Source organism: Elephas maximus, chromosome 5 (genome assembly GCF_024166365.1).
Source record: "Elephas maximus indicus isolate mEleMax1 chromosome 5, mEleMax1 primary haplotype, whole genome shotgun sequence".
Lineage (NCBI taxonomy): Eukaryota > Metazoa > Chordata > Mammalia > Proboscidea > Elephantidae > Elephas > Elephas maximus.
This window is the reverse complement of record NC_064823.1, coordinates 85,732,312-85,876,490: the sequence shown is the minus strand read 5'-3', so window position 1 is coordinate 85,876,490 and position 144,179 is coordinate 85,732,312. Positions and strand designations below refer to the sequence as shown.

General features: G+C 37.6%; 1 protein-coding gene across 2 annotated transcripts; it reads left to right on the top strand.

The window, feature by feature from the left end:
* Nucleotides 1-61,366: 61,366 nt before the first annotated feature.
* On the top strand, nt 61,367-130,647 carry NPFFR2 (neuropeptide FF receptor 2). 2 transcript variants are annotated; one of them, XM_049886048.1, is made up of 5 exons: nt 61,368-61,454; nt 113,132-113,213; nt 118,445-118,779; nt 121,710-121,809; nt 128,660-130,647. In XM_049886048.1, the coding sequence occupies exons 3-5, from the start codon at nt 118,452-118,454 to the stop codon at nt 129,507-129,509; spliced, it is 1,278 nt and encodes a 425-aa protein (XP_049742005.1). In that variant the 5' UTR covers nt 61,368-61,454; nt 113,132-113,213; nt 118,445-118,451; the 3' UTR covers nt 129,510-130,647. The 2 variants fall into 2 exon arrangements, with proteins under 2 accessions (XP_049742004.1, XP_049742005.1); XM_049886047.1 differs by lacking the exon at nt 113,132-113,213 and having other exon boundaries at nt 61,367-61,454.
* The last annotated feature ends 13,532 nt before the right edge of the window (nt 130,648-144,179 follow it).

Here is a 144,179-nt window from a genome sequence, read left to right as displayed (position 1 = left end):
TCATTTTTATACCTTCTACTTCTTTTCTCATTATGTTCTTGCAAATTCCAGCTGCATGGCCTCCTTTTCACCACCTCTCTTTTCTCATTTCAACAGATGAGTACTTTGCTCAGGGTGCCTTTTCTGCACAGTGAAATCCAGAAAGTACATTTAGGTAGAAAGCCAGGTAAATCATAGGACTCATTTGTACGTTTTTCCTTTCTCAGAGATTGTAATTCTGCACTGCAGTTTTTTCATTATCTGAAAAAAATTGTTTTATATATTTTGTGCAGTTTGTGGTTGTTTACAGTGGTAACCTAGTTCTTTTTTTTTTATTGTACTTTAGATGAACGTTTGTAGAACAAACTAGCTTCTCATTAAAAAGTTAGTACACATATTGCTTTATGACTTTGCTTAACAACCCCACGACATGTCAATACTTTCCCTTCTCAACCTTATATTCCCTATTACCAGCTTTCCTGTCCCCTCCTGCCTTCTAGTCCTTGCTCCTGGGCTGGTGTGCCCCTTTAGTCTCTCTTTGTTTTATGGGCCTGTCTAATCTTTGGATGAAGGGTGAAACTCAGGAGTGACTTCATTACTGAGCTAAAACAGTGTTTGGAAGCCATACTCACTAGGTTTCTCCAACCTCTGTCAGGCCAGTAAGTCTGGTCTTTTTTTGTAAGATTTTTGTACTACATTTTTCTGCAGCTGTGTCTGGGACCCTCTATTGTGATCCCTGTCAGAGCAGTCTGTGGTGGTAGCTGGGCACCAACTAATTGTACTAGACTCAGAATGGTGGAGGCCATGGTAGTTTTGGTCTAATAGTCCTTTGGACTAATCTTTCCGTTATGTCTGTAGCTTTCTTCATTTTCCCTTGCTCCCAAAGGTGTGAGACCAGTGGAGTATCTTAGATGTCTGCTCATCGGCTTTTAAGACCCCAGAGGCTACTCACCAAAGTAGAAATGTAGAACATAATTCTTGAGTTTAGTATTCTACCATGGCCCAAAGTAGAAGTCTATACTGTGTTTGTAACCTATGTCTGAAAAAGAATAAGTTCAACTCATTCAAATTATCAAATGCGATTATGTTGAGTTACAGATAATGTAGTTGTTTCTCAGTTGTCCAATTTTTAATAATCTATGGATATGTGAGTCAACAAGGATAGAGGAATATTTATTCTGCTTCTAGATCTTCTGCTATTTAGCTAGGTCCCAGAAAAAGTTTGTTCAAAAATCAAGCACACTTTTTAAAGCTAAGATCAAACAGTACATTCTTCCATAATGAATCCTGTTTATTTCAGGAGTAAGGAATTTTTTTCTTCTTAGACTTAACAGAGCATATACCCGCAACTTTCAGAGGGCACTTCCAAATTTCTGCCTGCAGACAGGACTGTCTCTTATTTTCCCACCTTATTTGCAAATTGCATAACGGCAAGAAGCAAATCATTTAATCTCTAACGCTGTTGTAATATTCTTCACAGTACCTTTTATCCAATAAATGATCAAGAAGTATTTTTAAATGAATTAATGGATTTAACTGTTTTGGTTGCCTTTGTATTTATATAAAATTATTCCTATTCATTGTGTATAAGCAAAGTTGACCATACTTCCAAAGTGTCAGTAATGAAATTGTTAATCAAAGTTCTAGAGTTAGGGGCTATTTTCAAAAAGTCTGAATCAGCTTGAAGATTAGGGCTAAATGGCCTTCAGAAACAATGGGACACCAGTCCCAATCTTGGAATTCATCAGTCTTCACAACCTTCACAACCAACTATTTCTGTTTAGCCAGATCTGCCCTGCTGCATCATAGCTGAGTGACTGCCCTGCCCATTGGACAAGGAGGTGAAAATTATCATGCCCACAGATGAACAAACAGGAAAGAATGCACAACCTGCCTGCTCAGACATAGCCAAATAAAACAAAAAAGCAGGATGAAACAAACAAATCTACAATCAATAAACATGAAGAAAATAACTACTGAAAGCCCCACCTGCCAATCTTGGGTTTTCCAGCCCCCGTGGCTATGTGAATCGAGAGAAGCCTCTATCCTGGGACGTTCCAGCCTCTACAACCGTGTGAGCCTTTTCCTTGATATAAACCTCTCTATATAAATATTTGTATGCTTTACTGGCTTTGCTCCTCTAGAGAGCCCAGCCTAAGACAAGATCCTTAAGATCTAACTAAAGTTCATGTGCAGACTTTGGGTGTTACATTTTTTAGTCTGTTTTAATACATAACAGTAGAAGAGCCTCAGCTACATTTTGTTTTCAGTTTGTTTTGTTTTTCATGGTATTGACTGTTTTGGAGGATCCCTGCCAGTTCTCATGCAAAATGTTCCACAGTCTGCATTTGTGTGGTAGTCTCTCATGATTAGATTGAGTCTAAACATTTCTGGCAAGAATACCACATTAGTAACATTGCAGATTTCCTAATGCATCATATCAGGAAGCGTAAATATCAGAGTGTCACACTACTAGTGATGCTAAGATTGATCATTACGTCTAAGTGAAAGAAAGCATAATTTTTTAATTTCCAGTAACTTATTTTGTATTGTTTAAACATGCCCATAAAGATATTTTGAAAAGAATGCTCTATATAGAATATATTGTTGGGTTGTCCTGTTTCATTGAGAAGCACATAAATTTAGCACTAATGTAAATTTTTTATTTGAATATTAGCTATTATAGTTTTGTTACACTAAGCTACTTAATTTTTTCATTTTTAATGTATAATTTATTATACTGAAAAGCATAGGAAAAGTGACTTACAATGAAAAAATAAAGACCTGTAAATTACAGAGAGAAATTTTGTTGGAAAAAATTACATTTTTAATGATAAAATAAAATTGCCAATTAATATGCTCAGAAACAGTGTGTGTATCATTTATAGCTAGTTCCATAAAACTAATTTTTATAGAATTTAATGTATCATAATTATAAATGAGCCTGAATCACCAACTATCCTAATTATTTGATAACGGGGAGGAAATGATTATGATGAATAATCATAACTGGATTTGAAAGCAACATAATATTCTGAAGGTACTGATAAGTTGCCATGGAAACTTTCTGTCAGTAATAGACTAATATAATGAAATGCTATTATCAGCTTCTATGTGCAAATTTACTTCTTCCCTGTTTTTACTGCATATGCCAGAAATACAAAGATTTGTAACTAAATAAGCGTTTTATTGAAATGCAATTCTATGACCAGAAAAAAATAGAATAGCTTGGCGTTAAGTTCAGTAAGGGATAAAGAGAATTCATTTTATTATTATGCACTACTCTCTGACTCATGATTTCAAAGGCATGTTTTATTCTCAATTCTTTCTTCTGGATATGATAATGTACAAAAAATTGTCTGGAGAAGGGAGCCAACATGGTGCTGTAGATGGAAGCACTATGCCTTCCCTCCATAGCAGATACCCAAAAAACTAAGTAAAACAGAGACAAATGTCAATCCTGGAACCCTAAGCATCAAATGGAGAGATAAAGAACTCAGCCAAGCACCAAATGGAATAAGACTGACAGGGAAAGTAAGGAGAGATACTCCCTATCAGCTAAGGCAGCACAGATTAGCCATCTTATACTCCTGTTGGAGATTGGCAGACAGGGAGTAAGGGAAAGCAGCTTCACAGAGCTCCCAGCAGGAGAGAGAACACCTGGTAACTAGTGATATATGCTTTCCAATTCCCCACTCTTCCCCCCCCCCACACCCCCGCCTCCTCTGCTTCCCAATACCTACAGTCTCCTGGCTGGAAGGCACCAGCTTTGGCCCCATGCCACATGGATTCACCCCACTTACAACAGTCGGCTCACTGGGTACCATTTGTTAGTTGTTGGTGTCACTTTTTTCCATTTCTTTTGGTTTTTTTATTGCCTCTCACCACCTCCCTCTCCTTTCTGTTGAACACCTGGCTCCATGTGCCATCTTTGCTTCTTCTTGAAAGGCTGCAGAGGATCACTTGACTGAGGAACTGCTTCTCCAGCCTGCACCGCCATGTCAATGAGATCCCCAGAACATTTTTCTTCTTCTTTTTTTGTTGTTTTGTTTGTTTGTTTTTCTTTTCATAGCTTCAGAGCCCCTTCTAGCTGGGCTGTACAGAACATCTTGGGAACCACTTCCCCCCTCTTCACAGCCACATCAGTGGGATCCCTGCAGGCATTTCTTTTTTCTTTCCTTTTTGTCTTTTTTCATTTCTCAGTTTGTTGTCTCTCAATATTGATCTTCTTTTCCTGTCTCCTGAATACCTGGCACTGTGTGACATCTTTACCCCTTCTAGCCAGGTTGTACTGCATGGCCTGGGGGCCACTTCCCCAGTATTTGCAGCCACACCAGTGGGATCCCTGGGGATTTTCTTTTATTTTTTTCTTAATTTTTATTTACTTACTTTTTTTCTCCATTTTCTCAGTTTCTCATCTCTCCACTCCAATGGCAAGCTCCCTTAGCAAGTTTTTTGTTTGCTTTTGCCTCCTGTTTTTCTCTCCTCTCTCTCCTCTTTCCCATACCCATCATAGCTCCACACATCACAACCTCCCCCCCTTCCTGCCTACCTCCACTGTGCGCTGAACATCACACCCCCAAGCAGCACAGGCACAACCTAACAGAACCTGCCCTGCACTGATTCTCACCCTGCTCTGTTGGCCCTGGTACATGTCACAAACTACCCCTCCCAACTCCTTCCATTCAGCTGGACCTGCCCTGCTGCATCAGAGCTGAATGACTGAGACTGTACATTGGACAAGGAGGTGAAAAGTATCATGTCCACAGACAAACAAACTACAAACAACACACAACCTGCTTGCTCAGACATAACCAAATAAAACAAAAAAGCAGGACTAAACAAACAAATCTAAAATCAATAAATGAAGAAAATAGCCATTGAATGTCCCAAAGACAGCAGACGATACCAAAACATTAAAGAAAAGACAGGATGATTCTAGTAGGCATCTAAAATAAAACACCAGGTGATTTTACAGTAGAAGAAAAGGCACTGGAACTACCTGACAAGGAATTCAGATCTCTAATATTCAGAGCTATCCAAAAGCTGAAGCAAAAAGCAGTCAAAAATGAGGAAAAAATAGACAAATTCATGGAAAAGGCAGACAAATTCATGGAAAATACAGACCAAAAAAAAAAATAGAAGAATTCAGGAAAATAATACAGGAACAAAAAGCCAAAATAAATTCACAACTAGAAATCATACAAAAACAATTAGAAATCCAAAAGATAAACAACAAGATTTCAGAAAAGGACGGTGTCATAGAAGGGCTGAGGAACAGGTTTGAAATGATGGAAGACAGGAACAGTGAAATTGAAGACAAACACTTGGACACAATTCTGTTTGAGGGAAAATCAGAAAAAAAGAATGAAGAAAAATGAAGAAACCCTGAGAATTATGTGAGATACAATCAGAAGCAAAAATTTTCAAATAATCAGAGTTCCAGAATAGGGGAGAAAATGGAAAACACATGGAGGGTCATTGAAGAGTTGCTGACAGAAAGCTTCCCTAATATAATATCACAAAAGATAAAAAGCTGACCATCCAAGAAGCTTGACAAACCCCATATAGGATAGACCCCAAAAGAAAATCACCAAGGCATATCATAATCACACTGGCTAAAACCAAAGACAAAGAAAGACTCCTGAGAGCAGCTTGATAAAAAATTAAAAGTCACATACAGAGGAGAAACAATAAGACTAAGCTCTGATTATTTGGAAGAAACCATGCAGGCAAGAAGGAAATGGGATAACTTATATAACACCTTGAAAGAAAAAAATTGCCAACCAAGAATAATATATCCTGTAAAACTCTCTTTCTAATACGATGGTGAAATTAGGACATTTCCAAATAAACAGAAATTAAGGAAATATGTAAAAACCAAACCAAACTTACAAGAATTATTAAAGGAAGTCCTTTAGTCTGAGAACAAACAACATCAGACCACAGCCTGAATCTAGGACACAAGATTGTGCCAGCCAGGCATCAACGTAGGAAATGAACTATCAAGTACTGTCCAAAACCAAAAGAATTACAACAGGGAACCAGAGAAGTTAATCCGTAAACGACAACAACGTCAGAACAATAAAAGAGGGAATAAATGGTGTAGGTCTAGAACTCTCTAATGGGGATGAAGGCAAGGCGATACCACATAATAGATTGGTTCAAACCTTGGAAGAGTAGAGTAAATTTCAAGGTAACCGCAAAGCAACTTAAAAAACCTACTCATCAAAATAAAGAAGAAAAATATGAATTCTCAGTAAAAACAAAGAAATGAAAAAAAAAATCCACAAACTAAAGGAATTCAGCACAGGAGAGTAAGAGGAACAAAGAAAACGTCAGTACCACAAAGAAAAAAAAAAAAGCACTACAAAATGAAAGCAATAAACTCACACCTATCAATAATTACACTGAATGTAAATGGCCTAAATGCACCATAAGGAGACAGAGAGTGACAGAATGGATAGAAAAAACAGGATCCATCAATATGATGTCTACAGGAAACACATCTTAGAAACAAAGACATAAATTTATAAAATGTCAAAGGATGGAAAAAAATATACCAAACACCTATCAAAAAAGAGTAGGAGCGCCAATACTAACCTCAGATAAAATAGACTTTAAAGCAAAATCCATCATAAAAGACAAAGAAGGGCATTATATAATGATTAAAGAGACAATCTATCATGAAGACATAACCATAATCAATATCCACACACCCAATCACAGGGCTCCAAAATACATAAAACAAACTCTAACAGCACTGAAGAGAGAAACTAACAGTTCCACAATAATAGTAGGAGACTTCAACACACCACTCTCAGTAAAAGACAGAACATCTAGAGAGAAATTCAACTAAGATACAGAAGAGCTAAAGGGCACAATCAGCCAACTTGAACTCATAGACATATATAGAACACTCCACCCAACAGCTGCAAATACACATTCTTTTCCAATGCACATGGAACATTCTCCAGAATAGGCCACATCTTAGGCCACAGAGCAAACCTCAACAAAATCCAAAACATTGAGATAATATGAAGTATCTTCTCTGACCACAGCGTGGTCAAGGCAGAAATTAGTAACATGAAGAGCAAGAAAAAAAAAAATTAGTTATATGGAAACTAAATAACACCCTGCTTAAAAACCACTGGGTAATAGAGGAAATAAATTAAAAAATTCCTAGAATCAAATAAGAATGAAAACACATCATACCAAAACATTTAGGACACAGCAAAGGCAGTGCTCAGAGGTCAATTTATAGCAATAGATGCACACATCAAAAAAGAAGGGACAAAATCAAAACATTAGCTATACAACTTGAACAAATAAAAGGATAACAGCAAAAAAGCCCACAGCCACCAGAAGAAAGGAAATAATAAAGATCACAGTAGAAAAAAATGAAATAGAAAACAGAAAAACAGTAGAAAGAATCAACAAAACCAAAAGTTGGTTCTTTGAAAGGATCGACAAAATCAACAAACCACCAGCCAAACTGACAGAAGAAAAACAGGAGAGGACACGAATAACCCAAATGAGAAATGAAATGGGAGACATTACAACAGACTCAACTGAAATAAAAAGGACCATAATAGAGTACTATGAAAAACTGTACTCCTATAAATTTGAAAACCTAGAGAAAATGAACAAATTTCTAGAAACACACTACCGAACCAAACTAAATGATCTTGAAAATCTGAACAGACTTATAACAAGATAAGAGATTGAAAAGGTAATTTAAAAAATTCCAACAAATAAAAGCACTGGCCCAGATGGTTTCACTGGAGAATTATACCAACTATTCAGAGAAGAGCTTACACCAGTACTACTCAAACTATTTCAGGACATAGAAAAGGAAGTGATACTTCCAAATTCCTTCTACGAAGCCAGCATAACCCTGATACCAAAACCAGGCAAAGACACCACAAAAAGGAAAATTACAAACTAATATCTGTCATGAATATAGATGCAAAAACTCTCACAAAATTCTAGCCAATAGAATTCAGCATCATATCAAAGAAATAATGCACCACGACCAAGTAGGATTTATACCAAGTATGCAAGGATGGTTCAGCATTAGAAAATCAATGTAATCCACCACATAAATAAAAGGAAAGAAAAGAATCACGCAATCATCTCAATCAATGAAGAAAAGGCATTCAACAAAGTTCAAAACCTGTTCTTGATAAAAACTCTCAAAAAAAATAAGCATAGAAAGAAAATTCATCAACATAATAAAAGGCATCTATGCAAAACCAGTGGCCAACATCATTTTTAATGGAGAAGCCGAAAACATCCCCCTTGAGAACAGTAACAAGACAAGGATTTAACATTGTGCTGGAAGTCCTAGCTAGAGCAATAAGGCAAGAAAAACAAATAAAGGGCATTCAAATTGAATAATGAAGAAGTTAAACTGTACCTATTTTCAAATGATATGATACTATACATAGAAAACACAAAAGACTCCACAAGAAAACAAATGGAACTAATAGAAAGATCTAGCAGAGTAGCAAGATATAAGATAAACATACAAAAATTAGTTTCATGCACAAAGAGAACGATGGAAAGAAAATCAGAAAAACAATACCATTTATAATAGCCCCTCCTCCCCAAAAAGAAAACACTTAGGAATACATCTAACCAGGAATGTAAAAGACCTATACAAAAAAACCCACAAAACACTATTGCAAGAAACCAACAAAGATCTACACAAATGGGAAAAAATACCATGCTCATGGATAGGTAGACCCAACATCATGAAAATAACAATTCTACCCAAAGCTATTTTTCAAACACAGTGCAATCCCAATGCAAATACCAACAACATTTTTTAAAGAGATGGAAAAACTAATCATTAACTATATATGGAAAGGGAAGAATCCCCAGATAAGTAAAGCACTTCTTAAGAAGAAGAATAAAGTAGAAGGCCTTGCACTACCTGACTTCAGTACCTACTATACAGCTATGGTAGTCAAAACAGACTGGTACTGGTACAAAGACAGACACATTGACCAATGGAACAGAACTGAGCACCCAGATGTAAATCCATCCACCTATGGTCACCTGATCTTTGACAAGGGCCCAAAATCCAAAAGTGGGGAAAAGAAAGCATTTTTAACAAATGATGCAGGCAAAACTGAATGTCCATCTGCAAAAAAAATGAAACAGGACTCATACCTCAGACCATATACAAAAACTAATTTGAATGAATCAAAGACCTAAATATAAAGCCAAAAAGTATAATGTTCATAGAAGAAAAAATAGGATCAATGCTAGAGGCCCTAATACATGGCATTAACAGGACACAAACTCCAGAAATAAGGTAGATAACTGGAATTTTCTAAAAATTAGACACTTATATTCACCAAAAGACTTCACCAAGAGAGTAAAAAGAGAACCTAAGGATTGGGAAAAAAATCTTTGCTGTTACAAATCAAAGGTCTAATCTCTAAAATCTACAAGAAAATCCAGTACCTCTACAACAAAAAGACAAATAATTCAACTAAAAATGGGCAAAAGAAATGAATAGACACTTCACCAAAGAAGACAAAGTGGCTAACAAGACACAGGAAATGCTCAAGACCACTAACCATTAAAGAAATGCAAATCAAACCACAATGAAGTATCATCTTACCCTGGTATCACTGGCATGAATCAAAAAAAAAAAAAAAAAAAACAAGAAATAACAAATGTTGGAGAGGCTGCAGGGAGATTGGAATCTTATGCACTGCTGGTGGGAATGCAAAATGATACAACCATTTTGGAAAATGATATGACACTTCCTTAGAAAGCTAGAAATAGAAATATCATATGATCCAGCAATTCCACTCCTAGGAATATATCCTAGAGAAATAAGAGCCGTCAGAATAGATATACGCATATCCACGTTCATTGCAGCATCGTTCACAAAAGCAAAAAGATGGAAACAACCTAGATGCCCATCAACAGACGAATGGATAAACAAATTATGGCACATACACACAATGGAGTATTACACAATGGTAAAAAACAATGATGAATCTGCTGAGCATCTCATAACATGGATGAATCTGGAGGACATTATGCTAAGTGAAATAAGTCAATCACAAAAGGACAAATATTGTATGAGACCACTACTGTAAAAACTCATGAAAATGTTTACACACAGAAAGAAACAATCTTTGATAGTTATGAGGAAGGGGAGAGGTGGGAATGGAAAAACACTAAATAGACAATAGATAAGTGGTAACTTTGGTGAATGGTAACACAGTACACAATGCTGGGGAAGCCAGCACAACTTGTCCAAAGCAAGGTCTTGGAAGCTCTATAGACACATCCAAGCTCCCTGAGAGATTGAATCGCTGGGCTGAAGGGACCATGGTCTCTGCAAACATCTAGCTCAATTGGCATAACACTTTATAAAGAAAATGTTCTGCATTCTACACTGGTGAGTACTGTCTGGGATCTTAAAAGCCTGTGAGTGGCCATCAAAGATACTCTACTGTTCTCACCACTTCGGGAACAAAGGAGAATGAAGAAAATTAAAGATACAAGGGAAAAATTTGTCCAAAGGACTAATGGACCACATCTACCACAGCCTCCACCAGACTGAGTCCAATACAATTAGATGGTGCCAGGCTACCACTACTAACTGCTTTGACAGGCATCACAATAGAGGGTCCCAAACAGAGCTAAATAAACATGTACAGCAAAATTCTAACTCACAAAAAAAGATCAGACTTACTGGCCTAACAGAGACTGAAGAAACCCCGAGAGTATGACCTTTGGACACTGTTTTAGCTCAGTAATGAAGTCACTCCCGAGATTCACCCTTCAGCCAAAGATTAGACAGGCCCATTAAACAAAACAAGACTAAAGGGGTGCACCAGCCCAGGGGCAAGGACTAGAGGGCAGGAGGGGACAGGAAAGATAGTAATAGGGCAAGGAGGAAGAGTGTTGACCGTGTTGTGGGGTTGTTAATCAATGTCATAAAACAATATGTGTACAAACTAATGAGAAACTAATTTTTCCTGTAAACCTTTACCTAAAATACAATTTAAAAAAAAATTGCCTATCTCTGAGGCAAATATAAAAATGATTTTATATACCTTCCTTCCTTACGTTTGCACAGGGAAGAAAATATTTTGAAAGATTTAATTATTTTATCCATTCATTTATTCAAAACTACTTACCCAGCAACTACTAGGTGCTATAGTGGATAGGCTTGTTGAAAGCATTTCTTACGAAGCTTATATATATTTTTTTATTATTGTGCTTTAAGTGAAAGTTTACAAATCAAGTCAGTCTCTCATACAAAGCTTATATACACTTTGCTGTGTACTCCTCGTTGCTCTCCCCTTCAGAAGAAGGAGGCAGCACACTCCTTCTCTCCAACCTGCATTCCGTGTGTCCATTCAGCCAGCTTCTGTCCCCCTCCACCTCTCATCTCCCCTCCAGACAGGAGTTGCCCACATAGACTCATGTGTCTGCTTGAGTCAAGAAGCTCACTCCTCACCAGTATCATTTTCTATCTTATAGTCCAGTCTAATCCCTGTCTGAAGAGTTGGCTTTGGGAATGGCTCCAATCCTGGGCTAACAGAAGGTCTGGGGACCATGACCTCTGGGGTCCTTTAAGTCTCAGTCAGACCATTGAGTCTGGTCTTTTTATGAGAATTTGAGGTTTGCATCCCACTGCTCTTCTGATTCATCAGGGATTCTCTTCTTGTGTTCCCTGTCAGGGCAGTCATTGGTTGTAGCTTGGCACAATCTAGTTCTTCTGGTCTCAGGCTGATGTAGTCTCTGATTTATGTAACCCTTTCTGTCTCTGGTGGTGTAGCGGTTAAGTGTTACAGCTGCTAACCAAGGGATTGGCTGTTAGAATCCACCAGGCGCTCCTTGAAAACTCTATGGAGCAGTTCTATTCTGTCCTATAGGTTCATTATGAGTCAGAATCGACTCAACAGCACCGGGTTTGGTTTTTTGGTTTTTCTGTCTCTTGGGCTTATAATTACTTGTGTCTTTGGTCTTCGTCACTCTCCCTTGCTCCAGGTAGGTTGAAACCAATTGATGCATTTTAGATGGTCACTTGTTCCTGTTTAAGACTCCAGATGCCACACACCAAAGTGGGCTGCAGAATGTTTTCTTAATAGATTTTATTACGCCAATTGACTTAGATGTCCCCTGTAACCATGGTCCCCAGACCCCCACCCTTGCTACTCTGGCCTTGGAAGCATTCGGTTTATCCAGGAAACTTCTTTGCTTTTGGTTTAGTCCAGTTGTGCTGATATCTCCTGTATTGTGTGTTGTCTTTCCCTTCACCTAAAATAGTTCTTGTCTACTATCTAATTAGTGAATATCCCTCTCCTTCCCCACCTCCCCACTCTTGTAACCATCAAAGAATATTTTCTTCTCTGCTTAAACTATTTCTTGAGTTCTTATAATAGTGGGATACATACAATATTTGTCCTTTTGCCTCTGACTAATTTCACTCAGCATAAGGCCTTCCAAATCCCTTCATGTTATGAGATGTTTCACGGATTCATCACTATTCTTAATCATTGCATAGTATTCCATTGTGTGAATATACCATAATTTATTTATCCATTCATCCATTGATGGGCACCTTGGACGCTTCCATCTTTTTTCTATTGTAAACAGTGCTGCAATAAACATGGGTGTGCATATATCTGGTCGTGTAAAGGCTGTTATTTCTCTAGGATATATTCCAAGGAGTAGGATTGCTGGATCATATGGTAGTGCTAGTTCTAGCTTTTTAAGGAAGTGCCAAATCAATTTTGAAATTGATTGTACCATTTTACATTCCCACCAGCAGTGTGTAAGTGTTCCAGTACCTCCACAACCTCTCCAACATTTACTATTTTGTGTTTTTTAGATTAATGCCAGCCTTGTTGGAGTGAGATAGAATCTCATCGAAGTTTTGATTTGCATTTCTGTAATGGCTAATGATCTTGAGCATTTCCTCATGTATCTGTTAGCTGCCTGAATGTCTTCTTTGGTGAAGTACCTGTTCATACCCTTTGCCCATTTTTTAATTGGGTTATTTGTCTTTTTGTAGTTGAGTTTTTGCAGTATAATGTAGATTTTAGAGATCAGGTGCTGATCAGAAATGTCATAGCTAAAAACTTCTTCCCAGTCTGTAGGTGGCCTTTTTCCTCTTTTGGTGAAGTCTTTGGAGGAGCATAGGTATTTGACTTTTAGGAGCTCCCAGTTATCTAGTTTCTCTTCTGGTCTTTGTGCATTGTTAGTAATGTTTTGTATGCTGTTTATGCCATGTATTAGGGCTTCTAGCATTGTCCCTATTTTTTCTCCCATGATCTTTATCACTTTGGATTTTATACTTAGGTCTTTGATCCATTCTGAGTTAGTTTTTGTGCATGGTGTGAGGTATGGTTCTTGTTCCATTTTTTTTGCAGATGGATATCCAGTTATGCCAGCACCATTTGTTAAAAAGACTGTCTTTTCCCCATTTAACTGACTTTGGGCCTTTGTCAAATATCAGCTGCTCATATGTGGATGGATTTATGTATGAATTCTCAATTCTGTTTCATTGGTCTATTGGAGCTTACATTTTAATGAAAGAGATGAACAATAAATATTTATATGTTAAAATATCAGGTATGGACAATTACATGAAAAAAGCAGGGTCAAGAAATAAAGAATGATTTAAAACAAGAGGATATTTTAGGTGGTGTGATTAGGAAAGACTTCTCTGTGCTAATGACCTTTGAGCAGAGACCTGAGTGAAGTGAAGGAGTTAAATATGAATTGATTTGGGAAAACACATTTAAGGCAGATGAAAGAGAGAGCACAAAGGCATTGAAAATAAGACAGACTGATGTGTTCACAGAAAGCAAGGAGGACAGTATGATAGCATAGAATGAACAAGGGAAGAATGGTAGGAGATGTAACTAGAGCACGGAAAAGCTTGTGTGGATTCCATCACAGTGTGAAAGAAAACCCTAAAATGGTGTTTCTCAACTTGGTGTGATTTGGCCCCCCAGGGGATATTTGTTAGTGTCTGGAGGTAGTTTTGGTTGTCTCAACTGAGACTTGCTATTGACATCTAGAGGGGAGAAGCAAGAGATGCTGCTAAACATCCTAAAAAATACAGAAATTGTCCCCTAATACAAAGAATTGTGTTGTTAGTTGCTGTGGAGTTAGTCATTCAGCCCAAAATGTTAATTAAAAAAAAAAAAAGTTACCATCTAGTCAACTTGACATGGCCTCTTGTGTGTCAGAGCAAAACCGTGCTCCATAGGATTTTTAATGGCTGATTTTTCAGAATTAGATTGCCAAGCCTTTCTTCTCAGGTACCTCTGGGTGGTCTCAAATGTCCAACTTTTCAGTTAGCAGTTGAAGTGTTTACCATTTGCACTATCCAAGGACTCCAAAATGTCAATAGTGCTGAGATAAATAAATCCTACGGATCAAAGGGGCTAAGTCATCCATTTATCTTTGTGTGAGATCCCTAAGGGCACTCTGTGGAAAGTGGAGGTAGAAGTGAGACTACAGGACGAAAGCAGCATGGCTTATTAGGAGGTGATTTGTTAGTAGGAGCCCTGGTGGAGCAGTGGTTAGGAGCTTGGCTACAAACCAGAAGATCTGCTGTTTAAATCCACCAGTCTCCTTGGAAACCCTATGAGGCAGTTCTACTCTGTCCTATAGGGTCGCTATGAGTTTTTGTTTGTTTGTTTAGTAGAGTAGTAGCATAGTGGCTTGGGCTATGGACAGCAAGAGTGGAAGTGATGGAAAGTGATCAGATCTGGATATATTTTGAAGTTACAGCTTGCTGGCCCTGCAAATGAATTATCTGTGGGGTGACTCCTGAATCTTCCCCTGTGCAGCGGTGAGCTGTGTTGACATTTATTGATATGCTCAAGAAAGACTGATGGAGAAGCTGACTTGGGAGCTGTGGAGGGAGGCATGGAAGAGGGAATCATGACTGAGTTTGGTTTATGACTTGTAGTTTAGAATTCTTATTTGGTGTTCATATGGAGCCCTGGTGGCACAGTGGTAAAGAGCTTGGCTGCTAACATAAAAGCCGGCAGCTTGAACCCACCAGCCACTCCTTGGAAACCACATGTGGCAGTTCTACTCTGTCCTATAGGGTCGTTATGAGTACGAATCAATGAGATTTTGGTTATTAAGTGTTCAAGTAGAGACATCATGTAAGGAGCCCAGAGGAAATGTAATGAAGATAAATACTTGGGAATCATCAGGATTTAGATGATATTTTATGCCATGGACCAAATGGAGTAAGTTGTGAGATTATAGAGAGGAGTCCCTGGATGGTGCAAAGTGGTTAGTGCACTCAGCTGCTAACTGAAGGGTGGGAGGTTCAAGTCAACCAAGAGAAACCTCAGGAGAAAGGCCCAGCAATCTACTTCTGAAAAATCGCCATTGAAAACCCTGTGGAGCACAGTTCTACTCTGACACACATGAGGTCACCAAAAGTTGAAATCAAATTGATGGCAGCTGTTTTTTGTTTGTTTGTTTATTTGTTTGTTTGTTTTAAACAGATAGGAGATGTGAGGGTGTCAGGGATCCCAGTATTTAGAAGTAGGAAGAGTAAAAGAAAATACCGAAGGAGACTGAAGACATGCCCAGTGAGGTAGGAGGTAAACAAGGAATTTATTGTAACCCAAAAGTCAAGTGCAAGAAAGTGTTTCCAAGGGAAAGGATCAATTGTGTTAAATGCGGCATGTAAACGGAAACTTTACAAAGGAACAAACACAAAAAATTATTTATGAAAACACATGAACAATCACATTAGTAATCAAAGAAATGGAAATTTTAATAAAAGCTTTTGTTTTCATTGATTATTGAGATGTAAGTGTTAATTTGTCCCAGGCTGATCCCTGCAAACTGGCCTTCTAGAAGAGTCAACCTCCCCTTTCTGCAAATCACCATGGAACCTACTATGGCCCAGTGCTTAAGGCAGCCAATCCTGGTCAACCCCGGACCCTGGACTTCAGCCCCCTGCGTGCCAGGGCAGGGGCTGGTGCTTCCACTGTCATGGAAGCTGCTGTGGTAAATCCTGCCACCAGCTTGCTCTAATATCTACTTGTAATGCAAAGCTTCAACCCTGGGCTCCTGAGTATACTGCAAGTACAGGGCTGAGCTGAGGTCCTAACATATCATACTACTAATGTAGCCCAGTCCCTGATCCCACCATGGAAGGGTCTGATGTTTCTTCTCATCATGAACTTACAAGCTGCACAGCCCCAAGGGTCAGGGCCCCTCTCACTGAGCTGATTGTTGCCAGATTTCTGTCCACTGCCCCAGATCGTGATGGGGCAGGGAAGACAGGTGTGGTGGGGCATGCCCTTTGTAAGGATCCTGCCTCTGGGAGTTTTCCTATGAATGTGGATCCAGCAGATGCTGATGTATGCACCAACCAACCATTTAGCATCACTTGCATTCCAATAATCAAAAAATGAAATTCTGACAATGGCAGCTATTTGTATGTGAAGAAACAAGTTCTCCCTTATGTGTTGGTTTGCTGATACATTCTAGGATATTTCTGGGGTGAAATCTGACAATAAATGCCAAGTTGCAAAACATGGAAATAATTGCATCCAGCAATTTAACATCTATGAAAATAATTAGATAAATATGCAAAGATTATATATCCATTCAAGTATCATTTATAATAGTGAAAAATTGACCAAAAGATCTAGTTAGACCTAATCAATGAGGAATTCAGTAATCCATGATAGTTCCACAAAGTAGGATACTCTGCAGCTTTTCATTGGATGCGGTACATTTATGTGTAAAATGTTATATACAGGTATGAATACTGTTAGTACTTTTTTATTTGTAGATATCAATATAAATACGTGCATTGCATATTCAACTAATGCTTATTAACAGTGATTTTCTCTGAGAGATGAGAATAAGGGTGCTTTCATTTGCTAAACTTTAATCTTTTGTTCTTAGTTTGAATATATTAAAAATAAGTACATTTTTTATAAAAGACCCAACATACTAACCATCAAACATAGGAAATTGTGCATTTTGTTTTATATATTTTACTTCTTGTTTTTATTTCAGTAGTTCCAAAAAAAAAAAAAAATTGGAAATCAAGAGAAAAATTTTAAGCCTTCCAGCTGCTGTATTACAATAGATTTTTCTTAAAAATTAATTTACACAGTCAATTGCCTCTTTCATCTCAAAATAATACTTTAAAGATGGAAAGTAAAATGAATGCCAAGAACAAAAACAAAAATGTCTTTCAGTAGCATCATATTTAAGAGAAAACTTCCTTTTTATAAGAAAAAGTGTATTATTTGCAATACAACATCATGGGAGTTCCTTACTATTACCTAAAATGAAGAAAGAAAAGGAATCTATTCAATGATTGATAGAAACACACACACACACACTCACAAAGACATCACTTCACTTATCAAGGCTGAGAAAGAAAAACCACCCCTGACACCTGGGAACTGATCTTGTGTTTTCCTGTTAAAATGCACAATTTTCCAGAGCACTGAAATTAGGGCCACTCTGTGGTCATGACAGATCAAGGCAAAACAAAACCACTGTGTAATCATGTTGGAGCAATACATATTGTCCAAGCCATGAAATGACTAAACATTCCCCTATTCTGGCTAATATAAGTGACTGCTGTTTCTTTAACAATTACAGCTTTAGTTTTACTTCATTCCTCACACTTTCTAGATAAGATTTATTAAGATATCTGATTATAGAATTATCTTCATTTTCTGACAGCCTCTAAGCCACAGCAAACCCCCCCTTTTCGAACCCTCCCAGAAGAAACCTAAAACAAAGCTTGAATCATAAAATAATCCCTTTCTCATACGTCCTTACTGATTTGCCTCATGGTTCCCCATGGTTGCAGATTCTCCCTCACTGCAACAAGAACGAAAGCAAAATGTTCCACTCTGGACGTGTCCCTGGCGGTCTTTGGCTGGAGGACATTTGCAGTGCCTCTGGTTCTTCAAATGCACAGATCGGTCTCTATGACCTTTTTCAGCTCTAAGGCTTTCTTCACCTACCATACCTGTCGAATTCAACCATTCTTAAATAGGAACAGTGCCCAGAACAGTGGCTGATGCACAGCTGGTGCTCAAGAAGAATACCCTAATTGAACCCCGTATTTCCCATATTAAATGTTTTTATTCAGATTATTCTGTTTTTCTGGTGCAAAGTACAAAATGCAGTTTATTCAGCGTTTCAAACACTTTCTCCAGTTTGCTGATGTTACCTATTTAGGACTAGTTAGTTGGTCCAATCCGAAAAGCAAAATTTTAAATAATCCGAAATGTAATATGAATTTTGCAATTTGTTACTTGCTTTTTTTTTTTCAAGCTGGTCACGTTACAAGAGCATATGAAACCTTATCTACAATTATTTATCAAATCTTATAAAGAAGCATTTTCTTTGTATTTCCGCACTTTAGTTAGTAGATAAAAACCTATAAAAGAAAAAAAAATCCTGAATTTAAGTTAAAGCAATACATATTTGAGTAATAAACAAAATAAGTACATAATAACATAGCATATAAAAATGTAATACATTTATTCCTCTTCTATTTATCAATCTACTTATTAGTAAAGGAGATTATATGAATCTAAGATTTTTTTTGCAGCTAGTTATGCTAGAAAAAAAAAATGCTGAATATAGTCCTTATTGCCTCTTGTCAACAGTTAAAAAAATAACAGCTTCAAAACATGTTCAGGAATCCTAACAGTAGGTTTACAACGTCAGTCTTATCTCAAATCCATCAAATCCCAGAGAATGATGGCAATGACCAAAGACAAAAATCACTGGGTGGAGGTGGTCAGGGTTATTAACGCTGAAATCGAAAACCATTCCCAGCAATGAAAACTTTGAGGTAATTCTGTCAGATAGAGCACAGCTAGGAAAAGAAAGAAAATCACAGGGAGCCATCACTTACCTCCCTTCCCAGGAGGATAGATTCATGTTACAAAAAGTAAAAGCAGCTCTGACAAGTTCACCAATATCCTTTGAATTAGCAGGACAAAGACAGAAACGTGAGTAAATGGCTCAGGAAGATTTTTTACCAACCATGAAGGGTGCTTCCCCTCACATCAGCACATCCAAATTAGAAAAGTTATGTTTTTAATAAGACGGTGAGTAACAAATTCCAAATCAAAATGTTTTTTCAGCCAAGTCCCTTTATTTCCTATTCAAGATATATACATAATAATGATAGGAAAAAAACCCTGTTGCCATCAAGTTGATTTCAAATCACAGTGACCCCATGTGTTACAGAGTAGAACAGCTCCACAGGGTTTTCTTGGTTGTAATCTTTAAGGAAGTAGATTGTCAGGACTTTCTTCTGTGTTGCGGCCAACATTTAGGTTAGTAGTTGAGCACAAACTATTCATGCCACCCAGGAGCTCTATATAAATAATAATCAGGTATTCATATCTGATAAGTAATAATTAAATATCACCTTCACTATTTTCTTTTTAGTAAAGTTTCTCTTCTTAATAGTGGCACTATTTCAAATTTCTAGCAGAGATTTGAGACCTTCTTCAAACTATTTATCTAGCCCCCATCCCCTACTCAGTCTTAGGAGAGGATGACAAAAGATTCTCTTTGTGGAAAGTCTCTGGGTCCTGGCCACGACACTGCCTTTCCCTAAAGGTGATTCATCATGAATAGAATCAAAATTCAACTTGTTCTTTCTCATTTTGAGCGTGGAGAGGTAGGCTCAATCTGTTCTCTAACAGAGTTCTTACAAAATGACAAGTATGAAAAAAATGATCCCAGTGTAAGCTATAAAACTCAGGCGCGTGCTGTACTTTAACTGCATGTCTTGTCAGAACCTAGATAAATTCATCTTGAGTGACTGAAGCGTACGTGTGAAAAATGTTGAATTGGCAAATGTTTTAACTATGTTTCTACAACAATAAAACAAACAAAACCATTAAGTGGCTGTTGGGGTATAATTCGAATAACCATTCTAACAGAAAGCCTAAGTATTAACGCATTTCTCTAACTCAATTCTTTTCATTACTCCAAAGCGGGACAACTTGAAATACAACCTTATAACGAAAGCGATTCATCCATTGACAAGGCAGGTGAAAAACTAAGAGGGAAAGACACAGCCACACTGCATACTTAGAGAAGAAAACAGGCTGAGCAAATATTAAAGACAGAGAGGGTTGATTACTGGGGCAGAAATTTCAATGTACATGGAGAAAAAAACTAAATATGCTTAAAATTTCTGTCCCGCTTTATGCCCTCAGGCTATTTGGATCACTGAAGGGTAATTTAAATATTATCAGTTAAGTCTTCAGCTTAAGTTCTAAGGAGGATATTTGAACTTTACTCGTTAACCTGGACCTACTCTTGGATAGGAGCCCAGGCGTGGTATAGGGGTTAACAGTTCAGCTGCTAACCAAAGGGTCAGCACTTGGAACCCACTAACTGTTACTTGGAAACCCCTGGGGCAGTTCTGCTCTGTCCTGTTGTGTTGCTGTGAGTCAGAATCGACTTGATGGCAACAGGAGTTTTTTTCTTTCTTGGATAAAGGAGCCCTGGTGGCATAGTGGTTAAGCACTCAGCTACTAACCAAAAGGTTGGCAATTCAAACCCAACAGCCCCTCTGTAGGACAAAGATGTGGCAGTCTGCTTACATAAAGATTACACCCTTGGAAAACCTATGGGGCAGTTCTACTGTGTTCTCTAGGGTAGTTATGAGTCGGAAATCAACTTGACAGCAATGGGTTTGGTTTTATTTATTTATTTATTTTGGTATTTCTGGATAATCTACCCATACGACTTTTAGACAAATAGCAATCCTTGATAAAATTACTCCCAATTCAAAGAAGGATAAATGGGAAAAGAGAGCAAGGAAGAAAGGAAGGGAGTGAGGGAGGGATTGAGAGAGGAAGAAGGAAGAAACTAAAGAACATAGTACCTGTGGTTTGGTTTTGGTATTTACCTTTGCAAAAGTTCTGTAAAAAAAACAAAACAAATACACACACAGAACAAAACAAAAAGGAAATTAACATAACAAAGATTTTTTTAAAGCATTCTTTTGGAGAAAACCAAATTCTTGACAGGATTTTTACTAATCATTGTTACGTTGTTCTTGTTAGGTGCCCTGAAGTCGGTTCCTACTCATAGCAACCTCACGTAAAGCAGAATAAAACATTGCCCGGTCCTGCACCATCCTCACTGTCATTGTTAGCCATTGAATGTGAATCCAAGGAAAATGAAATCCTTGACCACTTCAATATCTTCTACGCTTATTGTGATGTTGCTTATTGGTCTAGTTGTGAGGATTTTTGTTTTATGTTGAGGTGTAATCCATATTGAAGGCTGTAGTCTTTAATCTTCATCAGTAAGTGCTTGAAGTCTTCTTCACTTTCAGCAAGCAAGGTTTGTTATCTGCATAACACAGGTTATTAATGATTCTTCCTCCAATCCTGATGTCTTGTTCTTCTTCATATAGTCCAGCATCTCGAATTTTTTGCTCAGGGTATAGATTCAATAAGTATGGTGAAAGGATACAGCCCTGATGCACACCTTTCCTAATTTTTTTTTTAGTATTCCCTTGTTCTGTTTGAATGACTGCCTCTTGGACTACCTACAAGTTCCTCATGAGCACAAATAAGTGTTCTGGAATTCTCATTCTTCGCAATGTTGTCCATAATTTGTTATGACCCACACAGTCAAAAGACTTTGCATAATCCATAAAATACAGGTAAACATCTTTCTGGTATTCTCTGCTTTCAGCCAAGATCCATCTGACATCAACAATGATATCCCTTATACCACATCCTCTTCTGAGTCTGGCTTGAACTTCTGGCCGTTACCTGTTGATGGACAGGTGCAACCACTTTTCAATGATCTTCAGCAAAACTTTTCTTGCGTGTGATATTTATGATATTGTTTGGTAATTTCTGCATTCTGTTGGATCACCTTTCTTTGGAATAAGTACAAATATGAATCTCTTCCTGTCCTTTGGCCAGAAAGCTGTCTTCCAAATTTCTTGGTATAGACAACTGAGCACTTCCAGCACTGTATCTGTTTGTTGAAATATCTCAAATGGTATTCAGTGATTCCATGGAGCCTTATTTTTCACCATTCCCTTCAGGGCAGCTGGAACCCTCGTGTCAAAGTGGTTAAGAGCTTGGCTGGTAACCAAAAGGCCAGCAGTTCTAATCCACCAGCTGTTCCTTGGAAACCCTATGGAGCAGTTCTACTCTATCCTATAGGATTGCTATGAGTCGGAATCAACTAGCACAACAAATTTGTTTTTTTAATTTTTTTAGTGCAACTTGGACTTATTCCTTCAGTACCATCAGTTCTCAATCATATGCTACCTCCTGAAATGATTGAACGTGGACTAATTCTTTTTGGTACGGTAACTATATTCTTTCCATCTTGTTTTTATGTTTCCTGTGTCGTTCAACATTTTCCCCATAGATTCCTTCTTCGATATTGGAACTTGAGGCTTGAATTTTTATCCTCAATTCTTTCAGTTTCAAAAAGGTTAAGCGTGTTCTTCCCTTTTGGTTTTCTAACTCCAGGTCTTTACACATTTCATTATAATACTTTACTTTGTCTTCTGGAGCCACCTTTTGAAATCTTCTGTTTGGGTTTTTTCTTCATTATTTCTTACGTTTGCTTTAGCTACTCGTGTTCAAGAGCAAGTTTCAGAGTCTCTTCTGACATTCATTTTGGTCGTTTCTTTCCTGTCTTTTTAATGACTTTCTTTTTGGTTTCTTCATGGTGCCTCTGCTATCATTTCACAACTTCTCTGACTTTCTGTCATTAGTGTTTAATGCCTTAAATCTATTCTTGAGATGATCTCTAAATTCAGGTGGAATACGCTCAAGGTCATGTTTTGGTTCTTGTGGACTTGCTGTAATTTTCTTCAGCTTCAACTTGAACTTGCACATGAGGAATTGATGGTCTGTTCCACAGTTGGCCCCAGATCTTCTTCTGACTGATATATTGAGCTTCTCCATTGTCTCTTTCCACAGACATAGTCGATTTGATTCCTGTGTATACCACCTGGCAAGGTCCATGTGTATAGTTGCCAGTTTAGGGGAGCTGGCTGATTATTTTTTCCTGTTCATTAATTTGTTCCCTCTCCAAGGCTGGGAGAATGGCTCAGATCACTTGACGGGTACTGTTTCCAGCCCAGGAGACTCAGCAGTCTCTGAATCCAGCCTGGGGCCTGTGGCACCACAGGTAGGGGTAAATGGGACAGAGGTTTTTCATAAAGGGGTGTTTTTTGATCCATGTGGTTGGTTAGACTCATGTACTTACCTTTTGCAGATTGAGCGTCACTTCATCTGGGGGCTTGAGTAGACTCTCAGCCTTTTGATCTCTTCTGATGTGGAAAACGAGTCCTGACCTCCACTGCTTACCTCACTGCTCGTGCCAGCCAATTAGGCCTGCAGGGTGCTTTGGTTCCTGCCTGGGCAGGTCTGGCAACTCCTCACTGCTTCTGAACCGTCTCTCCCTCTCCCTGCTGCTCAGTCCGATTCCTCAACTTTGCCTTTGATGTATAAAGCTCCTAGATTGTCATATATAATCAATTCGTTTGTTTTTTCGGGTCTTTCTTGTAAGAGGGACCACAGGAAGTGTCTGACTACTCCACCATCTTGGCCCTGCCTCATCCATAAAAACTTAGTGATTAGTTTTCCCATCTCTTTAAAGAATGTTGTTGGTATTTGGATCAGGATTGTGTTGTATTTGTAGATTGCTTTGAGTAGAATTGTCATTTTCACTATGTTGAGTCTACCTATCCATGAGCATGGTATGTTTTTCCATTTAGTAGACCTCTTTTAGTTTCTCCCAGTAGTGTTTTGTAGTTTTCTTTGTATAGGTCTTTTACATTCCCGGTTAGGTTTATTCCTAAGTATTTTATTTTTTTAGGGGCTATTATAATGGTATTGTTTTCATGATTTCCTTTTCATCATTCTCTTTATTGGTGTATAAGAATCCAACTGATTTTTGTATGTTGACCTTGTATCCTGTTACTCTGCTGAATCTTTCTATTAGTTTTCTTGTGGAATCTTTTGGGTTTTCTATGTATAGCATCACATCATCTTTAAATAGGGGCAGTTTTACTTCTTCGTTACCAATTTGAATGTCCTTTGTTTCTTTTTCTCGACTTATTGCTCTAGCTAGGACTTCCAGCACAATGTTAAACAGGAGTGATGATAAAGGCTATCCTTGTCTTGTTCCTATTCTCAGGGGGAGTGTTTTCAGCGTCTTTCCGTTAAGAATGATGCTGGCTGTTGGTTTTGTATAGATGCCCTTTATTTTGTTGAGGAATTTCCTGTCTATATTTTTTTTATTGAGGGTTTTTATCAGAAATGGGTATTGGACTTTGTTGAATGCCTTTTCTGCATCCATTGAGATGACCATGTGATTTTTCCTATCTTTTTATTTATGTGGTAGATTACATTGATTGATTTTCTAATACTGAACCACACTTGCATACCTGGTATGAACTTCTATGTGGTCATGGTGTATTATTTTTTTGATATGATGCTGAATTCTATTGGCTAGAATTTTGTTGAGAATTTTCGCATCTCTATTCATGGGAGATACTGGTCCATAATTTTCTTTTTTTGTGGTGTCTTTGCCTGGTTTTGGTATCAGGGTTATCCTGGCTTCAAAGAATGAATTTGGAAGTATTCCTTCCTTTTCTATGTTCTGAAACAGTTTGAGTAGTGCTGGTGTAAACTTTTCTCTGAGTGTTTGGTACAATTCTCCAGTGAAGTCATCTGGGCCAGAATTTTTATTTTTTTACTGGAAACTTTTTTTTATTACATTTTCAATCTCTTCTCTTGTTATGGGTCTGTTCAGATTCTCAACATAATTTTGTGTTAGTTTGGGTAGGTGGTGTGTTTCTAGAAATTTGTCCATTTCCTCTAGGTTTTCAAATTTGTTAGAGTATAGTTTTTTACAGTACTCTGTTACGATCCTTTATATTTCAGTTGGGTCTGTTGTAATGTCCCCCATTTCATTTTTCATTTGGTTTATTTGTGACCTTTTCTGTTTTTCTTTTGTCAGTTTGGCCAGTGGTTTGTTTATTTTGTTGAGCCTTTCCAAAGAACCAAGTTTTGGTTTTGTTGATTCTTTCTATTGTTTTTCTATTCTCTTTTTCATTTATTTCTGCTCTAATCTTTATTATTTTCTTTCTTTTGGTGGATGTGGGCTTCTTTTGCTGTTCTCTATTTGTTCAAGTTGTGTAGCCAATATTTTGATTTTGTCTTTTCTTTTTTTTGATGTGTGCATTTATTACTATAAATTGATCTCTGATCGCTGCCTTGGCTGTATCCCAAATGTTTTGGTATGATGTGTTTTCATTCTTGTCTGATTCTAGGAATTTCTTGATTCTATCTTTGATTTCTTCTATTACCCAGTGGTTTTTAAGCAGGGTTATGTTGGTTAAGGTTGTCCGTCAACTTGGTTGGGCCACAATTCTTAGTGTTTATATGTTATCACTCCCATAATGGAATCTTCTGTGGGTAGTGAATCAGTTGAAAGGGAATTTACTTGGGGGTGTGGCCTGCATCCGAATATAAGCAGACATTCTGGCTTTTTGTTTGCTTTGGATCCTGTGGCTGCCTCCTATTCATCTGACCTCAGGGTTTTGGGACTTGAGCTATCAGCTTATCCACTGATCTTTTGATATGTTGATCATCGCAGCCCATGAGCAGGAGCCCCGACCCCTGACCTGCAGATCTTGGGCTTGCCAGCCCCTGCAGCTATGTGAATCAGGAGAATCCTTGTGGTCTTTCCTGCCTATCTTGGATTCATCTATCTTCACAGCCTGGGAGCAAGAGTCCTGCTCTCTGCATCCTGCTGATCTTGGGTTTGCCAGCCCCTGTGGCTTCATGAATCAAGAGAAGACTTTCTCCTGATCCATGGACTTGGGACATTCCAGCCTCTATAATTGCATGAGCCATTTTCTTGATATAAATCTCTCTCTATATATATTTTTATGCTTTACTGGTTTTACTTCTCTAGAGAACTCAACCTAAGACAAGGGTGTTATTCAGCTTTCAAGTAATTGATTTTTTTTTTTCCTTGCTCTTCCTGTTGTTAATTCCTACTTTGATGGTGCTGTGATCAGAGAAGATACTTTGTATTATCTCAATGTTTTGGATTTTGTTGAGGGTTGCTCTGTGGCCTAAGATGTGGTCTATTCTGGAGAATGTTCTATGTGCATTGGAAAAGAATGTGTATTTTTCTGCTGTTCAGTGGAGTGTTTTGTAAATGTCTATGAGGTCAAGTTGGGTGATTGTGGCCTTTTGATCTTCTGTATCTTTGCTGAGATTCTTTCTAGATGTTCTGTCATTTGCTGAAAGTGATGTGTTAAAGTCTACCATTGTTGTGGAACTGTCGATTTCTCATTTCAGTGCTGTTATAATTTGTTTGATGGTGTAGTGGTTAAGAGCTATAGCTGCTAAACAAAAGGTCAGCAGTTCAAATCCACCAAGCATTCCTTTGGAACTCTATGGGCAGTTCTACTCCATCCTGTAGGTTCACTATGAGTCAGAATCTACTCCATGGCAATGAGTTTTGTTTTGTTTTGTTTTTTTTGGTAGAGCTCCTTTTATGTATTTTGGAGCCCTTTTTTTTTTTTTTATCATTGGATGAGTAGATATTTATTATGGCTATGTCTTCATGATGGACCATCCATTTGATCATTATGGTGGATTTTGTCTTTTATGGTGAGTTTTGTTTTAAAGTCTATTTTATCTGAGATTAGCATTGGTACTCCTGCTCTTTTTTGGTAGCTGTTTGCTTTATATACTTTTTTCCATCCTTTGATTTTTTAATAAATTTACAAATTTGTTCCTAAGTTGTGTTTTTTTATCCATTCGGTCACTGCTTGTCTCTTTATGGGTGCATTTAGGCCATTTACATTCAGCGTAATTATTGATAGGTGTGAGCTCTTTGCTGTCATTTTGTAGTGCTTTTTTTTTGTGGTGCTGATGTTTTCCTTGTTTCTCTCACTTTCCTGTGCTGAATTCCTTTTGTATGTGAATTTTTTTTTCATTTCTTTATTTTTGTAGATTTTGTATTTACTGAGACTTTTATATTTTTCTTCTTTATTTTGATGAGTAGGTTTGTTAACTTTCTTTGTGGTTACTTTGAAATTTACCCTTATCTTCCTCTCTGGTTCCCTGTTGCAAATCTTTTAGTTTTGATTAGCCCTTGAGAGTTCATTTCCTGGGTTGGTATCTGGCTGGTACGATCTCGTGTCCTAGATTCAGGCTGTGGCCTGATGTTGTCTGTTCTCAAGTGGAAGGACTCCCTTTAATAATTCTTAGAAGTTTGGTTTGGTTTTACATATTCCCTTAACTTGTGTTTATCTGGAAATCTACTAATATCACCATCATATTTGAATGAGAGTTTTGCAGGATATATTATTCCTGGCCAGCAATTTTTTTCTTTCAAAGTTTTATATATGTCATCCCATTACCTTCTTGCCTGCATGGCTTCTGCCAAGTATCAGAGCTTAGTCTTATTGTTTCCCCTCTGTATGTGACTTTTCATTTTTTCTCTAGTTGCTCTCAGGATTTTTTTTTTTTTTTTTTTGTCTTTGTTTTTAGCCAGTGTGATTATGATATGCTTTGGTGATTTTCTTTTGGGGCCTATCCTATATGGAGTTCTTTGAGCTTCCTGGTTGGCCAACTTTACATTTTTCATGATATTAGGGAAGTTTTCTGTAAGTAATTCCTCAGTGATCCTGTGTTTTCTGTTTTCTCCCTCCATTCTGGGACTCTGATCACTCACAAATTTTTGCTTTTGATTGTATCCCACATAATTCTCAGGGTTTCTTCATTTTTCTTTGTTTTTTTTTCCTGATTCTTCCTCAAATAGCATTGTATCTGTTTGTCTTCAATTTCACTGATCCTATATCCTTGGAAACTACATGGGGCAGTTCTACTCTGTCCTATAGGGTCGCTATGAGTCGGAATCGACTCGATGGCACTGGGTTTATCTTCCATCATTTCAAACCTGCTTCTCAGACCTTCTATGACATTGTCCATTTCTGAAATCTTGTTGTTTATCTTTTGGACTTACAATTGCTGTTTTTGGATGATTTCTAGTTGTGAATTTATTTTTGGACGTTTGTTCCTATATTATTTTCCTAAATTCTTCCATTGTTTTGTCTGTCTTTTCCATGATTTTGTCTATTTTTTCCTCATTTTTGTTTTCTTTTTCTTTCAACTCTTGGATAGCTCTGAATGTTAGAGGTTTGAATTCCTTATCAGGTAGTTCCAGTGCCTTTTCTTCTACTTAAAAGTCATCTGGTGTTTTATTTTGTACACCTACTGGAACCATCCTGTCACTTCTTTTTTTTTGTTTTGTTTTAAACATGTTTTGATATTGTCTGCTGTCTTTGGGATATTCAGTAGTTATTTTCTTCATTTATTGGTGGTTAGATTTGTTTGTTTCATCCTGCTTTTTTATTTGGTTATGTCTGAGCAGGCAGGCTATGCATCTTTGTTGTTTGCTTGTCTGTAGGCACAATACTTCTCACCACTTTGTATAAGGGGCAGGGCCAGTTGCACAGCTATGGTGCAGCAAAGCAGGTCTAGCTGAAGGGGAGGGGCTGGGATGGGTTGTTTGTGGCACGTACTGGGGCTGACAGGGGTGAGCCAGGAATCAGTACAGGGCAGCTTCTGGTAGACCATGCCTGTGCTGCTTGTGGGTGTGATGTTCAGCACATGGGGTAGATAGGCAGGAAGCAACCTCAGGTCAAATCTGCAAAAGCTAATAAACTAGCATGAATCAACTTTTATTTTTTCTTGTGTGTATTCATTTTATAATCATCTTATTGATAATACACCTACTTTCACTTACCAACTTTCTCCTTAGCCTGTGTATCCCATTTACACAATAGTAAAAAAACTACTACCCAACTATTTTGTGCATTAATAAGTTGGCAGGCATGGGAACAATAGCTTTGCAGCAACCCCCCCCCCCCCCAAGGAGGATTTCTGGGCAGCCTCTGGGAAATTGGGCCACTCTGCCCCTCACCCTCCACTCCTTTCTGCCTGCTGGCAGGGGCATCTCATCCAGACACTATGCAGCACTGGCCTCTGTGACCATGGCCTCTGGGAGGACATGCAGGCAGCACCGAGTCAGCAGGTGTCTGTTCTGGGTTCCCAGATGCTATGAGGCCTGAGGCCATGCAGCTCAAAATTTCTGAGGGGTAGGAAGGGAGGAATGACAGAGGCATAGAAGAGGGTGTTTGAAAGAAATGAATGTGAGTTTAATGACTTCCCAAAGTGAGTGGAGCTGGGCCTGAAGCCTCTGCCTTGGTAGGGCTGGGTGCATGGCCAGGCTCCCAGTACCCTTGCAGGAAGCCCTCAGCCTCAGTGACTTCCATGCCCAGAGGGAAAAGCAGGCTGCAAGATCATGAACTCTGGGCTTGCATGGGTGGAAGTGGAGCCCTGGAAGCAGCTCCTCAAGCAGAGTTCTCACCCAGCACAGGAGGAAGGTGAAGTGGCTAAGCCATGGGTCTTCAGTCACACAGCCTGGGTTTATCCAGCTTTGTCTCCTCCAAGCCTTCTTCTCTGCAGAGGAATAACCCATAACCGGGCTAGTTACAGTGTTGAGCACGTCAGTAAATCTTAGCCGTTATTATTTCTATGATGACATTTTCTAAATAAAAAAAAATCAGACAAATTGATGACTTGAAAACAGAAAAAAAAAACTCCATTTTCACGACAATGATTTTTGCACAATGACCTGGTCTTTGGCACCTAATCATATGGATAACTGAAGAGGGGGAGTATGTTGTTGTCATTGTTTGGTGCCATTGGTTGGTTCTGACTCATAGTGACCCTACGCACAACAGAACAAACATACTGCCTGGTCCTGCACCATCCTCACAATTGTTGCTATGCTTGAGCCCATTGTTGCAGCCACTCATTGAGGGCCTTCCTCTTTTTCACCAACCCTCTACTTTACCAAGCATGGTGTCCTTCTTCAGGAACTGATCCCTCCTGATAACATGTTCAAAGTATGCGAGACGTAGTCTTGCCATTCTTGTTTCTAAGGAACATTCTGGTTGTACTTCTTCCAAGACAGATTTGTTTGTTCTTTTGACAGTCTATAGTATATTCAATATTCTTCGCCAACACCACAATTCAAAGGCATCAATTATTTTTCAGTTTTCCTTATTCATTGTCCAGCTTTCGCATGCATATGAGGCAATTGAAAACTCAATGTCTTGGGTCAGGAGCACCTTAGGCCTCAGGGTGACATCTTTGCTTTTCAACACTTTAAAGAGGTCTTTTGTAGCAGACTTGCCCAATGCAATGCATCTTTTGATTTCTTGAGTGCTGCTTGCATGGTTGTTGACTGTGGACTCAAGTAAAATGAAAACCTTGACAACTTCAATCTTTTCTCCGTTTATTATGATATTGCTTATTGGTCCAGTTGTGAGGATTTTTACTTTCTTTATGTTGAGGCGTAATCCATACTGAAGGCTATAGTCTTTGATCTTCATCAGTAGGTGCTTTAGGCTCTCTTAATTTTCAGCAAGCAAGGTTGTGTTATCTGCATAATACAGGTTGTTAATGAGTCTTCCTCCAATCCTGACGCTCCATTCTTCTTCATATAGTCCTGCTTCTCGGATTGTTTGCTCAGCATACAGATTGAATGGTATGGTGAAAGCACACAACCCTGATGCACCATCCCTGACTTTAAACCACCCTGTATCCCCTTGGTCTGTTCGAACGACTGCCTCTTGATCCATGTACAGATTCCTCATGAGCACAATTAGGCGTTCTGGAATTCCCATTCTTCCCAATGTTACCCATAATTTGTTACGATCCACACAGTTGAATGACTTTGCATAGTCAATAAAACACAGGTGAACATCTTTTTGGTATTCTCTGCTTTTAGCCAGACTCCATCTGACATCAGCAGTGATATCCCTGGTTCCACGTTCTCTTCTGAATCCATCTTGAATTTCTGGCAGTTCCCCATTGGTATATTGCTGCAGCCTCTTTTGAATGATCTTCAGCCAAATTTTACTTGTGTGTGACATTAACCATAATGTTCAATAATTTCCATATTTGGTTGGATCGCCTTTCTTGGGAATAGGTATAAATACAGATCTCTTCCAGCTGGTTGGCCTGGTAGCAAGCTGTCTTCCAAATTTCTTGGTATAGACGAGTAAGCACTTCCAGCACTGCATCTGTTTGTGGAAACATCTCAATTGGTACTCCATCAACTCCTGGAGCCTTGTTTTTCGTCAATGCCTTCAGTGCAGCTTGGACTTCTTCCTTCAGTACTATTGGTTCTTGATCATATGTTACCTCCTGAAATGGTTGAACATCAACCAGACCTTTTGGTATAGTGACTCTGTGTATTCCTTCCATCTTCTTTTGATGGTTCCTGGGTCATTTAATATTTTCCCCATAGAATCTTTCACTATTGCAACTTGAGGCTTGAATTTTTTCTTCAGTTCTTTCAGCTTGAGAAATGCATAGTGTCTTTTCTTTTTGGTTTTCTAACTCCAGATCTTTGCACATGTCATTATAATACTTTATCTTCTCAAGCCGCCCTTTGAAATCTTCCGTGGGTGTATAGTAGTATGTTTTTTGGGTCATTAAAATGATAAGATCAAAAGCAATTAATATCACCTATTTAAAAATCCAAGTTATAAAAGCTTGTATTAAAAGTATATTTACGAGGAGGTCTAAAAATCTTGATGTAAATTCAAAGATTTATTAGTATTCGATGAACAGAAATAAACTCCAGTGAGTCACATAACCATTTAAGTTACTTTAATGAGATGATCTGAAATTAAAATGGGATTGATTTTATTCCATTAAATATCATCCATTTCACTCCAGTTGAAGATGGAACTCAGTGCTTAAATGTTCATAATAAATGTTAACAGTAAGAATTCCAAGTCACTGGCTAGTACAGTAATTTTCCATCCTTTTGATTTATTTTGTGTGCCTTAGGTACAAACAGGGCTATTTATTTGCCAAGGTCGGAGATTTGACAGGTTGATCAAATTGAAGATTTTTCCCCAAAAGCATTTAAATTATATGATCTAGTTGTGCTGTTCTAACCTCAGTTTTTCAGTTGCTCCCATTCTTCTAAATTTGACTCATTTATTTCTGCATTCACAAACTTTCCAATGTTTTCTTTTTCTTTTTACTCTGTTTCAAGGGGAAACAGTTTCTTTTTATGTTTAGGCTCATCTAAACAATAATCATTGATTTGCGTACTAGAATAAAGAGCAAACATAATATTCATAATCATTCTCAAAACTGTTTTGGTAAGCAGTATAATATTTTTAGCTGCAATTTTACTAAGAATTTCAATACACAGTCTGTTCCTGCAGACAGCTTACATGTTTTTTGAGAGAAAATACTGTGGTTTCAGAATCTCTGAAAACATCTCTGGCTCAGTTAGCAAACTGTGATTTTAACTGATATCAGCGTTAAATTTTAAAGCACTATTTACCATATCTGTTCATCAATTAATGAGAACTCAACCAGACCTTTGTAAATTAATATGGCTTGCTTTCTCCATTCTATTGTTTTAAAAAACAATGCTTAAGACATTAAGTTTGAATCATGGTACATCCTGGGCATTCCATCCTTAATAAATTACTCTTCTATATCGGTATAAATGGCATTAATATCTTAGTACTCTTTGGTTTACAAAGTTTACAATGCACAATGTTATCTTCACTTATTAAGCATTAGTGCATTTACTGACCTATAACATTATCTTCATAAACACAGTCCTGCAACTCCTTGACATTCTAAGTAATCAAAGAAAGCCCAATTATAATCTAACCACTACACCTTCAAGTCAAGAGATGTGTAGATTTTAAAATTTTTCAGCATTAGATAATGCTTGGGAACCACCACAACAAAGCATGTGTCCTGATTGTCATTATTTAGCCAGATACTGCAATTAACCATCTTGTATTTTCTCATATGCCTGTTAAACTAATATTTTACTATTAAAAATGTGTATCTTCATTACATATTTTCTCTTTATCTGTTTTTTAATTTTTTTCCTTCATAAAATAATGGTATTCAATCTACAGAGACTAGAGGAGCCAAGATTTAGGGCAAAAATTAAATATCGATTAGGCTGGTAGACTAAGGGTAAAACTAATGGCTTTTGCTAACAATATTACCCTTTACCAATCACTAAATCTGAAGTAGTTAAACTTTAACTTCACCTTCCTAAATCAATTAATGAAAACTTTATATCAGTGCATGGACTTTAAATAAACACAAATATAAAGATTATGAACAGATTGCAATTAATGTAAATACAGGAATTCAAAGAAGCATCCTTTCCCGATAAAAATGACATGGAACACAGAGAAGATGGGTAAGAATGCAAAGCAGGGCAATGAAGACCCAGAAGCTCCATAACAGGGCCACAATAACATTCCTTAGTCTCATCTAGCTAAAGAATCCATACTAATTCATAGCAAGGATTGAATGTTACTACCAGACGACTTTTGTACGCATGGTGTTTTACTTTATTGTATCTATATTCACAATTATGATAGTTGAGGAGCCCTAGTGGTGCAATGGTTAAATGCTTGGCTGCTAGCATTCAAGGTTAGTGGTTTGAATCCACCCAGCATCTCTGTGAGAGAAAGACCTGTTGACCTGCTTCCATAAAGATTACAGCCAAGAAAACCCTATGGGGCAGTTCTGCTTTGTCACATGGGGTCACTATGAATCGGAATGGGCTTGAAAGCACTTAACAACAACAACATTGTATCAGTCAGGAGAAGTTTTAGCCAGGGATCTCTACAAAATTGAGTCTTTGGTTAGGATGAAAGTGCTGCACATTATTTTGGAATTTTCAAACTTGAGATAGCAAGGTGGAAAAAAATGAAAGCGAGGGATTAAAGAAAGTGAGAAGCATTAGGAAGTGACTCTTGACTGTGCTGGCTGCCACTTCAGTAATGAGCCATACAGAGACACAGCACACTGCTTGGAGGTGCATGTGCTTAGCCTGGGAGACCCCTCTTAATGGCTGCGAGGAAAAACCATGCCTTGGAGCAGTCTATGGAAGAGAGAAAAGAGAGAATTTACTTGCCTTGCTCCCTTCTGCTCCTATTTCCCATTGGTCAAAGTGTGTCCCTTGGAGAGTTAACTACCCTCTGCTTCTGGCTTTCATTTATCATTTGGTCTCTTCTGCAACACAATTCTTGTGCCGTGGTGTTCCTTTCAAGTCCAGATGCAGTGGCAGGAACCAGAAACTCTGGGTGTGCAACTGGTGAGCATGAATGTACTGGATGGACAAGGGAAAGGGTCCCAACACTCCCAGGCTGAGAGGTTGGGTGGTTACAGACAGCAGAGGTCCAAGAAGAGGATTGGTTGCACATGGAGGCAGGTGAGGCAAAAAGAGCCAGCAGTTGAAGAATTAAGGCAATTGATGCCTAAAGCCAAAAACCAAACCCATTGCTGTCAAGTTGATTCGAACTCCCAGTGACCCTATAGTACAGAGTAGAACTGCCCCATAGGTTTCCCAAGGCTCTAAATCTTTAAGAAAGCAGACTGCTGCATCTCCCGTGGAGCAACTGGTGGATTCAAACCTCCAACCTTTTGGTTAACAGATGAGTGCTTAACCACTGTACCTCAAGTGCTCCCTTAAGTCTGATACAGAGTTCCAATAAAATATAAATTGGCACTTAAGTTTGGTTAATTTGAAGAGAGTTTATTGACAAAAGTGTTTATTTACAAAGTTTATTCTGCCAAAGTGTGGGTGAGTTTTAGGAGAACCACAGGCAACAATGCAACCAGTTACTCAGTTAATAACAATAGAGCTGCCGCCACCCCTAGGCCTAGGGTGGTAAGGGAAAGGAGCTGTTCCCAGAATCCATAGGAAGAGAGTCATGGACAGAGAAAACCTTGAGAGGAGCAATGGCCTTTGTCACATGGATTGAATTATGTCCCCCAAAAATGTGTGCATTAGTTTGACTTGGCGATAATTCCCAGTATTGTGTGGTTGTCCTATATTTCGTGATTGTAATTTTATGTTAAGGAAAATTAGGGTATGATTGTAACACCCTTTCCAGGTCGCATCCCTGATCCAATGTAAAGGGAGTTTCCCTGGTGTGTGGCCTGCACCACCTTTTATCTCTCAAGAGATAAAAGGAAAGGGAAACTAGCAGAGAGTGGGAATCTCATACCACCAAGAAAGCAGCTCTGGGAGCAGAGAGTGTCCTTTGGACCTGAGGTTCCTGCACTGAGAAGCTCCCAGACCAAAGGAAGACTGATGACAAGGACTTTCCTCCAGAGCCGACAGAAAGAGAAAGTCTTCCCCTGGAGCTGGTGCCTGAATTCAGACTTCTAGCCTACTGGACTGTGGGAGAATAAACTTCTCTTTGTTAAAGCCATCCACTTGTGGTATTTCTGTTATAGCAGCACTAGATGACTGAGACAACTTTGGTTAAAGGACACAGGCAGCCCAAGTCGACCCCACAGAGAGGGAACCAGGGAAATAAATAGACTAACCTCATTATCCTCTCTCCTTACCCTTTCCTGCTGGAACTGCCCATGAGTTGAGTCCAACCAAAAGCCAGGGGGCCAAGAAGCCCTTTCATGCTGCACAAGTAAATCAGTCTCCTGGAGCACTGAGCAGGGTGGAGAAAGGTGGGGAGTAGGTCTTGAGGAGCAAATAAAAGCAAATAAGCGCACTTATTTAATAAATCAAACTAATTTCTTATTTTTTAATGTGGGACTATTATATTTGCATTTAAATAAAAAAATATTCCCAAGTGAAAGGATATCTTCAGGATTTTCTGCACCCCACCCTATCTCTTTCTTTTAAACCACCCTTACCTTCTGGCATAGAGTCAGCTAACACACTCAACTGCTAACACAAAAGGTTAGTAATTCAAGTCCACTATGAAGTGTCTTGGAAAAAAGGCCTGGTGATCTACTTCTGAAAAATCAGCCATTGAAAACCCTGTGGAGCACAGTTCTACTCTGACACATATGAGGTTGTCACGAGTCAGAACATACTCGAAGGCAACTGGCTTGTTTTGTCATTGTTGTTTACTGTTTAGCCCAATGGTTCCAATGTTGGGGAGCATCACAATTACCTGGAGGACTTTTTATATCATAGACTACTGAGCCCTCCTACCAGGGGTCCAGTTTCTTATGGAGTAGGTTTTAGTTTGGCCCAAGAACTTACATTTCTATTAAGTTTCCAGGTGATTCCTATACTGCTGGTCTAGGACAACACTTTGAAAATGACCATAGTTGTCTATCACAGAATCAAGCCTGAAATGCATACATTGACTGAGGCAATTACCCAGACTCCTTCTTTGCTGTTCACCGTTTCGTGCCAGCCAATCTATTGCCCATACCAACTGCCTGCCTCCACACACACAAAATTATGATTTTTATTTATTTTTGCTTATGATAGTTGTTCATGGCCTTAATTAGTTCACTGATATTAATCCTTGTTTCCTGCCCTTTCTGGACTAGCCGTTCCTCTGGACCATTCTTCTGCACTTGGATTATCATTTTCCAAAACTTTTTCTAGTTTAGCTCTACTGTCAAACTTCTGCACCTCCTATTATCTCAGATAATGGCCCCTTGCTCCTGCTCTCCAGGGGATTCCAGTTCCCAAATCTTCAAAACCCCATTCAGTACCTTGCCTAATCCCTTCTCCAGTGTCATTCTTTTCCCTCCTCTGGAACAGGCAGTTGTACATAACCAAACAGTTTGAACTCCAACCAGCAAATGCAGTCATGATTCTAGTGCCCAGAATGAGAAGACAAAAATATGACATATGCTACATAATTCAGATTTGACAAATTGTTTTTTTCTTCCAAGTATGGGTGTTTTACACAGTATATAAATAGCTTTTTTATGTAAATAGTTTTTGTTTCTTCTTGCTTGCTTTTTTAGGTAGATTAAGCTAGAAGCAGTATGCAGGACGGATAAGAAAATTGAAAAGACCAAAGGCTATTCAGAAGTTTAGAAAAGAGAAATATCTTCCTGCTAGAACATTTAGTGTATCTCTTTACAACTGGGGAAACATGAGGAGAAAAAGTCATTACTTCGTGCACTAAAAAGATTAAGTTTCCCACTGGGTGGGGTTTTTAGGTTATATACTAGTCATGCTGATGGCTACTGTAAGAAATACTAAGCTCTCATCACTAATGAGCAATTTTAAGGCATCTGTTTTCTTTACCTTTCACAGTTCTGATGCAGTAGCAAAGTTGGCTAATGGTCATATACCTATACTACTGTGGGTACCACTCCCCCTACTGTTAGCCACATAAGTTTGGTCATTGCTGTCATGGACGTGATGATAAAGTGCGTTTTTTTTTTTTCTTTTAATTTTCTAATGCCCAAAGTTGTGCTTTAATCATGCTGCTAAACTTGTCACAGCATATTTCAAAGTAATGATGACATCCCTGGTCAAAGCTGAAATTAGTTCTGAGCATGGAGTGTGCTAGTCAGCATCTTGTCCTCACTGCTGTAATTACAGCCTGCTGGAAAAGAAAAGGAGCCCTGGTGGTGCAGTAGTTTAGTGCTTGGTTGCAAACTGAAAGGTCAGTGGTTTGAAATCACCAGCTGCTCCTTGGGAGAAAGATATGGCAGTCTGCTTCTGTAAAGCAGACTGTAAAGAACCCTATGAGGCAGTTCTATTCTGTCCTATAAGGTCACTATGAGCAATGGGTTTGGACTGGGGAAAGAAGATACATCCCAAAATTTGTTTTTCAGATTATGCATACTGTCTTAGTTACCTAGTGCTGCTGTAGCAAAAAGTACCACAAGTGGGTGGCTTTAAAGAACAAAAATCTATTGTCTCACAGTTTTGAAGGCTAGGTGTCTAAATCAGGGCATTGGTACTACAGGTAGGGAGGGAGTGGGGGGCTGCTTCTTGGTAACCCGGAGAGTTCCTTGGCGTTTCTTGACATTGCTTGGAGTTCCTTGGTGTCTGACTGCCTTCTGTGTTTGTCTCTGTGTCTATTTTGCTCTTTTTATAACTAGAAGTGATTAGATTTAGGACCCACCCTACTCTGGTATGACCTCATTAACATTTTTAAAAACCTTATTTTCTAACAGAATCACACTCACAGGTAGAGGATACAAGACTTCAATACATATTTTGGGGGGACACAATTCGATCCATAACAGATACCTAACACAATAATCTTTGAATCAAAAAGAATTAATCCTATATAGACAGTGCCATTCAACTCTTTGTTGCCTATTGTAGTGTATTTCAAATCTTTCTCTTGGTATCAATGTTGATATGAGTAGGAATCAACTGAACAACAACAGGTTTAGGTTTTTTTTTTTAATCCCCTAGAATTCAATTTTCCCTGCCATTTTCTTTGGCAAAAAAAAAAATCCTACTGTTGGGAGACCTCCCACTAAGAGCTCTCAACAAGAATTGTGGAAAAGCAACAATGTCATCAAACACTGCTGGGAAGGAAATCCTTTTTCTAAGTGCTGTGTCTTGGTTTAGATACAGTGGTTCACACATAACCCACTCAATCTCTCCATTCAAAGCTTGAGCTAGAGAATCCATGATGATAGTGATATTTCCCAAAAAAACTTAATGAAAGTAAGTTAAAAACTCAGCAACCCTGGAAAATCTGTTATCTTGAATTTACAGAAGCTTCAAAGAAACTTCATGTTTCTTGTGCTTTTTGAAGTGTCCCATCCACCAAAATCATTGAAATACTCTTTCCCTTTCAAAATGCTGCTTAATCCCAGACACTCAGTGTTTGGCCATACTACATAATTCATAATATCCGACTAGTTCCTGATCCTTAAGAATTCCTCCTCTTACCTACATAAGTGGAAAAACATACTTTGCATGTGGATAGAAAGACTCAACATTGCAAAAATGTCTTTTCTACTCAAAGCGATCTATGGATACAATGCAATCCTGATCCAAATACCAGTGACATTTTTTCATAAGATGGAGAAACAAATCATCACCTTCAAATGGAGGGGAAAGAGGTCCCAGATAAGTAAAGCATTACTGAAAAAGAAGAACAAAGTGGGAGGCCTCACATTACCTGATTTTAGAAGCTATTATACCCCCACAGTAGCCAAAACAGGCTGGTACTGGTACAACAACAGATACATAGACCAATGGGACAAAATTAAGAATCCAGACATAAATCCATCCACATATGAGCAGCTGATATTTGACAAAGGCCATGCACAAAAACTAACTCAAAGTGCATCAAAGACCTAAAGATAAAATCTAAAACAATAAATATCATGGAAGAAAAAATACAGACAATGCTAGGAGCCCTAATACATGGCATAAACAGTATACAAAACATTACTAACAATGTACAAACTCCAGAAGAGAAACTAGATAACTGGGAGCTCCTAAAAGTCAAACACATATGCTCATCCAAAGACTTCACCAAAAGGGTAAAAAGATTACCTACTAACTAGGAAAAAGACTTTAGCTATGATATTTCCGATCAGCATTGATCTCTAAAATTTACATGATACTGCAAAAACTCAACAACAAAAAGACAAATAACCCAGTTATAAAAAGGGCAAATATGAACAGACGCTTCACAAAAGAAGACACTCAGGTGGCTATCAGATACATGAGGAAATACTCCTGATCATTAGCCATTAGAGAGTGCAAATTAAAACTACGATGAGATTCCATCTCACCCCAGGAAGGCTGGCATTGATCCAAAAAACACAAAATAATAAATGTTGCAGAGGTTGTGGAGAGACTGGAACACTTACTCCTGGTGGGAAGGTAAAATGGTACAACCACTTTGGAAATTGATTTGACACTTCCTTAAAAAGCTAGAAATAGTACTACCATACAACCGAGCAATTCCACCCCTTTGAATATATCCTAGAGAAATAAGTCTTTACACGAACGGATATGTGCGCACCCATGTTCATTGCAGCACTGTTTACAATAGCAAAAAAGTTGGAAGCAACCAAGGTGTCCATCAACGGATGAATGGATAAATAAGTTATGGTATATTCACACAATGGAATACTATGCAATGATTAAGAACAATGATGAATCTGTGAAACATCTCATAACATGGAGGAATCTGGAAGGCATTATGCTGAATGAAATTAGTCAATTGCAAAAGGACAAATATTGTATAAGACCACTATTATAGGAACTCTACATAAAGTTTAAATATGGAAGAAAATATTCTTTGATGGTTACGAGGGTGGGGAGGAAGGGAAAGGGATATTCACTAACTAGACAGTAGACAAGAATTATTTTAGGTGAAGGGAAGGGCAACACAGGAGAAGTCAACACAACTGGATTAAACCAAAAGCAAAGAAGTTTCCTGAATACAACTAAACACTTCAAAGGCCAGAGTAGGGACCATGGTTTCAGGGGTCATCTAGGTCAATTGGCAAAACAAAATGTATTAGGAAAATGTTCTGCGTTCCACTTTGGTGAGAGGCGTCTGGGGTCTTAAATGTTAGCAAGCGGCTATCTAAGATGCATCAATTGCTCTCAACCTACCTGGAGCAAAGGAGAATAAAGAACACCAAAGACAAACATCAAAGATGAGCCCAAGAGACAGAAAGGGCCACATAAACCAGAGACTCCATGAGCCTGAGACCCTGGAAGAACTAGATGGTGCCCAGCTACCACCGATCACTGCCCTGGCAGGGAACCCAACAGAGAATCCCTGATGGAGCAGGAAAACTGTGGGGTGCAGATCTCAAATTCTCATAAATATACTAGGCTTAATGGTCTGACTGAGACTGGAGGGATCTTGACGGTCATGGTCCCTGGGCCCTTTGTTAGCCCAAGATTGGAACCATTCCTTAAACCAACTCTCCAGACAGGGATTGGACTGGACTGTAAGATAGACAATGATACTCATGAGGAGTGAGCTTCTTGGCTCAAGTGGACATATGAGACTATGTGGGCAACTCCTTTCTGGTGGCTAGATGAGAAGGAAGAGGGGGACAGAAGCTGGCTGAATGGACATAGGGAATATAGGGTGGAAAGGAGGAGTGTGCTGTCTCGGGGAGAGCAGCTAGGAGTACATAGCAAGGTGCGTGTAACTTTTTGTTTGAGAGACTGACTTGATTTGGAAACTTTCACCTAAAGCACAATAAATAAATAATTTCTCCTTTTTCTCCTAATTAAAAAAAAAAATAGCAAAGCAAGTGAGCAAAAGTTTCGTTTTGGCTTTTTTTAATGAATGTTCATGTTAAACTAGTTTAATTTTGACATTGTTTTCCACAATGAGGCTCTTTTGAATAGAAGCAAATTCAAAAAAACTTCACAGTTAATTCAGGAAGATAAAATATATGAGGTAGCCCTGCTTATGAAAAGAAATGGTAATCCTGAATAATAAAAGTAAAAGAATAACACTTGAAAAATATGAGAGTGAGAAGGGAAGGGATAAAAATGAAAGGAATTACTAAACACCAATTAAAATCCCCCAGAAGCAAATAAATATACTCTTTTTCTTCCCATATTAAGCAGAAAGAACAAAGACTGTGGGTTTTGAAAATAGGGAGTATTCTCATTTTCATGTAACATATAAATTTTGATCAAAGGAAAGATTTGAGCAGTTGTTATCTGCCTGTTTGCTCTTCAGATTCATCCTTGCCCTTCTCCTGCTTTTCTCTCTGTCTGAAATAATTACGTTCCCCAAGCTTCGATACACCCTCTCTTCTGACTTCTAGTTAGTTTTGCCACTGGTACAAGTCTGGGGGGTGGAAGGATAGAAGAAGCCAGAATATTTCCTCTTTTCTTTATGCCATTGATGGTGGGCACTCTGGCTCCAACTGCGTCCCCTTCATGATCTAGTTTTCCAGCACATCACCCCTTCCTCTGTTATCCCAACCCCGAATGGACAGACTCCTCAGCTCTTCTGGTGGCCACTTCCTGAGCTCTGCTAATACCACCTCTCTCCTCCCTGTTTGTTTTTTTAGCTCTTTCACCCTGTGTGGAACCCAGTTCTTGGTATTAAATTCCCTCTGATGAAACGTGTCAAGTGGTTTCAGCTATCCTGATTTATACATTGAGTGGTGTCCCTTTACTTTATTTTTTAATTTCATTTTTAGAACAGTTTGAAATTTACAGAAAAACTGTGAAACTAGTACACAGTTTCCGCTATTATTAACACCTTACATTAGAGTGGTACATATGTAAGAATTAATGAACTAATATTGATACATTATTATTGACTAAAGTCATACTTTATTCAACTTTACCTAATGTCTTTTTCTCCTCTAGGATACAACGTTACATTTAGTTGTCATGTTTTCTTCAGCTCCTTTTGGCTGTGACAACTTCTTAGACTTTGTTTTTGATGGCCTTCACAGATTTGAGGAGGATTGGTTAGGTATTTTGTAAGATGTACCTTTATTGGGATTTAACTGATACTTTTCTTATGATTAAACTGAGGTTATGGGTTTTTTTTTGCGGGGGGGAGTAGCCCATAGAGGTAAAAGGCCATTCTCATCATATCAAGCGTACATACTATCAACAGAATTTATCACAGCCCATACATAGGGAGTAGGTCATTCTACTAATTCTAAAGCCTACATCTTGTTCTATTAGATTTTAGGTTGTGTTGTTTAATAGGGCAACAGGATGGCTGGCTTCAGTCTACTCTAGAGAGCTATTTTTGCCTGTCTTGAGTGATTTCTCTCATTCAATGCATGCAGACTCAGCATGTTTGTGGCTTATACCACAATAGCTTTGCACTAAAAGATGTTACTGCTTTTCCTAATTCAAATCAAAAGAACCCTAAGTCGGCCAAAATAGAAACAGTCACTGTATTCCACAGTCTGGAGTGGGATGTCAGAGCCATACAAAATATTTAAAACCTCAAACATCTTTTCCTAAATCAGGATGAACTGGAAGGACAATTAGGTATTCACATGGTAGAATTTATCCATTATCTTCACATAATTAGGTGATCAAAATCTTAATCGCACAGGTATAAGACATCTAGATGAAACAGATGTGTCACGTTCATTGATCACGCAATTAGCAAAAAAGAATCAAATTTTCAACATTTCATTGTAAAACTACTGGAATATAGCATAAGTAAAAATTGCACAATTTAGTTTTCTATAATTAAGGAGAGTGGCATGATGGCTCTTCAGCTTCTTAGCTTTCAATGACTGTCATTTAGAGCAAGGATACTACACTTCTGCCACAGTGACCATGACATTATTCATTTGGGTGAATAAATAGCTTTCAATCAAAGAAATTGGCCCTAATCATTTGAATGCAATGTTCCTTTTGAGGGTGGTTTAAAATTATTCCTTTCAAAGGGTGCCTAAAAAACCTTTAGTTGCTGGGCGCATTAGGTAGTTGATGTAAAGGTAAAAATAAAAAAAATACCTCCCGTTAAATTTTACATGTTATACCACTGGGCACTGAGTCAAATTTTTCACTCAACAAGTACTGACTGAGCAACTATTGTGCCAGGCACAGTTACAGGTGCTAGAGGTGCCTAGGGCAGTGCTACTGAAGGTTTCAAACCACAATGAGATAAGGGGCTTGTGCTAGGGTATAAGATGAGTCAAAGCTACCTTCATCAAGAAATTCTTGCTTTTTGTATATACATAAATATATATGGATATCCTGGTGGCTCGGTGGTTAAGAGCTCAGCTGCTAACCAAGTGGTTGGCAGTTTGAATCCATCAATTGCTCCTTGGAAACGCTGTGGGGCAGTTTTACTCCGTCTCGTAGGGTCACTATTAGTCGGAATAGACTCAATGGCAACGGGTTTGGTTTGGTTTATACATAGATAAATGTCAGCTAATTAAACAGTATGTTCAGTGTCATATTTGATCTACATTCTAGCACATGGTCCTCATAGACCTGTACCTGTCCCTGGACCAGATTTGGAGCAGCACTGGTCAACAGGAAAATATAAAATAGTTTAGTAGCCATTTGGACCTTAGTGTTGCTCTTGGGATTTGGGTTAAACAGGGCTATATGTCTTCACTTATTCTAAACATCTGCTTAGAGCTCTTTCTTGCTGTTGTTCTGGGAATATTTGTATTTGAAATCAAAAAGAGGTCAAATCTCACAAACGAGAAAAGGACACAACCATTCAGGATGCAAGCAAGGGATTAGATTCTGAAGTCAGGACAATCACATAAGCATAATTTGGTAAAGTCCAGAGTTATGGAAAGGACTCCGTTGAGAATACAGAACATTCATAAGGAGACATAAAATTCACATTAATCCACCTTTTTCCCTCATCTCTGAAATGTATTAAATTCAATTCCCTAGAAGACCATCTTGGCCTTTCCATTCCTCCTGCCTCTTCTATGGTTAAGGATCTCATTTTTTCTGTATAATCATTCATATCCTCTTAATTTTTTTTCATATTTGGGGCATCCTCCTTTATTTTCTTTAGTATTTCTAACATATTTTATATTGGATTTCCAATAATTCTAATATCGGAAATACCAGAGGGTCTAATTCTGTAAATGTCTCTTCTGAGTTTTATTCTGATGACTCTTTTCTTATATTTTCTACAGTTTTAGCCTGCAATCTTTTGTCCGGCTGATCTTAATCTATGGGAATGCTACAAGACTGGATTCCATAAAGAAATTTGCTTTCACTTCTTTAGCGAGCTCAAAAGAGCTACTCATCTGAGGCCATACCAGCTACTTTATTCTCTTGTGGGTATAGGACCTACCACGTAGTGAGAGTTCAAATACTAAGTCTGTACAAACGTAGAATTATAGTTTTAATTTCTTAAGTGAGATACTTTTTAGAGCTCAGGTTTAGATAGATACATTTCCTTGTCATCTTCCACTGCTGCTTTTTCCTTGCCTCTCCTTTCATCCTTTATAATAAAGGTATAACTTTTAAAGGGTCTTGGCTTCAGTGATGGTCTCAGTTCCAACTCATCTTGCATGTTTTTGTGTCCTTGTCTTTTGTTTTCTTTGTGAGCATTAAAACATAAGGGGTAGTTTTGGCAAAGGCTCTCAAGGTGGCTTTGTTTGTAGCTCTAGCTTTTTACCATCTTCTTTTTTATTTTTGACCCCAGAAAATTTCCTATTCTCTGGCACTCTCAGTCATTTCAAACCACAGTTATATAAAAAAAAAAAACAAAACTTTTTTTTTTATCGCATCCATTATTTCGTTATTCATAATTTGTTATGATCCACACAGTCAAATAAACGCCTTAGCATAGTCAATAAAACAGGAAAACATCTTCCTGGTATTCTCTGCTTTCATCTCACATCAGCAATGTAATCCCCTGTTCCACGACCTCTTCTGAATCTGGCTTGAATTTCTGGAAGTTTCCTGTTGATGTATGGCTGCAACCACTTTTGAATAATCTTCAGCAAAATTTTACTTGTGTGTGATACTAATGATATTGTTTGATAATTTCTACATTCAGTTGGATCACCTTTGTTGGAAATAGGCATAAATATGGATCTCTTCCAGCCTGCTGGCCAGGTAGGTGTCTTCCAAATTTCTTGGCATAGATGAGTGAGAACTTCCAGCCAGCTTTAGTTTGTTGAAACATTTCAATTGCTATTCCGTCAATTCCTGGAGCTTTGTTATTCAACGATGCCTTCAGTGCAGCTTGGGCCTCTTCTTTCAGTATCATTGGTTCCTGATCATATGCTACCTCCTGAAATAGTTGAACATCCACCAATTCTTTTTGGTATAGTGACTCTGTGTATTTCTTTCACCTTCTTTTGATGCTTCCTGCATTGTTTAATATTTTCCCCATAGAATCCTTCAATATTGCAAATTGAGGCTTGAATTTTTTCTTCAGTTTTTTCAGCTTGAGAAGTGCTGAGTGTGTTCTTTCCTTTTGGTTTTCTAACTCCAGCTCTTTGCACATGTCATTATAGTAGTTTCCTTTATCTTCTCTGGCCATCCTTTGAAATCTTCCCTTTAGTTCTTTTACTTCATCATTTCTTCCATTTGCTTTAGCTACTCTACGTTCAAGAGCAAGTTTCAGAGCCTCTTCTGACATCTCTTTTGGTCTTTTTTTTATTTCCTGTCTTTTTAGACCTCTTGGTTTCTTCATGTATGATGTCCTTGATGTCATCCCACAACTCATCTGGTCTTCAGTCATTAGTGTTCAACACATCAAATATCTTCTTCAGATAGTCTCCAAATTCAGACAGGATATACTCAAGGTCATATTTTGGCTCTCGTGGACTTATTCTTATTTTCTTTGCCTTCAACTTGAACTCGCATATGAGCAATTGATGATCTGCTCCACAGTCTGCACCTGGCTGATGATATTGAGCTTTTCCATTGACTTTTTCCACCAATGTAGTTGATTTGATTCCTGTGTATTCCGACCAGGGAGGCGCACATGTACAGTAGCTGTTTATATTGAAAAAAGGTATTTGCAGTGAAGAAGTTGTTAGTCTTGCAAAATTCTATCATGCTATCTCCAGCATCGTTGCTATCACCAAGGCCATTATTTTCCAACTACCAATCCTTCTTCTTTGTTTCCAACTTTCACATTCCAATCACCAGTAATTATTAATGCTTCCTGGTTACATGTTTGATCGATTTCAGACTGCAGAAGTTGGTAAAAATTTTCAACTTCTTCATCTTTGGCCTTAGCGGTTATTGCATAAATTTGAAAAATGGTCGTATTAACTGGTCTTCCTCGTAGATGTATGGATATTATCCTATCACTGATAGCATTGTACGTCAGGATAGATCTTGAAATATTCTTTTTTACAATGAATGCAACACCCTTCCTCTTCAACTTGTCATTCCCGGCATAGTAGACCATACGATTATTTGATTCAAAATGGCCGATATGAGTCCATTTCAGCTCACTAGTGACTAGGATATTGATGTTTATGCATTGTATTTCATTTCTGATGATTTCCAATACTCCTAGATTCATACTTCATACATTCCAGGTTCCAGTTATTAATGGATATTTGCAGCTGTTTCTTCTCATTTTGAGTTGTGCCACATCAGCAAATGAAGGTCCCATAAGATTGACTCCATACGTGTCATTAAGGCCAACTCTACCTTGAGGAGTCAGCTCTTCCCCAGTCATCTTTTGAGTGCTTTCCCACCTGGGGTGCTCATCTTCTAGGACTATATCTGACAAGGTTCTGCTGCTATTCAAAAGGCTTTCACTAGCTAATTTTTTTCAGAAGTAGACTGCCAGGTCCTTCTTCCAGTCTGTCTTAGTCCAGAAGCTCAGCTGAAATTTGTCAGGAAAGGTGTTGGATCCTTTCATCATACTTATGCAATCTGTATGCTGAGCAAATAATTCGAGAAGCTAGATAACACGAAGAAGTACAAGGCATCAGAACTGGAGGAAGACTCATTAACAACTTGCAATATGCACATGACACAACCTTGAATGCTAAAAGTGAAGAGAACTTCAAGTACTTGATGAAGATCAAAGACTACAGCCTTCAATATGGGTTACACCTCAATATAAAGAAAACAAAAATCCTCACAACTGGACCAATAAGCAACACCATAACTGGAGAAAAGATTGAAGTTGTCAAGGATTTCATCTTATTTGGATCCACAATCAACCCCTATGGAAGCAGCAGTCAAGAAATCAAATGACACATTGTATTGGGCAAATTTGCTGCAGAAGACCCATTTAAAGTATTAAAAAGCAAAGATATCACCTTGAATACTAAGGTGTGTCTGATACAAGCCATAGTGCTTTCGGTCGCCTCACATGCATGGAAAAGCTCAACAATAAATAAGGAAAATTGAACAAAAATTGACATCTTTGAATTATGGTGTTGGTGAAGAATATTGAGTATACCATCAACTGCCAAAAGAACAAACAAACCTGTCTTAGAAGTACAGCCAGAATTGTCCTTAGAAGCAGGGATGATGAGATCACATCTCAAATACTTTGGACATATTATCAGGAGAAATCAGTCCCTGGAGAAGGACATCACGATTGGCAAAGGGTCAGTGAAAAAGAGGGAGACTTGATGAGATGGATTGACACAGTGGCTGCAATAATGGGCTTAAGCATAACAATCGTGAGGATGGAGCAGGACTGGGCAGTGTTTCTTTCTATTGTACACAGGGCTGCTATGAATCTGAACCCACTTGAGGGCACCTAACAACAACAATAACCCATTATTTATAACATTTTTAAGTAGGAGGGAGGTTTAGTATACTCGTTTCACAAAACTCCCATAAAAGGAGTTGTAACCCATACTGAAGGTTGTAGACTTTGATCTTCATCAATAAATACTTCAAATCCTCTTCACTTTCAGCAAGCAAGGTTGTGTCATCTGCATGTCGTGGGTTGTTAATGAGCCTTTCTCTAATCCTGAGGCTGTGCTCTTCTTCATGTAGTCCAGCATCTTGGATTATTTGCTCAGCATACAGATTGAATAAGTATGGAGAAAGGATCCAACCCTGACACACACCATTCTTGATTTTAAACCACATTAAATTTCTTTGTTCTATTTAAATGACTGCCTCTTGATCTATGTACGGGGACCTCATGAGCACAAGTAAGTGTCCTGGAATTCCCATTCTTCACAATGTTATCCATAATTTGTTATGATCCCTATAGTCGAATGCCTTTGCATAGTCAATAAAGCACAGGCAAACATCTTTCTGGTACTCTCTGCTTTCAGCCAAGGTCCATTTGACACCAGCAATGATATCTCTCATCCCATGTCCTCTTCTGACTCTGGCTTGAATTTCTGGAAGTTCCCCATAGATATACTGCTGCAACAGTTTTTTAATTATCTTCAGGAAATTTTATTTTTGTGTGATATTAATGATATTGTTCATTAATTTCTGCATCCTGTTGGATCACCTTTCTTTGGAATGGGCACAAATCTTGACTTTGTCCAGTTGGTTGGCCAAGTAGCTGTTTTCCAAACTTCTTGGCATGGACTAACGAGCAGCTCCTGTGTGGTATCTGTTTGTTGAAACGTCTTAATTGGTATCTTGTCAGTTTCTGGAGCCTTGTTTTCCACCAAAGCCTTCAGTGTAGCATGGACCTCTTCCTTCAGTATCATCAGTTCTTGATCATATGCTACCTCCTGAAATGGTTGAACATTGACCAGTTCTTTTTGGTATAGTGACTCTGTATATTCTTTCCATCTTCTTTTGATGCTTTCTGTGTCGTTCAATATTTTGCCCGTAGAATCCTTCAAAATTTCAACTCAAGCATTGAATTTTTCTTCACTTCTTTCAGCTTTAGAAATGCTGAGTGTGTTCTTCCCTTTTAATTTTCTAATTTCAAGTATGTTTACATTTCATTATAATGCTTTACTTTGTCTTCTTGAGCCTTCCTTTGAAATCTCTTCAGCTCTTTTATTTCATCATTTCGTCCATTAGCTCTAGCTACTCTATATTCAGAGTAAGTTTCAGAGTCTCTTCTGTCACCCATTTTGGTCTTTTCTTTATTTCCTATCTTTTTAATGACCTTTTGCTTTCTTCATGTATGATGTCCTTGGTGTTATCCCACAACTCATCTGGCCTTCGGTCAGTGCATCAAATCTGTTCTTGAGATGATGTCTAAATCCAGGTGGGATATACTCAAAATCATATTTTGGCTCTTCCAGACTTGTTTTAATTTTCTTAAGCTTCGTCTTGAACTTGCACATGAGCAAGTGATGGTCTGTTCCACAGTTGGCACCTGGCCTTTTTCTAACTGTTGGTTTTGAGCTTTTCTATGCATCTTTCCACAGATACAGCCAATGTGATTCCTGTGTTTCCCATCCGGTGAGGTCTCTGTGTCTGGTTGCATTTTATGTTGTTGAAAAAATTATATTTACAATGAAGAATCATTGGTCTTGCAAAATTCTGTCATGTGATCATTATTCATTATTTAGATAGAACTATTTAAGCTAACTTTGGTTCTTCTCCAGTTTGAGGATATTTTCATTTATCTAAATCTTTCAGATCCAATCTATGGTCTTTTCAATCACCTTGTAGGCATGTGAAAGCTGGATAGTGAAAAAGGAAGACAGAAGAATTACTTATGTGTTTGAACTGTGATGTTGGTGAAGAGTATTGAATATATCGTGGACTTCCAGAAGAACAAATAAATCAGTCTTAGAAGAATAAGATCAGAATGTTCCTTAGGAGTGAGGATAGGGAGACTTCAACTCACTTTGAACCCATCACTAAAAAAGACTGATCTCTGAAATAAAATGATGTTTGGTGAAACAGAAAGCCAACGAAAATGAGGAAAACTTTCATTGAGATAGATTGACACACCAGCCATAATAATGGATTCAAACATACCAACAATCATGATGATGGCACAGGACTGGACAACATTTTGTGCCGTTGTACATACGGTGTCCTTAAGTTGGAGCCAATTCTAAGGCAACTAATGATCCTTTAGAACTTCTCATTTGTTATTGAGAATAAAAGAGTTTAGAGTATAAATAGAATAACAAACTAATCTTCTCTTTCCTGTTTTATATAGTCATAACGGAACAATATGTTATTTTCTAATAATTTTAGTACTTATATTTCACATTAAAGTGTTTCAAAGTCATGAATGTAACCACTAAGTGATAAATCGTTCAAATCTAGGTACAGAGTAGACTATTTTTTATTTAATAGACATTAATAGATAATTTGGAGTGAGACCAGGATTAGAATATCTTGATTTACAACCAGGTCAAGCAGAAGGATATTACTAATTCAATTTGCTGTCAAGGGGCGCCCTCTAGAGATTCATATGTTAGTTGGTTATGAATTAATCATTTCTCTAAAGAATATGTATAAAACCTTACTCCAAATCTAATTGCAATAAAATTTCTTGACTTTCTATTCTTATAGTCTGTACCCATTTTTAGAAGCACGCAAAAAGGGTAAAATATTACTAATTGTTTTTTAAATCATTAAAAATATCCAGATTTTTGCATTTGTATATTTATTGGGTTTTTTATGGTCATAACTAGTAATACTAAATGAAAATTCTCATATAATTTTTAATTATAGTAAATCAAATTGTTACACAACATATATAATAAATATCTTATAAAAATTATGTAAATCTTATCACATATGCTAAGAAAATTTATCTTTGGTGATTAGTAGCAAAATAAGAAAGCAAGAGTTCAGAAATAAGACAGCTATGTTGCAACAAATCTCTTTTTCCTATCTTGCTTTGTGATTTTTTTCCTTAAGTAATCAATTCAAATATCTCTTACTTCAATATATGTTCAGAGAGAGCTATAGGGACATAATGATATTTATCAGTCAGCTATCTGCTAGCCTACTGTGAAGACTAATGGGGTGCTGTTTACATTGTAATGGCAACCATCTTATTTAAATAAAAATAGCCCAAATTCTACTTTCCTTGGAGCTGGGTGCTGAAAAGAATTATTCATTAAGTGTTTTGTTGTTGTTGTTTTCTTCCTGAAGATCCTAAGAAAAGGGACATGTAATCTTAAGAGAGAGAAATAAAGGAATTTTTTTTTTCTAATACATCCCCTATGATTGTTGTGGTTGCTGTTAGGTGCCATCAAGTTGGTTCCCACTCATAGCAACCCTACGTACAACACAACAAAACACTGCCCTGTCCTGCGTCATCCTCACAGTTGTTGTTATGCTTAAGCCAGTATGACTAAAACCCATCAATAATAAATCAGGACATTAATACCCAACATTTGAGCTCTGCGATGTACCGAGCACTGTTACACATTATATGAGCTAACTTAACGCTCACAGAAAAAGTATGAGCAGATATTGTTATTGCCACAGTTTTACAATAAAGAAACCTAATCACAAAGAGGTTAAATAACTTGTCTAATGTCACAAAGCCAATAATTATGGAACTAAAATTCAATTCCAGAGCCATGCTCTTAACCATGATGCACAATTGCCTTTATAACAAATATTACTTTTATCAAAGTAACTACGTATTGATGATTCCACCTCCTTGTCTCTAGTCCTTACTTCCTAAAGCATTTATTAGTTCAACAAACATATTGATCACCTACCATGTGCCAGTAACAATTCAAAAGTTACTAAGTTAGGACCCATTTACTTGGGGTTTGTATTTTAATGAGGGAGAGAGACAGGTAAATACATTATAACAATGAGATGTGATGAATTCTAAGAGAGGTTTACAGGAAGTGCTACGGGTACACAAAGGGAGAAGAGGGGCAAACTTTTTAGGGCAAATCCAGGAGAATACAACAGCATTTGCAAATACCCAGAATTGAAAGAGCACGGCCATTTTTGAGAAGTGCAAGAAAGGAGCTCAGAGTGGCTGGAACATAAAGCTCAAAGGCAGACTCCTGAGAGACGAGAATGCAAAGGAGACAGGGAATAAATCAGAAAGTATATTGTGTCCATTTGATATTTTTCACTCTGAGATCAACATGTTCAAAAGAGTTAATTTTCTTCCCTTAAAGTGGTTCTGCTCCAATATTCCTCATTTTGGTTAATAGCAACCTAAATTATTCAGTTGCCTAAGTCTGAAACATTAGAAGCATCTTCAAAGCCTCCTGTTTTTTCATATTATATGTCTAATGAATCTCCCAGTTCTGTGGATAGTAGTGTCTTTGTGGTCATATACCAGTAAATCAAGTCACAAGGATTCAAAGCTTCACAGCAGGGTTGCCCATTACAATCTACATTTAGAAGGGGCGGGGGAAGGGGGAGTAGTTTCTTTACACAAGTCTTCATAGTGGGAGGGGATGGAGATACAAAACTTTAGCACTCGGGAATTCATGACATTGCAATCTTGTCTTACTTGAATAAACTGAAATCTTGCCATAAATGCAGTCTTTTGGATTTTTTCTCTTTCCCTGCTTGCTGCTAAGATGATATCTCATAATTTAGAGGCAGGAGAAAGGGTCTCTGCTGGGAAATGACAGGTCAGGCCTGGTCCCTTGAGCTAATTACCTATCTCATCTGACTTTTCAGACAAATGAGCTTGCTCCCATTCCTGAATATGACTCTTTTCCAGATTACCTTTTCCTGACACAATCTCTCCCAGCACCTCTGAATTTCCTCAGTGGAGGATATGTGTTTATTTGGTTATATAAATGTTTTTTTATGGGTTCTGCTGCATTCCACATATAGCTGGTGGGGAATGAGGACACAGATTTGGTTGCATCTATTTGGCCCCCTCCCTCCAAGGATGCTCTGGCCCTCCCACGTCATGATGGCTATGTTGTTGAGTCCTAGGCATGAGGCCTTCTCAGGGTTCACAACAAGGAACCTGGCAAAAGCCCCTCCCATTGCTTCTGAGAGCTGCTGTGCAAGTGGCCCTGGTCATAACTAGTGATTCAAATATTATTTTTTTTTGTTTTCTATTACAGTCTAAGCCTTTGTCAAATCTAAGAATTTTCTATGCTTTCCTCATTCTGTTTCCTTTGCCTGAAGTACCTAAACCACCCCCACCCTCATCGCCACATGTTCAGATGGTATTTACTCTTTGACAGTCAGTTCAAATGTCATGTTCTCAGTGATTCCAGCTGTGATAGTCTTTCCTCTGACTCTAAACCTCTTTCTTTGTACCTCACATGGCCTTAATCACATGTTTACCTTGTGCCTTGTTTCTCCATAACAAAGATGGAAGCTCTCTGTGTTCAGGGGCAGTGTTTTACCTATTTATCTAGCTCCTCTCTCCACCCTCCCAGCCCAAAAAAGCACTAGCACACAACTTTATACATAGTAGAGAATCAAGGAACACTATTAAGTGAACAAATTAGACTTTTACAAAGACAGAGAAATCAACTAATGAGGAAGACTGCTTTGCTGAAGTAACTAGAAAAAACCGGAAACCAGAATCATAGTTTTTTTCTACTTGAAAAACACTAGTTAAATCCCTAATCCCTTCATATTATATATGAAAAAACTGAAGCCCATGTAAATCAGTAAGGAATCCAAAATGATAAGACTGGGCCAGATTCTAGGGCTCCTTATTTCTACCCTGGCATTTTATTTGATTTAAAGAACATCTTAGTTTTTAATAATACCAACATGGTACAGAATAATTGAAGTAAAGTGAAAAAAAAAAAGCATTCACCCACAATCACACCACCATAATAAAGGGACTGTTTTATTCAAATTCTCATTTAGACATTTTCCATAGGAATTCATACTTTACGTAGATAAAAATTCTGATTTATCTATAATGTCATGTTTACTTTTTTCCATATTTTTTCTTTATGTTAATACATTGTCATTATAATTAAAACTTTTCATGGCCACATTAATTTAATTGATATACCAGATTGCCCCATAGCTTCTGCCTTCAGATTTTTCTTAAAACAAATATTAAAACTTTGTTTTTCTATTTTTTAGAAATTTTATTTATGTTGTCATTGTTGAGAATATACACAGCAAAACAGACACCAGTTCAACAGCTTCTACATGTGCTATTTAGTGACATTGATTACATTCTTCAAGTTTTCCAACCATTCTCACCCTCCTTTTCTGAGTTATTCCTTCCCCATTAACATAAATTCACTGCCCCCTGAGGTTCCTATCTAATCTTTCATGTTGCTGTTGTCAGTTTGATCCCATATAGATAGTTCTCAAAAGAGTATAATGCTCAAGCCAGACATTTTTTGCTAGTTAAACAAAACCTTTGCTTGGTTTTAAGAAGACTTCAGAGGAATATTTTGATTTAAGGTTTGAAGATTATCTTAGGCAATAGTTTCGGGGGTTCATCCAATCTCCATGGTTCCAGGAAGTCTGAAGTCCATGAGAATTTGAAATTCTGTTCTGCATTCTCCCCCCTTTTAATTAGGATTCTCCTACAGAATCTTTGATCAAAATGTTTGGTAATTGTAACAGGGCACCATCTAGTTCTTCTGGTCTCATGGCAAATGAGGCAGTTGCTCACAGATGGAATTAGCCACACATTCCATATCCTCCTCCTATTCCTGACTCTACTTCTTCCTCTCTTGCTCCAGGCAGGTAAAGAGCAGTTGTGCCTTGAATGGCCACTTGAAAGATTTTAAGACCCCAGGCACTGTGCTATGAACTAGGAGATAGAACAGAAGCACCCCAAACAAGGTATTAGGCCACTTAGCTGAGATGTCCCATGAAACCATGACCCTAAATCACAAAATCCCATGAGGATTTTGGTTGTACATAAGTAGCCTCAGCAATTACTTTTTTTTTTTTTGTCATTGTTGTAATTATGCCTATCACACAACTTTTGTCAATTCAATTTTTTATAGGTGTACAACTTGACAACAGCTACGATAATCAGCTTTGAAACCCTAACCTACATGTTAATCAATGTGATTTTTCCATCCCCATTAACACCCCATTTTCCCTTCCCTCCTGTCCCTGGTAACTGCTAATAAACTTTGTTCTCTACATATTTGCCTTTTCTTGTTTTTTAATATAAGTGAGGTCATACAATATTTGTCCTTTTGTGATTGACTTATTTCACGCAGTATAATATCTTCCAGCTCCATCCCTATCGTGGTATGATCAAGACTTCATTTCTCCTACTGGCTGAATAGTATTCATTGCATGTGTGTACCACATTTTATTTATCCTTTCATCTACTGATGGACTTTTAGGTTGTTTCTACCTTTTGACTATTGTGAATAGTGCTGCAACAAACACTGGTGTATAAGTCTCTGAGTCTCTGCTTTCAAGTCTTTTTTGTTATATACCTAGGTGTGCAATTGTTGCACCATATGGTAGTTCCACTGTTAGTTTTTTGAGGAACTGCCACGCTGTTTTCCACAATGGCTGTATCATTTTGCGTTCCCACCAGTAATGGATAAGGGTTCCAATTTTCCCACATCCTCACCAATATTTGTTATTTTCAGTTTTAGGTTTTTTTTTTTTTTTTATCTTGGCTATCCTCCCCACCCTAGTGCCACAATGGAATCTCTTTGTGGTTTTGATTTGCATCTTTCTGATTGCTAGTGACCCTGAGTATCTTTTCAAATGTTTGGTGGCCATTCGAATGTCCTCTTTGGTGAAAAGTTATTCAAGTCCTTTGCCCATTTTTATAGTAGATTCTTGTCAGATACTTAGTTTCCAAAGATATTCTACCAGTCAGTAACTTGTCTTTTCACTTTTTTGGTAAAGTCTTTTGATGAACAAGTTTTTAATTTTTATGAGGTCCCATTATTTATTTTGTCTTTTGCTGTTCGTGCTTTTATTATTATTTTGGATAACCCATTGTTAAAAGCTAGGTCTGACAGTGTTGCCCCCGCTTTTTCTTCCAAGAGTTTTATTGTTTTAGTTTGTACATTTAGGTCCTTAATCCATTTTTAATTTGTTTTTGTGAATGGTTTGAGGTATGGATCCTTTTTTAATTTTTCTGTATGTGGAAATCCAATTTTCCCAGCACCATTTATTGAAAAGACTCTTCTTTCCCTGTCGAATGGACTCAGCACCCTTGTCAAAAATCAGCTGGCCATAGATGTTTGAAACTTTTGTTATTTTTAAGACAAATATTAACTTTTTTTATCAATCTATTTTTTTTTTGTCTGTCAAAACACACACAACAGAACAAAAATAACTAAGTAAAAAAAGACTGTCAATTAAAGCTATGATCTTTTCTACCCACCTTCTCTTTTATTGCCCTTCTAAAAGTCATTTGGTTCTTTTCTGCACCTTTCTGGGATCAGTTCTCTTTCTCTTTCCCATCATATCTTCCTGGACCTGTCCGTCCAAAGCTGCCATATGGTTTGCAGTGTCTGATCCTTTCTTCTGCACCTGAAGTATCAATTATTCCCTAAGACAATCTTTCTCAAGGTGGGATACAACTGGTGGAATACATGATAATTTTAAATGGGATGTAGCAAACTTTTTAAAAGTGTAATACCTATTTTTAAACTTTAACACTTGTTAATAGGAATCATTTATTTACAAGTTGTACTGATTTTTCACTTACATAAGTAATATGTAAAGAATCATGAAATGTGTGACTGTTTTCTGTTTTGTTTTGTTTGGGTAAGGTTTTATTTATGTCTCATGTAAAAGAAGACCATAGGTTGGCAGTCAGGACTGTTTTCTGTTTTGTTTTGTTTGGGTAAGGTTTTATTTATGTCTCATGTAAAAGAAGACCATAGGTTGGCAGTCAGGACTAGATAGGAAGATTTCTAGAGCTGTCAAGACTCAGGTTCCTTTGTTTTGTTTCTCAACTACCATCTGCATGTGGTTTTCACCCCATGGTACAAGATGGTAGCTTGAGTTCTATATTTAAACTAGCAGTGAGAAGAATGGATAGTCATGCCATTAACTTAGCTAGGAAATAATATTTTAGGAAGAAGACCATAACTCTAATTTTAGACATGTTGACTTTGAGGTGATACTGAGATAGCCATTGTCAATGTTAAGTGATAGTCTGGTACTTAGAGGAGAGGCCTAGCTGGAAATTTAAATGTGTGACTTTCCTACATATACATAGTAATCGAGGCCACTAGTGAGGAGAGAATAAGAAAGTCCAGAAAAAGAAGAGAAACATTGAGTATTATGGAAATGCCTATATTAAGTTGCTGTGTAGCAAATGAGCCTGTAAAGTTTACAGAAAATAAACAGTCAAAGGTACAAAGCATCTTAGGCTGTGTTCTCTAGAGAAGCAAAAGCTATGAAGTGTTTGTGTATAGAGAGAGAGAGAGAGAGAAACTTATATCAAGAAAATGGCTCACGCACCTGTAGAGGCTAGAAAGTCCCAACTCCATGGGTCAGGCTGGAGGCTTCTCTTGGCTCAAATGGCTGCAGAGGCTGAGGCATCCCAAGATCAGCAGGTAAGCTGCTACGTCAAGTCTCAAGAACTGGAGGTCAGATGAACAGGCCACATGCAGGATCCAGAGTGAGCAAAAGCCCACGAGCTTTGCTGGAAAGTCTACATATATTGCATGCACGCCACACTCACAAGGAAACTTCCTTTCAACTAACTGGCTGCTCACAGCAGATCTCATCTTGAAGGTGATTGCATTATATGAGATCTCATTATGGAGGTGATTACATCATTACATAGCTGCTAATCTACATTAACGAGATGAATTGACACGGGATCTGCAACAATGAGCTCAAGCATAACAATGATTGTGAGGATGGCACAGGGTTGGGCAGTGAGTGTTTTGTTCTGTTGTACAAAGTGGGAACTGACTTGAGAGCACCTGACAACAACAATGACAAAAACATCAAACTACCTCATGATTGCCAAACCACTGAGACTCATGGTCCAGCCAAGTTAACACACAACCATGACAAAGAGTAAAAAAACTAACAAAAATAGGGGAGTATTTTGAAATCAATGACCAGCAAAGAAACTTTCAGAAAGAAGTCAAGCTGCCCAAATGCCAACTAAAATGCCAGCTGAAAAACATTCACTGTACTCATCAACATAGAGGATATTGACGATCTTTACAAGGTCGTCAGATGAGGAGGTCAGGAGCTCCTAAGTGGAATGGTTTGATGAGTGAGAAATAAGGAAATGCAAACATTGGAATTCCACAGCAGTTTACAGTATGGCTGTGCCTGGAAAGGAAGATGTGAGTAATTAATGACTTTTAGAGAAGCAGTAGCAGTAGGGATTTTTCTTTTTAAATGGGAAAGATCCAACATACTTAAAAATTAGTGGAAATAATTCATTTACCTGGAAGAGGAGAAATATGTAAGGGAGAGACAGTATGAGAACCCTGGAAATGTGGGAGACAGGGAGAAGCACAGCACACCATGGTAGAGATGAGTTTTAGCTAGGAAGACAAGCTCTCCTGTTGGAAGAAGATTGGGATGAATGAAAAGATGGAAGTTAACGGAATAGGCTTTATGTATTTTAAAGGGAAAGTAATGAGAGTGAGGTGCATTTCAGATTCTTTGATTTTGTATACATTTCTCCTGCTTATGGCTATGTTTTAGCATTTCCCATGGAGAAGCTGGGGAAGGATGAGGACAGCAGGTGTCCAAGTGTGCTGCTTTATAAGATACAGCAAATGACTCAGAGTTTAAATGATTATTACATGACAGTTTTATATATTTTTCTTATTTGCAATAGAATTCTTGCAAGCTAGACATTACCTCACTGTCTCATCAAAGGCATTTTTTTGTTCCCATTTGTTATGATGACTTTGATTTTCCCAGTGGTAAGAGAGAGTCTATAAAGTGATGTGATAGCCCACATTTTTTTTTTCTCTCTTTTTGCACTCTGATTTCAGAATCTCAAATTAAATACAGAGTGATTTTTATATGTTTAGGTTTATTTTCCTCAACTAATTTATTCTTCTAAGCCCTGCCTCCTGTTAGTTATCTGCTTAATTTTTTTTTTTTTTTTTTTCCTTATGACTTTCTGTGTTTTGGCTATCCTGACAAATTTCAGAGACATGGGGAGGATATCAAACTTGGGAAACACCCCTTTCTGGATGCTCAGCTTGTTTGTAATCCAAGTTTTAAATAAATAAATAATATAAAAAGACTGGTCTGAATCTGGAACTTTAACTCAGGATCAAGAAATCCTATTTTCAAAATCTCTTCTAAGTAGCTCTTTCCTGTATACTGCAGTTATCAGTGATTCAGGCCCAGAAATGTATTAGTGAGAGAATCAGATTTGTGTTCTGGAATCTTCTCTGCAATTTACTACCTCTGTGATCTTAAACAAATCACTGAACCATGGTGTCTCTGTGTAGATTTGGAGAGATTATCTTTTAAAGTACCTTTAATTATCCCTTCTTAGTAACTGTATAAATCTCTAAGGTAAAGTATTGAATTTTAGGCATGATCTCTTTATTGGCAAGCTCCAACTAAGCAGATTTTCTTGAGTTAGAATCACTGTAAATCTTCCCCTGGCTCTATTCTTTCCACTTCTAATAATGATGTGAAATAATATTTTCAGAATTTTAGAGAGATTTTCTTGCAAGTTGAGAGGACTTTTCACAGATCCACAGAGAGCGGAAGAGTTGCCAGTTTGTAGCCTGCTATGAACATCTCAATCAATTAAATAAATTATCATGAATGAAGGGTTAAACATGGTAGCTAACCTTTTACTGAATGCATACTATATACCAGGCACCATTCCAAGCACTTTTGCATGTACACATTCTTTTTTTTTTGTATTGTAAAAATTTTCACTTACTATAATTATCATCATCTCTATTTCACAGATGGGGAAACTGGAGTATACCAAACTAAAACCCACTGCCATGAAGGACTCATAGCCACCCTATAGGACAGAGCAGAACTGCCCCCATAGAATTTACAAGAAGTGGCTGGTGGATTCGAACTGCTGATCTTTTGATTAGCAGCCATAGCTCTTAACCACTATGCCACCAGGGTTTCCAACTGGGGTACAAAAAAAAAAAAAAGGCTAAAGTATTTGTCCAAGGTTCGAAGACAGGCTGACAGGGTGGGAACCAATTACATAACTAATTATAGTGGTTTCCCTTTCTTTGCTGCACACCAGGGGCATCTCTAGGGTTGGTATCACCCAGTGCACTAACTTGTGGTGTCACCTCCCTCCTCCATAGACCTCCTCTCCTACAAGGCCATGCAGAATCCTCAGTAATATTTTTTGTACTAATGTTACTTGTAAATGGAGCCCTGGTGGCACAGTGGTTAAGAGCTATGGCTGCTAACCAAAGGGTCAGCAGTTCGAATCTCTGTCTATAGGGTAGCTATGAATCCGTCATTCTCAAAAAAAGTTATTGATATAGGTTCACAAATGCTTATTACCACAATACTGTAGTTAAATTCCAGAAAATTTGACAAAATTAGTAACTATAAAAACACTGGCAGCAAGAAAATAACAGCCTGAAAACAACAGCGTTTGATTTGAAGAGGCATTGTAATTGGGTAATAATGACAGCTCTGACCAGAGGGTATTACCATTAAAAAAAAAAAAAAAAAAAATTGCCAGATACTCATAGCAACCCTGTAGGACAGATTAGAACTTTTGGATTCAAACTGCTGACTTTTTGGTTAGCAGCCATAGCTCTTAACCACTGCACCACCAGATAGCACGAGAAGGTTCCAAAGTAAATTAGCACTGAATTTTATTTAGCCTTGGGTAGGTATATTGACACATAAAAGCTGGGCTTATGAAAAATATTTTTTATTGTTTAACTACAGGGATATTTTTATAAAACGAAATGATAAATTTCTGCTAAAACACTGAATAAAAATTTTTAGACAGTCATTTTGGTGTCACCCCCTCTGACAGCGATCTGCAACGCCCCCCTCCCTCCACCCCTCAGTGACACCACTGCTGCCCACGGGTTCTGAACTGCACAAGAGGGTATTGGATGACTCTTGGCAAGCTTCTTCCGAACCCCAGCAGCTGGCTGGTGCCCCCCGGAGAGTGGCTGTCTGGAAGAGGAGGCAGACAGCCAGCGCAGAGCACTGAGCCTCCAGCGCTCCCAGCGAGTGGGGAAGGCGCCCAGAGTCTGGAGCCGAGTGAGCTGCGCTCTGGAGTCCAGGGGGCAGGTGCCGGCTCCGGCGTTGCCTCCAGGGCCGCGGAACGTGGCCGAGGCCGGGACAGTAGCAGAACCTGTTGCCTAAGCCCGGCTTGGCCGCTTCTGGTTCCCGACGCGTCCAAGGCTCTGCCCTTTCACCAGGAGCAGGTAAGGTCAGGCTGGGCTAGGGGCACCAGCTCTGGTGCGGGGCCCCTTTCCCTGCGCCCGCCGCTGGCTTTGATGATACAAATTAGCGACTGAGGCTGTTACTTTGGATTTGGCGACTTTATTCTACCTTTCCCATATCCTTTCCTAGTTTAACAGGCACCCTCTGGGGAATCACAGTACAGGAAGGCGTCCGTTTTGTCACCATCCGAACGTTGGGGAGCTTCCTGCCCTGCCTCTCGGCACCATGGATACCTGTGATCCTAGGCTTGTAAACCTGGGTCCCGGGGCAGGGACTAGGGGGCACTTTCTTAAAGTTCTCCAAAAACCCTCTCCAGAGCCGTATTTTTTATAACTTTGTTGAATCTCCTTGGAGAGCATGTTTGATGTCAGCAAGAGTTAACTGTTCTTTCCATCTGTGATGATTCAATCTTTGAGTGTCTCAGGCTGTAGCTTGTGTGCGCCACTTCCCAGAGGAGCTAAACTACCATTTCTTTCCCGGGTTCAGGACACCACAAAGCTCTCCGTGAAGGCACTCTGAGAGGCGCTTTAGCTTCTTCTGGGGGTGAAGTAGGGTTTCCAGGCAATCGGCCTCTCTTCTAGTAAAAACACCAGGCATTTTCCAACAGTGTAGCTTTATGTCAAAGTGCATAGGGGTATCCGAGGAGAAGAAAATTATCTGCTCCATGCTGTCGTTTTTACTGGTTAAGGATACAAACTAAGAAACTTATAAAAATACATTTTTGATCCCCCATCCCCCCTCAGCTGTACAATAAAAAAAAATAATAATAAAAAGCAAACAAAAAACGTTGTGGTCCATTTGAGTCTGACTCATGGCAATCCTATGTGTTACAAAATAGAATTGAGCTCCATAGGTTTTTCTTGGCTGTGATTTTTAGAAAGTGGATCACCAGGCCTTTCTTCAGCAGTACAGCTGGGTGGGTTTGAACTGCCAACCTTTTGGTTAACCAAAAGCAACCCTTTTGCACCACCCAGGGACCTCTCATTTCAAAGATCGATTTCTTTTAAACAATCTTAAATCTAAGATGGTATAAGCTGTAAGAAGGTACTGATTTTCTTTTATGTTCAAAGTATTCAAAGTTGTCTTTACCATGTATCTAAATTTCTCTTCCTATTATGTATCCAAATCATTTTCAATGCATAACAGTTGAAACAACAATTGATAACAACTATGAGCAAGTCAGTGGATTTTAAATTGTGAAGGAAATATTTCTGTTTTCAGTTGGAATTCAAATTAAACCAAATTAGTTTGGATAAAATTATCTTAATAATGATATTTCAAGTTATGGCTGAGTTTTCAAAATTGCCATAAAATGCTCAGAGATATTGCCATTACCATCAACAGAAAGTTGAGTGGCAATTGTACGCAGAGTTCAATTATAGTCTTTTGTCTGTTAAAAGCTGTTATAGATCCATCGTTTAAGAAAACAGCTACTTTGCTACTTCACTAAACCGAAAACCAAACCCATTGCTGTCAAGTGAATTCTGACTCACAGTGAGCCTATAGGCCAGAGTAGAACTGCCCCCACAGAGTTTCCAAGGAGCAGCTGGTGGATTTGAACTGCTGAGTGTTTGGTTAGCAGCCAAGCTCTTAACCACTGCACCACCAGGGCTCCAGCTACTTCACTAGTTACTGTATTATCTTTAAAGGCACATATAATATTAAAGAGTGGACATTGTAAAACTTTAAATGTGCTTTCATTATTGCGTGATAAAACATGAGTTACTCATGTATCAATATCCTATCATTTTTTATAAATGTATACATTTTTCTAAAATCCATATAATCCAATAAAATCTTTCTACCACCCATTATTTTTTTAGATGTCTTCAGGCATCTTTGAAAGAGTGTTTGGAGCTCATATTTATTTTTCCTTCAACTCCCTGTCTGAATAAATATGTCTACTTGATCTAACATTTTTAGTCTTGATGCATATTGTGAATGAATTACAAAGTATTTTAAAGTGCATATTAGAAATTGTATTATTTTATTTTTATTATTCTTTTACCACGTAGCTCCTGTTAATCACACTGTTCACCCATATTCTCTTTCACATTTGCTAAGGGCTGTAGAATGTATAGATATCAATCCAGCATTACCAAGTAAAAGATTTGCTCCTTGAAAATTAGTGTATTTATTGTGACTATTATTGTCTTGGCTTCTTTTCATGTGTGTGACTTCTGATTCCACGCTAATAATTATTTGTGATTAACATTCATAAATGTTTTTACTATTTTAAAGTGGATTCTCAGCTATAATTAGAGGCACAAAATAAGAACTAAGTTTCTTAAAACCTCATATACTTAAAAATAATCATTTTTTATAAAATGTTATCTTTATTTTGGAGAGGGAAAATTGATTTTAGGTGAAATTTTTAAAACTGTCATATATATTGAAAGAAAACAAGATAAATATAACCTCACATTCCTGAAGCATATCTATATAGTCTTTTAATAATGTTATAAATTGTTTTCATAACATGTGAGTCTTATGCTTACCTTTAACCCACTCATTTGTCAGTTTGTTGTACTGTTGTGGCTTGCATGTTGCTGTGATGCTGGAAGCTAAGCCACTGGTATTTCAAATAACAACAGGGTTACCCTTGGTGGACAGGTTTGAGCTGAGCTTCCAGACTAAGACAGACTAGGAAGAAGGACCTGGTAGTCTACTTCTGAAAAAAATGAGCCAGTGAAAACGTGTGAACAGCAGTGGAACATTATCAGATATAGTGCCAGAAGATGAGCCCCTGAGGTTAGAAGTCACTCAAAATACTAGTGGGGAAGAGTTGACTCCTCAAAGTAGAACTGACCTAAATGACTTGGGTAAAGTCAAGCTTCCAGGACCTTCATTTGCTGATGTGGCATGACTCAAAATGAGAAGAAACAGCTGCAAAATCCATTAATAATAGGAACGTGGAAAGTACACAGTTTGAATCTAGGAAAATTGTATATCATAAAAAATACAATGGAATGCATAAACATCGATATCCTAGGCATTAGTAAGTAGAAATGGACTGGTATTGGCCAGTTTGAATCTGACGCTCATATGACCTACTATTCGGAGAATAACAAATTGAAGAATGGCTTTGCATTCATTGTCCAACAGAACATTTCAATATCTATACTGAATTACAACACTGTCAGTGACAGGATGATATCCGTATACCTAAAAGGAAGAAAAGTCGATATGATTAGTTTTCAAATTTATGTGGCAATCACTAAGGCCAAAGATGAAGAAATTGAAGATTTCTACCAACTTCTGCAGCCTGAAATTGATCAAGCATGCAATCAAGATGCCTTGATAATTACTGGTGATTGGAACACGAAAGTTGGAAACAAAGAAGAGGGAACAGTGGTTGGAAAATATGGCTGTGGTGATAGAAATGATGCCAGAGATTGCATGATAGAATTTTGCAAGACCAATGACTTCTTTACTGCAAATATCTTTTTTCAACAGCATGGGATGTCAACTGTACACATGGACCTCACCAGGTAGAATACACAGGAATCGAGTCGACTACACCTGTGGAAAGAGACTATAGAAAAGCTCAGTCAGAACAGAGCAAGGCCAGGGGATCCCTATGGAACAGATCATCAACTGCCCATGTGCAAGTTCAGGTTGAAGCTGAAGAAAATTAGAACAAGTCTACAAGAGCCAAAGTACACCTTGAGTGTATCCCACCTGAATTTAGAGACTATCCCAACAATAGACTTGACATACTGAACAGTAATGAGTGGGGAAATTAGACATATTTTCCTGCTTAATTCCTTAGTCATAGGGAGGTAACACACCCTTCTCCCAAAGGACTGTCTGTTCCTGTAAATATATATGGGTGTGTGTGCGTGTGTGTGTGTGTGGAAACCCTGGTGGCGTAGTAGTTAAGTGCTATGGCTGCTAACCAAAAGGTCGGCAGTTTGAATCCACCAGGCGCTCCTTGGAAACTCTATGGGGCGGTTCTACTCTGTCCTATAGGGTCGCTATGAGTCGGAATCGACTCGACAGCACTGGGTTAGGTTTGTTTTTGGTTTGTTTGTGTGTGTGTGTGTGTGTGTGTTTAATGGAAAGTATATACTCTTTACAGGAAGTAGGTTCCAAAGGGAGCAATGAAAAGTCCAGAAATACGCAATTTCAGCTTCTTCTCCTAAACTCACCATCTTCTCTGAGGAGGTTTACCAAAGAGAAGCTTTCTCTATGTGAAAACATCAAGAATAGGGAATAAATTATCTCTTGTTGCTTTGTGCCCTCAAGTTGATTCCTAATTACAGCGACCCTGTAGGACAGAGTAGAACTGTCCCATACGGTTTCCAAGGAGTGGCTGGTTGATTCGAAATGCTGAACTTTTGGTTAGCAGTCAACCCACCAGGGCTCCAAGTTATCTCTAGGTAGTGGTAATTTGTGTTTTTTGCTTATCATTTATATTTTCTGTATTTTCTTATGAGCCTGCACTATTTTTAATCAGAAAAAAAGTATTCTTAAAACACAAATCGCAACATTAATTTTTTTAACTACTTATTTTCTCAAAAAAGTTAGTTGAGCCATTTAGCAATATACTATGTCCTTTCCAATTGTAGATCTCCTGTGAATTGAATGAAAGAAGTACCTGGTGGAGGAAATGAATAAACTGTCTAAGAATGTGTAAAAGAAAAAATCCTCTTTAACTATTAACTTGTATCAGAAAGTAGTGTTTTAAATGAAGTGATTGCTGCCAAGAGATGTGAATAATGAGACTTTCTCTACAATACTTTTGTAATGTAAACAAAAAGTGAGAAAATTAATTTCTTCCCTTATCTCTTTTTCTGTTATTTTCCCACAGCATCAGTAAGCATGAATTGTATTGGAGTTATTGTGAATTTTAGAGCTAAAAAGAACACTACGCATAATTTAAAAATGCCTTCCTAGTTTTATAGATTAATGAACTAAAACGTGTTAGTTGCTGGTGAGTGGATTCCAATTTATGGTGACCCTCATGTGTGCAGAGTACAACAGCCCCATAGGATTTTCAAGGCTGTGACCTTTCAGAAGCAAGTCACCAGACCTGTTTTCTGAGGTGCTTCTGAGTGGCACTAGCCTTTTGGCTAGTAGTTGAGTGCTTAACTGTTAACATCACCCTGGGACAATATTAAATCATATGACTTAGGGAAAGCCAAGAAGAGAAATCAAGTTTCTTGTCCTCTAGCTTGATGCATTTTCAGCTTCAGGATTCTGTCACCCACCATATTTCACGACTTTGAAGAAAGAAATGCATGGAAGTCAATAGTAATAGGAGTCACACAGTGGTGCAAATAGTTAACCAGGCTGCTAAATCAAAGGAAGGAGATTCAAGTCCACCCACAGGCACGTAAGAGGAAAGGCCTGGTGATCTACTTCCAAAAAATCAGCCACTGAAAACCTTAAGGAGCACAGTTGTACTCTGACACACATGGTGTTACCATGAGTCGATATCGACTTGACAGCAACTTGGTCAATAGCAATACACTTTCCAATAAAGAAAAGCAAGAAAGTTCTCATCTCACCCAAAACTTCAGGAGTAAAGCATTGCGAGTAGTTCTACTACGTCAACGGACTTGTTCTCTGTGGATCATGTTAGTAAACTTGAAAGTACTTAGCTGTTATATTCCAATATTTTTAAAACCTACTCTTTAACTTTGTGTTTGATAGTTTTAGTGCTCTATTGCACAATATAATTGGATTAATTTCTATGCAAGTAAGTAACAAGAATAAAACTTACCAAAAAAAAAAAAATAGAATTGTTTGGACTGAGAGCGTGTCCTCTTAAAATTATTATTTGGAAACAGGGGTAAAGTATATTTTTAAATAGAATCCTATAGTGTTTAATTTAAAGGATGAGTTGTTTCTTTGTTTGCTTTTTGTTAGACCTATACCGAAGTTTCAACTTAGTGCCCTCACGAAGAATACACATGTATTTCAGTGCATTCAGTGTGAATAGAATTTTACTTTAGCTTGCCAGGATTATCATGCAGTTTGAATCCACCCAGGGGTTTCTCAGAAGAAAGACCCTGTGATCTATTTTCGAACAATTACAGACATTGAAAATCCTAGGGAGTTTAGCTCTACTCTGAAACACATACGGTCACCAAGAGTCAGAACTGAGTCAAGGGCAGCTGGTTTGGTATTTTTGCTATTCCATTGCTACTCCTTCCCTGATCTAATATCCTCAGAATATAATTCTGCATATATTCTCACATTTATGAGATTAATTGGCAGAATCTTTCAGAACTTTCTTTAAGTACATCCCCTCCTCCTGAATCAGTCTTTATGTTCTTCCACTTGGGGATATGCTCACACCTGATTAGCTTTTATTCCAGAAAAAATGAGGTCTGGTGGAGTTGGGGTTGAGGAGAATTTGTCAGCTCTTGGAAGGAAGCTGACTTAGCTATTTCTTCAAGCAAGGAGCAACTATTCCTCAGATGGGTGACAAGGGCTGCTTTGGCTGTCAAAAGAGTTTTAGTTATGTTACGGAGTCTTCTGAATCTATCCAAATTCCCAATTTAAATTTTCAAAATTCCATTCCTTTCCAATTCATTATCCTATTTAATGATGAGGCTGAGATCCAATTTTGGGTCATAAATCCAAAACTTGTAGGATCAAATTTTGAGTTGGATTTTTTAAATTTATGTTATTGGCTGTGTAGCCTTAAGAGATGAGATTCTTTGGAGCAGCAATAGCAACTTTTTTCTTTTCTGTCCATACTTTGAACTGAAAATTTAAACCCATGAGCTTGTCATTATTAACAGTCTTTCCCAAGAGGTCTGAAGCCAAGCCACTTCAGTCTTGTACTCTTTGTACTCTTATCTTAACAGCTAATACAGTTATCACAGCAGCTACTTGCTGTTTCTAAACGTTCCCTTCGATAGGTACTTCATTCATCTAAACACCTGTGATAACTTAGGTAACTTTTTATGCCACTGCATGCCACAAAATATAAATATTGTATTTTCTACTGATGATGAGGTCCTCAGTCTTTCATTTCTTTGGGGACACTGAGATTCTGTTGAGGATGATGGAAAAATTTAGAAATGGATTGTGGTGATGGTTTCACAACATGATTAATATAATTAATACCACTGAATTGTACACGTAAAAAGTGTTGAAACAGCAAATATTTTTCCATACATATATTTACAACATAAAAAACATCATTAAACACATACAACGTGCCAGGTAGTGTGCTTCCCAGGAATTCAAAGATGAATCAGACCCATGACAGGCCCCAGATAGCAAAACGTAGGAGAGACAAGGTGTTGATAAAATAAATCAGAAGCTGGCAAACTATATGGCCTGTTTTTGAAAGATTTGTGAGATAAGACTGTTTTTTACAGATAAATATTTGGAATCAATCTGATGATACAGAACACTAACTTTGAACCCCAGTTAAGAGAAATGTTATCCTCCCAAGAAGAATTCCATTTTTCTCACCTGTAGTCCTGTATTACAAAAAAGTTGTACTCAATTTTTATTATATTTTGAGTTTTGTCAATACAAATTGTAGAAAAAAGGCTGCTTGCCACATGATTAGCAGATGGTAAATATACAACAGGGAAATAGACCTATAATTAAAAAAGCAATTTCCATTTACAAAGAAAATAATAATCAAAGTATATAACTGATTACTGATCACAATTTTTGAGGTTCTGTTTATTGAGTTGCTTAAGTACCCAACATAATATCAGTCATAGTCCTGTCAGGAAAAAAGGTTTTTAATAGCAGAAAGGCATTTAATTCAGGGAATTAGATGCTTAGAAAAGCATTGCTTCTACTGGAAGATCAAAGGTCAGGGAGATCTGCTGCTGGTTCTAAAGTTCTCTATGAGTTTTTAAAAATCAGGAAAAAAACCTTATGGAGCAAAGTTCTACTCTGTAACACATGGGGTTGCCATGAGTAGAAATAGACTTGATAGCAACTGGTTTGTTTGTTTTGGTTTGGAGGTTACCGAAAGACTTCATATTTGTCAAAGCTCACAAGTCTGCGTATCACTGTTGGGAATCTAACCTAGGACATAAGGTTTTCAGGTTTCCAGTTCTTGTGATAGAGAAAGAGCATAGAAGAGTGTTAGAATGATGCTGAGCTAGAATCAGAGAAATGACAAGTCCTCTTCACTTTCAGCAAGCAAGTTTGTGTCTTCTGCTTATTGAAAGTTGTTAACGAGCCTTCCTCCAAGTCTGATGCTGCATTCTTCATCATATAGTCCAGCTTCTCGGATCATTTGTTCAGCATACAGATTGAATAAGTATGGTGAAATGATACAACCCTGACACACACCTTTCCTGATTTTAAACTGTGCAGTAACTATCACTTTGTTTTGTTTGAATGACTGCCTCTTGGTGTACATACGGATTCCGCGTAAGCAAAATGTTTTTTTAAATTTAAGTGCACTTATTGCTGTTTTTTAATAATTATGTTATTGTGTGTTTCAGTTATCTATTACTATAATAATGCTGTGTAACAATCACATGACATTAGAAGCCTACAAACTTATTGGAAATTCTGCTGACCTGTACCCTACCAAGAGCATAGGTGTTCCAGGGCTAAAGAGGATGCTGATAAAATACGATGGTAAAAGACCGTATGTTAGTTACTTATTGCTGTGAACAGATTACCCTAAAACTTATTTACTTAAAACAACATTTATCTGCAGCTTCTGTGGGTCAGGAATCCAGGCATGGCCTGGCTACATCCTACAGCTCAAGGTCTCTCACAAGATTGCAATCAAATTCAACACTAGGGCTGTGGCCTCGTCTGAAGACACAACTGGGGAAGGATCTACTTCCAAGCTCACTCATACGGTTGTTGACAGAATCCATTTTCTTGTGGGCTGTTGATCCTAAAGTCACCCTGAGTTTCTTGCCACTCTCCATATGGCAGATCACAGCTTGTTATCTTGTTTCTTCACATTAAGCAAGTGAGAAGAGTTAGAGAGTGCAAGCAAGGCAGAAGTCGGTCACTTATAACCTAATGTTAGAAGTGACTCCAGTTATTTTTGCCATATTCTGGGCATTTACAGCAACTCATTAGGTCCACCCCACACTCAAAGGGAAAATATTATACAAGGTCATGGATTCTAGGAGCTATAGATCATCAGGAGCCATTTTAGGAAAGAAAAAAAAAAAAAAACTTCCCACAAATAGTAAAAGTTACTCCACCCATCAAAAGCATAAGTACTCCAGGAAACAGGTCTGTGGTAGCAAAAAAAGAAATTGAAGGGGTAGGCAGGTGGCAAACTGTGACAAACATTTTAGTGCCCCAAGAGAACCACAGGAGAGTCTCAGCAGGTGGGATACATTGCTCCCTAGGTTTGAGGCTAAGAAAAATTAAGACTTATATCTAGAGAGATCAAGGAACAAAAAGACTTCACGTGCCTCAAAAGAGGTTTGACAGCTTACAGATGAACATAGCACTGGTCCACAGTGATGGAGACTCTTCTTCCCTTCCCCCATCCCACAGGCATGCTGCTGCTGGAGGAATGCTCGAAGCTTCATCTGACTGCCAAATGTGAACAGAGTCATAGGTAGACAAAGTGCAGAGTACAATATCAATGCATCTCAGAGACCAAGTGACCCAAGAGAGAAATAAGAACACACTTGCATAGGTGGCTCAGAGAAAAACAAAACTACTAGACATGAGAGAGATAATTTGCAAAAAATATATATATATATGTATATATAAGACCATCTTGAAAGTTAAATTAAAGCATTAAAAGACTTTGTAAAATAAAAATGCATTTCTGAATTAAATCATTCTGTAGGCAAGTGGAAAGGGATGATGTTCATGACTGAGAACTAAGTCAGTGATCTGGAATATCAAGTTTAAAAAAGTGTTCTTTAAAAAAAAATCAGAGAAACAAAAGAGAATGAGGTAGAAATAATGAAGGAATCTAAAATGCAAATAATATAAATTCTAGAAGGAGAAAAAGGAACAGAGATCTGACAGGCAATCACTAAAAAAAATAAGAGGGGGATTGGTAGGAAGAAAGATTTTCCCCCAAACAGATTTAAAAAACCCACTGCGGTCGAATCGATTCCAACTCATAGTGACCCTATAGGACAGAGTAGAACTGCCCCATAGAGTTTCCAAGGAGTGCCTGGTGGATTTGAACTGCTGACCTCTTGGTTAGCAGCTGTAGCACTTAACCACTATGCCACTAGGGTTTCCCCAAACAGATTACAAGAAAAAAAAAAATGAAATTCCATTATTAATTTTTTCAGTCTCCCACTAGACTAAAAGGAAAATGAAATTTCAATATTAGTTAAAAAAAAACTCTTGATCATATATTAATGAAATTATTGAATTTTGAGAAAAAAAGAAATTCTAATCCTATTAAAATACAAATAACAATAATTGACACAAGCAGAAATACATTTTTGTTAAATACATTGCACAGCCCTTGGAAGGCTCATTTCCTTTTGCCAGGAAAAGCTTTCCCCTGATTTAGATTGACTATGCAGTTTTTCCTCCACACGTCTGTCATTTTGTCGAAATGTGGGCGGTTTGCATGTTTCTGTGATGCTGGGAGCTATGCCACCGATATTCATATATCAGCAGGGCCACCCTCTGTGGGCAGGTTTCAGCTGAGCTTCCAAACTAAGACAGACTAGGAAGAAGGACCCAGCAGTCTACTTCTGAAGAGAATCAGCCAGTGAAAACCTTATGAATAGCAGTGGAACATTGTCCGATATAGTGCCAGAAGGTGAGCCCCCCGGGTCAGAAGGCACTCAAAAGAGGACTTGGGAAGAGCTGCCTCCTCAAAGTAGAGTAAACCCTAATGACGTGGATGGAGTCAAGTTTTACGGACCATCATTTGCTGATGTGGCACAACTCAAAGTGAGAAGAAATAACTGCAAATATCCATTAATAATAGGAACCTGGAATGTACGAATTATGAATCTGGGAAAACTGGATATCATCAAAAATGAAATGGAATGCATAAACATCTATATCCTAGGCATTAATGAGCTGAAATGGACTGGTATTGGCTATTTTGAATCTGACAATCATATGATCAACTATTCTAGGAATGACACCTTGAAGAGGAATGACGTTGCATTCATTGTCAAAAAGAATATTTCAAGATCTATCTTGAAGTACAATGCTGTCAGTGATAGGATAATATCTATATGCCTAAGAGGAAGACCAGTTAATACAACTATTATTCAAATTTACGCACCAATCACTAAGGCCACAGATGAAGAAATTGAAGATTTTTACCAGCTTCTGCAGTCTGAAATCGATTGAACATGCGAACAGGATGCATTGATAATTTTTGGTGATTGGAATGTGAAAGTTAGAAACAAAGAACACGGATCAGTAGTTGGAAAAAATGGCCTTGATCATAAAAACAATGCCAGAGATCAAGTGATTGAATTTTGCAAGACCAACAACTTCTTCATAGCAAATACCTTTTTCACCAACATAAACAGCAACTACACACATGGACCTCACCAGATGGAATACACAGGAACCAAAATGACTATATCTGTGGAAAGAGACAACAGAAATGCTCAATATTGTCAGTCAGGACAGGGCCAGAGGCTGACTGCGGAACAGACCATCTATTGCTCACATGCAAGTTCAAGCTGAAACCGAAGACAGTTAGAACAACTCCATGAGAGCCAAAGTATGAACCTGAGTATAATTTCAGCTGAATTTAGAGACAATCTCAAGAATGGATTTGACGCATTGAACACTAATGACCGAAGACCAGATGAGTTGTGGAATGACATCAAGGACATCATACATGTAGAAAACAAGAGGTCATTAAAAAGACAGGAGAGAAAGAAAAGACCAAAATGAATGGAAGAAAAGACTCTGAAACTTGTTCTTAAACATCAAGTAGCTAAAGTGAAAGGAAGAAATGACAAAGTAAAAGAATTGAACAGAAGATTTCAAAGGGTGGCTTGAAAAGACAAAGTATTATAATGATATGTGCGAAGAGCTGGTGCTAGAAAACCAAAAAGGAAGAACACGCTCAGCATCTCCCAAGCTGAAAGAACTGAAGAAAAAATTCAAGCCTCGAGTTGCAATAGTGAAGGATTCTATGGTGAAAACATTAAACGACCTAAGGAAGCATCAAAAGAAAATGGAAGGTACACACAGAGCATTATACCAAAAAGAATTGGTCGACTTTCAACCATTTCAAGAGGGAGCATATGATCAGGAATCGATGATACTGAAGGAAGAAGTCCAAGCTGCACTGAAGGCATTGATGAAAAACAACACTCCAGGAATTGACAGACTATCAATTGAGATTGTTTTAACAAATGGTTGCAGCACTGGAAGTGCTCACTCGTCTATGCTAAGAAATTTGGAAGACAGCTACTTGGCCAACGGACTGGAAGAGATCCATATTTATGCCTATTTCCAAGAAAGGTGATCCAACCAAATGTGGAAATTATTGAACATTATCATTAATATCACATGCAAGTAAAATTTGGCTGACGATCATTCAAAAGCAGCTGCAGCAGCATATTGACAGGGAACTGCCAGAGATTCAAGCCAGATTCAGAAGAGAACATGGAACCAGGTATATCATAGCTGATATCACATGGCTCCTGGCTGAAAGCCGAGAATACCAGAAAGATGTTTACCCGTGTTTTATTGACTATACAAAGGCATTCGGCTGTGTGGATCATAACAAATTATGGATAACATTGCGGAGAATGGGAATTCCAGAGCACTAAAAAAAATATTATTTTATTTTAATTGTGCTCATGAAGAAACTGTACACACATCAAGACGCAGTTGTTTCAACAAAACAAGGGGATACTCGGTGGCTTAAAGTCAGGAAAGGTGTGTGTGTGTGCTCATGAGGAAACTGTACACACATCAAGAGGCAGTTGTTTCAACAGAACAAGAGGATACTCCGTGGCTTAAAGTCAGGAAAGGTGTGTGTCAGGGTGGTATATTTTACCATACCTCCTCATCTGTATGCTGAGCAAATAATCCAAGAAGCTGGACTATATGAAGAAGAACTGGGCATCGGTACTGGAGGAAGACTCATTAACAACCTGCGTTATGCAGATGACACAGTCTTTCTTGCTGAAAGTGAAGAGGACGTGAAGCACTTACTGATGAAGATCAGTGTGGATTACACCTTGACATAAAGAAAACAAAAATTCTCACACCTGGACCAATAAGCAACATCACGATAAATGGAGAAAAGATTGAAGTTGTCAAGGATTTCATTTTACTTGGATCCAAAATCAACATCCATGGAAGTAGCAGTCAAGAAATCAAAAGACGTGTTGCGTTGGGCAAATCTGCTGCAAAAGACCTCTTTTAAGTGTTAAAAAGCAAAGATGTCACCTTGAAGACTAAGGTGTGCCTGACCCAAGCCATGGCATTTTCAATCAGCTCATCTGTATGTGAAAGCTGGACAATAAACAAGGAATACTGAAGAAGAATTGATGCATTTGACTTATGATGTTGGCAAAGAATATTAAATATACCATGGACTGCCAGAAGAATAAAAATATCTGTCTTGGAAGAAATATAGCCAGAATGCTCATTAAAAGCAAGAATGGCAAGACTTCTTACATACTTTGGACATGTTATCAGGAGGGATCAGTCCCTGGAGAAGGACATCATGCGTGCTAGAGGGCTAGCGAAAAAGAGGAAGAGCCTCAAGGAGATGGATTGACACAGTGGGTGCGACAATGGGCTCAAGCATAACAAGGATTGTGAGCATGAGGCAGGACTGGGTAGTGTTTCATTCTGTAGTACACAGGGTCACTATCGGTTGAAACTGACTCAAGGGTACCTAACAACATAACAACATGCAGTTCCTAGTATTTTCTGAAAGGAAGTGCTATAGTAATTACATCAAGACAGAACACACAATGGAATATTATTCAGCCATAAACAGAAATTAATTCCTGATACATGCAACAATACGGATGCAGCTTGAAAACATCATGTGAGTGAAATAATTCATTCACAGAAAGACAAATAGTGTATGATTCCACTTATATGAAGTATACAGAATATGCAAGTGCATACGAACCTAAGTTTATTAGTGGTTACTAGTGTCAGGCAGGAGGGAGGAAGAAAGAGCGACTCATTGCTTAGGGGACAATGAGCTGCTATTAAGGGTGATGAAAAAATTTCAAAGTAGGTAATGGTGATGGCTGCACAGCATGATGAATACAAATAATGCCACTGAATCATACCTGTGAATTGTACATGTGGAGAATATCGAAATGGCAAATGTTTTGTTCCATATATATTTGCCACACACACATGCAAAAAAGGCAGAAGGATTCTGGAACCAAGCCAGCAAACTGAGTCCTGTAGTCACCTTACCCAGATCTCAAAAAGAACTGCCCCTACGCTTCTTTCAGGACTCTGCCCACGTATCGTCTTATCATCTTCCTGGCCACCCTACATGAAATAGCAACCACTCTAGACCTGCATTTCCTATTCCCTTTACCCTCAGTTATATTTCGCCTCACATATTATGCATTTGTTTGTTTACTGACTCTTTTTCCCACCTCCGTGAAGGCAGGGCCTTCTCTGGTTTACTGCTCTATCTCCAGTGCCTAGAATAGTCAGCAGCACATGGTAGATATTCAGCAAATATGAATTGGAGAATGAGGAAATGAACAAAGAAGAAAACTCAGGTAGACCAGTAGAAATACTTGGGGAGGTGATTAGCAGAGCAATCCAGCTGAGACAGCATAGAATGGTAGTTAAGTGTAAGGTTCTGGAATTTGACTGCCTGAGGTTCAAGGCCAGCAGTTCATTTATTAGCTGCATGGCTTTGGACACAAGTTGTGCCATTTCTCTATTTCTTTGAATCTTCACTTGAGAAATAGTGATGATAACTATAGCTTCTACTGTATAACAAACACTGTGAGGACTAAATGTCTTAATAAGAATGACTCTCTTAGATCAGTGTCTGGCATATACGCACTCAGTACTACTATTCCTTTGATCCTTTGAAGAATAGATAATTCCAATGCTGTTTAATCTATTTTATAGAGGAAAAGACAAGAATAGCATTACTAAGTCTTATAAAGACTAGCTAAATCTCACTTTTGACTAGAGCAATCTCATTTATGACTACAGATTTTTAAGGAAAAAAATAATTAGCAGTCTGAATATTAGCTGTATGTCAAAAGAACAATGGCATATGCCCATAAAAAAAGTATCATAGGAAATTACCCAAATAAATCATTATATCAACATGATAAAGAGTTTTAGAACTATGATTTTATTATTGCATCCTGAAAAGGCATTTCATAAAATTCAGTCGCTTTTCCTAATTTAAGTGTTAAATAAAATAGGAATTAAAAAAAGTTGTTTAAGTATGAGGAAAAAGTCTTCATCAAAGTCCAACTGGAGAAATTCTAAGGAGTAACCCACTTAAGCTATTTTTAGTCAAGTAGAAATGAATGAGACAGATACTCATGATCACTGCAGATGTCATTTGTTCTTGTTCTTCTTATTTGGCACGAAGGTTTCAAAGCATTTTCAATGAGACAAGAAAATAAATAATATTAACAAAAGATATAAAAAGTCAAAAATCCTTCCAGAGACTAGAAAAAAAAGTCCAACTTTTGAGGTTGACACTTAATGTACAGAGTATATCTACAAATTAAAAAACTACAATCAACTTCAATAGAAAAATAAATTGAGATATATATCAGAAATTCACAGCAAAGTAAAGCTAAATGGCCAATAAAACATGAAAATATGCACAACCTTACTAGTAATAAAGAAGTGTAAATTAGATTAAAATGAGATAATACTTTTAATATGTCAGAAAAGATACAAAGATCAAAGATGTGATCACACCCACTTCTTGTTAAAAATCAAACGTGGTCATATCTATTTTATAATAGCTGACATTTATCAAGCACCAATTATATGCTAGGGACTGTTCTTGTGCTCCATGTATATTAAATCATTTATTTTTTTAAAACAAGCATATGACTTACATACTATTATTAACACTCTTATTTTACACTCAGTTAAACTGAGGAGCATACATGTTTAGTAATTTGCTCAAGGTCACACATATGAAAAGTTGCAGAGCTAGAATTTGAACCGAAGAAGACTGGCTCAAGAGATTGTGCTTTTAACCACTGGACTGAACTCCCTTATTGTCAGCAATATATATGGGCAAAGGGCCCTTCTCATGTATTGCTCATTTAAATGGGAATAATTATAGTTTTTAGAAAGTAATTATACAACGCCCATTGAAATTAAAACTATATCTGTTCTTTGACCCAGGATTTTACTGCTAAGAATTCATCCCATGGGAAAAAACAGAATGGAAGGATATATACACAGTCGTCCCTCAGTATTCATGGGGATCAGTTCCATCACCCTCGGGGATACCAAAATCCACAGACATTCAAGTCCCTTATATAAAATGGCACAGCATTTGCATATAACCTAAACACATCCTCCCATATACTTTAAATGATCTCTAGATTACTTACGATACCTAATACAATGTAAATGCTATGCAAATAGTTGTTGTACTGTATTGTTTAGGCAATAATGACAAGAAAAAAAGTCTGTACATGTTCAGTACAGGCGCAACCATCATAGACCTAACTACATAGTACATGTCAGCAACAAGGTAACATTTTTTTCTGAATTTTTTTTTGTTGTAGCAAACAGAGGTAAACTACAGCAACAGGGCAACAAGTGAAAAACCTATTGTATATTGTAATGGATCGTGTGGTTGCTTCCTTCGTAGTCCGTTCCCATTCTTCATCATTGGGCAATTTGTCCGAACTGCACACCCCTCGATCCCTGCCAATAGCCCATAAAATGAGAGAAGATGTTGGCTAGCTCCTTCCTAGCTGTAAGAGTGGGGTGATTGAGACCTTACATACTACTTAAAACAGAAATTTCTGTGATGGTGGAAATGTTCTATCATTTACACCACCCAATATAGTAGCCACTAGCAACGTGTGTGGCTATTGAGAACTTAAAATATGGCTAGTGTGATTGAAGCCATAAATTTTTATTTTATTAAATTTCAGGTAATTTAAATTTAAGAAGCCACATGTGGTTAGTGGCTCCTATATTGGACACCACAACATTAGCTAACCTGTGGAATATCATCATCTGGCCACAATTATTGCTTCAGGAACAGGCATGTTACCTGTTACAAATCAGTGACATTAATGGAGCTTTCCGGGGAATTTCTGGAAAAGAAGTATTGACTTTGACCCTTAAGAGAGTCAGTGGTAACTTTAGCAAGAACAGATTCAGTGGAATGTGGAGGTAGAAGCCAAACTGCTGTGCACTGAACAGTGAGTAGAAGTTGAGAGACTAAAAACAGAGAGCATCATTCTTCAGTAAAAATGAGGAATGAGTGTGAGAAGAGGAGGTTGACTGGAGGGCGACCTGACCATTTTAGTACAAGTTAAACCTAATGTAGCCAAGTCATGAAATGAAAAGAAATGCAATAATATATGAATGTCAGAGAAAGAATGAATTAATCGAAGCAGTAGTCACCCAGAGAGTAAGACCATTCATCACTCTCTCTTGCTACCTTTTAGACAGTACACCTGGGATGCAATTATGAGAGGCAAGAAGCAGTATGCACTTCCAGTGAAACATAATATTTAAAATACTTAATGTTGCTGCCTATAGTAATGAATATTCCCAAAAAGAATAAAATATTGAACTTTTAACTCCCAAGTAATGAATTATCTAAATGTAAGCTTATCTCATTTTCCCAAAATGAAAAAAAAAAAAAAATGTTCTTCCCTCCCCACTTATCTAGTAATGATTCTCCCAGGTATCTGGGATAAAATTCTTTGTTTATAATACCGGGACCTTTTGTCCCCAGGCTTGCATTGCCTACGCCTGTATTTATACTCATACTCAGCCTATTTTAAAATACTCTTTCTCTGAGTTCCTTTCCAGGTGTTCACAAATGTATCCCATGTGCCTACACTAAAAATATGTTTTTTTGTTTGCTGGCAAAAATCTAATAGAAGAAAATTTTGTCGTTAATATGAGGGTATTTAACATATTCCTACCACTGCTCTAGGGGCTGTGGTGAGCAGAGCACATGGAAAATTAACTGATAATATAATAAAAGGTAGAATTAAATGTAAAGAGAAGGAAAATTTAATCACCTTCCCAACTACCACACGCATATAACTGAGATCTTTTCCTTCTGTCTTTCCACATGACTTTCCAATGAGGTGAATACAAAATTTATATCTAAACCATGGTTTAGTCCCGGGGAAGGAAAATAAAGCACTTTTCTTAAGAGACTGATCATTAGCCAGCATCCCTAAAAGAGTGTCCATTTTGCCAGTCTTTAACACTAAAACTGGAATTGTTACAATCTTGACAAGCACAACTTAAAACACCTACTTGAGGAGCTCACCACTCTGGTAAGAGCTTCAGAAGGACCTATCAAAGCTTTAGCATAGATGTGTACTAATTTTTAAGGCACGCTTTGAATAGGGCTTTAATTTTCACTTGATTCCATTTGCCTGTGTCAGTTCTTTAGCTACATTTTAGCTCTTTAAGAGGCAGTATTAACTGGCACAATCTTGTAAAAATAGATTTGCTTCAGCAGATATTTTGCTCAGATAGAATGAGTATAAATGCGATTTACTTTCCAATCTCCATATAGAGATTTTAAAGGTCATTTATGTTGTATGTGTGCTGGGGTGGTGTGGGGGTGACATTTCCTCTTTCTTTTGATGGAATCACTCTTACATGAAAAATTAAAAAGTGCATATAAATTAGAAAAAAATAGTCCATGATCACTTATAATCTATAATCAGTGCATTAACTCACAATGTTTATTTCACAATACATGGCATGGGTTATCAGCCATAAATTATCATGTTTTGTGGGCTTCTTTTTAATATTAGACTCTCTTAGCTGACATTCCGACTTACAGTGACCCTATAGGACAGAGCAGAACAAGCCCATAGGGTTTAGCTGTCGTTAAAATGTGATGACAATATAAAAATCATGTTTTAATTTCTTAATTTTAGTCGTTGATTTGTAATAAAATTTGATTATGTTGACTTATTGGCAATACGTTTTTAGAGAGATAATTTGCATACATAATATCACTAAAATTTGCATAAGGCTGTTATCCAAACCATAGTTTTTGGAAGCTTATGATATTTTTTTGTCATCAGGAGCTAAACTAGGGCCAAACTATCTCCCTCCCATCCTCTTCTTTAAAATTTTATTTTGAAATAGTTATAGATGCACATGCAGGATGTAGTTGTAAGAAGTAACACAGAGGTATCCCACGTACCCAGTTTCCCCCAAAGGTAACTTCTTGGATAACTGAGGTATTAATATCACAGCCAGGATTTTGACATTGATAGAATCCACCTACCTTATTCAGCTTTCACCCACTTGATACACATTCGTGTGTGTGTGTGTGTGTGTGCATGTCTGTGTGTGGTTCCATGTACTTTTTTCACATGTGTAGATTTGTTTGACCACCACCACACTCAGGATAGAGAACAGTTCCATCACAATGACCCCTTATGCCACCCTTCTATAGCAACAGCCTCCTCCCTCCCTTCAACCTCCCTAACTGGCAACCACTAATCTACTCTCCAACTCTGTCATTTCAAGAGTGTTCTCTAAATGGAATCATATAGTATGTAACATTTCGTGATTGGACTTTTTCACTCCATATAATCATATGGAATTATTTTTGCACCTTAGCCAAAAATCTTCAGGACTCCTCAACTCTTTTTCTTGGTGACATCAACAGAGCGCTGGCAGTTCATCATGGCTTCCCAGTATCTTGACCTCTTTCGCTGCAATGGTGTTTTCCTACATGATTTTTTTATTTTACATTTTCTGCATCATCTTTGAAAGCTTTATTTCAGGAAATACTCTTTGCAGCCAAGTTCATTTACTTTAGCACTCCACTCCAGCAAATCTGTATTAAAACCTCTAAATCTGTAAAAAAAAAAAAAAAAAAAAATAGTATTGCAACAATAGGATATCTATACAGTATATAAAATATGAACCTCAATGTATACTTCATACCTTATGCATCTCATACCCTAAACAATTTGGCTGCTCGTTATAGTGAATTATGCATTTACCATAAGACCTAGAAATCTCACACCTAGATTTTTACCCAAATTAGTGAAAACTTGTACAAAACCTGTACAAAAATGTTTGTATTGGAATCATTAGTAATTGCCTCAACCTAGGAAAACAAAACAAAACAAAATGTCCTTCAACTGGAAAAAGGATAAATAAACTGTGGTACATCCACACAATGGAATACCACTCAACATTAAAAAGAGACAGACTATTGATACAAGCAACAATGTGGATAAATCTCTGCTGCATTATGCTAAGCAAAAGAAACTAGAATCAAAAGGCTGCACACTACATTATCCCATTTATAGGACTTTATTGAAAAGGCAAAACTGTAGGACTAGAAAACAGATCAGTGGTTGCCAGCAGCTGGAGGTAAGGGAGTTAACGACAAAGTGGTACATGGAGGAATTTTTGGAGGTGGTGAAACTATACTATATCTTAACTGTGGTAGTGGTTACATGGCTGGATACGTTAGTCAAAACAGAGAACTATAGACTAAAAAAGTAAATTTTACTGTATGTAAATCATATTTCAATAAAAATGAAAAAAAAACCTCTGTTTACCTTATTCCATTTTTGTGATTCATGACACCCAACACTCTTCATTCATTTGCTCTACTATTTTTTAATTAATCTTTTAATTCTGAGATAAATGTAGATTCACATGCAGTTGTAAGATCCCTCTATGAAGATATCCCAATGTCCAGTGTGCTCTTCACCCTGTTTCCTCAATTGTAAAGTCTTGCAAAGCTATAGTACAATATTACAACCAGGATATCGACATTGATAAAGTCAAGATACAGGACTGTTCCAACACTCCAAGGATTTCTCTTGCTCACCCTTACTTCCTGCCTGCACTTCCTCCTTAACCCCTGGCAACCAATAATCTGTTCTCCCTTTATATAATTTTAGCATTTCAAGAATGTCATATAAATAGAATCATACCTTATATAATCTTTCAGGACTGGCTTTTTTCACTTAGCATAAATCTCTGGAAATTCATCCAGGTTGTCGAGTATATCAATAATTCATTCTTTTCATTACTGAGTAGTATCGCATGATAAAACTACAGTTTATTTATTCATTTAAGAAAATCTAAGTTTTTTCCAGTTTTGAGTTAATAAAACTGCTGTAAGCATCCATGTACAGATTTTTTTGTTTTTTGTTTTGTGTGTGTATGTGTACGTAAACTTTTGTTTCTCTGGGACAAATGTCTAGGAGTGCAATTTCTGGGTGGAATGGAAATGGCATATTCAATTTTTAAAGAAACTGACAAACTGTTCTTTCAGTTTCTCTGCCCCTTTGACGGTATGTGGTGGTGTAACTTTTTTTTTTCTCCCATATCTTAGGCATTCTGATTGGTGTAGTGATATCTCATTGTGGTTTTAATTCACATTTTCCCAATGGATGATGCTGTTTAACATCTTTTAAAAAACAGACTACTTCTTAGAGCAGTTTAGGTTTACAGAAAAATTGTGCAGAAAATACAGAGTTCTCAAATGCCTCCCTGCCCCTGCATAGTTTCATCTATTTACCTCTTGCATTGCTTTGGTACATTGTAACAATTGATAAATTGATATTGATATATTATTATTAATTAAAGTACATAGTTTACATTAGGGTTCATTTTGTATATAGTCCTATGGGTTTTGACAAACGCATGTCAATGTCCACCATTACAGTAGCATATAGAATAGTTTCACTGCCCTAAAAATGCCTTGTGCTCAACTAGTCATCCCCCTCTCCTTCCCTCAACTCCCTGGCCACCACAGATCTTTTCACTGTCTCTATAGTTTTTTTTTTTTTTTTTTTTTTATTGTTTTGCCTTTTCCAGAATGTCACATAGTTAGAATCATACAGTACGTAGATTTTTTGGACCGACTTCTTTGAATTACCCATTGCTGTCGAGTCTTTTCTTCATATCTTTTTTGTGGCTTGAGAGCTCATTTGTTTTTATTGAATACCTTTTTTGTGCTTATTTTCCATCTGTATACGTCCTCTTTAGTTAGACGTCACTTTATTTCTTTTGCTCATTTTCTAATTTAAACGTTCAGCTTTTGCTGTTGAGTTTTGAGAGTTCTGTACATATTCTAGATACCAGTTTCCTGTAGGATATGAGGTTTTCAAATATTTTCTGTGCATATGTATTTTGTCTTCCATCCTCTTAACAGGGTCTTTCACACAGCAAAAAATTTTAATTTAGAGGAAGTTTAATTTATCAGTGTTTTCTTTTATGGATCATGCTCTTAATGTCAAGCATAAGACCTCTTTGCTTAGTACTAGATCCCGAAGTTTGCCTTCTATGGCTTTTTTATCTTTTCTTCTAAATTTTTAAAGATTTTACATTTACATCTGTAATCTATTTTGACTTAATTTTTGCATGAAGCGTGAGACATATTGGGTTTTTTTTTTTATTATTATTCTTTGCTTTCAGGTGTCTGATTACTCCTGCTCCACTGTTTGTTGCAAAGATAATCCTTCCTTACTTCCTTTTGTACCTTTGTCAAAAATGAGTTATGGTTCACACTGCATCCTGCTAGAAAAATGATTAAAACTCACTAGAGATTTTGTGAATTTCTTTACTAAAAGCCTCATTGTTTGCCACTGTTGCAAATGTAATAGGAACAAAATCAAAACAAAATAACACACAAATGAAATTTTCATGACCTTGGTGTTTCCCTTGAAAGGCGGATAATAATAACATAGAATTTTTACTGCTTTCTACTAAACTGAAATTATTGTAGGGGCAGGCAGACTTGATTAAAAATGCAATCTGGGAAAAATTAACCCAAAACATGAAATTTTACTGGTTATTTGGCTTGCTAAAGATGTAAACGTTAGTACTCATTTCAACAGAACGATGTGGTACTGTGTGGTTTAAAATCAGGAAAGGAGTGTGTGGGGGTTGTATCCTTTCACCATACTTATTCAATCCTTATGCTGAGCAAATAATCCAAGGAAATGGGCTACACAAAGAAGAGCTTGGCATCAGGATTGGAGGAAGACTCATTAACAACCTGCTACATGCAGATGACACAACCTTGCTTGTTGAAAGTGAAGAGGACTTGAAGCATTTACTGATGAAGATCAAACACCAAAGCCTTCAGTATGAGTTGCACCTCAACATAAAACAATAATCCTCATACCTGAACCAATAAGCAACGTCAGGATAAACAGAGAAAATATTGAAGTAGTCAAGGATTTCATTTTACTTGGATCCATAATCAATGCCCATGAAAGCCACAGTCAAGAAATCAAATGACATACCTTATTCTGCAAATCTGCTGCAAAAGGCTCTTTAAAGTGCTGAAGAGCAAAGATGTTATTTTTCTTCGTAGACATTCATCTCGTCTGCAAAGAACAGCTTTATTTCTTCTTTCCCAGGCTGTAGGACCTTTATTTCTTTTTCTTGTTTTATTGCACAAGATGTGTCTTTCAGTGCTATGTTGAACGAAGGTGGTGACAGTGCACATCCTTGCCTGTTCCCAACTTTAGAGGGAAACATTCAGTCTTTCACCATTACATATACCATTAGTTGTAGGGATTTTTGTAGATATTCTTTATCAAATTAACACAGTTTTCCTCTATACTTGTTTTTTAAGAGTTTTGTCATGAATGAGTGTTTTTCTGCAATGATTGATATGATTATGCATTTTTTTTTCTTCTTTAGCCTGATAATACAGTAGACTAAATTGATTTAAACAGCCTTGCATCCCTGGAATATCCCCCCCCCACTTTCATGGTGTATGATCTTTTTATATGTTGCTGAATCCTGTTTGTTAAATATTTTGTTAAGTAATTTTGCATTTAAATTTGTGAGGAATATTTATTGGTAGTTTCCTGTTTTTATACTTTGGTGTTGGTGTCAGGGTAATACTGCTGTTGCTTGTTGCCATTGAGTTGATTCTGACTCACGGCAAACCCATGTGTGCAGAATAGAACTGCCCCATGGGATTTTCAAGGCTGTGACCTTTCTGAAGCAGATCGCCAGTCTTGTCTTTTGAGGCAGCTCTTGATGGGTTTGAAGTGCCAACCTTTCAGCTAGTAGACGAGCACTTACTGTTATTCCACCCAGGGACTCTTATGCTAATACTAGCTTCAAAATAATTATTGAGATGTGGCCTCTCCTTTTTTCTGTAAGAGATTTGTGTAGAATTGTTGTTAATTCTTCTTTAAACATTTGGTAGAATTTACTACTGAAACCATCTGGGCCTGGAGATTTCCATTTTGAGTGTTATAAAATCACACATTCAATTTCCTTAATAGATACAGGTCTAAGCAAACTATGTATTTCATATTGGGTGAGTTGTGGTAGTTTGTTTTTCGAGGAATGGATCCATTTCATGAAAGTTGTCAAATTTATGTGTGTAGAATTGTTCACAAACCAAAAAAAAAAAAGAAAGCCTCCCTGTTCCAATCCATGCAGACCCCACATGTTAACAAAGTTGAACTGCTTCATGGAGTTTTCTTGGCTGTAATCTTTACAGAAGATCGCCAGGCCTTTCTTCCACAACATCGCTGGGTGGATTTGAACTATCGACCTTTGGGTTAGTACACCAGCGCAAACAGTTTGCACCACCCACAGACCTTTAGAGCTGTTCATAGTATTCCCTTATTACCTTTTTATTGTCTGAAGGGTCTACAGTAGTACCTCTGTTTTATTCCTGATGTTGATAATTTGTGTCTTCTCTTTTTTACTTTGTCAATCTTGTTAGAGGTTTGTTAATTTTATTTATCTTTTCAAAGAACAGCTCTTTGTTTCATTGATTTTCTTTATTGTTTTTCTGTTTCAGTTCATTTATGTGTGCTCTTATATGTATTATTCTCTTTGTTTTATTTGCTTTGGAATTATTTTGTTTTTCAGGTTCTTGGGATGGAAGCTTAGATCGTTGATTAGAGTCTTTTCCTTTTTTCTAATGTATACATTTATTCCTAAAATTTCCCTCTCAGCACTGCTTCAGCTGTGTCCCAAAATTTTTGGCATTTTATTTTAATATTCATTCAATTTTATGTGCTTTTTAATTTTGGAGACTTTCTCTTTCACTTAGAAATATGCTGTTTAGTTCCTGAGTATTTAGAAGCTGTTATTGTTCTCTTGTTGACTTATAGTGTGGTTCCATCTTTGTAAGAACACCTTCTGTATGATTTCAAGTTCTTTTAAATTTGTTAAGGTTTATTTTGTGGCCCAGGATGTAGTCTATCTTAGTATATGCTCCATGAGCACTTGAAATGAAAGTGTATTCTGCTGCTGTTGAGTAGAGTATTCTGTAAAGGTCAGTCCCTTATCCCCAGCAACCCTACAGATTGATGCAATGAGAAATAAATGCAGAAATGCCCTGCACAACTGACTGACCCTCAGTACATGAGGGACACAGAAAAAATGAATTTTCTGTGCTTAAAAGGGGAAAAGTGCTCAATTTCTCCCTTCCCCTTCTTTGGAGATGTAATGGGAAGAGTCCATCATCTAGCCCTTTTATATATAAATAAATCTCTCAAGGAGCCTAAATCCAGTGTCTGTGGCTTTCACAACCTAGAAGTGTCTCCATGAATCTGGAGCTCAACTCTTTTCAGATATGAATATCAAGGAAAATTGACACTTAAGTCTTCCTGACAGTGTCTAGCCTATTCAGTTACCTTTGGAGTTAACTTATATGCCTGCCCCAGGATTTAACAATTTGACTCTTGGGGAGATAATAGGTTTCTTGGCCTTTTGGATGGGGGTGATTAACTCCATCATTAGGGAAAAAATGGCTACATATCTAATCCTCATGGATGTGGAAAGTAAAATGTTTCTAGGGGAAGTGAAAACAAATGTCTTCTGTCTTTACATCATATATATATATATATATATATATATATATATGTATAAAATCTGTGCCTTGGGGATCTGAAGCTTTGTTTAGAGGAACACTGAGAAATCCAGGGAAGATATATTTCCCTGCAGTTGCATTATGTTAAAATGGCAATCTTTCTGCTTCAGTTTCTTCTGAGAGCCAAAAGTAGAACAATTTGTTCTACTGTCTACTTTGTTAAGCTGGCAACTATGTCTCTTAAAAAAAAAAAAAAAATGTCTCTTAGAAACCCCTTTATGCATTCTTCCAGTTTGAGTTAGATAAGAGAGGAAATCACAAAAATTAGGGAGGTGAAGTGGAAACAGTTATCATCACCCTCAGACAAACCTAAGAGTGAGAGGCAGTGACAAACTGATACAGAAGTGCACAGCAGGTGCCTGCTTTTCCCCACTCTCCTCTGCTCAGCATCTAGCTCTTCTTCCTGACAGTGGGCTCTGAGGCCAACGGCAGTCCCAGTCTTCACGATTGGATGCAGACCAACAGAAGTAGTAGCCACAACTAAGACAACAACTTCCTATAGACCTCTGTCCAACTCCCTTTATGCAGTCCCTGTAAGGAAGCTGAACTTGCTTGCCTTTCCAGATGTCCCTGCAAACTTCAAGTTGTCCTCCACACCAGTGCTTGAGGGTGAGAGATTAGTGATTTTTTCTGTGATCCTCCAGCACTCCCTTCTGAGAGTTCACTTTTTCAGCTTTTCCCACCATTGTGTAAATAAGAGATGGTCAAACTAGCTTTGTCTTTCCTACCTGTTTTTGCAAATAAAGCTTTATTCGAACACAGCTATGCCCATTCGTTTACATAGTTTATGACTGCCGTGGGTTATAAAGCAGAGTTGAGTAGTTGTTACAGAGACCTTATGGCCCACAAGGCCAAAAATATTTACTATCTGACTCATTACAGAAAAATTTTGTCAATCTCTGCTGTATAGTTCATAAAATCAATCCCATATCTCCTTATGGTTCTCCCTTCCTGACTGAAACCTTACTGATACACCACCAAACCAGGATTTATAAAGGATATGGCTAATAATTGATTAAGTAAGTCTTAGTTGACCTCCCACTTCCCACCTCTGAATAGTTTTAGAGAGGTCAAGAGTACAGTGAAAGATCAGAGAGAAAATTTTGTTGGAGAAAATCGGTGAAGGGCTGTGGCATTTTCTTTTGCCCACTCTTGCCCGTCCTCACTACCATACACACACACACACGCACACACTCACACACATCCATACACACTTACATCATAGGCAGAAAATGGGAATATGCTACTAACATTAGACTTGGGTTGGGGGCATCTTCCAGTAGACCACGAAGAGCTTGAGACTACTGACTTGCAACTGATTCAGACTTAATGGGCAAGAGACAAGCCACAGCTGCTGATGGAAATTAACTGTACTCCCACCACCGATTAAATAAGGATGCATGCTTCTCAAGGACCAGATGCGGAAACTGATGTATAGACATCAGGATGGGATTAGAAATCACCACTCCAAGACAGCTTCCTTCAAGGGACAGAAGGAGCTCAGCAGAAACATTTTAAGTGTTCTATCTGATGTAGAAGCCAAAGGGAGAGAACTTCCCCTCTGAGGGGATCCTTAATGCATTCCAAACAGGATTTCTTCCCATCCACTCTAGCAAAGAAGGTATTGTCTACTTTATACATATTTTCCATTTTTCCAAACTCATTGGCCTTCATCTTATTTGATTTCTTAGCAGTTTTTGCATGTTTGACATAAACGACTACTCACTACTTTTTGAAATAATTTCCTCTCTTGGCTTCAGTAACATCACACTCTTTTGGTTTTCTCTACTTCCCTAAGTGCCCCTTCTCAAACTCTTGCTGTCTTCACCTCCTCTGCCTAAATTCTAAACATTGAAGAACCCTGGAGTTGGCCCTGGACCTCTCTCCTTTCTATCTACCTTCTTTTCCCAAGTGACTCATCAGATTTCAGTTTCAAAAGATACCACCAACATGCCAGTAATTCCCAAATTGATTTCTTCAGCCCTTAACTCTCCCCTGAGCATATACATATAGTCTAGTACTTTATACCTCTGCTTGGCTTTCTAAAAGGCATGTAGTATTTAATATGTCTAAAACAGTGCAGACTTCTAATTTAAATAAATGTTTCTACATTCCATTCAGTTCTCAAGCCAAACTTAGACTCTGTTTGCTTGCTCTTTTCATTTCTGTCCAATTCAATTCCAATTCATTTGCAAGTAAAGTTGGTACTACCTCCAACACTGATCACCAATCCACCCTCCTTGCTACATTTACACTTCTATCACCTACTCTAAGGAGCCAACAACTTCCATGTGAACCACTGGAATCACTTCTTAATTGTGTTGCTTACTTCTACCCTTGTTACCCTCCTCTACTCAAATCCATTCTACATATAACAACCAAAAATGGTTTAAAAATGTAAACTATATCATTTACCCCAACACTTTAAACCCTTTCTATTATACTATAATTGATTCTGTTTACTATGGCTTATAAGGACTTACCTGATTTGGTCCTTGTACTCTGTTATCTCAACTCCACATAAGGACAGAGAACAGCATGTTATAGTTGGGAAACTTCAAATACTTCAATATAGGTGGAGGTAGGTATGTGAGAAGTTGGAGGGTGATGAGATTGCAAATGTAGGCATGGGTCAAATTGAGAATGGTCTAGGAAATTAGAAGTTCAGATTTTCTTTGAAGAATTTGAGCAATAAAAATGGCCGGATAAAAATTATATATGCGTTTTTAAGACCAACTGATTGGCATTACACTAGTTTTATTTCAATTATATTTTAGACAATGGTTCAGATTCATCTTGGTAGTTCCCCATGCATAACATCAGCTTCCCATCTCAAAAAGCCTGCAACTCATTCTCTGTTTTTCTGTTTCAGTGCTTTCCTGGAAGCAGCGGGTTTCTTAGCCTTGAATGGGAGATACTTAATGCTCTGACAGGAAATGGTCAACTAATGGGAGTTGGGAGGCAGTAGGAAAAACCCTGGAGACCTCTTTTTCACAGATATAATTCTGATATGCTTTCAACGCAGTTCCTCAGAGAGTCCCCCTTTGTCCACAGTTTTAACCAGCTTGATAATTCATTTTTACTGATATTAATTTTTCCCTTATCAGTCATCCTGTTCCCTCACTATTGCATCCTGGAATTGCTCCCAAATAAACTACCTGCACTGGAGTCCTTGTCTTAGGCTCTGTCTTAGGTGGAATAATAATTTTTAAAAAGACAATTAATCATTAATTCCTTTATTCAAGAACTATTAATTGAGAACACTGTACAATGTTCTGAGAAAACAGTCTGATTAAAAAGACATTTTACATAGTAGTGCTATAAGTCTCCCAAGGACGTGTAATTGGAAATCTATGGGACTAAAAGGAAGACACCAACAAATGTTAACACTATTTTAAAATCTGTAGCCGTATCATTTTTTTTCCAGTATTACAACCAAAATGAGATGGTTTTCAACTAAATGTGTAGTTATTTCCTCCCTGTTTTATTTATGTCATTTCTACCTCAATCTTCCACGAAATCTAAATAACCTTGATTCAGCTACAAAAGAGGAAGAAAGAAAAGCTATTGTGCCAGTTTGGAACTTTGATACCTGCTTTCTTGTATTTTGCATTTCAAGATTCAACCACTGTTTTTCTTTCTTTTTTACATTTTGCCTTCATCTTCTTATGCCTCAACTTTCTGTGCAACTAGAGGTATACCATGTTGAGATCATCATAGCATGGAACCTTTTTTACTTTTTAGTGTAGCTGTTTCAGCATAATTGCCTGTGCAAATGATGTTCTATATTAATTTTTCTCACATTTTACTGACATCATTACCGGTTAAGAAGAGTAACTAAATTATGTCAGGTTCAATTATTTAGGTCCTTGAGACAATCTAGAAATGTTTCCTTGATGGAAAGATACATTCGCTGTTATTTAAAGAAAAAAAAAAAAAAAAAGCCTCTAAAGCCTACCCCATCCTACCTCTGCAACATCTGACTTTTTAGTAGAGAAAACTATAATTTTTAAATGAAACTAATGTCTAAACACCAGACTGACAACGTTGGTAATTCCTAAAAGAATCAGTTTAGGTGTACATGCATATTGCCACAGCAAGCCAAAATCTGGGAGAAGAATCAGTGAAGAGAAAATGTGGATCTCCTCATTTTATAAACTGGGAGAGAGCAGGGGCTGTGCCTGACTTGCATAACGCATACCAAGAAGATATTGAAAAACTACTACTGGCTATAAATTTGCCCTCAAGGGTTGTGGTGAGCATTCTTTACATAACGTAGTATGTAGGAGATTATCTAGTGCCAAGCATATAGTACATTTAAAATGGATGCCTTTTGCCCTCAAGGGTTGTGGTGAGCATTCTTTACATAACGTAGTATGTAGGAGATTATCTAGTGCCAAGCATATAGTACATTTAAAATGGATGCCTTTTCCTTGATATCTCCTGTTAATTTGTTTGCTGATCAAAGTATTGCTGTTTATTGAAGCCTGAACGTAATTTAAAAGCAAATAGCCTGTGTTCTACCTCCTAGTTTATTGCATATTGCCTGGGGTCTTAAAATCTTGCCATCTAAGTTATGACAGTTGGTCTCTATTCATCTGGAGCAACAGCGGAAGAAAGAGAGTCAGGAATAGAAGGAGGATATGGAATATGTGGCTAATTGCCTCTGTGAACAACTGCCTCCTTTGCTATAACACCAGAAGAACTAGGTGGTGGCTAGCTACTATAACTGAATATTTTGATCAAAGACTCTATAGAAGAATACTGATCAAAAAGGAGGAGACTCAGAACAGAATGTCAAATTTTGATGGACTTCAGCCTTTCTGGAGCCATGGAGGCTGGATGAACCTCTAAAACTGTAGCCCTGAGATAATCATTAAACCTAAAACCAAAAATATCCTGTAAAGTCTTCTTAAAAACAAACAATAGTTTAGCTTAACTAGTAAAAAATGTCTGCCTTGAGCATTATACTCTTTAAAGAACTTATTATATGGGATCCAATTGACAACAGCGACATGAAAGATTAGATAGGAACCTTAGCGGGCAGTGAATTTATGTTACTGGGGAAGAACAACTTGGAAAAGGAGGGTTAGAGTGGTCGTAAAACTCAAAGAACTGTGATCAATGTCACTGAATTATATATATAGAAATGATTGAATTGGTGTATGTTTTCTGTGTATATTCTCAACAACAACAAAAACCTATGAACTTGCTTAGGTAAGACACAAAAGTGTACACCTTTTTTGTGTGCAATGTGGTAAAGTCTTGAGCATTTTTAAGACCTCAAAGTCTCCTGAAAAAGCAGCATCCTGAAGGCCCAGCACACAGATATTGCTAATAACTCTGTAGTTCTATCTAACTGTAGGCAGGCTACATTACATCTTAAGCTACTTTTATGAGCTAAAGTGTTCTATTTAGAGAGTATGTTAACTGACAAACTGACAATTAAAACCTAGGTCTTAAGTAAGGGTAGTCTGGAAATTCAGATATAAAGAAATAATTTATATAGCCCTTCTGATTTTCTGACTGATTTATAAGGAAATAATCTTATGTCTATTTACAGAAACATTTTAAACTGGTTAACGGAGAAAAAAGTTGAAATTGATGGTTTTTACTGCTTAATTCTGTATACTGTCCAGAATACTTAAAAATTACGTTACTCATATTGTATGCTGTTACAGATTGAATTGTGTTACCCCAAAATATGTGCTGTAAATCTTAACCTCTATGCCTGTGGTTATAATCCCCTTTGGGAATTGGTTGTTTTTCTTATGTTAATGAGACAGGATTACTGTAGGATGTATTTTGAGTCAATCTTTTTTGAGATATAAAGGAGATTGGACAAACAAGCGAAAGAGAAAGGGATGAGGAAGAGAGACACCACGCCACATGAAGAACATCCAGGAGCAGAAACTAAGAAAAGACAAGGACCTTCCTCCAGAGCTGACAGAGAGAGAAAGACTTCCCCTAGAGCCAGCACCCTAAATTTGGACTTTTAGCCTCCTAAACTGCTAGAAAATAAATTTCTGTTTGTTAAAGCCACCTACTTGTGATATTGCTCTTATAGCAGCACTAGATAACAAAGAATTTGGTACTGAGAGTGGGGTGCTGCTCTAACAGATACCTAAAATGTGGAAGTAGTTTTGAAATTGGGTAATGGGTACAGGCTAGAAGAGTTAATGGAAGAAGGACAATGCTTTTTATGCACTGGCAAAGAACTTGTTTGAATTATTTTCAAATGTTTGGTAGAAGGTAGAACTTATAAGTGATGAACTTGGTTATTTGATTGAGGAGATTTCTAAACATGATCTTAAAGGAGCCAAGTAGTTTCTCCTTGCCACTTATACCAAAATGCAAGAAGAAAGAGATGGACTTAAAAATGAACTCTGCAAAATGAAAACAGAACTTAAAGATTTGGAAAATACTATTGTATAAACTAAGGACAAGAATGTTCACCAAGGACATGGGTACATAATTTTTTTGTTATAGAGATCAGGCCTGTGACTGATGAATCTAACCAGCTACCATGGCAGACAACCCATCAGCTTAGACTTTCAGAGAAGGAATGAAAGGAAAGAATGCTGTTAGCTTCTTGGGGTTCAACAGGCAAGAAACAGGCCAAAGGAGCTACATCTGTTGTCCTCCAAGAAAAGTAAAGGACCGTCCCTGGATCAGCTTGGAGATCAGCAGAACTGTTGGAAGGAGCACAAGAAGCAGGGATTTGTCCGTTTCAAAGGATAGAGCCACGGCTTCCTGGATCTCAAAGGGTGGAGCCACAGCCTCCTAGGTTTCAAAGAGTTGGATCTTAGCCAATTTGGTTCTGGAGTGTAGGGCTGCCATTAGGTGTGCCAAGGAGATGGGGCCACTGCCCAAAGCTGAAGGGGTGGGGATGCCATGCCCAAGTGGCAGAAGAATGGGGCCTGTGGGGGCCAAAGGTATAGAATTGCCACTCAGATGGACTAGGCGAATGGGGCCACCCAAAATTGAGGGAGCAGATTTACTGTCCCAATGGGCCTGGAAGACAGAGCTGAAGCCCAGGGCTAAGGGACCTCCACCCAGAATCCAAAGGGTATGGCCAATACCCAGAGTCTGGGAGACAAGACCATTACCCAGATGATCTCAGAGAACAGAGGATTATTTTCAGACCTTGAGAGCTAATGTAAATTGTTCTGCTAATGCGAATTTTGGACATGCTTGGTGCCTGTTATCCCTTCTTTCCCTCCAATTTTTCCCATTTGTAATGGAAATGTCTACCTTGTGCCTGTTCCACCATTGTACTTTGGAAATAGATAACTTGCAGTCCAGGTTTCACAGGTTAGCATATGAAAAGGTATTTTGCTCCAGGATGGAATACCTCTAAAGCCTCATCCATATTTAATTTAGATGATTCAGAAGATGAGATTTTGGACTTGGAGTGATTTAAGACTTTCGGGATAATGTCATTGGGTGACTTTCTTCTGCATGTTGCAAGGACATGTATTTTGGCAGGCAATGAGTAGAATGTTATGGACTAAATCATGTCTCCCCAAAATATGTGTTATAAATCCTAACCTCAATGCCTGTGGTTATAATCCTCTTTGGGAATTGGTTGTCTTTCTTATATTAATGAGATAGTATTAGTGTAGGGCCTGTCTTGAGTCAATCTCTTTTGAGATATAGAAGAGATTAGACAAACAAGGGAAAGATGCAGAGATGGGGGAAGAGAGATGTCAAGCCACATGAAGATCAATCAGGAGCAGAAACTAAGAAAAGACAAGGACCTTCCTCCAGAGCTGACAGAGGCAGAAAGACTTCCCTTTAAGTCAGTACTCTGAATTCAGACTTCTAGTCTCCTAAACTGCGATAAAATAAATTTTTGTTTGTTAAAGCTACCCATGTGTGATATTTCTGTTATAGCAGCACTGGATAACTAAGACATATACTTCCATAATGGCTCCTCCTAAAGAATTTACTTTGTAGAAATTTGTATTTATTCACTTTTGACAAAATAAATCTCACCAAATATTCTGGGAGACTATTAACAGTTTATTGATAATACAGATTAAATAGAAAAATGATTGTTGGTAGAGACTGAATTAAAAATAAATATTGTAAAATAATCCAGTGCTTAATAAAGAGTTATGATCCTGTGAGAACACAAAAATATATATCTTTTAAATTGCTATACTGTTGCTATACTTTGATGACAATATGTAATGATAAAAAAATCAGCAAATTTTTTTTCAAGTCTGTAGTTTCCTCATAAATATTCTATTAAAAAAAATGAAAGATAAAAGGGAAACAATTTTTTCTTTAGCATTACAATAGTGTTGGAGGCCTTGGTGGCTCAGTGGTGGAATCCTTGTCTTCCATTTGGGAGACCAGGGTTGGATTCCAGTCAATGTACTGCTTGCACAGCCACCACTCCTCTGTCAGTAAAGGCTTAGTTGTTACTATGATGCTGAATGGGTTTCAGCAAAGCTTCCAGACTAAGATGGACTAGGAAGATAGGCCTAACAATCTACTTCTCAAATCAACCTGTGAAAACCCTATGGATTACAACGATCTGATGCCCAAGTGATCATGGGGATGACATAAGATAGGGTAGTGTCTCCTACTATTGTGCATAGGACTGGACTGCAGCTAATAGCAAAACAATAGTGTTGGAGTCCAAAAGAAATGCCTACTAGGGTTTAAAGAGAGGCTACTTCATGCAAATAGTATTTCAGTGATACATGTATTTTGATGTTGAAATTGTGCCCTGAAGTTACATGCAGCTTATAGGAGCTCAATTTAACATTCACCTTTGAGCACTGAAATTTCTGAGTTATGGTTCACGCTGTAGTTTGCCGGGAATATGGTTAATACTATTAGTGATTTTATGAATTTCTCTTTACAAAGAGCTTCATTGTTTGCCACTGTTGCTAATGTAATAGGAAGGAAATCAAAACAAAATAACATACAAAAGAAATTTTCAGGGCCCCTGGTGTTTCCCCTGGAGCTTTGGCAGGGCAGTGGTTAAGAGCTATTATGGCTGTTAACCAAAAGGTCGGCAGTTCGAATCCACAGTCATTCCTTAGAAACCCTATGAGGCAGTGCTACTCTCTCCTATGAGTAGGAATCAATTCGACAGCAAAAGTTTGGGCCAGAAGAATGAACAAATCTGTCTTCAAAGAAGTACAGCTAGAATGCTCCTTAGAAGTGAGGATCTCAAGACTTGTCTCACATACTTGGCACATTATTGGGAGGGACTAGTCGCTGGAGAAGGACATCATGTTTGGTGAAGTAGAGGGTCACCAAAAAAGAGAAAGTCCTTCTACAAGATGGATTGACACAGCGGCTACAACAATGATTTTAAACATAGCAACGATTGTGAAGATGGCACCGGACTGGGTAGTGTTTCATTCTGTAGTACATAGAGTCCCTGTGAGTCAGAACTGACTTGATGGCGCATAACAACAATAACAACATGTTCTTGTTTAGATCATCGTTTTTTCCCACTGTGAGGGTGAGGGCCCGGACGCAGAGGATCCAGAGAAATAAGCTAACTTTTCTGAGCAGTCAATAAATCAGAATTTGAGAATTTTTCCTAGATAATAAAAGAGTGTTTGTTTGCTTTCTGGAAGGGGGTGGCTAGGACTGGTAGAAGAAAAGGAAGTTAAAGCCTATGAATAATGAGAGTGAGAATAGTTCCCATAGTCAGTGGTTAAAAAAAAAATTAAAAAAAAAAAACTCCCCTGAGGAAAATATTTCTTTATGGCAGGGATGGGAAAGAGATTTTAAGAAAAATGATACCTAAGTTCAACTTAAAGTTGTTTCCATTTCTGGCTTTGCTGCAATTTCCCAGCATCATCCATGATCAGATAGCCTTACGTAAGGGTATTTTCGAAAATCAAAGTGGAGAAAGCCAAGAAGACAAAAGAAATGAAGAATTTAGTGAAAGCTAGAATCTGGTGCAAGAAGAGATCAGAAGCCTTTTCTACCATTTTATCCTCCTAAAGGTGGAGAGAATGGATTTACCACAATCCATGGGCCAGGGCTCTAGCCATTTAAAATAGACATTAAGATAAAGATTTATCTTAGAAGTTTAGGTAGAAATAAAGGGGAGTACACTTTTTGGGGGGAAATTATTGGTCAGTCAGCTGGGTAGATAGTTTAGATCTGGGTGAATTAGGCACCCAGAGAATTTGGGTGCTAAGAGTTGTACATTATTTCTATAACATACTACTTTTATTTTCTTAGTGTTGCTAACATATTATGAAAATGTCTAGCTTTTGATGTTTAAGGTAAGCTGAATTTTAAGGAAAAAAAGAAAAAAAAACACTCAAAATAAGTAATATAGCTTACATTTTAAAGATAGGTTATATACTATGTATATAAAATACATCATTTATTGCTGTTGAATCAGCCCGACTCATGGCGAACTTGTGTATAACAAGTAAGCTGTACATGCATATGATGATGACCAATTGCCATAGTGTCGATCCCAAGTCATGGCAACGGCGTGTGTGTCAGAGTAGAACTGTGTTCATAGCATTTTCAATGGTTGATTTCTGAGAAGTGGATTGCCACACCTTTCTTTCAAGGCATCTCTGGGTGGCCTCAGACCTCCAACCTTCCAGTTACTGGCTGAGCATATATACATATCACTGGTGGAGCAGTGGTTAAGCTCTTGGCTGCTAACTGAAAGGTAAGCAGTTTAAACCCACCGGCTGCTCCTCAGGAGAAAGATGTGGCAGTATGCTTCCATAAAGATTTGCACCCTTGGAAATGCTGTGGGGCAGCTCTGCTCTGTCCTATAGGGTCACTATGAGTCATCTACTCTACAGCAGTGTGTGTTTTATATACATGTATCATGAAATTATATATAAATACACATATATAGATATATGGAGAGAAAGAATATAAGACATATACTCTGTATATATGTGCTTGTCTGTATATACTTGAAGATAGGTGTTTATCTGTTAATTTAATCATCTATTTCTCATCTTTCCCCAAAATGGATAAAGCAATCATGAGTGATAAAAATTATATTTCTACATTTTTATTCTTCCAGAGGCTTTGCTTTCTTTTTTCTTTTCCTTTTTAATGAATAATTTTAACAAATGAAACCTTGCTATCCATTAAATTCATTTTCAGGGTGGTACTGAGAAGAAAGTAAATCAAAGGAAGTAAAGTAAATCAAAACACCCCCCACCAAACTACCACTGTCAGCGCTGGGTGAACATAATTTAAGGTGTACCCAGCGGTGTGCTGGGGCTGACTTTTATTAGCTCCTAGCAAGCAAGAGCAAGTATGTGCTTCACTTCTCAGCTCTGCATTCAGGGACATATCATTGGTGAACTGAAATCATGCATGGCAGGAGTAATTATACCATGGAAATAGGCTATGTATTAGGGCTTTCTTGTCGTTGTTGTTTTGAGAGTCAGTTATCAAATATTTACCAATATAGTCTGGCTGGAGGGAAGAGGCACTGCTCTGACCCTATGTGAGCCTCAAGCATTGTACTTTTAATCTTTTGGGCAAGAGGGACTTGTCCCCACCACCCCCCCAACATGGTTTCCTGTCATACCTGTTCTGATCAGTGGTAATCTGAATACTAAGGGGTCCTTTTGCAGAGTTCTCAAATTCTTTCTCTGCAGCCATCACCTTTTTAGCACTCTGTCCTGAGGACTGTAGCCCTTTTGGTCCCCCTAGAATTTCAGCTGCATCTCCCTAACTCCTGGAGTCCACAGGGCTCTGCTGGGATTCCACTCTCTGCTCTGCAGCAGGGAAACTCTGTCAGAGAGTAAGTTGGAGCAGGCAATCATAAGCTCACCTCATTTGCTTCTCATATCTCACTAATGACTTGTAATTGCCTGACGTCTCGTGCTTTTCAAACCATTCTTTCCATTATTTTGTTGTTTCACATAAGAGAGGAAATCCATTCTCTCGTATTCCATCTTGGCCAGGTGTAGAAGTTCTAATTTAATATTTATGAAAATATAAGGCCTTTTTCCAGTTGTATTGATATTATGGATGGTTTAGGATTGCTTCCTATAATTCTCTACCTTTTAAAATGTCTGAGACATTAAAATATTAGATGGTGAGGCTTTGATAAAATGAAATGTGCCAAATAAAATTGGTAATTTTAAGAAAAATGACTTGTAGGTGAGATGCATAATTCCTTCTGTTAGACTAGGCCATGAATCTGTATGGGTCCGTTCTGAATCTAATGCTCCAACATTAGCTCCCATATTAACATCCACGGATTGTATAAGCCTTTACATCTCATTAGGGCAGCAACAATACATGCTCCATTCATAATGTACATTCAGTACCTAGCACGTTGTTGTTGTTAGGTGCTATTGAGTAGGTTTCAACTCCTAGCAACCTCATGCACAACAGATTGAAACACTGCCTGGTTCCGTGACATTTTTACAATTGTTGCTATGTTTGAGCCCACTGTTGCAGCCACTGTATCAATCCATCTAGTTGAGGGTCTTCCTCTTACTCGCTGATCCTTTACTTTGTCAAGCATGTTGTCCTTCTCCAGAGACTGGTCCTTCCTGATAATATCTACCATACCAAAATCCCATTGCTATTGAGTGGATTCCGATCCATAGCAACTCTGCAGGGCAAGGTAGAACTGCCCTACAGGGTTTCCAAGGAGCAGCTGGTAAATTCAAACTGCCGACCTTTTGGTTAGCAGCCATAGCTCTTAACCACTGAGCCACCAGGGCTCCATCTAGCATAAAAAATAGAGGAAGCTCAATAAATACTGTTGAATTAATATAAAGTTTGGAGAACACTTAACTAAAATTCTTGAGCATTTACTTTTATATATTGTATAAAGAGAGCTCCAATAATATCAACTAAGTCTCTCTGCTTTAGAAATTTATAATTTTTATGAAGCTTGCCAATCTCTAGGTATCTTGTAGCAAAGCAGTCACACGTAATTAGAGATTTATGTTCCCCTATTTGCATATTATGTATCCAACAAATGTATTTTTATGAATAAAAGTGAAATTTTTGTCATAAATACATCACCTGTTTAAAAGATTTAAGCTGTTGTGTAGAAAAATTAGAATATAAAAATAATACTAATAATAGTAATAATAAATGCTCTCTTTAATCAGGTAGTACAGAAGATAAATGTTCCTGCATGTTAAGTTTCCAGGTAATTGAAAATTTTCCTAAATATAATCAATACTTTGTAAAAGCCTTATTTCTCTATCATAGGATTTTTTTTTTCTAAAATATTTTCTATACATTGCTTTCTCCTGGGAGAAAGCAAGCTTGTAAAGTTGAAATTTTAATTAATAATTCAGTGTCAGCCTTTGAGTCTTCAAGTACTATTTTGGTGGCTATAACACATAATTAAGTTGGCATGTTAACTTGAGTAAGCTGTCGTGCCCAGATGTTTGGTCAAACACTAGTCTAGATGATGTTATGGCATACTGACATGTTATTATCATTTAAACTAGTTGGCCTTAAGTAAAGCAATTACCCTCCACAATGTGGTTGCGTCTCATCCAATCAGTTAAAAGCCTTAAGAATAAAACTGGAGGTTTCCTGAGGGAAGATTCTGCCTCCAGACGATAAATAGATTTTCTGTCAGCATTCTTCTTCTCCACATTCTGGCCTACTGATTGGGAACGCAAAAGTGCCAGAATTTCCAGCCAGTCGTCTGACCCACAGGTTTAGAATTTGCCAGCCACCCACAACCTCCTGAGCCAATTCCTCCAAATCTCTCGCTCTCTCTCATATATATATCCCACTGGTTCTGTTTTTCTACAGATCCTAAGACAATCTATTTGTATCTTTCGGAGGCTGAGTGGAGTTGATGGTCCCTGCATGAAATTTTCCCAGCGTTCTGTACTTTTATAAATACGTCAGCGTTTTGTAGTTTTTTTCGATCTTTCTTTACTTTCAGGCTTTCACATGACCCTTCTCACTTCTTCCACTGATTCTATCTGTATCCACTTCCCTTCATCCCACTCCTAATCCATTGAAGACCAGGTCATAATGTACCTAGCTAACCGGTGTAATGAGTTAAATGAATTAGTCTCTGAATGATGCCTTAAAGCACAGGTTTTTTTGTTTTTTTGTTTTTATTAGGGACTTCACTGCAGCCCTTTTAACTGTTGGGAGCTTTTTCCTGTTTTCTACTTTGCTTCCGGATCCTTGATTTGAAGTTGTCCTTTGACATTTAGGCAACACTTTCCTATCTGGAAGAAAAAAGTACATATATAAACTGTGCCCAAGCACACAGTGATAAAACTTAGATCTAAAAAAGATCACAATACCCCAGGGATATATCTAATGGTTAGAAGACTGTGCAAAATAGAGAGGTCCCAAGTGGGCAATGTGTTTCCAATTCCCCACTTTTTGCTCTTTGATAACATTCAATGAAACATTCTATATCCTTAATATTAGGCTCAAACAACTTATTTCCTTGGGAGCCATTTCTAATCTTTTCAGACAGAGGTGACAAAGTATTTATTTATATTCTTCCTGCACCTTGAATGTATCTCCTACCTTAGACCTGTATTGCATATATTGATTTACATATCTATCCTGCATTTAGATTGTAATTTTTTCTTATGACAAATAGAGTAACTTATTTATCTGAGTCCCTGTGCCAAGCACAGCCTTGAATGCAATAGATGCTTGATGAATGTGCATTGAATGGATGAATATTCCCTTTAACAATTAGGGAAATTACATGGTGTTTTGCTTATTCTATAATATTTATTTAAACAAATAATATATAAGGCACTGGTTTAGGTACCAAAGGGTAAACAAAGAAGAGTAAGATATAACCTTTACAGTTACCAAGCTAAACATACAGAAAATAAGAGAATACTGTGTCACGGATCCAATTGCATTATCCAGAAACATAAGCTCTACTCCAGTGCCTGTGAATAGTACTTTGTTTAGAAACGGTGTGTGTGTTCTTTTGTTATGTTAATGAGGTCATGCCAGAGTAGGTTGGGTCCTAAACCCAATTCCTTCTGAGTGGCATCTTACAAAAAGAGCAGAACAGACACAGAAACACCCACAGGGGGAAGACAGGCACCATGTGAAAATATATCTACAAGTAGCCACAGATTGCCAGCAGCTACTAGGAGCTGAAAGAAACCAAGAAGGATCTTCCCTAGAAGTGACCGCGCACGCGCAAGAGAGAGTCTAGCCCTGCAAATGCCCTGAATTCAAGCTCCTAGCCTCCAAAACTGGAAACAATAAATTCTTCTTTCTAAAGCCACTCACTTGTATTTTTTTTGTTAAAGCAGCACTAAGTAACTAAGATGGGTGGTAAACAAATAACAGTGGTATTAAACTAGTTGGGATAGGATAGACTCTGTGCTGGTCATAAATAACCTCTCAAATCTCAGTGACTCAAAACAATAAAAGTTTACATTTCATTCACCCAACTGTGATGTGGGTATGGCAGCTTCCTTGTGACTCTCCTCCAAAACATGATCCAAGCATCTGACATTCTTCTATCGTGTGTCTCAGACAAATCAGAGTTCTTACCACCAAAAATGAATAAAAGAGAGAACATGGGAGAAGGTCACAAAAAAATCCCCTAGAGCCCTAGCTTGGAAGAGACACATGATACCTCTTGTCACATTCATGTGACCGGAACTCATTCTATGACTCTGTCTCAATGCAAGAGCCTCAGAAATGATTCTTCCTGTCTGCCTACAAGGAAACGAAAAATGGCCTAATTAGCATAAAGTATTGTCTCTAGTCCAGATATGAAGTACTGTATTAAGGCAATGTGTACCAGCAACTACAAACAGAACAGTGTACTTGTACAGCCTTCGACTTCTTTCTTATCACTACCCTCCAAAATATTTACTTCATGTATCATGAGTATAAAAAGGTTTTTCCAGGCAAGAAAGCATATATAGTAGCAATCACATGCATCTCAGCACTGCTGATCTCCCATTCCATTTATCTCCTGATAAATTGCTGTTTGTAAATATTGTATAATGTTTGCTGACACCAGCACAATGCATCTGTTAAAAACTGATTTAGCTGAGAGATAGATGATAGAGTTTACCTTTTTTTCCTTTTAGGATGCACTGATAAAACCATTCTATTTTAGAAAACTCAACATTGCATTACTTTATTATGGTTTATAATTCTTCATGTGCTAATTACAGAAGAACAGTATACATAATTATATGTATGTGAGACACACACACAGAAACACACAAATGGTCACATGCTCACACACATAAATAAATGTTAGTGATCTTACCACAAAACTAAGGCTCGAATTTTTACCTTCAGAAATATTGAAATATCTTCATCCATAAAAGTGATTCCCCCCTGCCACATGTCTGTCAGTTTGTCTTACTGTGGGGGCTTGTGTGTTGCTGTGATGCTGGAAGCTATGCCACCAGTATTCAGATACCAGCAGGTCACCCAAGGAGAACAGGTTTCAGCTGAGCTTCCAGACTAAGACTAGGAAGAAGGAACCGGCAGCCTACTTCTGAAAAACATTAGCGAGTGAAAACCTTATGAATAGTAGTGGAACATTGTCTGATACAGTGCTGGAAGATGAGCCCCCCAGGTTGGAAGGCACTCAAAAGATGACTGGGGAAGAGCTGCCTCCTCAAAGTAGAGTCGACCTTAATGACATGGATGGAGTAAAGCTTTTGGGACCTTCATTTGCTGATGTGGCACAACTCAAAATGAGATGAAACAGCTACAAACATCCATTAATAATCGGAACCTGGAATGTCTGAAGTATGAATCTAGGAAAATTAGAAATCACCAAAAATGAAATGGAACGCATAAACATCAACATCCTAGGCATTAGTGAGCTGAAATGGACTGGTACTGGCCATTTTGAATTGGACAATCATATAGTCTACTATGCTGGGAATGACAACTTTTTTGAAGAGGAATGGTGTTGCATTCATCGTCAAAAACAATGTTTCAGGATCTATCCTGAAGTACAATGCTATCAGTGATAGGATAATATCCATACAGCTACAAGGAAGACCAGTTAATATGACTATTATTCAAATTAATGCACCAACCACTAGGGCCAAAGATGAAGAAATAGAAGATCTTTATCAGCTGCTGCAGTCTGAAATTCATCGAACATGCAATCAAGATGCATTGGTAATTACTGGTGATTGGAATGCGAAAGTTGGAAACAAAGAATAAGGATCAGTAGCTGGAAAATATGGCCTTGGTGATAGAAACAATGCCAGAGATAGAATGATAGAATTTTGCAAGATCAACGACTTCTTCACTCCAAATACCTTCTTTCACCAACATAAACGGCGACTACACACATGGACCTCACCAGACGGAACACACAGAAATCAAATTGACTATAAATTGTGGAAAGAGATGATGGAAAAGCTCAATAGCATCAGTCAGAACAAGGCCGGGGCTGACTGTAGAACAGACCATCAATTGCTCATACACAAATTCAAACCGAAACTGAAAAAAATCAGAGCAAGCCCACGAGAGCCAAAATATGACCTTGAGTATATCCCACCTGAATTTAGAGACCATCTCAAGAATAGATTTGATGCATTGAACACTAGCGACTGAAGACCAGATGAGTTGTGCAATGACATCAAGGACATCATCCATGAAGAAAGCAAGAGGTCACTGAAAAGACAGGAAAGAAAGAAAAGACCAAGATGGATGTCAAAGGAGACTCTGAAACTTGACCTTGAGCGTCAAGCAGCTAAAGAAAAAGGAAGAACTGATGAAGTAAAAGAACTGAACAGAAGATTTCAAAGGGCCTCTCGAGAAGACAAAGTAAAGTATTATAATGACATGTGCAAAGAGCTGGAGATGGAAAACCAAAAGGTAAGAACACGCTTGGTGTTTGTCAAGCTGAAAGAACTGAAGAAAAAATTCAAGCCTCGAGTTGCAATAGTGAAGGATTCCATGGGGAAAATATTAAACGATGCAGGAAACATCAAAAGAAGATGGAAGGCATACACAAAGTCATTATACCAAAAAGAATTAGTCGATATTCAACTCAGGGAAGAAGTCCAAGCTGCTCTGAAAGCATTGGCGAAAAACAAGGCTTCAGGAATTGATGGAATATCAATTGAGATATTTCAACAAATAGATGCAGCGCTGGAGGTGCTCACTTGTCTATGCCAAGAAATATGGAAGACAGCTTCCTGGCCAACTGACTGGAAAAGATCCATATTTATGCCTATTCGCAAGAAAGGTGATCCAACCGAATGTGGAAATTATAGAACAATATCATTAATATCACACGCAAGCAAAATTTTTGCTGAAGATCATTCAAAAATGGCTGCAGCAGTATGTCGACAGAGAGCTGCCAGAAATTCAGGCCAGTTTCAGAAGAGGACGTGGAACCAGGGATATCATTGCTGATGTCAGATGGATCCTGGCTAAAAGTAGAGAATACCAGAAGGATGTTTACCTGTGGTTTATTGACTATCCAAAGGCATTCGACTGTGTGGATCATAATAAACTCTGGATAACACTGTGAAGAATGGGACTTCCAGAACACTTAACTGTGCTCATGAGGAAACTTTACATAGATCAAGAGGCAGTTGTTTGGACAGAACAAGGGGATACTGAGTGGTTTAAAGTCAGGAAAGCTGTGTGTCAGGGTTGTATTCTTTCACCATACCTATTTAATCTGTATGCTGAGCAAATAATCCGAGAAGCTGGACTATATGAAGAAGAATGGGGCATCAGGATTGAGGAAGACTCAGTAACAACCTGCATTATGCAGATGACACAAGCTTGCTTGCTGAAAGTGAAGAGGACTTGAAGCACTTACTAACGAAGATCAAAGACCACAGCCTTCAGTATGGATTACACCTCAACATAAAGAAAACAAAAATCCTCTCAACTGGACCAATGAGCAACAACATGATAAACGGAGAAAAGATTGGGGTTGTCAAGGATTTCATTTTACTTGGATCCACAATCAACAGCCACGGAAGCAGCAGTCAAAAAATCAAAAGACGCATAGCATTGGGCAAATCTGCTTCAAATGACCTCTTCAAAGTGTTGAAGAGCGAAGATGTTACCCTGAGGACTAAGGTGCACCTGACCCAAACCATGGTATTTTCAATGACATCATATGCATGTGAAAGCTGGACAATGAATAAGGAAGACTGAAGAAGAGTTGACGCCTTTGAATTGTGCTGTTGGCGAAGACTGCTGAAGATACTGTGGACTGCCAAAAGAATGAACAAATCTGTCTTGGAAGATGTGCGGCCAGAATGTTCCTTAGAGGCAAGGATGGTGAGACTTTGTCATACATACTCTGGACATATCGTCAGAAGGGATCAGTCCCTGGAGAAAGACATCATGCTTGGCAGAGTACAGGGTCAGCGGGAAAGAGGAAGACCCTCAACGAGGTGGATTGACACAGTGGCTGCAACAATGAGCTCAAGCATAACAAAGATTGTAAGGATGACGCAGGACCGGGCAGTGTTTTGTTCTGTTGTGCATAGGGTCGCTATGAGTCGGAACCGACTTGACAGCGCCTAAGAACAACAACAAAAGTGATTTTTGACTTTTTTTTTTAATTTTACCTTAAAAATATTTGATAATTCTAATGTTACTTGGAGAATGTGTTTTCAGCATTCAATAGTCTGTGCTTCAAATAAATTAAGAGTTTTTCATTCCAAAGATAACTGTGAGAAGTACAAGGAAAAGATGGAATAAAAAGACATCTGACTTGATCTCCACATTTTATAAATGATAAAATGGCTTACTACTGGCTAAGATCGGTCGATAACTCAAGAATTATTTTAAAAAATTGCATGGGCTTTGTATTCAGATACACCTGGATTCAAATTTTTGACCTGTTGCTTAATGTAGAAATTACTTAATCTTCCTAACCTTTAATCTTTTAATTTATAAAATGTTTATAATAATGCATAAATTTCAGGGTTTATGTGATGACTAAATGAGATAATAAATGTAAAGCACAGAATATGTGCTTCAATAAAATTCTAGTTGTTAGTAATAAATTCAGTCTCTCTAATGATGATAATCTAATAATAATAGCTGTTATTATTATTGACTATCATTACCATGATTATATAATAATTGTTATTATTATTATTATATAACTTTATCCCAATCTGTTTGAGGACTTAACAAATCATCCTCAAAGTCAGAGAGTGTAGTAAGGTTTACTTGTTTTCTTTTACTTTGTATGCCATTACTAATAGGTTGAGATTTGGCAAGTAGGTCTCTGCTTAAAAAAATTTCTTGAATTTGATAGGCAAGTATAATCAGATATGTCATCAAAACACAAGGGTGGTAATATAATTGGAGTAACTGCAAGTGATATAGACTCCAGGAATTTCATAAGTGTTGGTACAAAACTGCTGCTGAGGAAATGGGAAGGAGAGAGTTATCTATTTTAGGACTCTCACGTTTTAAATCTCTAGATGGAACTCTATTGTCTGGGAACTACTTTTCTATGCATTTTCCATTCTCATAGCTATATTGAGAGAAATAGTTGTATTTTCTAGTCAATGATAGTATCTTGTTGCTAAAACATAATTACTTGAAAACAGTTTTCTAAAGTTAGATTTCACTTTAGAGGAAGAATAAGTATTATCTGTACTGTTTCCACTTACTTAGATATTAAATAATAAAGTTTCATTAGGAAAAACAAAACAAATCCTTAGCTCCAAAAATCTCTGTCTTTGTTCTATACTTTACTTCTTTATGTTTAGCAGATTTATTGAGATGATTTACATAGCATATAAATCATTTATTTCTGCACATTACTTATTGAACAAGATATACCTAAAACATGCAGTCTGTTATTGTTAAAACTCGGTTCCAATTCCCAGTGACCCTGTGTACAACAGAACAAAACACTGCCTGGTCCTCACAATCATTACTATGTTTGAGCCCATTGTTGCAGCCACTGTGTCAATCTATCTTGTTGAGAGTCTTCCTTCCTCTTTTTCACTGACCATCTACTTTACCAAGCATGTTGTTCAGGAATGGATTACCCAATAAGCAAGGTAAGCACGTGCTTAGGGCATCAACAAAACAGGGGCACCAGTTGTCCAAAGCAAAGACCTATAGATGCCAAGCAGACAAGACACAAGGAAAAATGAGTGCCTTAGTGGAAAGGTACTCTGAGGGCACTAAATGAAATTGATACCGTTTTATAATTTTGTGTATGATAAGTATATTTCCCTTTTTATTTTGGACTTATTGGGTATAACCTCACATTCAGTTCTCTTGTGACCACATAAGAACACACCAGCAGCACTATAATCACATGAATCATGAAGCATCTTGTCCTGCATAAAGCAAACAAAAATTGCCGTCAGTTTGAGCATACCCTTATATTTGTATCATGCTCTTAGTGATCATTCACACCCCTGTCGAGTATCCATAGTAGTCCAATGAAATGTGAAAGACACAGCTCAAAGGACAGAAAGTGAGTGCACAAGTTTTTAAGTATTATTTCAAGACAAAATCTTTAAGTATTATTTCAAGGCAAAGGGCCTGCCAGCAAATATCATACAACAAATGAATGAAATTATTTCCGACTGCCTTGTAAGTACTCTTTCTTTTGACTATCTCAGACCTGAAGAATAAAATTACTTGTTCCAAATTGATTTTTTACTTAATAATTTTCAAATATAAATTTTTGTATTAATGTCCAAATTCAAATATATGTTTTATTTTACAAATTTTACTTGTTTTATAAGTTTTATTTATTTTCAATTATTCAAATTATTTGCTTTGGTAGAACGAATTTTAAAAAGTGATGTAATTTTATACCCAGGTAAAATGAAATGGCAACAACTAAGTACAGCACAAAAATGAAAGCTCGCAGGAGATAAAAAAAAAAAAGGATTTGTGAATCCCTAAAGACAATCCTAAATTATCTTCCTTTTTAAAACATAATGAACCAGAAACAATTTCTTCTTTGAATACTTGAGTTTAATGAGTGCAAATAGTTGTACTACTACCTACTAGTGCTAAAATTACTAATAGCAATACAAATATAACAGAATTGGTTTCAAATTCTTCATTCATTCCTTGCTGTAGTAAAAAAATCAATAAAGGTGTAGAACGTGAAACTGTGTTAAAGTCTGAGATTATTGCATTGACAGACCCCATAAATTACAGAAAAACAGATCTTGCTTTGCAGAAAAATTTCTTTCTAATGATGTAAATTGTTGGATCAAGAGGGATAAGTGATTGTCAGCATCAAAGTGGACAATTTGAAAATTCACATGAAAAATTTCTGAATGGTAAAAAAACAAGTTTCTGAAGCCAGAATATGTTTCTAGGGTGCAAAGCTAATGGTGAAAATTATAAGAGGGAGTGGCTACTGTATTCTCCATCAGTCGGCTCCATATATTGTTTTGTTTGCAAACTCTTCAGTCCTAAGTCGTTTATTTCTCGATTTGCTACAGATGCATTCAGCGTTTGGTGCAACTCCTATATGATTGATAAATATGAAAACAGTTCAATTCATAGAGATTGTATGTTGTTATATTTAAACCAAAGACATGGTTTTGACTTAACTCATGAAGTGAAAACACAAATTTATGGAGAACATCAGTATTGGAAAGCCGTTTTGCAATGGGTTGTTGCTGTTATTACCACAATAGCTGAACATAGGCTAACTTATCACGGAAAAACTGAAGTGTTTGGGTCCCCACAAAATGGAATTTTGGGGGGATTTACTTGAACTCGTTGCTTGGTTTGATCCATTTTCAGCAGGTCATATCTCAAAATACAGTAACACAGGAAAGAGCAACCCATTATATGTGTCTAAAAAACATGCCGATAATTAATAAACCTAATAATTTTTTAATAAGTGATAAAGTTCAATCAACTGTTTTTGGTGAAATAAGTATAGCTCAATATTTAGTTTGCCTATATTCCACTCTTGATCTTTCTCATACAGATCAGTTAAGTATTATTTTAAGATACGTATCTCCAACAGATGCAAAACCTGTCAAGAGATTTATCTAGCTAAAAAAGTCATACGTGAAGAAATTGCAAATCAAGCAATTCACTAAGTAAATGTGAATAAATAAATGAATGCGCAGTTTGCAAAACTGATTTTTCTAAGTGCAGAGTCCCGTCTCATGACAATGCTGTCACTATGTCAGGGCATTATAAAGTCATGCAACAGAAAATTTTAGAACTTAATGAATATGCCATTTTCATACCATGTGCTATGCATTCACATAATCTTGTAGGACATAGCGAGCTGGATTGTTGTCTGGAAGCCGTTGATTTTTTTTTTACTGTTCAGTTACTCCACACATTTTTTGCTGCCTCTACGCACTGATGGGTAGTTCTGGAAACATATGTAGGCAATCACCAATTATTAAAATGTCTTTCTAATACACATTGGAAGTGCATGCTGTAGAAACAGGTGCCATCCTAGAATCATACACCAAGATTCTAGATGCCTTAGAAAATATTGCTGAAGACCAGACATAAAAAGGAGATACCAAAAGAGAAGCTGAAAACATCCCCAACCAAAGGTAGACATTAGAGTATATATTTATATTGGTTATGTGGAATAATATATTGCAGCATTTTCATCAGATGAGTTAAGCTCTCCAAGATTCAGAAGTAAATTTAAAGATATGTACAGATCTCTACCAGTCATTTACAGATTTTGAAACTACAACAAAACAAATACTGCCAAATAGTGATCATCAAGCAGTTCACCATCGCAGAAGCATTAGAAACAAGTAAATGATGGAAGGGCTCCAGAAGTATCACTGAATGCCAGAGATCAACTTTGCATAGCCACATACTACACCGTCATTGGCACACTTTAATCTTGCATGAAGAGAAGGGTGAAAGTGTATGAAGTTCTTTCAAATGTATTTCCCTTCTTAAACAATGTGGAATACCTGATGAAGAATGCATGATGGTATCTAAGAAATTAGTGCAGGCTTACCCTGATGACTTAAATACAAACTTTTGTGGAGAAGTATGGCAATTTCATTCTTACGTGAGAGCTAAGTCTACAGATTCAGGAAAGTAAAATTTTACTCATGTAGGCATGTATGATTTCATAATAGAAGATAAATACAGTGCATATTTCCCAATGTAGAAATTGCTTTACACATATTCCTAACTTTAATAATCATAAAATGCACAACAGAATGCTCATTTTCATTTCTGAAGAGACGCAGAAACCTTCAGTGTACAACAGTGATGCAAGGAAGACTTTATTTAGTCAGTATTCTTATTGCATATAAAAGCAGGTAAAAAAAAAAAATTTTTTTTTTTTTTTTTTACTGTTTGGCAGCTTAATTGTGATGAAATTGCTGTAGAATTTGTAAGAGAAAAGAATAAAAAGAAATGTTTTAATTATAACATGTGGGAGATGAAAGATCTATTTACAAAGAAAATACAGTATTTTTTGTAATATTTATTTTCTGATCATTAAAGTTTCTTTTATGACATCTTTTCATTTGTTTATAATTATAGCATTTATTATGAAATAAGCATCAAAATTGAAGTATGAGTTGTTTAAATTGTTTAAATTGGTGAGAGTCGATCTTTTATTGTGGGAGATCAACAGAATTTTACATTGATTGTTAAAACAACTAGGTTCACTGACTTGATTTCTAGAATATGTGGAATATTCTTTAAGTACAAAATTTAGATATATAGTAAAATTCTTAGTACCTCTCATCCACTGAACAGTCTATAACCCAGTTCATGTGATCTACATTAACTTATCCAATTTTAACCCTTCAATGTTATTCACTAATATTAATGAAATTTTACTCAATTATAGGCATCATCAAAGAGGATTTAAAGTCCTGTGATTTTCAGTGGTTTGGCAGTTATGATGTAGTTTGTCACTTCCATGATGGGATCTACTGTTAGTAGCCAATTATTTAAAAGGGGGGTCCCCTGGGGGTGTGGTCTGCATCCAATATAGATGGACTTTCTGGCAAGTCTCATGGGGTTTTGCTCACTCTGGATCCTGCAACTGGCTCCTGCTCATCTGCTCTTACCTGCCATCTTGTCTGCCAGTCTTGAGATTCGTTAGTCTCCATAGCCTGTGAGCCAGAGCCCTGCTCTTTGATCTGCCAATCTTGGGTTCACCAGCCCCTGTGGCTACGTGAATTAGGAGAAGCCTCCAGCCTGACCCATGGACTTGAGATGTTCCAGCCTCTACAGCCGAGTGAGCCATTTCTTTGGTATAAATCTCTCTCTATATAGGGTTTTTTGGGTTATATATATCTTTATACTCTTTACTGGTTTTGCTTCTCTAGAGAACTTAGCCTAAGATACGCAGATGTACATCATTTTATTCCATGCCATAGCATTAAGATACATCTTATTTTGTTGTTAGTTGCCTTTGAATCCATTCCAATTCATGATGATGTCATGTGTGCAGAGTAAAACTCCTCCATAGGGTTTTCAAGGCTGTGACCTTTTGGAAGCAGATCATCAGGCCTGTCTTCCAAGGTGCCTCTGGGTGGGTTTGAACTGCCAACCTTTAGGCTAGGAGTCAAGTGCTTAACCATTTGTGCCACCCAGGGACTCCACATCTTATTATGCCTGTCATTTATGTCCATGTATCCCCAGATCGTTGTGTTTAGGTGGAAGCAGCACTGAATTAGGATTCAAGAGATTTAGAATATGTCCTCCATTCTGAATCTGCAATTTGTTAATTAATTTCTTAATCTGTAATCTGTGGGACTAATAAAACCTCTGTTGCCTGTTTTTCAGAGGTTGCCATCAAGATCAGATGTGGTGTTATATTTGAAAGTGCTTTGTAAGCTTAAACATAAGCATTACTATATGAGCACAGGTATTTACAATATTTCTGTCCTTGCCTTTTTCCTGTCTTTCTTCCTAATTATTATTTCAGCAATCTAAGCTGTCATAACTGTGTTTAATTTACTTGATCCAGAGGTATTAAAATCAAAACCTACTGCCATCAAGTAGATTCCAACTCATAGAGACCCCACAGTGTTTCCAAGGCTGTAAATCTTTACAAAAGCAGGTTGCCACATCTTTCTCCAGAGGAGCCACTGGTGGTTTTGAACCTCCAACCTTTGGATTAGCAGTTGAAAGATTTAATCACTGCATTGCCAGGGCTCCTTAGAAGCATTAAGGTGGGTATTTAACAACTGTAATAACTTTTAATGAAAATCATCACAGTTGACCTTAGATAATCAATCAGAAAGATGGTAGTAAATACCCTTCTATCCTTATCTCTTTGTATAAAGACATGAGGGAAAAAAGGAAAAGATGAAAAGACAGTAAAATTAAAAAATAAAAACATGGGGATAATATGAGAAAGCCTGAAAAAAGAGAAATTGCAAAGAAGAGTACCAGACATAGTTGACTCTGATATGATGGTAGTCTAGGTAGCTGTCTTGGTCACCTAGTGCTATCATAACAAAAAATACAACAAGTGGGTAACTAAGGAACAAAAATTAGTTTCTCACAGTTCAGGAGGCTAGAATTTGAACTCGGGTCATGTCTCTAGGCGGAGGTCCTTCTGTGTGTATCTCAACTTAGCTGATGGCAATCCTTGGAGTCCCTGGGCTTGTAGATTCATCTATCATGAATGTATGTCTTCCCCTTGTGTGTCTCCTTGTCTACTCTACTATTTTTATAACTCAGAAGTGTTTCAGTTTAGGACCCACCTAACACTGGTATGACCTCATTAGCATAAAAAAGAAAACCCCCTATTTTTAGACAGGGTCATATTACAGGTACAGGAGGTAGGATTTCAAGTACTTTCAGGAGATACAATTCAATTCATAATGACCAGTGAAAACTGACTGCAAATTTGGTCCCTTTACTGGGAGTTATATTGATACAAAAATAAAGAATGAGATTCTTCTTCTAGATGACCATTTCTTCTTTTCATATGTATGAAACAGTATATTTAAGCCTAATAAGTTAAAGCCCTTATGAATTCTTTCCTAATTGAAACTTTGGGGACATAATCTATTTTAAGCAAATAATAATACTGTTGTTAGTCAGTGTATGAGTTATGATGGTGAATCTATGAGAATAACTCAATTTATAGACACTTGGTTTTATGCTGTATGTCTGTATTCAGGCAATGACATGACAATGTATTTTTTAGATTGTAAAAGATTACAAATTCATAGGAGAAAATATGGGATATGCAGATAAGCAATAAATTCATAATAAAATTCAAATTCCAGGTAAGAAAATAATAATAATAATGACTTCCAACCTGCATCCTCCTCCTATGGCCTGGACTCTCCTCCTAGATGTCAGAATCAGAGTTTGAATAGCACTGATATCTAGAGGTTAAACTGCATGCATATAATTAGCTAAACTGAGCTCATGTAGTTTAACCGGTAGCAATTTCTTCTTCAGAGTTAAAAGTGAAGGAACTGTGAAGAAAGTCCACAACCATACTCTTTTATTCATCACACATTTACCCACAGGAAATCAAGAGTATAAGACTAATTAGTGGTAGAATGGCTTATACTTAAAACTCATTTATACAACCTGTGAAATACTAACTTGAAAAGTTAAGATTTTCTGTTGGTTAAAAGAGAAAGACATCACACATTTTCAATAAAATGTTCTATCAACTAATATGTCATGAGTATGAGCAGAGTATAAATTTTTCTTCCTGAAACTGGGATACATGATTTTCTTAGTTCTTATGTGATTTCATGTGTAGAATTACTATGATCAATAGAGAACTTTAAAAAATTCTGGTGTTATAAAACAAAACAAGACTAAATAGACACACCAACCCAGGGGCAAGGATAAGACAGCAGGAGGGAACAGGAAAACTTGTAATGGGGAACCTAAAGTCAAGAAGGGGAGAGTGTGCACATGTTGCGGCGTTGGCAACCAATGTCACAAAACAATATGTATATTAATTGTTTAATGAGAAGTTAATTTGCTCTGTAAACCTTCATCTAAAGTATAATTTTTACATTTAAAAAAAAATTATGGTGTTAAAGTCATTCAGTCAAGGGTTGATTTCATTTAAAGATTTGTAATCAATTGCAAAAAACCTCTAAGTTATCAGAAAGAAAAATAAAAAAACAACAACAAAAAACCAAACCTATTACCATCGCGTCAATTCCGACTCATAGTGACCTTGTAGGACAGAGTAGAACTGACACAGGGTTTCCAAGGAGTGTCTGGTAGATTTGAACTGACAGCCTTTTGGTTAGAAGCTGAATGCCTAACCACTGTGCCACGAGGGCTCTAAAGGGCAATTTTCTTTGCTATATTAAGCTGAGAAAAGTAGGTCTCCACAAGATCACTCAGGGTCTGGCCTTTCTTAATCTTACTACTGTCATGCTATGTGTGATGATAATGATCCCAGCACTATACTATTATAGGTCTATCTAATGGTCAAAGCTGTGACTCACATATAATAATTGTATAATGGAATTCTTCGGCCAACTCTCTAGGCTATATTTTGCATGCGATCTTGCCAAGTGTAGTTATAAAGGCAATAATAAAAATTTAAAATCTATGTTGACTCACAGAAAATCTGATTTTAGTTTATCAATAATCCATTGGAGGAAGATGAATAGAGATACTTCCCTTTTAAACAACTGAGGAGTAATTTAAATTAACCCACAAAAAAGGTTTTGAAACCTCTGTTTCATCTCAACTGTCCTAAGACCCTTGTTTCAACAATGAACCGTAGATGCTTATCTGTTTTGGAAACTTGTGGATGCTTTAAGCTAAAGACATAAGAAAAAAAGAATGTGCAAATATAAAGCATTCTGTCTGACAATATATTCTACCCAAATGTTTTCTAGCTGTAACTGAATCTGTGGCCAGATGTTTTTAATAGCAATTTTTAGCTAGCTACAGTTTCCTCACACACTTCTCATTTGTATTTACCATGTTTCTTAGGTATGAACATCTTTACATATTTTTGTGAACACTTTTGTTTTGAGACTTTGAAATGCTTTTTCATCAAGGCAGCAGGTACTCTCAATGTCAGGCTCTGGACACAAAAGACGCACTCAGCTAGACTGTATACAGTAGAAGAGAATATAAATCGTACTCTAGGTCCTTTTTTCCTCCTCTCCAAAACCCCACCCTAGCCCACATTCACTTTGCTTTCTCTTTTTTATGTTTCTTTTTTCTATGCTTAGGGATATAAACTGCAGAAAAGCAAAGAGAAATTTTAAAAAGCAGAGGCAATGTAAGGAAAAAATGACAATATAATGGGAACTATTGGATAAAAATGATTCCTTTTTATCAGCTTACTATTCCTCTTCAGTAGTACTCTTCCTTCTACTCAAAATACAAAGAGAAAACTATCCAAAATCAAAAATTAGAAGTGAATAATACATATCTTAATCTTTATGCAGTATTTACAGGAATAAACATCCCCCATCCCCTAAAATTTTATCCCCTAAAATGATACAAATGTACACTTGGTGAATAATCAAGAAATGCTAAGTGATAATGAGGTCACTAAATGTCCCAAACTTGTTTAAACTTGGCCCTGATTAGCCACCTTTAGCAGACCCATTTGGATTTATCCACACCTATTCAAACTCTATGAAACTACTAAAAAATTTGAATATGGAAGCTCAATTCTGTAAGTCCAATGCAAATTCTTTGTCCTTATAGACACATATAACCTTCTGTCTAAGCAATTAACAAGACGTGCAGAAAAAAGTTAAAATAGCAGGCCTGAGACTGCTATCCTTAGAAAGTCCTCCTTGCAAAGTTGGCCCTTGGTTGGTATGTAGGAACTTAAATGGTAAACAGTTCCCTCTACTGACATAAAACTTTCCCTAAATGATGAGTGGCTGACTAAACCCAGGTCGCACAAAAAATGTGGTTTATGTTGAACATCTGCTTTTCTTCTGAGAGACTGGGATTTTGATATATGGTAGACAGAGAGTACCCCCAAAATCCTCAGGCATTGAATCTCTAATGAGCTTTCCTGAAAGACAACACTTCAAACATGTTGCCACAACAGGCTGTTGGAGATTTAAGCCTGTCCTATTTTTTTTTTTTTTTAATGTTACTACAGAAGTTCTGGTTGCATAGTGGCTAAGAGCTATGGCTGTTAACAAGAGGTCAGCAGTTTGAATCCACCAGGCACTTCTTGGAAACCCTATGGGGCAGTTCTACTCTGTTCTATAGGGTCGCCATGAGTCGGAATCTACTGGATGGCAACGGGTTTTGGTTTGGTTATGCTACTACACTGGGAGAAGACTCTTGAAACCTTGCACCTAGTTTCCTCTTATGTACCTTTTCCATTTGCTGATTTTGTGTTGTATCCTTTTGCTGTAATGAATATTAAGGTCTGAGTACAACTATATGCCAAGTCCTATATGTCCTTCTAGTAAGTCATCTAACCTGGGGGTCGTCATGGGTACAACCAACATATAAGGGTAGAATGAAATGTTTACATTAAGATATACAGGTTCAAAACAAAGATATTCATTGAATACCTGTGAATGAAATGTTGCTAAGTGTCACCAAGATAAGTAGACTCGACCTGTTTTAAGGAACTCACAATATGGTGACATTGTCTGAAACACAAGTGTATAAAAAAAAAATTTAACTGTGTCAAAGTTGAATAAAGAAATACAAGAAGCTTATTTCTATAGGTGTTTTGAAAATGTGAAGACCACATCTTGTTTAGATTTTCAAGAAAGCTAAAAACATGTAAAAACAAACAAACATGTAACTTAGGCTTAAATAACAAGAGCATCTGACAGGTTACGACAGTAGGAGGCAGGGCAAAAGGGAGTTTTGGAAGGGGAAAGAAATCTTGCAAATGGATAGAGGATATGACCAAAAAAGTGAAGTATAGGGCAAAATAAGATGTAATAATAATTGTTACTTATAACATAAAATGAAATTTTCAAATGCTCTTGGCTAAATTCCTGGTAATTTGAATTCCTTGTATGTAACTCAGTTCTGTGCAAATCCCATGAGTTATTGCAGAAAGTCCTTCAAAATTTCATGCAACTTTATTTTATCTCTTAAGCTCAGGCTGAGAACTTATTTTCTAATTAAATTTTTTTTTTCTGCTTCTCTCTTGTTAAGGTCCACCATGAGTGAGATATGGGACTCCAACTCTTCAGAAAACTGGACTCACATGTGGACTGTCAATGACACGAAGCACGATCTGTACTCAGATATCAATGTCACCTATGTGAATTATTATCTTCACCAGCCTCAAGTGGCAGCAATATTCATTATTTCCTACTTTCTGATCTTCTTCCTGTGCATGGTGGGAAATACAGTGGTTTGCTTTATTATAATGAGGAACAAACACATGCACACAGTCACTAATCTCTTCATCTTGAACTTGGCAATAAGTGATTTACTGGTTGGTATATTCTGTATGCCCATAACGCTGCTGGACAATATTATCGCAGGTATGTTGACTTGTGTGCAGTGCAAAGGTGATATGATAAAATGGCTGTCCCTGTTCCCTGCAGCCATGGTAAGGGCATTCATTCATTCATTTATTCATTCAGCAAATATTTATGGCATTCCAAACATTGCTCTAAATAATTAGTTCATAAGGTTTACATTATAATGGGGGAGGATAGACAATAAACAACAACAACAAAAAATTAGAGTGTTTACTGCAAGTCATAAGAGAATGAAATCTACTACTTATTCAAGTCTTGAATTTTCTTAGTACCATTCAATCAAGGTATAATATAGTAGAAATATCTTTAAGTATATTATGGACTATAAAGGCCAAAGAACTGGTAAATCAAGTCTCAGTTGATGCATGTCTTCAATCTAACATACATACAAACGTAGGACCTCCTGTGGTTAGCTAGGGAGTCTTTCCAACAGTTTTTGAGAGTAGCAGTTTCGGAGTAGCAGTCCCAATGATTTCTCAAAAAGTGGTAGTTTCATTAGTGGTAATTTACACGTGTAAAATAAGTAACTTCACATTATAATTGAGCTCTGGTGGCATAGTGGTTAAGAGTTCAGCTGCTAACCAAAAGATTGGCAGTTCGAATCCGCCAGCTGCTCCTTGGAAACCCTATGGGTTAGTTCTACTCTGTCCTATAGGGTCTCTATGAGTTGGAATCAACAAGTTTGGTTTTAGTTTTGACATTGTAATATAGGGCACTATTCTGGAATGCTCCTGGGCCTTTGTGACCTCTGGTTGTTGGTTGCCATAGAATTGATTCCAACTCATGGTGACCCCATGTGTGCAGAGTAGAACTGCTCCGTAGGGTTTTCAAGGCTGTGACCTTTTGGAAGAAGATCACCAGGCTTGTCTTCTGAGGCACCTCTGGGTGAGTTAGAACAGCCAACCTTTCAGCTAGTAGTCAAGCACTCAAGAAGTTAACCATTTGTGCCTCCCAGGGACTCATCCTTATTGCCTAGTACTGCATTATATGCTACAGAAATGCAGAAACAGTGTCTCTCCAGCTCACAGTTCACTTTTGGTATTAGCTAATAAAATTATGAATTAATTAATGAATGGACTCAATGCATCAACACCCCAATTTTATTTAAGAAAAAAATGAAACATTAGCAGCATATTGAAAATATCTAGAGCAACAATAATGAACCATATCATGTATTCTTTTCATAGAATTCAAAATCAGTTTACTATAAAAAAGGAAAAGAAGTTTCTCTGTGGAGGTAGGTCACCTTTGTTTCCGTCCCTTCTTTGGAGTGAGAGCCAGGGAGAGTATAAAGTGCCATTCCATCAGCCATGTGCTGCACAGGATCCATTTCATTCTTTTGGTTTTGTGGTACTTACCATTCAAAAAAAAATATTTATCTATGGTATACGTTCTCAACATGCTCTTCTAGACACAAAAAGAGTGAAAGAATGGATATAAATCATTTTTTTTTGCTCCCAGGAAGCTTAATTTTGCCAAGAAAAAACACTCTTAATCTTTATCCCCAGTAAATATTTTTAATTGAATTATTATTATTTCTTCATGTACATTACCTCTCTTTACCCCTGGTTTCCATTCCTAGGAGGCAGCCTCTTTCAAATTTTTTTTTGTAATTACTTCCATACCTCTAAATAACATGTTTTCAATGTTTTATCTTAAAAAGATGTAAATTTAGTTCTTATAATCCTCTCCCAGGACATATACACAAATACATATTCACACTTAATTAATTTTACCTCCTCTCATCCTCCCAATATAATTATATCACAATTTTTGGTAAATCAATATTCCAAATATACATTCCTGTGATTATGTGTGTCTTAACCTCTGCTAATCCACGTACCTTGCTATGATATCAATTTCTCTCTTATAAAATCCCCCTCCCCCAGATTTAAAAAGGGCCTCATATTTTGATTTGCTTAGTTTTGGGCGTATATTTATTATTAATATATCACCAAATTCACTTCTAGAAGTGTTAATCTCTTGTTAACACCTTCCAAAACTTCAGGTAACCTGTAAATTGCACCTTTTCCTTGGAGCTACTCTTCCTGTGATTTCCTCTTCTCTTGTTCCCATCTGAACACATTGATCTCCAAGCCTGAAGCTTAGTTATTGTTCTGGAATGTTTCTTTCACTGAAACGCTAACATTTCTCGTCACTTTGTGCTCAATACCTGTTTCTAGATGTCATGCCTTCCTCTTTCTTGGTTCATCACTTTAATAGTTTCCTGAGAAGGGGTGCAATTAGATAAGAATGTTTATGATCTTGCATGTCTGCAAATCTTTATTCTGTTTTCACACTTGAATATAGTTAGTTAACGTGATAAGCTGCAGTATTTAGGTTATTCTGTATGAAACTTCCAGTTTCTCATAATTTATGGAGTGCATTTCCAAATTAGAAAACCAATATATGCCTGTTTTATTCATTTAAATTCCATTATTGAGTAAGTCGCTATGAGTCGGAATTGACTGGACGGCACTGGGTTTTTTTCTGGGTTTTGGGTGTTAATGGTTTGGATTCTGAAGCCATACTCCCTGGGTTCAAACCATTAGTATGCTACTAACTAGCTTTGTGGCAAGGTAAGTAATATCTGTGCCTTTGCCACCTTTTCTGTATCATAAGGAGAAAAATAAAATCTGCTTTAAAACTTGCAGGGATTAAAAATGTTAATAGATAAGAAATGTTTATTACAGTGCCTAACATGTAGTAACTATAAGTATGACATTTTTATTATTAGTCAAGTAATATCAGTGTACTGAAAAACAGAACTTGGCACTATATGTGAAAATAGTGGAAAACATATTGATTGCTCCCTGACTATTGTTTAGCAAAAGTTGAATCAGCCTTGATTTCATGCTGTTCTGTTTGTATTTTCAGTGAGATAGAAAATACGATCTTTGCATAGACTGACTGTTCCATTTCGTTTTCAGGATGGCCATTTGGAAACACAATGTGCAAGATCAGTGGGTTGGTGCAGGGAATATCAGTTGCAGCTTCGGTCTTCACTTTAGTTGCAATAGCAGTGGATAGGTAAGTCAATGTCAAGCTTCGAATCTGGAAAAATGGGCATGTCTGCAACGAATCATGTGTATCTGCTCAGAATTGTATCCATATTCGCTACCCCTTTAAGAGACAGGGGACTCATTCTCATTAGAGTCACTAGAGCACCTATTTTAAGATGGTCTGGATAGATCTGATAATTTTATTTTAGATAAGAGATTTACATTAAAATTTGGGAGTTTATTATTTCCATTTATGATATCTTGTTACTACTCCTACTATTATACTAAATTATTGATTGATGTGAATGTTTATATTAAATGATATACCTTAATTATATAATTATGTAATTGTCATCTTGACAGTGAATAAATGTAATATCCGTGGCATTTTCCACTTGAATCTTGACCTTATCATGTTTACTTCCACATTACATTTAGTGCTGAAATATCCTTAAATTATCTTTTCATTATTTCTAGCCTGCCTCTTGAACATAAAATTAGAAATAAGCATTGATCTTCATTTTAAAAGTAAATGAAAGCAGAATGTGTAAATCAATTGTAGTATCTATTGAATGTCTAGAAATGTACAGTGGTTAAAACAAATGAGCTATGTCAGCAGATATCAATATGCATAAACCTTAAAAGCTCAAAATCTCAAAAAAAAAAAGTTTCATAATGATACAAACAGTATGGTGCCCTTATGTAAAGCTTAAAACATTATAAATACAGACTAATACTGTAAAAACATGAAAGCATGGACATAGACAGAAGGAATATATAACAACTTCAGTATGTCTCGGGAGAGTGGGAGAAGAATGGGATTAAGCAGATCTGCCAGGAGGGTTCCAACTGTATGTGTAATGTTTTATTTTTTAATGATGAAAATACGACAAATAATTTAAATTTGTTAAATTTGGAAGTTCTGGTGATGTAGTGGTTAAGACCTACAGCTGCTAACTGAAAGGTTGGCAGTTCAAGTCCACCAGGCACTCCTTGGAAACCCTATGTGGCACTTCTACTCTGTCCTATAGGGTCACTGTGAGTTGGAATCAAAAAATAATTTAACATTTGTGAAATTTGGATAGCAACAACAGGTGTATATTATATTTTTTCTCCAAATTTCTTACATGCTTAAAGTATTTAATAAGAGTAATCAGTGACTATAAAGATTATTTTTCCTCTTTGCATGAAGTGTTGTTTAATTTTCAGAGGAATATTATCTTTTAAATTGTGTTTTAGGAAGGTTTAACTGGTTTTAAGGAGATAATTTCACTTCATTTTATTTTTAATTGTCCACAGGTGACACCGGTAAAACAAAAATATTACATTAAATGTACATTTGAGAATATCAATAACTACAAGAAAGCAAAAACTATAGGATAGCTGTTTACATTTTTCATTCAGAGAAATGTTCCTGATTTTAAAATATTTTATAGGCATGTAAACAAACAGTAAACTTGACAGAAAATGTTCTGGGTCTTTTTCTATTATAATTGCTCATTAATAAGATGATTGTGAACTAAGCAATGGTTCAGGACTGGGTATGTACAGGGTATTTTAATCCTGCCTGCGCAAATGAAATACTCTTTGAGTATACCACGGAAATCTTGGTGCCTTAATCTTATTGGAATGAAAAAGAGAAAATTTTAACCTGCCTGACTCTATTTGTGAGGAATAGTTGTTCTTAAGACAATATTAAAAAAAAAAAAAAAAAAAAAAATTGCCATTAAGTCGATTTCGACTAATAGCGACCCTATAGGACAGAGTAGAACTGCTTTGTAGGGTTTCCCAGGAGTGGCTGGTGGATTTCAACTGCCGATCTTTTTTGATTAGCAGCTAAGCTCTTAACCACTGCACCAAAGATGGTATATCAAAAAAACCAAAAAACCCACTGCCCTCTAGTCCTTTCCTACTCATAGCGACCCTATAGGACAGAGTAGAACTGCCCGATAGAGTTTTCAAGGAGCACCTGGCGGATTCAAACTGCCAACCTCTTGGTTAGCAGCCGTAGCACTTAACCACTACGCCACCAGGGTTTCCAAAACGGCTGTGCCCCCCCGGGAATCGAACCCGGATTGCAAGAATGGGAATCTTGCATGATACCACTACACCAGCAGCACTGACAAAGAGGGTATAGCACGTGTAAATCTACAATTCAATAGTCTTCAAATGCAATCAATATGTCCACGACTCCTAAAAAATTTTTTTTTTTTTTTTTACTGTAGGAGTCGTGGACATATTGATTAGATGCTCTCAATTTCCTGCCCATATCTCTTGGACCTTTCAGTGTGTTCTGACATTCAGCTCATGGTATCTTCATCCCTGCATCTCTCTTCCAAACTGTGGAAAGCTACTCTGTTTTCGAGCAGACCAAGCCAGAAATACCAGAGAATTAACACCCCAAGAAGCAGCCCTCCACCAAAAACTTTAGGGATTTAGTGTAGAAATACCCAGCTCCCTCTTCCCTCAAGTGGGATAATTCTGAAGTGAATATTTTGCACCATTTACCAGAGGTTCTTCTCAGGACAAAGCTCTAATTACCCACTGTGACTGATGGTTTAATTCACCCACTTTATTATCTGCCTTTCCATCCAAAAAAAGGAAGAAAACTCCAAGAATCAAACCACTTAGAGGCTTAAAACAACAGTAATATTTATTATGCTCATGAATCTGCTATGTGAGCAGCTTGAGCAAGTACAGCTTGTCTCTGCTCCACTTGTCATTAGGTAGAGCAGTTCCAAGCTGAGTCTGAAGTCTCTCTCATGCTTGCTTCTGGTGTCTGTGCTGGGAAAGCTTGAACAGTGAGGGGCAAAGAAGAGATGGGGCTTCTCAGGCACTCTATGTAGACTTACCGCATGGGCTCTCCAACATGGTGGCTTCAAGGCCACCGACTTCTTACTTGTTTGTTAAGGTGTGTATCCAGTGAAATTATGCAGTATGACTTTTATTCAATAAAGTGAGTGATGAAGACCAGTCCATCTTTAAGGAAGGGGCATTAGACTTCACATTTTATGGAAGGAGAATCAAAGATTTTGGACGTGTTTTAAAATTACCACACCTTCATCTCCATATAAACTACTTATACTCAAATGCTTTTCTCGAGGTCAGCTCTTGGAGGAAGCCAAACTAAAAAAAACTTCCAAACTAAGCTTTTCCCTGAATTTTATACCTACGTTCAAAATGCTATAACTTCACCTGCACATCTAACAACAGGCAATCCAAACTAAATATGCCCAGAACTAAACTTAACTTCACTGCCAGACTCCCCCCACCCACACATACACACACAAAAAAAGATCAACCCCTTTTCTCGTGTTCCTCAAAACAGTGAAAGGCTGGATCACTTAACCTAATTCAAGTAAAAAATTTGAGCTGTATCCTTGATTCCTCCTTCTTTCTTTAACTTCTATTCAGTCATTCTCCAGGTTCTGTTAGTTCTGAGAGATAGCTAGTCCTAAATTTTCTCCTGCATCATGCTGCTATCCTTTGTCCCTAGGGATACAGAGGTTGCTTCCTAACTGCCTTATGTCTTTAGTCAAGCCAATCTCTAATTTATTCCCCTCATAATGACCCAAATAAGCTAACTAAATTATAAAACTGATCTTTCGCCAGCTGTTTAAAATCTTTCTAATGAATCTGCATTGCCCTCTGGATAAAATCTAACCTCTTTAGCACGGTTTTAGCAATTATTATGTGATATTTCTATTGACTCTTTCTCTGCAGGAACCATTTTCTATCTGGTTCATTTTGCCTTCCCAGGGCATGGCACAAAGAATATGGAAATCTATATATGGAAATACACACACATTTCAAGTCACATTATTGGTCTATAAAATGAGCAAAATACTAGAATTGTGCACATGAGTGTACCCATAATTTAAGGGTAGGTGAGTGGGAGAATTTATTAATTACAGAACTAAAGGAAAACTTTGAGGTTAAGAGAGAGGATCTTAAACCTATAATGAAGGCATATTAAAAAATAACATACACGCAGTCCAAGTCCAAGCAAATTAGTCATTCTACCAAGCTGTGTCAGATAAGTTAACTTAGAGTTGCTGCTCTGTCATGTAAAAGTTTTACTTATTCTCATATTTGGAAATTAAAAATTTTGATAAAATTTCAGTTGCATAGAATCATCATAAAAATAAAATAAGAGTGGTAGTTGACAGTATTGAAATATTAAATGTTACACAGTTACATAATGGTATGATTATTTTGTAGTTAACATAATAAGCATCAATAGTAATATTAAGATTCTCAATAACTAACTAAGAATAAAATGAATCAGGCTTACTCTATATACTCACATTGAATTTCCATGCTTATTAGAGGACAGAATGTTACGTAGGCCCATAATCGGAACTCAGAATGAAAATTCCCAGATTCTTATAGCTGTGACACAAACCACCAAAAAAACTTAGTAGCTTAAAACAACAATAATTTATTATTTCTTATTATTAATAACCATGGTTCTATGGGCTCATCTATTTGGTTCTCTTGCTCCATGTCTTGTAGATGAAATTGCTCATGATGTAGCATTTATCTGGGAGCTAAGCCAAGGAAGGAGCAAGATGGCTGGCTTTTCACCCTTCGGGTTCTCTCTCCACATGACCTCTCCTCCAGTTCAAGCTCCTTTACAACCTGGCAGTTAGCTTTTGAGAGGAAGCATTCCAAAAGGACAAACCCCAGTGTGCGAACACATAAAAACTTATGCTTGCATCAGCATCTAATCTCTAAAATCTACATGATGCTGCAAAAACTCAATAACAAAAGGCAAATAATCCAATTAAAAAATGGGCAAAGGATATGAACAAGCACTTCACTAAAGAAGACATTCAGGTAGCTAACAGACACATGAGGAAATGCTCAAGATCATTAACCATTAGAGAAATGCAAATCAAAACTACAATAAGATTCCATCTCACTCCAACAAGGCTGGCATTAATCCAAAAACACAAAATAATCAATGTTGGAGACGTTGTGGAGAGACTGGAACATTTATACACTGCTGGTGGGAATGTAAAATGGTACAACCACTTTGGGAATTGATTTGGCACTTCCTTAAAAAGCTAGAAATAGAACTACCATACTACCCAGCAATCAACTCCTTGGAATACATCCTAGAGATATAAGAGCCTTTACATGAACAGATACATGTACACTCATGTTCATTGCAGCACTGTTTACAATAGCAAAAAGATGGAAGCAACCAAGGTGCCCATCAACGGATGAATGGATAAATAAATTATGGTATATTCACACAAAGGAATACTATACATTGATAAAGAACAATGATGAACTCGTGAAACATTTCATAACATGGAGGAATCTGGAAGGCACTTTGCTGAGTGAAATGAGTCAGATGCAAAAGGACAAATATTGTATGAGACCATTATTATAAGAACTCAAGAAATAGTTTAAACAGAGAAGAAAATATTCTTTGATGGTTACGAGAGTGGGGAGGGAGGGAGAGAGAGGGGTATTCACTAATTAGATAGTACACAAGAACTATTTTAGTTCGGTCTTTTTATGAAAATTTGAGGTCTGCATCCCACTGCTCTCCTGACTTGATTTGTAAACTTTCACATAAAGCACAATAAAAATTAAAAAAAAAAAAATTCTGCTTGCATCATGCTTGCTAATGTCCCATTGGCCAAAGCAAGTTGCATGGCCAAGCCCACAGATAATGTGGGAGGGAACCACAAAAGGGCATGAGGGAGAAATGGTCTGTTGACTACCATTGATTTAAGTCTACTACAGACCTATAGAGCTAGCAGTCCAGTGAGCACACTGCCAAAGTTAAGTGTACAGGTTCTGTAACCAAACTATCCACATTAAAATCCTGTGTAATTATGGGCAAAATTTTTACCTTTTTTAAGCTTGCTTAACATAAAGAAAACAAAAATCCTCACAACTGAACAAGTAAGCAACATCATGGTAAATGGAGAAAATTTTGAAGTTATCAAGGATTTCATTTTACTTGGACCCACAATCAATGCCCATGGAAGAAGCAGTCAAGACATCAAATGTTGGATTGCATTGTTGCATTAGCAAATCTGCTGCAAAAGATCTTTTTAAAGTGTCAAAAAGCAAAGATGTCACTTTAAGGGCTAAGTTGTACCTGACCCAAGCCATGGTATTTTCAATTGTCTCATATGCATGTGAAAGCTGGACAATGACTACAGAAGACCGAAGAATAATTGATTTATTTGAATTACGGTGTTGGCGAAGAATATTTAATATACCTTGGACTGCCAGAAGAGCAAACAAATGTGTCTTGGAAGAAGTACAGTCAGAATGCTCCTTAGAAGTGAGCATGGTGAGACTTCAGAAGGACATCATGCTTGCTAAAGTAGAGTCAGAGAAGGGGAAGGACCTTAATGAGATGGATTGATACAGTAGCTGGTACCATGAGCTCAAATATACAATGATTGTGAGGATGGTGAAGGATTGGGCAGTGTTTCCTTCTGTTGTACATAGGGTCACCATGAGTCGAAACCAACTCAATTGCATATAACAACAGCATGCTTTCCCATCTTTTAAGTGGGTACAGTTAAAGCAAAAATCCACGCGAAATACTTAGAATAATGTCTGGAACAGAGCTGTAAATGTTCATGTTCATTAAATGCTAGTTATCATTTTTATTTTATTAGTAATAATATCTGATATACTCCATTTATCCACATTTTGAGTTGGAGGTTATCTCATATTAATCACAGAAAAATAGCAATGCATGTCTCTCTACCACATATGGTAATTTTCTGTTTCTGAGTGGAATATAAGTGGGTGAGAGACTCATAATTACTTAAAAGGATTAGTTTCATGACTCGGTCAGAAGTTATTAGGCAGTGCCTCACTATATTTGCCTTTAATTTCAGGTTCCGGTGTGTTGTCTATCCTTTTAAGCCAAAGCTCACTATCAAGACAGCATTTGTCATTATTGTGATCATCTGGGTCCTGGCCATCACCATTATGTCTCCATCTGCAGTAATGTTACATGTACAAGAAGAAAAATATTACCAAGTGAGACTCAACTCCCAGGGTAAAACCAGTCCAGTCTACTGGTGCCGGGAAGATTGGCCAAATCAGGAAATGAGGAAGATCTACACCACTGTGCTATTTGCCAACATCTACCTGGCTCCACTCTCCCTCATTGTCATCATGTATGGAAGGATTGGGATTTCACTCTTCAAGACTCCAGTTCCCCACACGGGTAAGCAGAACCAGGAGCAGTGGCGTGCAGTGTCCAAGAAGAAGCAGAAAGTCATTAAGATGCTCCTGATTGTGGCCTTGCTTTTCATTCTCTCCTGGCTGCCCCTGTGGACTCTGATGATGCTCTCAGACTATGCTGACCTTTCCCCAAATGAACTATATGTCATCAACATCTACATCTACCCCTTTGCGCACTGGCTGGCCTTTTGCAACAGCAGCGTCAACCCCATCATTTATGGTTTCTTCAATGAGAATTTTCACCGTGGTTTCCAGGATGCTTTTCAGCTCCAGTTCTGCCAAATGAGAGCGAAGCCCCAGGAAGCCTTCTCCCGAAGAGCACGTACCAATATGGCCATAAACACATTTAATCAGCTAGCTCAGGAAACTACATTTCAAAATGCACACGGGGAAAATGTGCTTTATAATAAAACTGCTGAAAAATCCAAACAGGAATTAATGATGGAAGATTTGGGAGAAGCTTCCAATAACAATGAGATTAAAAGAGAGCTAGTGTAATTATTCTAACTCTGCTATGTGTATATATTGAAATCATGTTGCTTTCTGTGGCTCTGTACTTAGAATTCTTTCTATGAATGTTGTAAAGAAAACATACACTGAAAGCCCTCTCTGGGAAAAAAGTAAACAAAAATGGTCTTATGATCATAACCAATCCTGTGGCATTTAAAATATGTGCAGTGACTTGTATATGAATTTGCTTAAATAAATCTATTTTCTAGGAAATAGTTTTCAAAGCCTGACCCTTCTCAAGTCAACCATTTGTGCATGAGTAAAGCACATGCATATATGTGCATGTGTGTATTTGGAAATATACACACATACAGATACACACACACACGCACGCACACACACACGGTCACATACCCATTATCCCCAAATGGTGATAAATGGACTGTGCTTTGCATTAAATTAATTTTGTAGATTTCCCCTTTGCTTTTGGATTTGAAACTGTAAAGTACAAAAGTATTTATTTACTTGAATTTTGAAAACGTACTTAACTCTCCCAGAAATGTATTGAAACTCATGAAGTTCTTTGATACTGCTTTTCTCATCTCCATTAATTTATCTCTGGGTTACCCTGAGAGCAAGATTTTATAGGTCTGTGGTGAATTATCTTACAGGTGACCTTACCTTCTCTGTGAAAACTGTTGGCGTAAATAAAAGGATGCTAGTTTTCTTTGCATTTGAAGATTTTTTTCAAGGAACAATTAAAGTTGGGAAAACCATAACATTGATCCTTAGGTGCACTTATTGACTTTTTTGTGTTGTTGTAAATGTTAGCCCTAACTGAAATCATGTTTGTTATAGAGATGATTCAGTACCTCAGCCTTCCCCTTATTCTAACAGAACCTTTGACATAAAGAAGCAAATCTCTTAATAATACGACACATGGCAAAAGAATGGCAGCTTTCTTTTGAAGTGCTTAATCAGAAATGTTTAACGATCATCATAAGACTCTCATAAAGTGCATGAAAAGCAAGACCAATTATCCCAGATTCCTACTGGGCACAACATTTAAATCCAGCATCCCAGGTTTAGTAAATTAGTTCTAGTGTTAAAAATAGACATGGCAGCCCTTGATTTTTGTGATGATATAATTATATAATTGGCAATGCTTATAAATATTAATTTTTATTCTAGGGTCATATAAAACCATAAAAAATCAGAAATTATAGAAGAACAAATACTTTGGCAAATAATAAATTTCTGGACTTGCAACTATTGTGTTTTTCCAGTTATTTATGTGATTCAAGCTAAAAGCTTTTCAACATTGTAGACCCTTGAGAAATAATTGTTGATTTTAATTGAACTGAGCTATGTGGGATCCGATATTTGAGTATGCAGGTATTTTTTTCCTGTAACCACTGAGGACAACTTTCTGAAGTTTCAGAGATAGAATTTGATCTTATTTTACTCTGATTTATTGAAATACCATTTACAGTTGGGACACTTAGACATTGAAGATTATTTTCACAGAGATGATCACTTTCTTGTGGAAACTCACACAGACGAATGTTCTACTTGTACCTGAATCTCATCGTAACTAAACCCACATCCCTACCTCTCATCTACGTTCCCTTTATTACCTTCAATCTCTCATTACCTTCTCCCAAATGATTGCAAAACCTTCTTTTTTGAATCACATTCTGCTTTTAGTCTTTTGTCTTTCAATTCTTTCTATACTTGGCAGAGTCATCATCCTGAAGTGGAAGGCTGATTTGCTTTCCCTTGTAAAATGCCTGCCGAGGATCTCTGCTGTTGTCTAATCAGGGTCCCTGCCCTGGAGCAGTCGAGCCAATGAAACATACTCCACCAGAATGAGTGAGAAAGTTTATTTAGGAGGTGACACCAACAGGGAATCCAGCGGCAACTCAGGCTGTCTTTATGGAGTCCCCAAAAGCATTTTTACATTACAGCTTATATGTGATCTTTACAGAGGTTGGGACTGTCTTTGTAGCCCACAGATGGCATGGCCGGATGAGTTATTCATTACAAGGTAATTACAAGAGACTTTTTATCAGACTAAAGAGATACATGCTGGACATCTCCATATCAGGCTAAAGATATACATGGTAGACACCTGGGCTCTAGTCTTCCCTTGGAGGGGTCATCAGTCACAGGTGGCCGAACAGAGTAAAACAAAGTCGTTAACAAAGGTATGCAGAAAGGGGAAGGCAGGCAAAAAAAGAAGAAAAAAAAAACTTACAGGTTCATCATGGCATTAGTTTTGTCAAGCTCTCAGTCGCCCATTTTGAAAAGGAGAAAACATGCTGGGGAATATTAGGGTCACATATTCCCCCCTTTTGAAGCTTGGGTGGTCATAGACACCTATCCCAAGTCTCAACTTATTCTTTTAGATCAGAGAGTTTCAGGCGAAATGATCGAGTCTTCTGCCTGCGACGGGTTTGAGCCACCCATTGGACAGTCTGACTCAGGACAGAGAATGCCATCCCGCATATAGGCAAAAATCAGAGACAGGAACAGACTTATGGGCCTACAGCACCCAATCCACTTCCGCTAATGAATAAGGTTTTTAGCCAAGTAAAATCTGTCAGCCAAGATGTCAGCCAAGAAAAATCAAAGTCAATAAGGTTAAAACAACACATTCCTTTGAAATCTTAACACCTGTGGTTGTGTTGTAGAAGCAAGTAGTCTATAATGGTGCTATTTTCTAAAACAGCTTCCCTGACCTGTCCTAGTTCCTGGCTAATAGCAGCTATGGCCTGTGACTTGGCATTCAGTGATTTTATAATGAAGCAAGCTAGATGTTCTATTTCTCGATAAGCCCCAACCACTAAACCTGGGACAACAAACAAGACTGTAGCTGCACTTAACAAATGTAGTTCATCATTACAGGTTGCGAGTTCTCTAGCAATACGGATCCAAAAAATTTTGTGTTTTAACGAAGGGCCAGGGGAAGCGTTTATCTCAAGGATAAGGATTCCTCGGGCAGAAGTCTCTCTGGCACCTAATGGTAATCCCATCTAAGCTAGCATTAAAAACATTCGTACTTTTTAACCCTAGGAAGTCTTAACTTCAGGCCGTCAGTGGGATGGGCTTTCCATTCCTTCTTGTCACTGTAGGCCAGGCAAGGCTTGATGCAGGAATGATGGAATCACAGTTTGACTGCTGCAAGCTTCACAGCTGTGTGAGTGCCTGGGAAGGGGCTAGTTCAATTAGGCTGTAATGGAAGTTCCTTCCACTTTTGAAGGAGCACCTGATAGCTGGACTGGAAAGAATGCACAGCTATCTCAAGAACTTCTTCTGGATCCACACTGCCTGAAGCAACTGGGAAAGACTTTTGGTTAGAGAAAGCAAATATTTAGACATCATTACATTGGAGGGCTGGGTGGAGGACTGCAGGGAGAGTTGGTTGAAACAGTATGGTCTCCCATAAAGTATTTCAAAAGGACTGATTTTAAGTTTTCCCCAGGGTGCAATATGGACTTGGAAGAGGGCCAGTGACAGAACATCCATCCAAAGCAGCCTGGTCTCTTGGCACAGTTTACTAAGATGACATTTTACCGCCTGATTCATTCGTTCGATCTTTCTATTAGATTGAGGGCTCCATGCTGTATGGAGTTTCTACTTTATTCTTAAGGTGGTTGGAACTTACTGTATTGCTCTCTAGCTGTCTCTGTCCATCAGGAAAAAGCTTCTACCCATCCTGAAAAAGAATCTACAATGCCAGTAAATATTTCACCTGATGCTTAGTTTTGAGCACTTTATAAAAGCCAAATTTGATTTTCCCAAAGCTGGGTTTGATATAGTGCTAGCCAACTGGAGGTGAGCCATAAATGTCCTTTTTTTGTTGTTGTTACAATACTACGGTTACTGAATGGAGGACAAACACAATAGCATGGTGTCCCAAAGTAAATTTATTAGCCTCCTTGGCGATAATGCTAGCTGTGGCAACCACTCAGAGGCAGGCTGGCCTGCCTTTTGAGACAATGTCCAGGTTTTTAGAGAAATAGGCAACAGGGCATCTCCATGGTTCCAATAACTAGGTTAACACACCAACAGCTACTCTTCTTCTTTCATCTATATAATTCAAAGGGTTTTTGATCATCTGGCAGCCCTAGGGCTAGGGCTTTCATCAGCTGGGTCTTTAACTCACAAAAGACTCATTGACACTCAGGAGTCCATTCGAAAGGATCTCTCTCCACCCCCTAACTAGCCTGATAGAAAGGTTGTGCCAGGATCCCAAAGTTGGGAATCCAGATGCGACAGAACCCGCCATTCCTAGGAATCCTCTGAGTTGTTTGCATGTCTTAGGAGGGGCTAGGTTTCTATTCTTTCAGTTAGTAAGGGCCTTTGCCCGTGGGAGATGAAGAAACCCAGATATTTTACCTCTATGAGGTTAAAAAGGGAGGTTAGCTTGTAACTTTCCTAAAGACACTCGGTATCCAGCCTCAACCAGAAAATTTAAGACAGTCACAGTATTTTTAAGAGTCTTCTTTGGACTCGTTTCCTATCAGGAGGTCATCCACATATTGGAGGACCACTCTTCAGTTAGGGGAGGTAACCGCTGTAGATTTTGGGCCAGCGCTGTTCCAAAAATAGTGGAGGAGTTCTTAAACCCCTGGAGTAACACAGTCCAAGAGAGCTATTGCTTTCCTTTGTCCCCTTCGCATTCAAAAGCAAAGATCAGCTGGCTCTCAGTGGCCAGTAGGATACAAAAGAAAACATCTTTTCAATCCAAAACAGTAAAAGGAGTACAGGAAGGTGGGAGAGCCAATAGTAGGGTATAGGAATTCAGGACTAAAGGGTGCAAGGTGTTCACAGCTTTGTTAACAGCGTACAAATCTTGAACAAAGTGGTACTCACTGGTCAACACCCTCTTTACCTGCAGACCAGGAAGTTGAATGAAGATCGGCACTCTTGCAACAGTCCCCACTCTAGGTCTGGAACGATCAGTCCCTGCAGTCCCAGACAAGCCTCAACTGTCAGCGGATATTGTTTAATCTGAGGAGGCATGATGTTGGGTAACAGTTCCACAGTCACCGGGAGGACAGCCTGAGCTTGTTCTGGTTGGCCACTGGCCCAAAGCCTGGGGCCACAGCATCAACCACTCTGAACCATGGGTGAGACGGATGCTGGAGATAGCACCAGCTGGGTGAAGGCTAAGAGAGCTGCTTGTACTTTCCAGGCGTTTGCTGATGGTACTGTCAGGGACAAGACTTTTTCATCAGAAGAGATTCCAGCATGCACTTTACTTAGGACATCCCACTCTAAAAAGGGGGACCAGGAATTCGGCCATATATAGAAAATGGTGGGATAGCTTAGTTTCTCCTATTTACAGTTATTACCTGTAAAAAAAAATCTAGTCACCTCTTTTCCAGTCACCCTGACAACTTGAATATTATTGGTCGAGGCAGTCCCTTTAGGCTCCTGGGTGAATACTGAGAAGGCTGCTCTGGTATCAAGCAAAAAGTCTACTGGCTACCATAACTTCTACCAGGGAATCAGTAGGAGGTAAATCAAAAGTTGTCTCCCCCGGTCTCCGTCATTCAGAGTCCTCCTCCTGCTTTTTTATATTCTTTGAAAAAGAGTCTCCCATCTTTTGATCTTGTCTGGCCCTTTTCCATTCTTATTTTGGGGCACTTATTTTTTCAGTGTCCCTCCTCTTTGCAAAATGCACATTGGTTTTTCTTTAGTCAGGACTCGTCCTTACCTTGGTCTCGTTGTCTCCCTGCAGATAATCCTAGAGTATCTGCCGGTAGATTGGCCTGTTTCTTCATGTCCTGATCTTTTTCTTTCTTTTTCTCAGCCTCTTTTATCTGATCTTTGTTGGTAAAAACATTAAATGCATTCAGTCACAGCATGTGGGTCTGATTGATACTCCAGAAGGTTTCACTTCCAATTGTGTAAATTGGAAGCCAGAAACAGATTATAGACCCACATCATCTGAGGCGGCCCCTTTGCAGCAGAGACCGGCATCTCCCAGAGTGGATAAAGCCCTCCTCGGGGAACTGGGCCGAATTGCACCCCATTCCTAGTATCAGGTGGGGAGACCATATCTGTCCCACCTCCTCCACCCCTGTTAATGCTTTCCTGTCCTCATCTTCTGATACCACCAGGAAGGGGCCACAAATGGGTGCTAAGGGGGGGTTTTGACATGGTGAATGAGAAGAACATCCTCTGTTTCTTCATCTCTTACCCTGTCATCATCATTCGCTTGCACAGGAGGGGCTAAAACAGAGACTTTATCCTTTTTGTCGTGCCATAAAGTCATAAAACATTCTACATACAGCTTTTCACCTCATTTCTTAGTTTGACTACACAACACATCAAACTAGAGAATAATACCAAAATCTCTAGAACCATTCAAAGGCCATACTTGATTACACAAATTTTTAAGATGTCTCTTAGGCGATCCCCTCTGAAGTAAGTCCAGTTCCTAGCGAACTCTTGGTTGGAACGTTACTTTCCTGGGTACCCACTTTGCATTGGGGAACCTCACTGGTCTATCCTCCAAACTCACAGGACCTAGTCCCCCATTCTTGGAGGGAGTCTGTGAGAATTGATGCCCTGTGGCTTTTATAGAGGATTTACCACCCAATGTCCAGTTACCTACCATGGCCAACAGAAACTTTCCCCTTCTGTACAGAGTTCGCTGCCATGGAGCCCTTCCTCATCACTGGACCTCTGGGCCACCACAGGTTGAGAGACCTCCACAACTCAAGGAGGGGTGCACCTTCTCTCTTCCTGGGTTCTTCCCGGGGGCTCAGTCATTAAGGAGATGGAACCAGGGCCTGAGTAATTCGAGTCCCACATTGGGTGCCCAAAATTTGTTGCCTGATTAGGGTCCGTGCCCTAGAGCAGTCAAGCCAATGAAACATACTCCAAGTCGGAAAGAGTGAGAAAGTTTATTTAGAAGGTGACACCAACGGGGAATCCAGCAGCAACTCAGGCTGTCCTAAAGGCATTTTTACATTACAGCTCATATATATATGATTTTTACAAAGGTTAGAAGTGTCTTTGTAGCCCACAGATTGCATGGCTGGATAAGTTATTCATTACAGAGTAATTACAAGGGACTCTTTATCAGACTAAAGAGATACATGCCGGACATCTCCTTATCAGGCTAAAGATACACTTGCCAGACATCTGGGCTCTAGTCTTCTTGTGGAGGGTTGTAAGTCACAGGTGGCCAGACAGAGCAAAACAAAGTCATTAACAAAGGTATGCGAAAAGGGGAAGGCAGGAAAAAAAAAGAAAAAAACAAACAAACTTATAGGTTCATCATGGTGTTAGTTATTGTTAGCTCTCAGTTGCCCATATTGAAAATGGAAAACATGCTGGGGAGTATTAGGGTCACACTGCTGATTGAAACATGTATAGACACTCCAAACTTATCATGGCCTAGCCCTTGCCTCCTGGTAATATCTACAACAAAAATTGTTTTCTTAACTCCCGTCATATAGAAATAGTTAGCCAAGATTGTTCTGTTTGTTCATTTACTACTTCTCTACCTCACTCCCCTATCTGTTCTTTGCCCAAGGTTTGTTCAAAAGCCACCTCTCACAGAAAGTCTATCTGTATTCTTACATTACTCCCCCTAGCAGTCTCTACCTCTTTTATGGCAACCTAACTTGCATTGTAATCATTGTGTCTTATCCTTGCAACTAGAATATAAACTCCTTAAGGGCATGACGAACAGATCTGACTCATTTTTAGATGCCCTATAGTGTGGACCACAGTCATCGGCAGTTAATAAATATATGCTGGATGAATACTACAAGCAAAGGCCATCTGTCAGTTTAAGATGAATATAATCAATGATGAATGAATAGATTTCTCATACAGATTCCAGCACACCTATTATATACAAATAGAAAGCTTGTCTATAAATTAGAATAAAAAAGGTAAAAGGAATAGAGAGCTAAAATCTCTTGAATATGCATCAAAAAAACAAGATCCAAGCCCACTGCTGTCGAGTCATTCTAACTCATAGCAACACTATAGGACAGGGTAGAACTGCCCTGTAGGATTTCCAAGGTTGTAAATCTTTATGGAAGCAGACTGCCACATTTTTCTCTTGTGGAGAGGCTGGCGAGTTTGGACGGCAGACCTTTCAATTAGCAGCCAGGTGCTTAACCACTGCATTACCAAGGCATACTCGCTAATAACTGATTGGATTCTGAAATCAGAGCATTTGCCACCTAACAGCTTAGTGCCTTGGACAAATAACTTCTCTATGTCTCAATTTTCTCATCTGTACAATGGAAATAACAATAGTTCCTTCTTCTTGATTTGTTGTGAGAAACAAAAAAAAAATTATAAAATACAAAGCAGAGGGATTATCACATAGTGAGGGCAAAATTGTTATTGCTGCTATTTCGATTATACCTAGAAGCATTAATATTAGTGCTCTGTAGTAGTTATAATAGTTCAGAATCACTATGCTCGGTGAGGTGGGTATTATTATCACCATTTTACAGATGAAAACACTGTGTCTAAGAGAAGTTAGTTTGCCCAAAGTCATAAAGCTTGAAAGTAGTAAAACAAGTTGGAACTCAGATATACCTAATTTCAAAAACTTTTTTTTTTTTAACTTTATATTTGCTTCCATACCATTTGTTGTCGTTAGTTGCCGTTGAGTTGATTTCAACTCATGGCGACTGCATGTAGAACTGTACTCCAGAGGGCTTGCAAGGCTGTGACTTTTGGAAGCATATCACTAGACCTGTCTTCAGAGGACCCTGTAGGTAGGTTTGAACCACTGTTTTGCCTAGTAGTTGAGCGTTTAACCTTTTGCACCCCACTCACTGACACGCTTCTATACCATATCATCTATTTCTAGTGCTGAACTTGTTTTGAATGTCTTCAATAACCACTTTTTCTGATTATAAAAATAACACTACTTGTAGAATTTTCAAGAAATACAGAAAGGTACAAAGAAGAAAAATTACTTATTTCTTAACCAAGGGAAAAAAAAGCTGCTCAGAATACTTAATGTGAACAACGCTTAGATCAACACTGAGTACATAGATCTTTGCCAGGAGTGACTATTTCCCTAAAGAAGATTCTCAGGAGGGGAATTAACTGTGAGGGAATTATATATTGTGAGGTTTTTGATACTTACTGCTGGGTTGTTTTCCAAAAACGTATTAATGCGCAACCCCAAATGTGTGGTTGTCTGTATCATTTGTATTGTTACATATATTAAATTTTCTTCTTCAACTTTGCTAATATAATATGTAAAAAAATCATCTAAATTTGCTGTTTTGATTACTAGTAAACTGAAACATTTTTCCATGCTTCTTACTAATTTGGTTTCTTCCTGATCCCATTTTTTGGTCATTTTCCCAATGCATTATTTTTTGTTTTTCCTTTTTATTCATTAATATGTACTCTGTATATTTTAGACATGTCAATCCTAACAAGCAGAATTACCATCTTTAAGGCATAAATTAAACACCACTTCCCTGCTTAAGATCCATCAATATTTCTCTTTCTTATACATTCTTGCTTTTTCTGTCCTCTGCCTATCTCTTAGCTTTGCATCCAACCCCACACTCATCATTCAGTATTCCCCTGTCATTTGCCAAGCTCTTCACTGCTTCTAGGCTTGCACCTGTGTATTTCCTGCCTGGAAGAGCTCTCCCTATGGCTCCGCACACACTGGCTCCTTCTCACCCTCTAGGGCTAAGCTCAAAACTCACCTGAGCTTTGTTTATTTCTGCTGTAGTAATTCTCATTATCTGCAATTATTTTCAGAATTTATTTGCTTATGTGTGTGATATCTATACTCCTACTAGAAAGTAAACTTAAAAATGACAGAGACTTGGTCATCATTGTAGCCTAGTTTCTAAAAGTACCTGGCACGTGATGATGCACCATAAATATTTGTTGAACAAATTAATTAATTGATTGCAATTATTTTCCAGTTCCTTATTATAATTATAATTTTATTTATTATTATCCACCCACTGCTGTCACGTCAATTCTGCCTCATAGCAACCCTATAGGTCAGAGTAGAACTGTCCCAAAAAGTTGCTAAGGCTGTAAATCTTTAAAGAAGCAGACTGCCACACCTTTCTCCCTCAGAGTGCCTGGTGGGTTCAGATTGGATAGGGAAGATAATTCGGAACATAATGGAAATAATAACAATATAGAAAAATATCAAGAAAGAATATAATGGAAATAACAATTTAGAAAATCAGATGAAGAAAAATGAAAATCATTCCTTGTTCTGTCATCTAGACATAACCATTTTTAACATTGTTTTAGGCATGGATACACTCTTTAGTAAAGTTATGACTCTGGGGTATATATTTTATAATCTTTTTATCCATTTAGTGTATCAAGAATACATTTCCGAGCTGTTTAATAGTCTTCACAAATGTCTTATTCATTTTAATTCTGTTCCATAGTTTATTAAATTTCTTCCCTAGGGGTGGAAATGTTATTTCTTATAACTTATAAGATTATGTATACCTTCTATAATCCTAGGCATATTTGTTATTAGACTGGATTTTTCAAGAAATGCTATTTATTTCTCAAAATGCATGTGTGTTTCCTAATGCTTTCATACACCTTGTCAAATTTCTCTTAGAAAGGTTTTAACATTTTATACTTCCCTTAGTGATATAAGAGTTTGTTTCCTCACATACTCACAAATAGTACACGTTCTATAAAATTAGATTTTCTTGCTAGTTTGATAAGAGAGAACTTGCCTCTCAATGTTTACTTTAATTTCATTATTATAAAACTGAACATTAAAAAATAATCTTTATTCAATTGGATTCATTTGCATTCACTTGACTTCATTCGTATTCACTTGCATTTCCTCTTTAGTCAATTTCCTCTTCATGTTCTTTGCCTACTTTTTCATTAGGTTATTTGATTTTTTTTCAATATTTGTAAAAGCACGTCCTAATTCAGGATATTAATCACTGACTATCAAACAGATTTCAAACTTTTTTGCCCATTCAATATTTGCCTCTGTGTGTGAGTACATGTGTAGTTATGATGGTTAAGCCTAAGCTACTATAACAAAGAGCTCCAAAAATACATTGGTTTAAAGAAGATGAATGTTTATTTCTTTCTCACAAAATTGTACCTGATGTCAGCTGTCCAGTTTACTGGGAACCTTAAACAGGAACACAGTCTCTTTCCTTGTAATTGCTCCTCTATCCCCTAGAGCAAGATTCGGCAAACTATGGCCAAATTTGGACTGCCACATGTTTTTGGCAAATAAAAGCTTATTGGAACACAGCTATGCCCGTTTGTTCACATATTATTTATGGCTGATTTTATATAATAATAGAAATGCACAGTAGTTGAGACAGAGATCAGATAATCCACAAAGCCTAAAATATTTACTATCTGGTCAATTCTGGAAAGTTTGCCAACCCCTACACTAGGGGATTGTTCTTGTTTCTATGGTCAAAACTGACTAACGGGCGTATCTATGAATCAGAACATGGGAAGGGAAAAAGAGAAACCCCAGGACAAGCAGGTTGCCTTTAAACTGGGGATAACCTAGAAGATATACAAGTCACTTCTGCTCGCATAAAATTGGCCAAACTTACTCATATAGCCGTACCAAGCTTCAAGTTTTTATTGTCAATAGCTGCTGTTAAGTAGGCCCAGACTCATAGTAACCTGATGCACAATGCTACAAAAATACTGCCCAGGTCCCGAGATATCCCCATGATAGCTTCATACCATTGTGATCCATAGGGTTTTCATTGATTGATTTTTCAAAGTAGATCACCAGGCCTTTTGTCCTAGTCCCTGTTAATCTGGAATGCCACTGAAACCTGTTCAGCATCATAGCAACAAGCAAGATCAACTGACAGATGGATGGTGGCTGCACACGAGGTGCATTGGCTGAAATTGGAACCCAGGTCTTCAGCACAAGCTTCAAGAAGGACTGGGAAATGTATTCTTTAGTTGAGCAGCAATGTGCCCAGGTTAAATTCTGCTACTGTGGAAGAAAAACTTATTTCAGTGAACAACTAGTATCCTCCACCACATAATCATTTTTAATTATTACATGTCAATTCCCTGATATTTTCATTTTTTACACCTTGAAGTAAGTAAGCTATTTACCTTCCATGGTAGGTGGAATAATGACCCCCACAAAGATGTCCATGTCTGAATTCCCAGGACCTATGAATGTGTTCCCTTCCTTGGTGAAGGAAATATTACAGGTGTGATTAAGTTAAAGATCTTGAGATGGAGCTGGAGGGGTGGTGAAGGAAGGGGAACAACAGTGTATATTAGTTTCTTAGGGCCGCTGTAACAAATTGTTACTAACTGGGTGACTTATAAGAAGAGAAATTTGTTGTCTCATAGTTCTCGAAGCTAGGAGTCAAAATCAGGTATCTTCCATGTTAACTCCTTCCGAGCCTTGAGGGAGAATCTATTCCATGCCTCTCTCCTAGCTTCTGATGATAGCCAGCGATTCTGGGATTCCTTAGCATGCAGCTCCAGCCTCTGCCTCTGTTATCACAAGGCCTTCTTCTCTCTGTGTCTCTCTCTGTATCTCGTCTCCTTGTTTGTAAGGATACTACTCATATTGGCTTAAGTCCATGTTAACTGGTAACATCTTAAAACACCCTATTTCCTAACAAGGTCACATTTACAGGTCCAGAGGGTTAGGACTTCAGACTATCTTTTTGGGGGGCGGGGGGGCACATCAATCCTTACGTAGAGATTATCATGAATTATTCAGGCAGGCCCAATGTAATCACAAGGATTTATAAAAGTGGAAGAGAGAGGCGGAAGCCAGAGACAAAGGAAGATTTGACTACAGATAAAAAGGTCGGGATGATATGTTATGAGAAGGACTCGAGCTACAGTTGCTGGCTTTTAAGTTGAAAGGAGGGGGTCCTTAAGCCAAGGAACATGGCTGAACTCCAGAAGCTGGAAAAGAAAAAGAAAACGGATTTTCCCCTAGAACTTCCAGAATAGAACACGTTCCTTTCAATACCTCAATTTTAGCCCATTGAGACTTCTAACCTATAGAATTAAGAGAGTACATTAGTATTGTTTTAAGTGGCTAAATTTGTGGTAGCTTTTTACAGCAGCCATAGAAAACTAATATACCTTCTTTTTCTTCTTTATGTTTAATTCTTTGATTCAGTTGAAATGTATTTTATTAAGTAAGAAAAAAATATAAATGTCTCTATATAATCAGTTTCCACCCAATAGCATCTCTGTCTGGTTTGTGTTCTAACTAGTTAAGGAACCCTAGTTAGAGAAAGCTCTCTCTCACAGGTAACATTTGCCGAGCATACATCTACAGCAGCCCCACCTGGTGGTTGCTTGTGTTATTGCTTGGCTTTAGGGACTAACTGGTGCAGTCCTTTCCTGTGAAAATTAAGTGTTGGGATGGTGGCATGTGGATCACGCCATGCACAGAGTAAGCACATGTTCAATCCAGCAAAACAGACATGAGATAAATATAAAATATATTAATTAATCAACTAATAGATAAAATATAAACATGAATATGTAAAATAAATATACAAAAATATATTAAAAGATAAATAGAACTTCAATGAATTTATCCAGAAATTTCCAATAAAAAGAATCGAAAAGAAAGCTGTGTAAATGTCAGCATAGATAAAAGTTTTTGTTTTACAACGTCTAATTATAATATGGGAAGAGGATCACCGTAGTCTTTTCAGTAGCTAATACATAACATGGCACAGAGACAGTGTAGTGTGCTAGTTAGGACCACAGACACTGGAGCAGGACAGACAGGTTCATATCAAGGAACCAGTGCTTGAAACCAGCTGTGTGATTTAGGGCAAGTTACTTAATTCCCCCTTGCAGCAGTGACATGGTCTGTAAAAGAGAGGTTGTTGTTTGTCAGCTGCCATGAAGCCCGCTCTGACTCATGGTGACCTTATATACCGAACGACATGTTGCCTGGCTTCAGGTCATCTGCATAAACGTTGGCATGTTTGAGTCCATCCTTGTGGCTATTGTGTCAATCCATCTCGTTGAGGGTTTCCCCCGGTTTTCTTGACCTTCTACCTATCTGAAAGTTTGCCTTCAAGCTTGAGTGAGTTTTATTACATAGAGAATTTAATGCTAAGTCTTCACATAATCACGTCTGCAGTTTGTCACAACGTACCACATACTCAGGTGAGAGAAGTCAAACTATTTGATACTGGATTAAAAAAAAAAAAAAAAGAATAGTCATGTGAGTTTCTTTACCGGACACTTTAGCCCTGAGTAGTGACTTTGTGTGAGATTTCGCCTGTGCCACATTGTGAATTAGTCATCGAATCTGACACATATGCAGCATATAAAGAATAATTAAAGCCAAAATGAAATAAGTAAAATAAAATCTCAAGCCAGGAGGACTGACAATGGGCTAAAAGTGAACAAGAACTATGTATCATCAATTTACGTATCTCTCCCACCCACCCCCACCTTTTCTTTGCCTTCCTCTTTGTACCATGGACTTTTGAAGGTAAAGATTCCACTTCTGAATCGTGCGTCTTTAGAGCTCAGCATGTTTCCCTGAATGTGTTGGTGAACAATAATTGATTTTAATTAAATTGGCCCACACAGGTCTGTCAGCTTGTCATACTGTGGGGGCTTGTGCATTGCAGTGATGCTGGAAGCTATGCCAAAAAACATGATAAACAGAGAAAATATTGAAGTTGTATAGGATTTCATTTTACCTGGAATTACAAA

What these genes read in the sequence shown, in the direction of transcription:
- NPFFR2 (XM_049886047.1), top strand. Translation starts at nt 118,452, where the DNA reads ATGAGTGAGATATGGGACTCCAACTCTTCAGAAAACTGGACTCACATG. An exon ending in GCTGGACAATATTATCGCAG is followed by an intron (nt 118,780 to 121,709) that starts GTATGTTGACTT and finishes TTTCGTTTTCAG; the next exon opens with GATGGCCATTTGGAAACACA. An exon ending in GTTGCAATAGCAGTGGATAG is followed by an intron (nt 121,810 to 128,659) that starts GTAAGTCAATGT and finishes CTTTAATTTCAG; the next exon opens with GTTCCGGTGTGTTGTCTATC.